Source organism: Salmo salar, chromosome 03 (assembly GCF_965601325.2).
Source record: "Salmo salar chromosome 03, fSalSal1, whole genome shotgun sequence".
Taxonomy (NCBI): Eukaryota; Metazoa; Chordata; class Actinopteri; order Salmoniformes; family Salmonidae; genus Salmo; species Salmo salar.
In genome coordinates this window covers 63,278,209-63,421,437 of record NC_138293.1, presented here as the reverse complement: position 1 = coordinate 63,421,437, position 143,229 = coordinate 63,278,209, and the positions used below count along the sequence as shown (strand labels likewise).

At 43.2% G+C, this 143,229-nt stretch overlaps 9 protein-coding genes across 11 annotated transcripts; 3 read left to right on the top strand and 6 right to left on the bottom strand.

Annotated features, from left to right (window-relative positions):
- The first annotated feature begins 37,088 nt into the window (after positions 1-37,088).
- LOC106601037 (coiled-coil domain-containing protein 43) lies at positions 37,089-45,422 on the top strand. The gene is made up of 5 exons (XM_014192907.3): positions 37,089-37,329; positions 43,281-43,371; positions 43,499-43,643; positions 43,838-43,884; positions 44,308-45,422. The coding sequence occupies exons 1-5, from the start codon at positions 37,156-37,158 to the stop codon at positions 44,493-44,495; spliced, it is 645 nt and encodes a 214-aa protein (XP_014048382.1). The 5' UTR covers positions 37,089-37,155; the 3' UTR covers positions 44,496-45,422.
- Positions 44,857-58,628, bottom strand: LOC106601036 (meiosis-specific coiled-coil domain-containing protein MEIOC). 2 transcript variants are annotated; one of them, XM_014192904.3, is made up of 8 exons: positions 58,385-58,628; positions 57,829-57,948; positions 57,426-57,583; positions 55,160-55,264; positions 53,154-54,975; positions 52,832-52,966; positions 47,644-47,824; positions 44,857-46,808 (listed from the first exon to the last, which is right to left on the bottom strand). In XM_014192904.3, the coding sequence occupies exons 1-8, from the start codon at positions 58,388-58,390 to the stop codon at positions 46,636-46,638; spliced, it is 2,700 nt and encodes an 899-aa protein (XP_014048379.3). In that variant the 5' UTR covers positions 58,391-58,628; the 3' UTR covers positions 44,857-46,635. The 2 variants fall into 2 exon arrangements, with proteins under 2 accessions (XP_014048379.3, XP_014048380.3); XM_014192905.3 differs by having other exon boundaries at positions 57,829-57,935.
- Positions 58,629-60,789: 2,161 nt separating this feature from the next.
- LOC106601035 (frizzled-2) lies at positions 60,790-63,902 on the top strand. The gene has a single exon (XM_014192903.3). The coding sequence runs from the start codon at positions 61,045-61,047 to the stop codon at positions 62,692-62,694; it is 1,650 nt and encodes a 549-aa protein (XP_014048378.1). The 5' UTR covers positions 60,790-61,044; the 3' UTR covers positions 62,695-63,902.
- Positions 63,903-74,456: 10,554 nt separating this feature from the next.
- LOC106600980 (tetraspanin-36-like) lies at positions 74,457-75,650 on the bottom strand. The gene is made up of 5 exons (XM_014192798.1): positions 75,609-75,650; positions 75,195-75,389; positions 74,960-75,025; positions 74,734-74,823; positions 74,457-74,651 (listed from the first exon to the last, which is right to left on the bottom strand). The coding sequence occupies exons 1-5, from the start codon at positions 75,648-75,650 to the stop codon at positions 74,457-74,459; spliced, it is 588 nt and encodes a 195-aa protein (XP_014048273.1).
- A 5,198-nt stretch (positions 75,651-80,848) lies between these two features.
- On the top strand, positions 80,849-108,498 carry LOC106601032 (myosin light chain kinase, smooth muscle). Of its 2 annotated transcripts, XM_014192896.3 has the most exons (18): positions 80,849-80,864; positions 90,328-90,506; positions 93,538-93,693; positions 94,216-94,368; positions 94,626-94,805; positions 96,541-96,585; positions 97,827-97,951; positions 98,085-98,238; positions 98,327-98,644; positions 99,060-99,162; positions 105,124-105,327; positions 105,499-105,716; positions 106,013-106,136; positions 106,301-106,453; positions 106,578-106,707; positions 106,827-106,914; positions 107,271-107,411; positions 107,730-108,498. In XM_014192896.3, the coding sequence occupies exons 2-18, from the start codon at positions 90,347-90,349 to the stop codon at positions 107,933-107,935; spliced, it is 2,658 nt and encodes an 885-aa protein (XP_014048371.3). In that variant the 5' UTR covers positions 80,849-80,864; positions 90,328-90,346; the 3' UTR covers positions 107,936-108,498. The 2 variants fall into 2 exon arrangements, with proteins under 2 accessions (XP_014048371.3, XP_082829790.1); XM_082973664.1 differs by lacking the exons at positions 80,849-80,864; positions 107,730-108,498 and having other exon boundaries at positions 90,175-90,506; positions 107,054-107,339.
- LOC145850198 (complement C1q-like protein 2) lies at positions 108,335-109,742 on the bottom strand. Its single transcript, XM_014192901.3, has 3 exons — positions 109,431-109,742; positions 109,121-109,261; positions 108,335-109,049 (listed from the first exon to the last, which is right to left on the bottom strand). Exons 1-3 carry the CDS (start codon positions 109,717-109,719, stop codon positions 108,763-108,765), a joined length of 717 nt encoding a protein of 238 aa, XP_014048376.2. The 5' UTR covers positions 109,720-109,742; the 3' UTR covers positions 108,335-108,762.
- Positions 109,743-110,946: 1,204 nt separating this feature from the next.
- LOC106601034 (cerebellin-3) lies at positions 110,947-113,305 on the bottom strand. The gene is made up of 3 exons (XM_014192902.3): positions 113,019-113,305; positions 112,197-112,337; positions 110,947-111,922 (listed from the first exon to the last, which is right to left on the bottom strand). The coding sequence occupies exons 1-3, from the start codon at positions 113,284-113,286 to the stop codon at positions 111,636-111,638; spliced, it is 696 nt and encodes a 231-aa protein (XP_014048377.2). The 5' UTR covers positions 113,287-113,305; the 3' UTR covers positions 110,947-111,635.
- A 2,117-nt stretch (positions 113,306-115,422) lies between these two features.
- LOC106601031 (coenzyme Q-binding protein COQ10 homolog, mitochondrial) lies at positions 115,423-119,975 on the bottom strand. The gene is made up of 5 exons (XM_014192895.3): positions 119,764-119,975; positions 118,787-118,936; positions 118,328-118,520; positions 116,693-116,794; positions 115,423-115,988 (listed from the first exon to the last, which is right to left on the bottom strand). The coding sequence occupies exons 1-5, from the start codon at positions 119,865-119,867 to the stop codon at positions 115,806-115,808; spliced, it is 732 nt and encodes a 243-aa protein (XP_014048370.2). The 5' UTR covers positions 119,868-119,975; the 3' UTR covers positions 115,423-115,805.
- Positions 119,976-127,681: 7,706 nt separating this feature from the next.
- On the bottom strand, positions 127,682-129,729 carry LOC106601030 (estradiol 17-beta-dehydrogenase 1). Its single transcript, XM_014192894.3, has 6 exons — positions 129,522-129,729; positions 128,987-129,148; positions 128,614-128,793; positions 128,374-128,467; positions 128,087-128,270; positions 127,682-127,907 (listed from the first exon to the last, which is right to left on the bottom strand). Exons 1-6 carry the CDS (start codon positions 129,616-129,618, stop codon positions 127,740-127,742), a joined length of 885 nt encoding a protein of 294 aa, XP_014048369.1. The 5' UTR covers positions 129,619-129,729; the 3' UTR covers positions 127,682-127,739.
- Positions 129,730-143,229: the final 13,500 nt, after the last annotated feature.

Sequence of the window (143,229 nt, the reverse complement as noted above, 5' to 3'; positions counted from 1 at the left end):
GAAAGAGAGAGAGAGATGGGGAGGAAAGAGAAAGAAAGAGAGGGATGGAACGGAGCAGGTCTTGAATCTCATCCCCTCCAGAGATCAATTGTACAAACTTCTCCATGAGAGCTCTCTCTCGCCCCTGTGCGCTCAGAGCCAGCCAAATCGATGCCTAGGCATGTGTGTGTTTGTGTGTGTGTATGTGTGGGGGGAGGGGGGGGAGACAAAGGGACTGAGGGTAAGAAATTCCTCAGATCTGATATTCCTAAATGTCACTGTTGCGTGCTGAGTCTCTCTCGCGCTCTCTCTCTCTCTCAATTCAATTCAATTCAATTCAAGGGGCTTTATTGGCATGGGAAACATATGTTAACATTGCCAAAGCAAGTGAAGTAGATAATATACAAAAGTGAAATAACCAATAAAAATGAACAGTAAACATTACTCACAGAAGTTCCAAAAGAATAAAGACATTTCAAATGTCATATTATGTATATATGCAGTGTTGTAACGATGTGCAAATGGTTAAAGTACAAAAGGGAAAATAAATAAACATAAATATGGGTTGTATATACAATGGTGTTTGTTCTTCACTGGTTGCCCTTTTCTTGTGGCAACAGGTCACAAATCTTGCTGCTGTGATGGCACACTGTTATATTTCACCAAGTAGATATGGGAGTTCATCAAAATCGGGTTTGTTTTCAAATTCTTTGTGGATCTGTGTAATCTGAGTGTCACGGTTGTCGTAATAGACGGACCAAGGCGCAGCGTAAGTTGAGTTCCACATCTTAGTGAAACATCAAAAAACAATAAACAGACAACGAACTTGATAGCCGGGGTGCAACATGCACACATACAAAAACAATATCCCACAAAGCAGGTGGGAACAACGAACCACTTAAATATGATCCCCAATTAGAGACAACGATAATCAGCTGCCTCTAATTGGGAACCATACAAAAACACCAACATTGAAATATTATGACTAGAACACCCCCCTAGTCACGCTCTGACCTAAACACCATAGAGAACCAAGGGCTCTCTATGGTCAGGGTGTGACAGTACCCCCCTAAAGGTGCGGACTCCGGCCGCAAAACCTGAAACCAAATGGGGAGGGTTAGGGTGGGTGACTAGCATTGGTGGCGGCGCCGGTGCGGGTCTTAGCACCTGCCCAGACCACGGATCCAGCCATGGAGCGGGACTGGATGCCGTGCCTGGACTGGGCAACGGCGCAGAGGAAGGATGCAGCCATGGAGCGGGACTGGACGCCGTGCCTGCACTGAGCACCGGCGCAGAGGAAGGCTCCGGCCATGGAGCGGGACTGGACGCCGTGCCTGGACTAAGCACCGGCACAGAGGAAGGATCCGGCCATGGAGCGGGACTGGATGCCGTGCCTGGACTGGGCACCGGCGCAGAGGAAGGATCCGGCCATGGAGCGGGACTGGACGCCATGCCTGGACTGGGCACCGGCGCAGAGGAAGGATCCGGCCATGAAGCGGGACTGGACGGCGTGCCTGGACTGGGTACCAGCACAGAAGAAGGCTACGGCCATGGCACCAGCGCAGGAAGCTCCGGGCCGTTGACCGTCACTGGAAGCTCCGGGCCGTTGACCGTCCCTGGAAGCTCCGGGCCGTTGACCGTCCCTGGAAGCTCCGGGCCGTTGACCGTCCCTGGAAGCTCCGGGCCGTTGACCGTCCCTGGAAGCTCCGGGACGTTGACCGTCCCTGGAAGCTCCGGGACGTTGACCGTCCATGGAAGCTCCGGGCCGTTGACCGTCACTGGAAGCTCCGGGCCGTTGACCGTCACTGGAAGCTCCGGGCCGTTGACCGTCACTGGAAGCTCCGGGCCGTTGACCGTCACTGGAAGCTCCGGGCCGTTGACCGTCACTGGAAGCTCTGGACTGTGAACCGTCGCTGGAGGTTCCGGGCTGTAGAGGCGCATTGGAGGCCTAGTGCGGGGAGCAGGCACAGGACGTACGGGGCTGGGAAGGCGCACTGGAGGCCAGGTGTGTGGAGCTGGCACAGGACGTACCGGGCTGGGGAGGAGCACTGGAGGCCTGGTGCGTGGAGCCGGCACAGCTGGCACCGGACTGGTGACATGCACGTCAGGGCGAGTGCGAGGAGCTGGCACAGGACGTACCAGACTGGGGAGGCGCACCGGAGGCATGGTGCGTGGAGCCGGCACAGGTGGCACCGGACTGGTGACACGCACTTCAGGGCGAGTGCGGGGTGCTGGCACAGGACGTACCGGACTGGGGATGCGCACTGGAGGCCTGGTGCGTGGACCCGGCACAGGTGGCACCGGACTGGTGACACGCACTTCAGGGAGGGTGCGGGGAGCTGGCACAGGACGTACCAGACTGGGAAGGCGCAAAGGAGTCCAAATGCGTGGAGCCGGCACAGACTTCACCAGACTGCTGACAGGCTCTTCAGGTCGAATGTTGAGCAGAACACACCTGCACAACATCTCTCTCCTCTCTCTCTCTCCCAACTTCTCCATCGCCTCCCTGACCGTCTCTGGCTCTTCAGGGCAAGTGCAAGGAGCTGGCACAGATGGCACCGGACTGATGACCCGCTCTTCAGTACGCCTGCGCTGCAGCATACTCCTCACCTCCACCTCTCTCCGGTATCCCTCATTGAATTCCTCCACCGTCTGCCATTCGGGCTCTGGCACTCTCCGCTGCTCAGCCGACAGCTCCATGTGCTCCCCTCCAAAGTATCTTGGGGTTTCTGTGGCCACGGTCCCCGGCGTCATCGCTGTCCCTCTGTGCTCCTTTGCGACTCCCGCCAAGGAAGGGTGTCATGTCCTCCCATGACTTCCTCCCATGTCCAAAACTCCTTTACCTTCGTGAACATGCTGCTTGGTCTTCTTTTGGTGGGATATTCTGTCACGGTTGTCGTAATGGACGGACCAAGGCGCAGCGTAAGTTGAGTTCCATATTTTTTATTTAAAGTGAAACATCAAAGAACAAATAAACAGACAACGAACGTGATAGTCGGGGTGCAACATACACACATACAAAAACAATATCCCACAAAGCAGGTGGGAACAACGAACCACTTAAATATGATCCCCAATTAGAGACACCGATAATCAGCTGCCACTAATTGGGAACCATACAAAAACACCAACATAGAAATATTATGACTAGAACACCCCCCTAGTCACGCTCTGACCTAAACACCATAGAGAACCAAGGGCTCTCTATGGTCAGGGCGTGACACTGAGGGAAATATGTGTCTCTAATATGGTCATACATTTGGCAGGAGGTTAGGAAGTGCAGCTCGGTTTCCACTTCATTTTTTGGGCAGCGTGCACATAGCCTGTCTTCTCTTTCTCAATAGCAAGGCTATGCTCACTGAGTCTGTACATAGTCAAAGCTTTCGTTAAGTTTAGGTCAGTCATAGTGGTCAGGTATTCTTCCACTGTGTACTCTCTGTTTGGGCTAAATAGCATTCTGGTTTGCTCAGTTTTTTGTTAATTCTTTCCAATGTGTCAAGTAATTATCTCTCACTCTCTCTCTATTCAATTCAAATTGCTTTATTGACATGACGTAACAATGAACATATTGCCAAAGCGTACTTTGGAAATTAAGTGATTCATTTACAATATTAACTTCATTAAAAATAATTAACGGGACAATCAGTACGAACAGCAATAATAACCATTCAATGGACAATAACAATGGCAAAGAGGACAGGTTGGTTTGTCTGTCAGAAACTGCCCCTTATTTTATGGTGGGCAGCAATGTAGTGTGCTGCCAACCCACAGCTCTGTACGTCCTCCCCCAACAGCACGGGTAGCCTCTTCTCATCAGAGAGGTCTTTGGAACCTTGAATAATGGCTTCATATTTGGGGAAAGGACAGTGACTATGTGTTTTATGGTGGTTATACAGCCTTTCCTCTACAGGGAGCCAGGTTTTCCTGTGTCTACCCTTCTCAATGGCAACCTTTCTCCTCTCTCTCTCTCTCTCTCTCTCCCTGCATATTCTCTGGCCTCTCACTACGCTATGCAACAAAGAGCCTTTTCATCACCAATTTCTCTTCCCTTTCTCATTGCTCCATGATTACACTTTAGATTTGGTGGCCTTAAAAACATGTGAGCCCTTTTTGGAATATAGGACATCAAACAACCTACTACCATGAAAGTTAAAACAAATGCCAACAAAGTCCTATTATTAAAGTACCACAAAAGAATAGGCCTATTCTTTACATAATTCAACCCTAATCTAGCCTCCCCCATATTCTAACCTACATGGGACACAATGTGCATGAGGAAGAACTAACCTGTTTGTGTATCCTACCATGATAGCACGTCCAGTGACACCATGATACTGTTGGCGTGGGATGAAGGCCCATTGTTTTTTTATTAGTCTCTCTGGGGGTGATTAAATTGTGGCCTTCAGTTAACTCACCCAAGAGATGCTCTCTGAATACTAAACCTACTGAGCACAGAACGTTGGCCAACTATTGCTCAGTCAGGCCCTGGCTAATTGGATTACAGCAAGGGCAGAATGTCTAGCAGTTGTATACAGTACGTACGCTTCGAGATTCAGGTGGCTAGACATTCACAAATGCTTTAGTCAAGATATGGTTAGTGGGTTGTGAGTCAGTTACTTGATAGACTCCATTCTAACGGGTCAGAGAAAGCTTGAACTGTGCTATTAGAGTTTTATTCGGCTGTTTACTGTGTCGATCTACATCCCCTATCTCTCACCCCCTCATTTTCTCTCCCTCCCTCCTTCTCTAGGACATTAGGGATAAGAACAGAATAGGATAGATGGGTCGTTCCACCAATTCGGTGCCTTTTGAGATGCTTAACTTGGTCAACAACAACAAAAAATGTTTGATATCACCGCATTTTAATATTCTGTCATAAAGAAAAACAGGTTCAACTTCCTTAAATAAAAAATGACTATAGTAAGTGCATATTAAGTGCCATATAAAGTAAAAGGGTTGACCATAACAGGTTTGACGATTTCCTCTTAAAATCAGCCCCTTGTGACAGTGAGAATGGAAGCTTGTTGTGTGCAACAGGGAGCGGCAATTGAATGCAAGCTTTGCAAAAAAATGAAATTGTATAAACATTCTAGCTTGTTTGTCAATGGGTAACAGGGTTGACGTGTTATGCTCGACAGGCTCAGTTTTCCACCACTAAACACCAGAAAAGGTCCAAAAAGAACCAGCTCACCTGCTTTTACACTATGATTTGACTATTAGACGTCCAAAGCTTCTTCCGAAAAAAAGAATTAAAAAGGAATAGTTTCACCATATTAAAACGAGGGTTCAGTTCAGGTAACAGGGTTGACTTTAAAATGAGGGACAGGATTTTTTTTCTCCTTAAAACGAATCACTAATAACATTAAATAAATTATATTTATAATAAATTATAAATGATGACTTTGCAACAAAATAAACTAGGGCTTTACAATGATGGTGAAAACTTTGAGAAATGTTGGGGTTAAGTGGGTTAAAATCTAACAAGAAGGACATTTCAAAATGCAGAATTTTGGCACTTTAACAAGTCTTGATTCATATTAAAAATCAGATTTATTAAATTCTCCGTGTGGTCTATAAAGGGCACTTCAGTGAATATAACAGACTTTTAAAATTCAATATTGGTGCACAATTGCAACCTAAAATATCAAAGGGACACAAAAGGCACTCATTTTGTGGAACGACCCAGATAAATATTTTTGCATCCTATACAATTATCTCCCATTTCATGCAATACAATGCAAAAAACACAAAAAGGCTGGTTTATTTAAAACTGTCTCTCTTAGTGGGAGATAGATTTTTGGCTTCTCTATGCAGCAGGCTTCTTCTGTAAATCGGCTTTCTGTGGCCGTGACAGTCATTAGCCTTGGCCCTGGCAGTAATCCTCTGGTTTTCTGTCTCTAATAGAGGCAGAGAGGGTTAGCCCGGCACCACTCACTGCACCGTTCCATAGCCCACCAGGGAGCGGAGGCACAGGCAGGCAGAGCCCGTCCAAGGACTGATGCATGTTATTGAGTTCTTTCTTCATTTTTTTCCTTCTTATTTTTTTATACATAGTTCTGTTCCTTCTTTCTTTCTTTCATACTGATACTGTCTTGAAACATTGTCTCTCTAATTCTCCATGGCATTCCATGCATGTTCTGTTTGCATGCCTACCTGTCCTTCTCTCTGTCAGGCAGTCTGCTTGTCTTTTCTTTGTTCACTTTCTTTTATCCAGATCACCTCTATTCTCTCATCTCCTGGCTCTCTGTGTACCTCTCCTCTCTCTTGGTGAACTCCCTTAATCTCCTTCAGTTCAGCACCGTTGTGAAAAATGTCTGCATCTGTAAAGAATTCTTTGTCAGACTTTGAATGCCATCGGCCAGGTTTGTACAACAGCTTCCAGGCGGGTACAGGACATACAGAGCAAATCACACCCACGCATGCACACACCTACAGACGTAATGGTGGCGGTGAAGATGAGAGAGAGAGATGCAATCACAAACGAAAGAGCTCTAGCTAGAGAGAGAGAACACAAGAGTTCACCTCTTGCCCTGTGTGCCTCAGACGCCCCGCAGTCAAGGCCCACAATTAATCAATCAATTAAAAGCCCACACAAAGCCACACTCCCGTAATCAATCAATCCCAGCCTCCACGGAGGCCCTAGTGAAAGCACACCCTCAGATCTATAAGCTTCAACCCCATGTGTACCAGGCAGCTCAGAGAAAAAGGAGGCTGAGACTGAGTCGTACCAGCACAGAGAGAGAGAGAGAGAGAGAGAGAGAGAGAGAGAGAGAGAGAGAGAGAGAGAGAGAGAGAGAGAGAGAGAGAGAGAGAAGGGCTGAGACAGTGAGGCTGACTGTCCCACCACAGACTAGGGCAGAGGCCCCACTGGCCTCCATCAGCCCCAGTCAGAGCCTGAATATTCATGTGGAGGATTCGGATGGCGTGGAGGTACTCAGTTATTCATTATCCCTCTGTAAAAAGAAATACACCGTAATCCCACTGCGATGGAATATTAATAGCTGCCATTAATAAAATATCCCCCCTCCTTACTTAAAGCCTTGTCGCAAAGTTTTGGGGCCGTCTCACTTTTCCAGGTACCGGGTTCTCAGGGTGGGACCCATGAAAGGGATGCGGAAGAATTGTGTTAAGGTACAACTGTAGACTAAAGTCCCCAAACCATATGCCACCATCACCAGGTCCATTGGGACTGAGAAGGTACACTCATTGCTCGATTGACCAATGTGTGAAAAGGAGGAGAGGAGAAACGAAAATAGTCCTACACTCAGAGAGGATTAATGTTTAATTCTGAGCTGCCTGAAAGTCTTCTGACATTTCCTCATTGTTTTAAAAGCTGAGTACATGGCACTCTGTCTAGGGTAAAAACTGCCACTGGATCTATGCTCAGCACACAGTGCCTTCATAACCCAATAACCCCATCCCTAGCTATTGCAGTAACTAACAATAAAGTCCTTAGCTTAATCATCATATTAACGTGAATCCTTATCGATGCCCTCACTAAGACAAGCAACACCATGACTCCAGTTCATCCATAACCAAAGCCTTAACCCTAACAGTGACCCATAACCTTAACTGTAATCAATATTTTAGTTTCATCCTCAAATCATACTGACCTTGATTCCGAACCCAACCCTAAGTTAAACTGCATCTTGAGGCTCTAACCTCCACAGTAATACATGCAGAAGTAGAACAGCGACGGTAGACTGCGCACGGAGGCCTGAGAGACAACAACAAAAAACATGTCCTTCGCATGGCTTCCACCCCACGGATGGAAAGGTCAGAGAAAACAGAGTGAATAAACAAACAATGAAAAAGCACTAGCACACCACCATGTCACGGACCAGGAGTCTATTAGATCCCTGACAATACCCAGTGGGCCAGGAGTGGGGAGAGCACTGTGCCTGTGGTGAGTAAGTGAGATGGAGAGGAGCTAAAGAGAAAGGGAGATGGTGAGAGAAATCTTGAGAGAGAGAGAGAGAGAGAGAGGTCAACTACCTGTTCCTCCTGTCAAACACTTCCTGTCAGAGCCCAGACGCGGCAGGGTGGTGGCAGTAGCCACGTCTGCTTTCGGGGGCGAGGGGACAGGTGAAGAGTGGATAGTCTTCCTGGCGTTACAGCCTCTGTCATAACACATCCCAGAGGACCTCTAGGACTCTCTGCATCTGCTGCTGTTCAGGGAGAAAAACCACAGCAGTCACAGGCCCAGGAACTACTATTCCGAGGCACAGTCTCAGGGACTACAAGTCTGAGGCACAGTCTCAGGGACTACTAGTCTGAGGCACAGTCTCAGGGACTACAAGTCTGAGGCACAGTCTCAGGGACTACTAGTCTGAGGCACAGTCTCAGGGACTAATATTCCGAGGCACAGTCTCAGGGACTACAAGTCTGAGGCACAGTCTCAGGGACTACAAGTCTGAGGCACAGTCTCAGGGACTACTAGTCTGAGGCACAGTCTCAGGGACTACTATTCCGAGGCACAGTCTCAGGGACTACTATTCCGAGGCACAGTCTCAGGGACTACTATTCCGAGGCACAGTCTCAGGGACTACTATTCCGAGGCACAGTCTCAGGGACTACTATTCCGAGGCACAGTCTCAGGGACTACTATTCCGAGGCACAGTCTCAGGGACTACTAGGAACACTAGACATGTGGGTGAGTGTTTCTTTTTGTGATCCTCATGGAGCACAGTACTTGAACTTGTGCCATATATTCTGCTTGATTACTCACTTTTGAAGATTTTTTTTAATAGAAAACAACAGGTAATTGCACTCCTGTCTATTTGGTGGTGAGTTGAGGTGAGGAGTGTTGTGTTGCTTTACCTTGGTTTCTGTGGCGATGCAGGAGTGAGCAGCATTATCACCCCAGAAACAGGCCTCACCTGCAGGCAGCAGCAGTAGCTAGAGCGAGGGGTGCGACCAGCTCGATCTGGATCAGAGGGAGAGAACAGAGGGAAAAACAGACATGGATGGGGATTTGGAGTTTAGAGAGTTGAGAGAAACATCTGTGTGTCTGAGGAACATGAAGAAACCATGGAGGAAGGAGCTCGAGCATGACCGTTGGAGTTCAGGAGGCCAGAGACAGATACAGACCAGCGATCTGTGACAGAGCTGGCTTTCGCAGAGCTGAGGCCGGAGCATAGCCATGGTAATACACTACACTAAGCCACGCCAACCGACTCATGGAAACAGGATCAGTCTCTCTGGCCCCAAGGGGGGTCCACTGAAGAAGGAAGCATTGCCATGCCTGCATCCAGTATCCCCACCTCGCTCTGGGGTAAGAGCATACAGAGAGATTAGGGATTGAATTGTGCTTTGGTTGGTTTGTTGTTGTTTACATTTTTTTGCCGCCAACCAACTGAGGTTCCAGGCAGGCAGGCAGCATATAGCTAGCTCTCAGAGGTAGTTCCAGGTCCTCTCATCCTTAACCCTCCCCCTGGGGGCGGGCTGGGGGGGGGGGGGGGGGGGGGGGGGGGGCAGAAGCACCTGGCACCTCCATCAAACAGGCAGGCAAACTGAAATAGCAGCACCAGGGACTGGGAGTGGGAAAAAAGCACAAGGATATCTACAAAGAATGGTCTGGAATTCCTGGGCTTATTTCCACTCAGAACATGGGCATGTAGGATATGGCAAGGAGGAAGGATGGAAGGGTTGATGTAAGAACTGGTGGTTTGGAAGATAAGAATCTGAATTGGGACCCTTGTCCTAAATCAGCACTATAGAAAAAGAATGGTTATCACAATGTGCAGATTCTCTCTCTGACTTTCTGTCTCTCAGTTCCTTCCCATTCCTAGGGGCCTTAATGTCCATGGGCCATGCTTGCTTGCGACTTGACTTCTATTCTCTAAACTGACTGACAAAGGCTCCGAAAGCCTTGAGATTGAAACTTTTAAAAGGAGAAACCCAATTGCATAGCACTCTCTCTCTCTCTCTGCCTCTATCCCTCATTTTGTTTCTACAAAACGCTTGAGTTGTCACCACAGTCTCCCGGGCCTCTTTAATAAACGCTACAAAACGAAAAATGTCTCGCTTCTGTGTCACCGACTGTGAATGGTTTAAAACTATCGGGATTCTGGTGTAATCCTGTAGACTCAAACTTAACCCAACGTTAAAGTCTTCTGCCTTGTCATTCTGCAGCCAAGTGAGGGAACCTATAGAAGATAAACTAAGTAGCGTGAATAAGCAATGGCAACCGAAAGAACCACAGCACATCGTATCTTTTTCAGAGGCCTACCTCATACATATGGGAGTGGGAGACCCATGTATTTCAGTAAACCTCTATTTATGACATGAATCCTAAAATAGAGTGAAATTTGGGTTACTTCCACTGAGGGGTCTTCTCAAATATGGATGGATCAAGGGAATTGGCAGGCTGTCACGATTTAGGCTTGTTTCAAGTGAACAGGTTGTGCAGGAACCCCAGAGGAAACTCAAGCAACTTCTGACATCAGGGAAAATCTCAGGGAAAATCTCTGATTCATGTCAACCTTGTCTCCGCAATGAGAACAATTCCAGGAACACATTTTACAGTAATTCCAAATTCAGGCTCCTGACCCCTCACATATTGTGGAATGGTCAAATATCTTTTTTTGTTGAACCTCAAAATAAAAACGGAGCAAAATGCTTCTTAGTGGGTCTCAGATATACTAAAACGGCGAAAGAAAATGACTCTATAAACTTTTCTCCTTCTCTTGTTTTTTTATTTTTTTTATTTGTATTAATTTTTTTACCCCCTTTTTCAATCTTCTCATCACTGCAACTCCCCAACAGGCTCGGGAGAGGTGAAGGTCGAGTCATGTGTCCTCCGAAACATGACCCTCTAAACCGCATTCCTTAACACCCATCCACTTTACCCGGAAGCCAGCTGCACCAATATGTCGGAGGAAACACCGTTCAACTGACGACTGCAGTCAGCTTGCGCCCGGCCTGCCACAAGGAGTTGCTAGAGTGTGATGAGCCAAGTAAAGCCCCCCCGGACAATACTCCCCTAACCGGATGACGCTGAGCCAATTGTGCGCCACCCTATGGGACTCCCGGTCACGGCCGGTTGTGACACAGCCTGGGATGGAACCTGCGTCTGTAGTGATGCCTCAAGCAGTACGATGCAGTGCCTTAGACCGCTGCGCCACTCGGGAGGCCTCCTCTTGTTTCATTTTAAACGTATCTTTTAGCAGACAGCTGTCTGAGACAAGATGCTGCTTCCGCTGGAGACCCTGCTCCTTTCGCTCACTCGCCGGCTTGTTGCCATGGAAAAGTCCATAAATGGGGGCAGATAACAGTTCAATGAGGGAGCAGAGACTTTGGAGGGTCTGGAGGGAGGCAGCAAGTTTCCGGGGCCCCTTCTGTCAAACCGTCAATCTCTTTTGATGCATGAAAATGGAAAAAGAGAGAGGAGCTAGAGCGAAATAAAAATAAAATGAGAGTAGGGAATAAGGTAAAGTGGGGGAGAGGTGGAAAAGAAAAACTACGTCAAGTGAGAAACATGTACTATCTCGATGAAGAAAGCTAAATCAAGCTACTTTTTAAGCTCTCTGACTCTGCTGGTGATCCTTCTACATTTTGGAAAACATTAAATACACTGAAGTGTACAAATTCTTCTTCTTCCCTGCCTAAGCAAGTTCTGTCTGACTCTGGCATCCTAACGGAGAAGAATGTGATAAGTGATGCTTATAATCATCATTTTATCTCAGCAGGCTTTTTATTTGAGAGAAACGGTAGTTTAATTGACCCTGGTGAGTCAATTGACTGCTTCCCTCAGTCAGCCTCTAGCTGACTCAGCGGTTAACCCGTCAACTTCTAGTGAAACTTTGTTTTCATTTCAAAATGTACTATCTGTGATGTGCTAGATGCCTTGCTTAAGATTGATGTAAAATAAAAAATCCACTGTGGTTGATATGCTTGATATATTTTTGCTGCAGCTCTCTGCCCCCCTGATAGCTGAATCATTAACCCATATGTTTAACCTGATGATTATATCTGGTACTATCACCAAGGTTTGGAAGGCAGCCCATGTACTCCCCCTTCACCAAGGTGTTGACCCTTGTGACCTAAATAATTATCAGCCTATTTCTAAACTTTCTTGCCTCGCTAAAATATTAGAATCCTTGATTAATTCTCAGCTAAGAACTTTCTTATCTTTGAAATGTATTCTAAATGTACATCAGTTGGGTTTTAGACCAGGTCGTAGCACTATCTCTGCTGCATCCCTAGTTATAAATGATGTGGTTAACTGTATGGATAAAAGGCAACATTGAGCTGCCCTCTTCACTGACCTTTTGATACTGTTGATAATTCACTGCTAATTCAGAAGCTTTCCTCAATTGGTCTAGACCAGGCTGAATGTAACTGGTTTAAAAATTACTTGAAATAACTCAATGTATATCTACTGATGGAGCTAAATCAGCTTTCCTGGATACTATGAAAGATGTCCCGCAGGGGTCGATTTTGGTCCTGTACTTTGTACATTAACAATATCTGCACTTGTCTTCTGATGATACTATTGTGTATGCTATTGCCCCCACAGATGACCAGGCTCTATCTATCTGAACTACAGTCTGCCTTCCTTGCATTGCAGAAAAACTTTATTGATCTGAAATTAGTATTGAATGCAGGAATATGTTGTTCTCTAGGGCACATAAAAATAAGTCTAATGACTTATGCATATGCACTTTGGATGTGTCCCTATTTATCTGGGCATCTGGATTGATGAAAACTGTATTTAAAAAGCATATTGATGAGTTAGTAAGAAGCTTCTTCTATAGAAATATAATGGGCTTCTTCTATAGAAATATAATGGGCTTCATCTATAGAAATATAATGGACTTCTTCTATAGAAATATAATGGACTTCTTCTATAGAAATATAATGGGCTTCTTCTATAGAAATATAATGGACTTCTTCTATAGAAATATAATGGGCTTCTTCTATAGAAATATAATGGGCTTCTTCTATAGAAATATAATGGGCTTCTTCTATAGAAATGTAATGGACTTCTTCTATAGAAATATAATGGACTTCTTCTATAGAAATATAATGGGCTTCTTCTATAGAAATATAATGGACTTCTTCTATAGAAATATAATGGGCTTCTTCTATAGAAATATAATGGGCTTCTTCTATAGAAATATAATGGGCTTCTTCTATATAGAAATATAATGGGCTTCTTCTATAGAAATATAATGGGCTTCTTCTATAGAAATATAATGGGCTTCTTCTATAGAAATATAATGGGCTTCTTCTATAGAAATATAATGGGCTTCTTCTATAGAAATATAATGGGTTTCTTCTATAGAAATATAATGGGCTTCTTCTATAGAAATAGGTCCTGCCTCTCGCTAAATAGTAGAAAGCAGATTCTTCAGTTGACGTTCCAATTGTTCCTAGACTATAGCAACATCATCTACATGAACGCAGCTCCCACTTCATTATAGCCATTAGATACCGTTTAACATAGCGTACTACGCTTTATTACGGGCGACAATTTTAGTACTCATCACTGCATTCTCTACCAAAAAGTTGGTTGGCCCTCTTTGATGTCACATAAGTTGATAAATTGCTATGTTTTAATTTATAACATCATTAATAAACTTTAGACATACGAGTTAGCACACCCGGTCTCAGGGATGGTTAACTCTGGGAATTCCTTTGGTCTCTACTGAGTCAGGTAAATCAGCTTTTAGTTTTCTTGCACCTTATTTCTGGAAAAATCTTCAAAACGTTCTTCAATTGGATGTTCAGGTGCCTCTGGGGCAATTCAGAAAGCTGATTGAGGACCTTATTACTGAAGAATGTGTTTGGTTTTTATGACTGTGTTTTTCTTTCTCCTTGTATTTTGTATTTATATTTTCGATGTCTGTATTTTCTGTAATTTATGTCATTCAGGGCTCTGTAAAAAGAGACCTTGGTCTCAGTATGACTCCCTGATAAAGTAAAGGTTAAAAAAATGTAAAGTGTCAGTTTGTAGTAAGAGTGGATGGGTGTTGGATGATTTTTTGGTTGAGGTGAATGACCTAAGTTGAATCTTGCACTTGTACATTACATTAAGTTGAGATATCAAACAAAATAAATTGTGCAGAAAAAAGTTTGATTCATTCAATGTATTATATCATCAAGACTGTCAGCTTTTCAGGGCAGAAATGAATGAATGACTGACATACATCAACATTTGCCATAATAACGTGTTGTCCTGTGCTGTGCCCCGATACAGTGTATAGCACCAACAACCCTGTGGGGAGGGCTCTGTGATTAACTGTGCTGGACAGTCACTCCGGGCAGAGCAGAACTGGGGCTCTTTCATACCAAACAGCCGTCCACCCAACCATCCAACAAATCAAAATGCAATTTTAAAAAGAAACAGGACAGAAAATATGATGCATCCTGATCCTCTTTTAAGGTCATCAGATTTAGCATCTCAAATGTAACATCTCCCATCCCATCCCCTTCTTCCAAGAAATTGGGAAATACAAAAACACAAATTTCCACTATGAAGGTTGCTGGAAAACCAAGCATAGGAAAAGTAGGAGAGATGAAATATGCAAACAAACAGATGTGGATAAATAAGTAAATACTTACGAGCTTGAAGCTTGTCGACAGATCAGCAGGGGAAATTGTGCTGACACCTCCACCTCGTGTGATGTGAGAAGTTGATCCTCTCTCTTCCATTCTCGTTTCATTGGGGGGCCTTGATGTGGCACTGTCAGGAGAGAGGCCCTCTCTGAGGTGCCTGACTAAAACGCCTGTCTGAAACCCAATCTCTTTTCATTTCTCTGCCTGGTTTTGACTGATGCTGCTGTTGATGAGGGACTCTATTGCCTGTCTGTGACAAACACAACCAGGCAGTGTTGAGTCAGTGTGAAGCGAACACAAATGAATGGCAGCCATTTTGTCCAATTGGATCCTATTTCCAAAGAAAACAAATAGATGCAAATAAAGGGCCAAATCCTAACTCGAGATACACAAGCTTAACTTTTCACTTGAGTCTTCCATTGACATCAATTCATGATAAGTCAGAGTTAAGCATGTGCATCTCAAGTTAGGATCCAGCCCAAAGGCTTTAAAGTTAGGACAGAGAGTGGGTGGAAAAGGAAGGATTATTAGATTAGTCTTTGTCAACCCTATATCAGGCATTTACAGTGGCACAGTGACAGCCTAGCCTAGAACCCATCGGGATAGATCACAAGTACAGCATCTGATTTCATATTTCTCTCATTGTTAAGTAGTAAAAAATGAATTGGTGACATGCTGTTTCTACCACATAGCAGTCAGAACAGCGGCATTGCCCATCAGAGGAAGAGGTCAAAGGGGACAGGCTGTAGAAAAAACATGGCTGACAGATGATGACATCAGAAGAGTGAGGGTGTTTATGAGCAGCATGGAGAGATTAATCCTTTCAGGACGCTGACTGCAGAGAAACAGGCAGGGTTACTGTGGAGGAGACATTTTGGATCCTGACATCCTGCCATCCTGCCCTCCCAGCCCCTCTCCCTCTACCAGGACAGCAGTCGCCGTGATTGACATCATCCCAAGCCCTCTCTGATTACAGCACGTCTCCCTTCCCGCCCATCCGCTATCTGTCTTCTATCAAACCCTGAACAGTAACACAGCTGTCTGACACACGCCCTCGCCACTCAGTCTCTGAGGAGCCAGCCAGAGAAGGATTGTTTTAGGGAGGGGCAGGAGATGTCACCATCAGAGAGGCTGGAGAGATAGAGGGTGTTATTTCATCAGAGAGGCTGGAGAGAAAGAGGGTGTTATTTCATCAGAGAGGCTGGAGAGAAAGAGGGTGTTAATTCATAAGAGAGGCTGGAGAGAAAGAGGGTGTTATTTCATCAGAGAGGCTGGAGAGATAGAGGGTGTTATTTCATCAGAGAGGCTGGAGAGAAAGAGGGTGTTATTTCATCAGAGAGGCTGGAGAGATAGAGGGTGTTAATTCATCAGAGAGGCTGGAGAGAAAGAGGGTGTTAATTCATCGGGAGGCCGTGCCTTGATTTGTCACCATCACCGACAGTATACCCTGACCTGACCTCCAAAACTGAGGTACACTGGTGTATGTTTTGAAGCAAAATAGCCCATGAATACAACAAACATCTTCTGTATGTCCTCCCACTATCTGCCTGCCTCTCGCTCTCTCTACTGTCTGGTATAAGTTTGAGAGCTCCCAAGTGGTGACAGGGAGGGTTAGAGGCAAGATGGAGAGAGTGTGTGATGAAAGAGCGAGGAAGAAAAGAGATGATATGAAAATAAAATATCACATTCAACTTTCAGGGGACTCCCAAGCAGTGGCCAGCAGGCCCAATGTTCTATCTGAGAACATGACGGAGTGCAACACTGGCCTCCAAGGAGTAGCAGACTCAGAGGGCAAGTTCAACAGCATGGCTAAATCCCATAAGACACTCCCGCAAAACTCTTCTCCCTGGCCAGTCCAGCCAACAGGCAAGGCTGAGCTATTGACAGAAATAAAGTGTGCATTAGAAACCAGCCACTATCTCTTCCTGGCTTTCACCGTGGTTCTTAATCTTTTTGTGAAGAAAAGGTCAGTCGGTAGCTCCCTCTTCTAAAGACTAAAGGCTGGTAGAGAATGGTATAGTGACTGAAGAGAAAGGGTGAGAGAGGAGCCATTTCAGAGATGCACTGCATTCTGTGTTGAATATAACCTTAACTGGCATCGACCAATGGGAAATCAATGGGCTGACTGATGCTGTGAGTGCCATCCAAAATACACCTACAGTTGAAGTCGGAAGTTTACATACACTTAGGTTGGAGTCATCACAACTCATTTTTCAACCACTCCACAAATTTCTTGTTAACAAACTATAGTTCTGGCAAGTCGGTTAGGACATCTACTTTGTGCATGACACAAGTAATTTTTCCAACAATTGTTTACAGACAGATTATTTCACTTATTATTCACTGCATCACAAGTCCAGTGGGTCAGAAGTTTACATACACTAAGTTGACAGCAAGGAGGAAGCCACTGCTCCAAATCCACCATAAAAAGCCAGACTAGTTTCCAACTGCACATGGGGACAAAGATTGTACTTTTTGGAAAAATGTCCTCTGGTCTGATGAAACAAAAATAGAGCTGTTTGGCCATAATGACCATCGTTATGTTTGGAGGAAAAAGGGGGAGGCTTGCAAGCCGAAGAACACCGTCCCAACCATGAAGCACGGGTGTGGCAGCATCATGTTGTGGGGGTGCTTTGCTGCAGGAGGGACTGGTGCACTTCACAAAACAGATGGCATCATGAGGGAGGAAAATTATGTGGATATATTGAAGAAACATCTGAAGACATCAGTCAGGAAGTTAAAGCTTGGTCGCAAATGGGTCTTCCAAATGGACAATGACCCCAAGCATACTTCCAAAGTTGTGGCAAAATGGCTTAAGGACAACAAAGTCAAGGTATCGGAGTGGCCATCACCACGCCTGACCTCAATCCCATAGAAAACTTGTGGGCAGAACTGAAAAAGTGTGTGGGAGCAAGGAAGCCTACAAACCTGACTCAGTTACACCAGCTCTGTCATGAGGAATGGGCCAAAATTCACCCAACTTATTATGGGAAGCTTGTGGAAGGCTACCAGAAACGTTTGACCCAAGTGAAACAATTTAAAGGCAATGCTACCAAATACTAATTGAGTGTATGTAAACTTCTGACCCACTGGGAATGTGATGAAAGAAATAAAAGTTTAAATAAATCATTCTCTCTACTATTATTCTGACATTTCACATTCTTAAAATAAAGTGGTGATCCTAACTGACCTAAGACAAATCATTTTTACTTGGATTAAATGTCAGGAATTGTGAAAAACTGAGTTTAAATGTATTTGGCTAAGGTGTATGCAAACTTCCAATTTCAACTGTATATTGTCTCTCACACAGGCCAACTAACCCGCACAGCCGACACACAAACAAACACAAGACTTCAATGAAGTAAGAGGAGAAAAAATACAACTGGGTGCGTTTAATTTTATTGCTAGAGTGCCAGTGTTTGTCCCTCCAACTAACCCATGGGACATGTTATTGGGAGTTGAAATGATGCTATCAAGTCTGAAGGTGAAATTTAGGCAAATGGGAAGTTCAAGAAGTTACTTCTTTTGACTTCAAATGAAAGTTCAAGAACATTGGGAAACGGCGGCACTCCGAAAAGTGTTTAAAAAAGACAAAAAGTCTAATTTTGCCATAACTGCGTTTCGGCCTTCATGCCTTCATCAGAGCATCAAGAGATGTGCCAAAGCCATTGTTTTTTTATGCAGGTGCCTAGGTGAAAATCACAATTGCCCCCTCCTGTGCGAGGGCGGTACAGAGTGATAATAAAAACATTAGTGAACCAACGATTGTTAAATACATACACAAATCCACAGAATAAACTCAATAAATAGCATTTAGGTGTCATGAAATGTTGGCTCATTTAATTACTTCCTATTGCACAGTAAAGCATACAAAATAGATACTTTGCAAGCCCCCTCAATCTTTCATTCATTTAAACAGCCTTGATATAGCCATGTCAATGGACAAGAAAGTGAAAGAAAAGAACATAACAATATGTTAACAGCTCACAGGGATATGAATACTGCACCACATTTATAAACATCTCAACAACGTCCTACAGTGTCACTGTGACGTCAAGGATTGGCTGAGTGTGGGTTAGCAGATAACGCCACAAATGACCTTAGAGGGGCTAGTACGGTGGTGTGACTCATGTTCCTCCAACCCCCTTCTGATATTAACACAATCCATCCCAACAGCTCTCTAACACCCCTCCATCCCCAGGGCAGACCACACTGTCAACAGGGTCCTCCTCCACACCGGAACCGAGAGAGGGAAAAATAGTCGCTTAAAATATTATCATTATAGATACAGACATGAGGGATAGATTGAAGAGGGAGGATGTTGGAGAGAAGAGGAGGAGCACAACCAGAAAGAGACAGGGTGAGCGAGACCCCTTGAAGAATCATTTCTCAGATCTCCAACATGCTCTAAATGCCGGACGAATTCCACTGTGAATCAAGTTAGGCCTTAATTTAGACCGAATTAAACCCAGAAACACTGTATTTTATAGAACTGAGCCCACCGGGGTTATCAGAGAGAGGAGCGGGATCAGGAGAAATTAGTCGCTGCACCTGTGGAACACTTCCCTCTGTAATAACCTGGTGGAAAATAAAAACCTGTGGAACACTTCCCTCTGTAATAACCTGGTGGAAAATAAAAACCTGTGGAACACTTCCCTCTGTAATAACCTGGTGGAAAATAAAAACCTGTGGAACACTTCCCTCTGTAATAACCTGGTGGAAAATAAAAACCTGTGGAACATTTCCCTCTGTAATAACCTGGTGGAAAATAAAAACCTGTGGAACACTTCCCTCTGTAATAACCTGGTGGAAAATAAAAACCTGTGGAACACTTCCCTCTGTAATAACCTGGTGGAAAATAAAAACCTGTGGAACATTTCCCTCTGTAATAACCTGGTGGAAAATAAAAACCTGTACCTTTTTTCATGCACCACATTATTTTCTTTTTCCCCTCCCACTCCAGAGCGCAGGTGGATTAGTGGAAGAACATAGCCCAGGGGGCACTCGGCTATTACACGATGGAGACAGGCCAGAGAGGCAGGCCAGAGAGTGAGAGGGGAACAGGGGGTAAATCAAGATGCATTCCTGGGCTGATAGAGGCTGAATGGAACAGATAGAGTACATGGAGGAAGGTCTGCATTGCTCTGATTCACAGAGCGAGAGAGAGAACAAGGAGCGCCAGGTCAGCCTGTTGGTTGGTGTGCTGCTGCTGCCTCATACACTGTACGGCTGACTGAGGCCATCTGATCTGACAGAAACTGGCACCAATAGTGTTTCCTGGAGAGAGGAAACAGGGACACACCCTTCAGTCACACTGACATACACGGACTACACACAACAATGCTTTTAAAAGAACATTGTATATGTGCATTTGCATTATACACACACACGCACACAGACAACAATTCAACAAGGCATCAGGAAAGGCCTGACATCATAGTTAGAGAATGTTCTGATGTGGCAGTGGCACTTCTCTCTTGCTGATGGGAGGGAGCACTGCTCTGCTCTTGTTTTTAACCAGAGCAAAAAATGATAGCACCGCAACTGTTTGGTGAAGCCCCAGTGCAGCAGTAATGTCACAGGACAAGTAAAGTCACAGGACCAGTAAAGTCACAGGACCAGTAATGTCACAGGACAAGTAAAGTCACAGGACCAGTAAAGTCACAGGACCAGTAATGTCACAGGTCCAGTAAAGTCACAGGACCAGTAATGTCACAGGACAAGTAAAGTCACAGGACCAGTAAAGTCACAGGACCAGTAATGTCACAGGACCAGTAAAGTCACAGGACCAGTAATGTCACAGGACCAGTAAAGTCACAGGACCAGTCACAGGACAAGTAAACTAATACAAAATAGAACCTGGTTGTTTTCCGCACTAAAACAGTTTGTCTTTTTTAAACATATGTCACAGGACCAGTAAAGTCACAGGACCAGTAAAGTCACAGGACAAGTCAAGTCACAGGACCAGTAAAGTCACAGGACCAGTAAAGTCGCAGGACCAGTAATGTCAAAGGACCAGTAATGTCACAGGACCAGTAATGTCAGAGGACCAGTAATGTCACAGGACCAGTAATGTCACAGGACCAGTAATGTCACAGGACCAGTAAAGTCAGAGGACCAGTAATGTCAGAGGACCAGTACAGTCACAGGACCAGTAATGTCAGAGGACCAGTAAAGTCACAGGACTAGTAATGTCAGAGGACCAGTAAAGTCAGAGGACAAGTAATGTCAGAGGACCAGTAATGTCACAGGACCAGTAATGTCACAGGACCAGTAATGTCAGAGGACCAGTAAAGTCACAGGACCAGTAATGTCACAGGACCAGTAATGTCACAGGACCAGTAATGTCAGAGGACCAGTAAAGTCAAAGGACCAGTAATGTCAGAGGACCAGTAAAGTCACAGGACTAGTAATGTCAGAGGACCAGTAAAGTCAGAGGACAAGTAATGTCAGAGGACCAGTAATGTCACAGGACCAGTAATGTCACAGGACCAGTAATGTCAGAGGACCAGTAAAGTCACAGGACCAGTAATGTCACAGGACCAGTAATGTCACAGGACCAGTAATGTCAGAGGACCAGTAAAGTCAAAGGACCAGTAATGTCAGAGGACCAGTAAAGTCACAGGACTAGTAATGTCAGAGGACCAGTAAAGTCAGAGGACAAGTAATGTCAGAGGACCAGTAATGTCACAGGACCAGTAATGTCACAGGACCAGTAATGTCAGAGGACCAGTAAAGTCACAGGACCAGTAATGTCACAGGACCAGTAATGTCACAGGACCAGTAATGTCAGAGGACCAGTAAAGTCAAAGGACCAGTAATGTCAGAGGACCAGTAAAGTCACAGGACTAGTAATGTCAGAGGACCAGTAAAGTCAGAGGACCAGTAAAGTCAGAGGACCAGTAAAGTCACAGGACTAGTAATGTCAGAGGACCAGTAAAGTCAGAGGACCAGTAAAGTCACAGGACCAGTAATGTCAGAGGACCAGTAAAGTCACAGGACCAGTAATGTCACAGGACCAGTAATGTCAGAGGACCAGTAAAGTCACAGGACCAGTAATGTCAGAGGACCAGTAAAGTCACAGGACCAGTAATGTCAGAGGACCAGTAAAGTCACAGAACCAGTAAAGTCACAGGACCAGTAAAGTCAGAGGACCAGTAATGTCAGAGGACTAGTAAAGTCACAGGACCAGTAAAGTCACAGGACTAGTAATGTCAGAGGACCAGTAAAGTCAGAGGACCAGTAAAGTCACAGGACCAGTAATGTCAGAGGACCAGTAAAGTCAGAGGACCAGTAAAGTCACAGGACCAGTAATGTCAGAGGACCAGTAAAGTCAGAGGACCAGTAAAGTCACAGGACCAGTAATGTCACAGGACCAGTAAAGTCAGAGGACCAGTAATGTCAGAGGACTAGTAAAGTCACAGGACCAGTAATGTCAGAGGACCAGTAAAGTCAGAGGACCAGTAATGTCAGAGGACCAGTAAAGTCACAGGACTAGTAATGTCACAGGACCAGTAATGTCACAGGACCAGTAAAGTCACAGGACCAGTAATGTCAGAGGACCAGTAAAGTCACAGGACCAGTAATGTCAGAGGACCAGTAAAGTCACAGAACCAGTAAAGTCACAGGACCAGTAATGTCAGAGGACCAGTAAAGTCACAGAACCAGTAAAGTCAGAGGACCAGTAATGTCAGAGGACCAGTAAAGTCACAGGACCAGTAATGTCAGAGGACCAGTAAAGTCACAGGACCAGTAAAGTCACAGGACCAGTAAAGTCACAGGACCAGTAATGTCACAGGACCAGTAAAGTCACAGGACCAGTAATGTCACAGGACCAGTAATGTCAGAGGACCACTCCAATCCACAACTGCAACATTCTTAAATCGAATGTGCCATTCCCTGAGCAATTGCGACGCCAATGTCGCACTGTCATCTGAGCAGGACCAATTATCACACAGGCATTCTTAATAGCGCTATAGATTAAACTGCAGAGGAACAAGACGCCAACAGATTAAAAAGACAACGATAGGCAGTGGAAGATAAATGGCTTCCGAACGCCAGGCAATCATGCATAAATTACTAGGATGTGCTTACGTACAATAACCAGCCTCTTTTCATTTCTAAATGATCGCTCACTCTGGGTGCTGTCGTGTAGGAAAGAGGGTGGAGGGGAGGGAGTGATGTTGGAAAAGAGAGGAGATGAGGAGAGGGTCGCTGCTGTCTACTCGATCACATCAGCGTCAAGGGTATTGCCCTGACACTGTCCCACCCCGGCCCACTCCCTATTCCCCCAGCAGCTACACAAATCTCCTGACACCAGAGGACCCTGCCTACACAGCACCACCCACTGTAGCCCTCTGGGGACGTCTCTGTCTCTCTCTATCTCTTGCCCTGGTCTGTTTGCGTTGGTGAGTCGTGACAACAAATGATTATTCAGGAATTAACCGGTCTGTGACGGTAAAAGCCAGCGTTAAGACCTGTAAACTCCTGAACACATCACAGGTCAAAAGGAACACTTGATCTATAGTTTGCCTCCTGGTGCTCAGTAAACATACAGCAGCTTTCAGTTGGTGCTAAAAAAACACCCATTTACAATGCCTTTACTGAAAGGGAATACGCCAGAGAGCGATTACAAAACAGATCAAATACCTCAGATACATGATACATGATTCTCTTCATTGTAATACAGACTATTGTTTTAACAATTTGATTCTCTTCATTGTGATAAGGACTATTGTTTTAACAATTTGATTCTCTTCATTGTGATAAGGACTATTGTTTTAACAATTTGATTCTCTTCATTGTGATAAGGACTATTGTTTTAACAATTTCTCCTACACAGATTATGATTATGAACACTATATCCAAACCCTAACCATACACTACCTTAGTACCCTTAACACCTACATTCTCTGTGCCCTCTACAGTGACCCCAGGGTGAGTGTGTGTGGTGGTGGTGTGCCTGTGATGTACAACCTTGTTTCCTCACCGTGCTGGTCAGTAATTATTCTGACTGGTTATTCTGGAGGGGCCATGCTGTTTGTCCACACGGCTCAGTTCGCCAGGGTCATAGGTGCCATAGCGTGAAACATGCAGAGTTTAGCTTTTACTTCCCTTCTGCTCCCACAGGGTTATGAATGGATATTGTATGGAATTGGCATCCCTGTCTCTACTCTGCTGTAAGAGTTGACAAGACCTGTAAAAGTTTGAATGGACCTTTCTTTGACCTCGGGGACCGGTATCCCCATTCGAATAATAATAACAATAACAATAATAATATACTCTCAACACACCCAATCTTCCACCATCTCCTCCCCCTGGAACAGACACACATCCTCTGAAAACATCTATTTGTTATTCCATAAGATAAATAAGTGGATCTCTATGCTTCTCCCCCCGTCTTTACCCTTCTGCACCCTCACCCCATCTTCCTCCTATGACCTCTGCCCTCTGACCTGCCACATCAGTGCTACTCCCTGCCATCTGTGACAGCCCGATTGGGCAGTAGACCTGGCAGGGGCTCATCAGCCAACCCATGACCTGTACCATTGGGCCTCCCAAGGCGGCCATTTATGGCGACTGGCTGGCATGACATGCAAAGCTGTTGAAGAATGCCAAGGCTTGAGCCAAGTATGAAAATTAGTCTCTCCCCACAGCTCCTGCTCTCTGCTTCATCAGCATCCAATATGTTCCTCACAGGCTACTGCAATGTCTCGTTCCCCTGATACCTCTCACAGGAACGCTTACAGGGCTAGTGTTATAGTAGTGCTATGCTATAGCCGCATCAGGGGTTTAGGACACAACATAAAACAGACATGCCTCAGTTCCCCCTCTCACCCAATGGTACATTCACTACGGCATCACAAACAATTCGAATCAGAAACACACACTCCCACACTCATGTAGGTACACACATAGACACACACGTACGGAACACACACACACACACACACACGAAACACACACACACCTCACTGCTGAATTAATCTGAACTTAAGGAACTCCTAGTACACTCCTCTGAGACTCATTAGAGAGCAGAGAATCAGGAGAAATATAGGTGAATGGGCACAATAAAAAAACACACTGGTTAATATTTACCAAGGCACTTTGTCACCATCATACACGGTGGGGCGATGATTAAAATGATACTCTTTTTTAAGTGCTGAGAGAGGAGAAAGAGAAAGAAAGAAAGAAAGAGAGAGAGAGAGAGAGAGAGCGAGAGAGAGAGAGAGAGAGAGAGAGAGAGAGAGAGAGAGAGAGAGAGAGAGAGAGAAAGAAAGAAAGAAAGAAAGAAAGAAAGAAAGAAAGAAAGAAAGAGAGAGAGAGAGAGAGAGAGAGAGAGAGAGAGCGAGAGAGAGAGAGAGAGAGAGAGAGAGAGAGAGAGAGAGAGAGAAGAAAGAAAGAAAGAAAGAAAGAAAGAAAGAAAGAAAGAAAGAAAGAAAGAAAGAAAGAAAGAAAGAAAGAAAGAAAGAAAGAAAGAAAGAAAGAAAGAAAGAAAGAAAGAAAGAAAGAAAGAAAGAAAGAAAGAAAGAAAGAAAGAGAAGGATGGGGAGAGGGAAGGGGAGGTGACGATACAGTGGTCTAATAGTCACATGCATCCTTTAATAGCTGCTGTGATCTCCTCCCCTTTATCCAGAACGTATATAGTATATGGAGCAAGCTCTCTCTCTCTCTCACACACACACACACACACACACACACACACACACACACACACACACACACACACATACACACACACACACACACACACACACACACACACACACACACACACAAGCTTTCTCTCTATCACCAGTCTCCCTCCACCCATTTTATGAGTGCAGGGAAACAGAGTATGGAGAGATAGTTGGTTGTGCAGATGGGGTTTGACTAGTGCATGCTGCGTAGAGCCCATGTCTTGGGGGTTGGAAAGGGCAGGCCTCGTCACTAAATAGCAGGTGGCACAGAGAGAGAGGGAAAGAGAGGAGGACAGTCACTATGCCAGAACAGCCGCAGCCTTAGGGACAGGGCAGAAAGAGCAGGGAACTCACACACAAAAACACTCCTTCTCTTCCTCTCAACTCAAAATACGCACTTACAGAGAGAGAGAGAGAGAGAGAGAGAGAGAGAGAGAGAGAGAGAGAGAGAGAGAGAGATCATCTGGTCCAGCCACAGTCAGCAAGCCTGAGTGACATGGAGAGCCCGAGGTCTGTCTTACTGTAGCTTAGCAGCATACCAAGGCCCAGCCAAGTCCAAGCATAGATAATTCATCAGGTCTGCATTCCAGCTGTATCATACACAACCTCATTCTGATGCACTACATAGCAATGGTAAACCTTGGTCCAGTGTCCAACTACACCCAGCATGGACAAAATACCTTGCCTGAAGTCCAAGCTTGGCATAGCGTTATCAGCGGCATGGCTAACGTAAGCTAGCCTAAAGCTCGCCACAGCATGGCTAATCCACCAGACCTGCACACCAAGCGTCTCATGGAGAAGCGGCTAACGCTAACCTGAGAGTCTTAAGCCTGTCCCCAGGGTAGACAATGCACCATGCTCTCCTCGCACACCACCACACAGGCCTAGAATGTGCTATGCAGATGAAAGTAAAGGAAGTCAAAGGGATCTAGGGACCCATGCAGAGGACACACTCTGCAGTACTGTAGGCTACTTGGGAAAAAAGCGCATTTTGTACTCCTACTCTATGGATCTAAATACTCTTTCTTTTCACCACCATAATTGTTCTTTTTCATTTTTGTCTAAGATCTCTTGGCTGGCCACACAATGCAGACACAGAGCGGCGCTCAATGTGGTAGAGGGGGATGGTGTATGAAGGGTGGAGAAGGACCGGGGAGGTAGAGAGAGGATGCCCTGGTACCCTTGTTGAGAGAATGTCCAGAGGGGCTGAATCGATAGATGTGTATGGAGCACGTACGGCCTTGTTTCACACAAACAAATAACAAGGAAGTGAGAGGAGAGAAGGGGTTCAACAATTCACAAATTATTTGATTTAACTCGGCAAGTCAGTTAAGAACAAATTCTTATTTACAATGACGACCTATCCCGGCCAAACCCGGACGACACTGGGCCAATTGTGCGCCACCCTATGGGACTCCCAATCACGGCCAGATGTGATGCAGCCTGGATTGCAGTGACGCCTCTTGCACTGAGATGCAGTGCCTTAGACCGCTGCGCCACTCAGGAGCCCTTGTTCCCCACTCTGTAAAGACGGGGCTTGTTTTTGTTATCTGGGAGGTCCCTTCCACCCACCACCCACTAACCCCCCCCCCCCCCGCCACACACACACTCAGTCAGCCGTGCTGCAGGCACTAAAGGACAGAGGGGATTCAGCTTCGAAAGGGTGAGCTTGTTAGTACAACGCCGAAGGAGGCAGCGTCGAAAGGGATTGTTTAGCTGTTCAGTTTAGCCTTGCTTTTCACACACGCACAAAACAAAGGCCTACACACACTTCACACACACCCACACACCTCATAAAGACACACACCTCACATACACACACCATCACTCTCTCTGTTAACCCCAGGTCTCCACTTGGTTTCAGTAACGTCGATACAACTCTAGAAGTTAACGTCGTAGGCAACGCCATTTACTCTCCTGCCATTGTCCTTCTCCCCCCGCCCTCCCTCCTGCCCTCCACCCCTCCATCCCATACAAAGAGCCTTTCACTGCTACTTGCTTGTGAGAGGGAGTGGGCTGGAGGATGGCGGGAGGACTGGGAAAGGGGAGAAGAAAAGAAAAACAAAAGCGATTGATATAAACGATCTGCCGGCCACGAGAGCCGGGCAGGGGCAGACGGAGGTCCGCTCGATACAAATTGATCGTGGGAGGCCCAGGCATTCGTCTTAATTCTGACTAATTAGGGCGCGGCTGACTGAGTGGGGGTGGGTGGGGGGGGGGGGGGGGGGGAGGGGGGGTGGTGGAGAGAGAGGTGTTAATGCTGGTGGATGGTGTGTGTTAGTGGGTGGTGGGTGGAAGGGGTTGGAGGGACCTCCCAGATAGCAAAAACAAGCCCCCGTCTTTACAGAGTGTGGAACAAGCGGCGGATTAAGGAAATCAGTTTAGGAAACAACAACCGTCGCCACATTAGTGTCACTGCCAAGATAATTCCCCTGCATGCTTTTGCTGCTGCTACTCGCAGCGCTCCCCGACAGGCAGGAGGATAGGAGGGAGTAAATCTCTCTTTCTCTATCGCTCTTCTCTCTCTCTCTTTCGCTCTCGCATCCTTTTCTATTTTTTCTTTCTGTTCTATTGGTGTGAGAGCTGCTGATTATCTCCCACCAATTGATGAGACCCAGGCCTCGAGGAGACAAACCGGGAGGCGGAGCGGAGGAACGTAGAGACGCTGCTTCTTTCCCATTCTCCCCTATTTCCACAGATATATATCACGGGATTTAATTGGCTGGGAAGAAAAGTTGAGTTCGAACACTGGAACGATTGGAAAAAGCATGATTAATACGAGCGCAGTGGGGTAATACCATGTGAAAAATGAACGGATGGAAGACTCCAATGTAGGGATGAGAGGAACAAAGCTGTGGACACTTGAGGCAAATTGCCTCCATGTGCAATAGCAGCCGAGAAAAGAGAGAGAGAGAGAGAGAGAGAGAGAAGGGAGGGGAGAGACAGAGAGAAGGAATGGGGGAGAGAGGAGAGAGAGGGAGGAGGGAGAGAGAGGGAATAGGGGAGAGAGGAGAGAGAGGGAGAGAGAGGTAGAGGGGGAGAGAGAAGAGACAGAGAGAAAGAAATATAGAGGGAGAAAGAGAGAGAGGGAGAAAGAGAGAGGGGGGAGAGAGATAAAGGTGGGAGTGGGGTTTAGTGGTAAAGCCCTTTTAAGGGATCGCTCTATTATGGAGCAGACAGTGGGGTAGCAGGCTGCAGAGAGGCTGGCTCAGATCTCTATCTCTCTCTGCGGGTGATACAGCGCGTGTCAGGGGTAGTGTTATGGAGACAGAGGGGCATCGGAGGGACTAGCCTAGCCGTCAGCAGATCAGTATCTCAACACACACACAGGTATGCACTCTAAAGCAAATTCACAGGCCACATACACACACACACACACACACACACCTTTGCCCAAGCGAGTGCGCAGGCCATGGAAACACTATGGTATATTAGCCATTTAAACAAAAGAACGGAAAATATCAGTGTTAAAGTGACAGACAGGAAGCGTATCTATATCTGACAAGACAGAGCTATTGTGAAGGGAACAAAAAAGCCAGACAGACTGTAGTGGCCTGTGACTCTGTCACTCACTCATAAGGCCAGGAGGTGAGAGATACACTGGCATATCAGCCACACACCCTCACACTGTGACGCATAAACCTACCCTAATCCTGGCCTCCCACCCTTGCCCCCCAGCCCCCCCAACCCTGGCTGCCTCCTCTCCTCCACCACCAGCCTCTCAAAGCTGTGCTCCATTAGAACCTCATGTATTAAGAACCAAGCCAACCGGGTCCTGTCTGGAGAACTTACTCAACCCAGCCAGCCTAGCCGACTATAAATAAACGCATCATCGTCTCCCACCACCCTCCCGCCATGTCACTTGGCTCCACTCAAATCAAATTAACCAATCGAAGTGAAGTGTGAAGTTCTAATAACTGCTGGGCCCGGGCTGCCTGCCATCGATAGATACCAGTCCATATGACAGTACGTCCTGAGGGGAACAATTAACCAGAAGGAGGTGGGAGGAGAGAAAACAAGATGTTTTCCCTGATAACATTTGTCACCACTTGGTATCGGAACTAGTAAGCAGTAATTAAGACAACCGTGGCATCACAGTCGTTAATGCCACACTTTTGAAGTTAGACGACAAAACTAGGCTCCCACAAATGTAAAGGCAACAGCGGCTAGGAGAAAGGTCTGGTAGGCAGACACATTCACTCACCCACAGATAGTACATAAAGCAAGGCGATCTTAAAATAAATATCAGACCTTGCACAAAGCAAGTATTGGCTTTAAAAATGGAGCACTGTAGGGGCTAAAAAAAGGTTAGGGTTGATGAATGTAATCGTCTTTGTTAAATGCTCCACTATTAAAATTCAGAGAGAGAGATGAACTTCCCCTCACCAGAGAGCAAACCCTCCTCTCATTGGCTAAGTGCAGTTGACGAGGAAGTAGTGAGGCTGTAGAGACAGATCAGCTCAGATAAAACGTCACCCACAACACAGGTGGTGTGAGACTGCGCAGCGCTGCGTGTGTGTGAGTGACGGCCACCAGTAGCGCAGGGTTGACTGAGCCCGGGAGCAGACGTGACAGACAGGCCAGACTCAGACAGACAATACACTGCAGCATGCACTAACACTCACCACTCACCCAGTGGAACTGTAGACAGAAGCTACATCAATCCCACCTGCTTCTCTTCCAACTCCCTCTTTAACCTTGGGCTCTCCTGTTCTGTCTAGCTGGGAGAGGTTAGAGGGTGAAGGTCTAAGGGTCGTCTGGTCCCTCCCTGTATAGCCCTGGAAGAAGATAGCAGCTTGTTACGAAATAAAATGGAACCATCATAGCACATATCTTCTGTATTGCAAAGTCAAGGTTAAATGACCTCTGATTTGTCTAGCTTCTTCGGGAGGCGTTTCCTACTCGATCATCTTCTCATCCAGGAAACATATTCAGATTCAGATGATGGAAATCTTAAGACCTTAAGGCAGATGCAGGCCCCCGTGGCAGAGCAAAGCTGTGATGTGCAACACATCAGGGTAAATATTTGCACGTGTGTGTAAACAACTGCGGAGTCGTGAGATGTCACCGTGACCCTGTCTGTCTGTGTCTGTTAGCTGCTGTCTTTTTGCGAAGAAAGCACGACGTAAGCAAAATGCATTTAGCAATCCACTGTGCAAAGACAATCACCGTTGTAATGAGTCGGCTTGTGTGTGTTCATGATAAATCAGAGAGGCATTACAGAATGTCAACAGTTTTTTGCGTCCGTAAACTGAACTGATGAGTGTGGCGATGTGTAGTTTTCTCCAGTCATACTCAGATGAGGGACTTGTCTGTCTATCCCTATAGGTGTTTTGAGTCCAGTGGACTACTGAAGTTTAGGTAAACCTGACATTTTGTCTCTTTTGTCATTTTTGTGCAATGTGGAACTTTGGATGCATTCATCAAAGCTTCTTATACCTAAATATTGGCGTTATCAGGGGCTGCACTGTAAATAAAACCGTACATTTTGCACCATATTTTGATCTCTGGCTACTCCGGGTGCTTAAACCCTCCTAACCATTATAGTATAACAATGAGTGTGGAAAATGGTCACCCTTTAGCCTTTTTCTGGACCATACAATTTGGGTGACATTTGCAGAAATCACTTCACCAAAACCCCCTTACCATTATATAAGCACAACCTTTCCCTTCCCGCTCTCCTAGCCTGCCCTTTCCACCTACCCTCTGCCCCATTGCAAGCCAGGTCTTCATTTTAATTCCACATCTGTGGCCTGCTTGAAATATTACCCCCAGAAATGAGATCCGTGACTCTGAATACAGAGTGAGGAGCACCAGGGGAGAGACAGGGGATACATGGCCTGATCCTTGGCCTACAGGTACACCTCTGCACTGGGAATGCTGTCTCTACCTGGACCCCCCCACCACCACCACCATCACCCCCAACCCCCTCCTCTTCCAGTGGCAGGGCTAAATATTTGCCCTCTTCCTCTTGGTTATCTAGGTCTAGAAATGTCCACCCTGTTTCCGGCCCCTAGACCCCCAATAGGGGTGTGGTAGGCAGGAGTTCACTTGGCATGGCCAGCGAGGCAGGCTGCCAAAGCCACGACGACAAAAAGTTTCCTCTCACTCTGGGAGGTCACGAAAGTTCACCAACCAGTTCGGGGCACCACACGCACAAAACGGGAGGGAAGTGCTGTCAACTGGTCTTTATGCGTCCTAATGACTTGAAGAAAGGAAACCTCAGAACTCTAAGAGAGGTCTCCCTGGACGACGTCCAGTTAGTGTTGCATATTCATGATCTATCACTCTCTCTGCTTTCTCTCATGTGATGGGTTTTTAATTGCTATAATTCAGAGTAAAGAGCTAGCTGGAGGGAACCATAGACAAACAGACAGACAGACAGACAGACAGACAGACAGACAGACAGACAGACAGACAGACAGACAGACAGACAGACAGACAGACAGACAGACAGACAGACAGACAGACAGACAGACAGACAGACAGACAGACAGACAGACAGTGCAGACGTGTCCCTCCAGGGGTGATGGGGGTGGACTGCCAACAACATCAGCCTCAACCTCACAACAACTACTAACAACTGCCCTCATCATCACATACTGTCCTACAGCTAAACGTTCCTGTGAACGTATCTGCTCTAGGCTACCATTTGATCTACCAAAGAGCTACTGAGCCACAGAGCAACAGGACAGGAGTGACACAGCAACCAGCACTGCCTTTCTGTGGCCAATCCAATCAAACCTGCACTATGGTACACCTGTCCTGCAGATAAATGACACTATTCCGCCAAAATCTCGTCTATACCATACCAAAGCACATTTTAAGATCATCACAATAACATGACTAATGTATATCATCTCAAACTAAATCCACAGGCCTATACCACGAAGAACGGAGTAACTTAGCCCATTGGTATGTTATTTACTAATGTTGTAAATTGGCTGTTGTTTTTACCGTTTTTTTTATCGCTTTAGTTACATTTTCACAAGTATATGGTTAATTTTCAGAACTCTTAGAACAAAACTCAAAACAGATCATCAAACAGGCAGTTGTTTCAAACTCTAAGCACATTTTCAACTGACTAAGCACAACACACAAAATCATACGGACACCTTTTCACCAATCTTAATTGGTGTTTCATCTAAAAATACATGTTTCACATTGCTATATATAGTTGAAGTCAGAAGTTTACATACACCTTAGCCAAGGATAATTGAATTCGGAAGTTTACATACACTTAGGTTGGAGTCATTAAAACTCGTTTTCCAACCACTCCACAAATTTCTTGTTAAACTATAGTTTTGGCAAGTCGGTTAGGACATCTACTTTGTGCATGACACAAGTCATTTTTCCAACAATTGTTTACAGACAGATTTCACTTATAATTCACTGTATCACAATTCCAGTGGGTCAGAACTTTACCTACACTAAGTTGACTGTGCCTTTAAACAGCTTGGAAAATTCCAGAAAATTATGTCATGGCTTTAGAAGCTTCTGATAGGCTAATTGACATCATTTGAGTCAATTGGAGGTTTACCTTGTGGATGTATTTCAAGACCTACCTTCAAACTCAGTGCCTCTTTGCTTGACATCATGGGAAAATCTAAAGAAATCAACCAAGACCTCAGAAAAAGAAACTGTAGACCTCCACAAGTCTGGTTCATCCTTGGGAGCAATTTCCAAATGCCTGAAGGTACCACATTCATCTGTACAAACATTAGTACGCAAGTATAAACACCATGGGATCACGCAGCCGGCATACCACTCAGGAAGGAGACGTATTCTGTCTCCTAGAGATGAACATACTTTGGTGCGAAAAGTGCAAATCAATCCCAGAACAACAGCAAAGGACCTTGTGAAGATGTTGGAGGAAACAAGTACAAAAGTATCTATATCCACAGTAAAACGAGTCCTATATCGACATAATCTGAAAGGCCACTCACTCCTACACTCCACTGCTCCAAAACCGCCATAAAAAAGCCAGACTACAGTTTGCAACTGCACATGGAGACAAAGATCGTACTTTTTGGAGAAATGTCCTCTGGTCTGATGAAACAAACAAATAACCGTTTGGCCATAATGACCATCGTTGTGTTTGGAGGAAAAAGGGGGAGGCTTGCAAGCCGAAGAACACCATCCCAACGGTGAAGCACGGGGATGGCAGCATCATGTTGTGGTGGTGCTTTGCTGCAGGAGGGACTGGTGCACTTCACAAAATAGATGGCATCATGAGGGAGGGAAATTATGTGGATATATTGAAGCAACATCTCAAGACATCAGTCAGGAAGTTAAAGCTTGGTCGCAAATGGGTCTTCCAAATGGACAATGACCCCAAGCATACTTCCAAAGTTGTGGCAAAATGGCTTAAGGACAACAAAGTCAAGGTATTGGAGTGGCCATCAAAGCCCTGACCTCAATCCCATAGAAAATATGTGGGCAGAACTGAAAAAGCTTGTGCGAGCAAGGAGGTCTTATAAACCTGATTACTTGTCATGCACAAAGTAGATGTCCTAACCGACTTGCCAAAACTATAGTTTGTTAACAAGAAATTTGCGGTGTGTAAAGTTTGTGCCTTTCACAATGCAATGCTCCAATTACTTTTGATATGATTCTCTTCTCTTTTGTTAAAATACATTTGCTATTATGTGGCTCTTCATACTCTACCTGCATACAGGTTCAAAATAGCAGATATGGACACTAAGCGCCTAAATTGGAAAGCTGTGGCTGTACAGTAACATGCTATTCATGACGTCAGAGCTCTGGCTCTGCGCTTCATAGTGCTTTTTTCCATTCTGTTTTAACTCAACTTACTCCTGAAAGTTGTAATGGTAGAATGTACAAGGTGCAATTTCGAAATTGGGTAGTGCATCATCAGTTAGCTGCACCACATGACAAAAGTATTAGAATTGCAGGAAATAAGGGGGGGGACTGCACTTAATTGATGATCACTTAAACATTTGGTAAACCTATAGATTCGACATGTATACTGGTTTGTCTACTACAGATTTTGAGAACTACAATAGATAATAAAAAATGTATGTCTCTAAAGTAGAAACATACATAGTATGATATATACTCAAATGTACTACTATGATGATGACTAATGATTTTACGTCACAGTAAATTTCGAAAAAATCTGATATTGATGTATTCAAATCAAAGTGTATTGGTCGCGTACACAGATTATCATGTTACACCAGGTGCAGCAAAATGCTTTTGTTTCTAGCTCACACTTAACCCTAATTGCTCCAGAGGTGATGTACAATGGTGACCCTGGCCGTGACCCCACTCCCTGCGGGTATCTCAGGGGGAGTTGGGATATGCAAAAATCACATTTCCATTACAGACTGTGTAACAGGACAAATATAAGCACCCCCCAAATTATTATTATATATATTATTATTACATAGCAGATACTTTAATCCAAAGTGGCAACAGTCAACATATTTTGGTATGTGACCCCAGTGGGAATTGAACCCACATCTCTAGTGTTGCTAATGTCATACTCTTATGAACTGAGCCACATACAGGACCACTACAATACAGAAGTACAACACAATACTGTAAAATACAATACACGATTACAATACAGGTGGAAGATGTACGATTGCTATCTCCATAAACATACCACCCTCCTTCAGGGCATCGGTGAGGCATGAAATAACATCAACCCAGACCTATGTCAGGCTTGGATTCACCATACCAACATGTTTTTCCCCAGGTGCATGAATAATAAGGATATTTACTGTGATTTCGATGAGAACCTATGGCCAAATGCTCAAGACAGGCGTGATGCAAAATAGTGCCTGCTAAACATGATGCTTGTCATTTATTTCATTTGTTACATTGGGAAAGATGTCTTTAATGATCACACCTTTGATCACACATGGGATAGAAATGATGGAAATTTGATGTTCAGTCAATTTTAATCGGTAGTGCAAGTGTATTGCCTAATGTGAAAACAGTGTAATGTACTGTAATTTACAGTACTGTAGCATACTACATTCAAATAGCGATTTTGAAACATGTATCTAAAAAATTGCTATTGGATTAACTGGTTGTTAAGATAACTAAATTGTGTTTTGATGATTAAACCAAAGTACTCATTATATTTTGCAGTAAACTTATATTTTGGATCAATGGCTGTGAGGTGAAAGATGTCTCCAAACAAAATGAATGCACAATGAAAGGTTTTGAATGTAAGACTGGCTGCGTATCAAGTGGTAACAGGTTGGGGTATTGTTCTAAGAGTTTTTAAAATGCAACACATACTTAAGAAAATAGTACTAAAATGCTAAATACTGTAGTAGGGGCTGGATTGTGCTGTCACATTGACATCGGGGCAGAGAAGATGTTGGCAGGGAGGACATTGCAAATTATGACCATAGGGCTTTTTTAGGCCGATGGCATTGGGGGGAGGGATGAAGATAGGAGAGTGTGTGCTCGCATGAGTGCGTATGTGTGTGTGTGCTTGCCTCCGTGTGCATGCATGTCGGTGTTTGTGCGTGTGTGTGGTGTGTGTGTGGGGTGTCTGTGGAGGGAGTTTGCCTGTGGAGCCGAGCATGTGGGTGCCCACCCACTCAGCGGCTCGCGGCCCTCGTCACTTCGCATCAATCCACAGCCCCTCGATATAAATAGGACAGCCGTCCTTAAGCTACGTGGTACTGTGGAGAGCGGCATGGGCCGACTTTGGGCCTCTCTGGCTCAGATGAGACTGAGACAGTGCCAGTCTGTTGTCATGCCAGCCACGTTGTCATGTCTCCTCTCTCAAAAATACACACTGTTCCATAGCATCTCAATCTCTCTTGACCTTGTCTTCAGTTACAGCACACAAACAACCACAAGTGTATTAACTATAGAACACATAGAACACAACAGTTGCAACAACACACTTGTGTAACCAGTCTACATCAGTGACCTCTCCAAACCAAACCAGACCACAACACTTGCTACTCCCAATTTCCAATAAAAATGCATGTTGCATGTTGAATTTAAACTTCGCTAACATCAATGTCAGGATCTGGCTAAATGTATATAGGCCATGAGGAGATGGATGCAGAGGATGGAAATAAAGGGTGCAGTTGTACATGGCAGCACAGAAGCTTCACACTTCATTATTACAAGACCAGTGACGTGTGAAACCATTATAGAGAAGCAGGGAGAGAAGATAAGGGGCAACTGATACCCCAAACACAGTGAGGCCTCTCTGGATGCAGGGGGAGACCATCCCCTTGGAAACCCTCCTTAATGTATTCAACAGCTGGGAGGCGTTACTTGTCCCACTATCAACAGAGAACAGTACTAGTTAGTGTGACTGGGAGCAGCTACTCATGATCAGGAAATAATGTCCAAAGTCAGGGATACATTTAGATGCACAACAATCTTTCAGCATATCCAGGTGATGGTCAAGCATGTGAGATAATTTCTTTTTTGAGGCAAATATAAACTTTTTTAGGCTGTAGAACTGGAGAAAAAATATACTTGACTAAAAAGTCAGACTATGTCTTATACTCCCACCCAGTGGTGAAAAGTAGAGAATCACATCTGTGTCCACGTCACCTAAGTCAGGGCGGGGGGAGGCTCTTGAATCTCACAGAATACTATGATGAAATCTCATGAACATTTTATTATAGGGGTGTGTTAACTACGTCCGTTTGATTCACGGATATAATTTAAATGTATCAATTGGTCACATAATCAGGCATGAAGATTTTTAAAGAATTCTAACGTCTATGAACGAAAGAATAACATTTCAAATGGATTATGTTGTTGATTAATTATCCCTCCTTAAATGCAATAATGTAAATTATTAATTATTTCCTGGCAATCACTAAAACAAAGTACGAGGCAGCAACCATATTCTGCTAAAGTTTTATCTAGCAGGCAATACACGCAGATAGTCGTAGGGTGTGGAAGACCCCGAACGGCCAAGATGGCGGCGTCCATGGCAGATGCCGGGGAGTTTGAGAAGTGGCTGAATGATCGACTAGACTCCTTGGAAGTGGACCAGGAGGTGTATGGAGCTTATATTTTAGGAATACTTCAAGAGGAGGAGAGTGACGAAGAGAAGGAGGACGCACTGCTAGGAATTCTATCTGCGTTTTTGGTAAATATAGAGGGCAGACATGCCATGCTTGCGCCGCGTTAAGTTAGTCAATAGCTGGCTAACGTGCTCAATGGTTACAAGTGGGTGTTAACTACGCTAACTAACAACTGAGTGACTACAATCGATCTGTTCCCATATAACTAACTGGTAACAACGTTAGCGACATGTGCCAATCTACCATTAGCCATATTTGGAGATGGGGGTTAGGCGAATCAAACCTGAAGTTATCCAGACCCGTTCTATTATTAGCCGGCTAGCCCATGTTGAGACTTCGGTGGAACTCTCCAGACAAACAGATGGTTATGACATACAGCAGGGTGGCCATGTCTCGAGAGCTACTGGGTACCGACCCATTTGCAGGATTTAGTTTTTTTCACTAATCAGCTGCTCGTCAGATTCAGTTGGAGAAAGCCTACATGCTCAGTAGGCTACTCCAAAAGTTGGCAACACCTGACATAACACATTATACTAACTGATGGTTCACTGACACTACGTCCTTACCACTTGCTCTCAAAGGAGAAAGGGGTATCTGCAGCTCAGTGTGGCAGTCTCGAAAGATGAGTAGTGGCCCTCTTTCAGCATTGTGGAACAATGCGCGTGAGCGCCACATCTATTTCTATGGGCACAAGCACTGTTCATGACACAAACTGTTCACCCCTCTTGTTGAGAGAAAATTTGGAAGGTTGAACGTTTATTTCCTTAAATTCTACACATTTTGTCATGACGTGCAGATAATATTTTGCCGTTTTAAAGCTCATTGTCTTGCAATTCTATACATTTTGCCATGTCTAATGTAAATTCAATTGATATTTGAGTGACATACAACATTTATTGGCTAAATACAACCTAGCTAAAAAACGTTTGCTGACATGGGCTAGTACAGGTATTCCCAAACTGGGGTGTACACGCAATGCCGTCAGGGGTATGCCAAATAAAAATGTGATTAATAACATAAAAAAATATCACAGTTGTCTGTAGTTTACATACACCTTAGCCAAATACATTTAAATTCCTGACATTTAATCCTAGTAAACATTCCCTGTTTTAGGTCAGTTAGGATCACCACTTTATTTTAAGAATGTGAAATGTCAGAATAACAGTAGAGAGAATGATTTATTTCAGCTTTTATTTCTTTCCTCACATTCCCAGTGGGTCAGAAGTTTACATACACTCAATTAGTATTTGGTAGCATTGCCTTTAAATTGTTTAACTTGGGTCAAACATTTTGTGCAGCCTTCCACAAGCTTCCCATAATAAGTTGGGTGAATTTTGGCCCATTCCTCCTGACAGAGCTGGTGTAACTGAGTCGGCTTTGTAGACCTCCTTACTCGCACACACTTTTTCAGTTCTGCCCACAAATGTTCTATTGGATTGAGGTCAGAGCTTGTGATGGCCACTCCAATACCTTTGCTTTGCTGTCCTTAAGCCATTTTGCCACAACTTTGGAAGTATGCTTGGGGTCATTGTCCATTTGGAAGACCCATTTGCGACCAAGCTTTAAATCCCTGACTGATGTCTTGAGATGTTGCTTCAATATATCCACATCATTTTTCTCCCTCATGATGCCATCTAGTCCCTCCTGCAGCAAAGCACCACCACAACATGATGCTGCAACCCCTGTTCTTCACGGTTGGGATGGTGTTCTTCGGCTTGCAAGCCTCCCCCTTTTTCCTCCAAAAATAATGATGGTCATTATGGCCAAACAGTTCTATTTTTGTTTAATCAGACCAGAGGACATTTCTCCAAAAAGTACGATCTTTGTCCCCACCTGCAGTTGCAAACCGCAGTCTGGCTTTTTTATGGCAGTTTTGGAGCAGTGGCTTCTTCCTTGCTGAGCGGCCTTTCGGGTTATGTCGACATTAGGACTCGTTTTACTGTGGATATAGATACTTTTGTACCTGTTTCCTCCAGCATCTTCACAAGATCCTTTGCTGTTTTTCTGGGATTGATTTGCACTTTTTGCACCAAAGTATGTTAATCTCTAAGAGACAGAACGCGTCTCCTTCCTGAGCGGTATGCCGGCTGTATGGTCCCATGGTGTTTATACTTGTGTACTATTGTTTGTACAGATGAACGTGGTACCTTCAGGCGTTTGCAAATTGCTCCCAAGGATGAACCAGACTTGTGGAATTCTACAAAAAAAAATTCTGAGGTCTTGGCTGATTTCTTTTGATTTTCCCATGATGTCAAGCAAAGAGGCACTGTGTTTGAAGGTAGGCCTTGAAATACATCCACAGGTACGCCTCCAATTGACTCAAATGATGTCAATTAGCCTATTAGACGCTTCTAAAGCCATGACAACATTTTCTGGAATTTTCCAAGCTGTTTAAAGGCACAGTCACCTTAGTGTATGTAAACTTCTGACCCACTGGAATTGTGATACAGTGAAGTAATCAGTCTGTAAACAATTGTTGGAAAAATTACTTGTGTCATGCACAAAGTAGATGTCCTAACCGACTTGCCAAAACTATAGTTTGTTAACAAGAAATGTGTGGAGTGGTTGAAAAACGAGTTTTAATGACTCCAAACTAAGTGTATGTAAACCTCCGACTTCCAGTGTGTGTGTGTGTGTATACACACACACACTCTACCGTTCCAAAGTTTGTGGTCACTTAGAAATGTCCTTTTTTATCCATTAAATTAACATCAAATTTATCAGAAATACAGTGTAGACATTGTTAATGTTGTAAATGACTATTGTAGCTGGAAACAGATTTTTAATAGAATGTACAGCTATGTAGATAGAGGCCTGTTATCAGCAACCATCCCTCCTGTGTTCCAATGGCACATTGTGTTACCTAATCCAAGTTTATCATTTTAAAAGGCTAATTGATTATTAGAAAACCCTTTTGCAATTATGAAAACTGTTGTTCTGATTTAAAGAAGCAATAAAACTGGCTTTCTTTAGACTAGTTGAGTATCTGGAGCATCAGCATTTGTGGGTTCGATTTACAGGCTCAAAATGGCCAGAAACAAAGAACTTTCTTCTGAAACTCATCAGTCGATTCTTGTTCTGAGAAATGAAGGCTATTCCATGCGAGAAATTGCCAAGAAACGGAAGATCTCGTACAACGCTGTGTGCTACTCCCGTCACAGATCAGCGTAAACGGGCTCTAACCAGAACAGAAAGAGGAGTGGGAGGCCCCGGTGCACAACTGAGCAAGAGGACAAGTACATTAGTGTCTAGTTTGAGAAATAGACACCTCACAAGTCCTCAACTGGCAAATGAACCCACAACTGCTGATAGTCTAAAGAAGGCCAGGTTTATTGCTTCTTTAATCAGAACAACAGTTTTCAGCTGTGCTAACATAATTGCAAAAGGGTTTTCTAATAATCAATTAGCCTTTTAAAATGATAAACTAACACGTGCCATTGGAACACAGGAGGGATGGTTGCTGATAATGGGCCTCTGTAAGCCTATGTAGATATTCCATAACAAATCAGCCATTTCCAGCTACAATAGTCATTTACAATATTAACAATGTCTACACTATTTCTGATCAATTTGATGTTATTTTAATGGACAAAAGCTACTTTTTTTCTTTCAAAAACAAGGACATTTCTTAAGTGACCCCAAACCTTTGAACGGTAGTGTATGTAAGATGGCTAAATAAAAAGCTAAATTATTTATTATTATATTATTTGTGCCCTGGTCCTATAAGATCTCTTTGTCACTTCCCACTAGCCGCGTTGTGGCAAACTCACACTCATTCTTATGTTTAATAAATGTATTGTATAGTGTGTGGCAGGCTTACAATGATGGCAAAAAAACATTTGAGAGTGCACTGACCATGGTGCTAGAGGGGTTACGCATCTGGAAGTTAAATGTCTGAAGGGGTACGGGACTATAAAAAGTTTGAGAACCACTGGGCTAGTTGATCTGGACATTTCTGACAAGTGATAAATATCTCTAATGTATGCAATGACTGACATGACAAGAGGAAAACTGATGATGCACTACCCAATTTATAAATTGCACATTGTACAATCTACTATTACAACTTTCAATAGTATGTTGAAACGCCAGACTGCCGACCTTTTGCGCCCCCCATAGTTTGTGAACCACTAGGTTAGACCATTTGTACCAATCCGGCCCGGGAGCCCATTCAATCTGGCCCGGCGGGAGGTTTGAGTAAAAAAAATATATATATATATATATATATATATATATATATATATATATATATATATATATATATATACTGCTCAAAAAAAATAAAGGGAACACTTAAACACAATGTAACTCCAAGTCAATCACACTTCTGTGAAATCAAACTGTCCACTTAGGAAGCAACACTGATTGACAATAAATTCCACATGCTGTTGTGCAAATGGAATAGACAACAGGTGGAAATTATAGGCAATTAGCAAGACACCCCCAATAAAGGAGTGGTTCTGCAGGTGGTGACCACAGACCACTTCTCAGTTCCTATGCTTCCTGGCTGATGTTTTGGTCACTTTTGAATGCTGGCGGTGCTTTCACTCTAGTGGTAGCATGAGACGGAGTCTACAACCCACACAAGTGGCTCAGGTAGTGCAGCTCATCCAGGATGGCACATCAATGCGAGCTGTGGCAAGAAGGTTTGCTGTGTCTGTCAGCGTAGTGTCCAGAGCATGGAGGTGCTACCAAGAGACAGGCCAGTACATCAGGAGATGTGGAGGAGGCCGTAGGAGGGCAACAACCCAGCAGCAGGACCGCTACCTCCGCCTTTGTGCAAGGAGGAGCAGGAGGAGCACTGCCAGAACCCTGCAAAATGACCTCCAGCAGGCCACAAATGTGCATGTGTCTGCTCAAACGGTCAGAAACACTCCATGAGGGTGGTATGAGGGCCCGACGTCCACAGGTGGGGGTTGTGCTTACAGCCCAACACCGTGCAGGACGTTTGGCATTTGCCAGAGAACACCAAGATTGGCAAATTCGCCACTGGCGCCCTGTACTCTTCATAGATGAAAGCAGGTTCACACTGAGCACGTGAGTCTGGAGACGCCGTGGAGAACGTTCTGCTGCCTGCAACATCCTCCAGCATGACCGGTTTGGCGGTGGGTCAGTTATGGTGTGGGGTGGCATTTCTTTGGGGGGCCGCACAGCCCTCCATGTGCTCGCCAGAGGTAGCCTGACTGCCATTAGGTACCGAGATGAGATCCTCAGACCCCTTGTGAGACCATATGCTGGTCCGGTTGGCCCTGGGTTCCTCCTAATGCAAGACAATGCTAGACCTCATGTGGCTGGAGTGTGTCAGCAGTTCCTGCAAGAGGAAGGCATTGATGCTATGGACTGGCCCGCCCGTTCCCCAGACCTGAATCCAATTGAGCACATCTGGGACATCATGTCTCGCTCCATCCACCAACGCCACGTTGCACCACAGACTGTCCAGGAGTTGGCGGATGCTTTAGTCCAGGTCTGGGAGGAGATCCCTCAGGAGACCATCCGCCACCTCATCAGGAGCATGCCCAGGCATTGTAGGGAGGTCATACAGGCACGTGGAGGCCACACACACTACTGAGCCTCATTTTGACTTGTTTTAAGGACATTACATCAAAGTTGGATCAGCCTATACAAAAAATAGCATTTAGGCTGCTATCCTACTTGAAATAAAATCAGTGGAGGGAATGGCCATGTTATCTACCACCGGCGACACGACCGTGATACAGCTGCCCAGATGGAAGCACTTTAGGTCGGCAGGCTGGTCGATACAACACCTGTACACTGGTCGCCGGCTTATCGACTCGTCGTGCAGCCGTCAGCAACGCAAAATGGTCTTCAGTGGCAACAAATCTGCCCAATTAGCTGATTCACTTTCCATACACCCACTCGTCCATACTAAAGTTGCCATATTGGGCTGCATCTAACCATACTTGTCTCAAAGTAGTGATGTTCAAATTCACTAATTGCATCTCCAAATTCAGTAATTCACTAATTGCATCTCCATACTCCTGTCTTCCATGCACAGGAGGATGAGAAACTTGAAGATGTCTGCAAAGAGATCATTAGTCAGTGGGCTGAGAGCTGTGCCCGGTCGGCAACCAAAAACAAGGAGGATGGTATGAACATAAATCAAAAGCTAGAAACTTAAAATACAGAAAATTATTCTAGCTGTACTTTCAGACATGAGCTAATAGCTGGAGCAGCCATTGTATGAATTATCTGTTGAATTTCCTCTCTCTCTAGCTGAGGTACTGGCCATTGCCAATCTGATAGAGAAGCAGGCACAGATTGTGGTGAAACAGAAGGAAGTATCTCAGGAGTCCAGGAAGAGGAAAGAAGCTAAAGAAGCAGTCCTGGCTCAATATGCCAATATCACAGATGATGAGGAATATCCTTGGCTCAATATATTGCAACTATTGTGTACCCCTACCGTTATGCTTTGCTCCTTGTTAAACCTATACAGCTCTAAAGATCTTAAGTGTTTATTTCTGTAATGTATAATGCAAGCAGTCTCCCAAAATGTTCATTTTTATGTGACTGCAATGAAGAGTACTATTTTTCAAGTTTCCTTGACATCAACACTGAAGCTGAAGAGGAGGAGCAGGCTTTCCCCCCCAGTGGTGATAAATGTATCCTGTCTATGCCTCCTATTGCTCCTCCTATAACTCCTATTGAGGAAAAATGTACTTACTGTGATATGTGGTTGTCCCACCAAGCTATGTTAAGATGAATGCACTAACTGTGTCACTCTGGATAAGAGTGTCTGCTAAATGACTAAAATGGAATGCAAATGTATTGTTTTCTGCATTAAGTAATATTTAACCAGTACTATATTTTTAAAAGACCACTTATGGCACCATCAACTTCGAAACCCAGGTTCTAGTACATGTTGGTCTGTATTTGTAAAGCGCCTTGGAATAAGAGTGCTGATCCAGGATCAAATGATTAAATGTATAGGGGAAACCTGATCCTAGATCAGCACTCCTACTATGAGACGCTTTATGAATAGGGGCACTGGTTTTGCTGTGAAACTCCTTTACTGGTCGCCTCAGCCCTGTTTAAGAACACCAACGTGGAGGAGGTTCTGAGCAGGAAGAAACAGCAGAGGGACCAGGCTAAGGAAGACTCGCATAAGAAGAAAGAGACGGACAAGATGCAGCGTGAGAAGGATAAACTAGCCAGGCAGGACAGGAAGGACAAGGAGAAGAAACGCACACAGAAAGGGGAACGCAAAAGATGAGAAAAACAAATGACACTTTGGGACATTGTCACATTAAATGTTTTGTTACTGGATAAAAAAACTGAAATCAACATTATTTTTACCTATCCCTTATTACCACCCTTATGATTGTAACATACATTGACATTGTAACAAGAACTTGTCTGGACATTAATTGTTTTAACCAATTACCATTTGTTTTCTATTGGTTTCAGTCATCAAGCTTTATCTAAAGCTGGGAAACAGTCCATCTATCTACAATGTGTTCTTTCTCCTCAACTGTGATTAATAAAGTAAATCAGTGACTCTATGAAAAGCCAACATTAATAGTCTATCTCTACTTGCTATGATCAACCTGCACAAGCTCTTGCCTGTATCTGTCATCCTACCATATTGAAACTAAGGAGGCGGATGTTTCTGTATCATTGCTGTCCCTGCCTCCTTTTCAATATGCCTCTACTAATAGGGAGACTGTCTCTGAAAATGAATAGTCATTCACTAGATGTAGCATGCTCTAAAAAAAATGTTCACTCTAAAATGTTTGCCCAGTTTAAGTAATAATTTTCCAAGATAAATGTTTTTAAATGGCATTCAAATGTTCTGCAATTACTATAGGGGATATTGTAGTAAAAGGAAGGGGAAGTGCCCTATGGGATCTTAACTCGCTCAAAGATTGAACCACTGCTAGTATGTGCCAATGTGTTGCAAATGCTTTTCCTCTTTGGAGATGGATTTACTCAAGGCTCACACTCATGTTAGTCATATTAAATACATTCAGTTTGGCACCCCAGTCTTCATGTACTGTCTATGCACTCTCTTGTATGAGAATCAGAACAACGTGGTGGTTGATACTGTATACCTCGATTATATCATATACAATGTTTGCAGAATGGCAATGGGGTTCATTTTCAACATATGTTTTGAATAAATAAATGCCATTTTAAAGAGCTTTATTGTTTTTTTGATTTAATAAAACAAACAATTATCGTGAAACATACAGTTTCAAACAGGAACATTAAAAATACAGGGGTTTGAACATGTTTGCCACCTGTCTTACGAGTGTGTATTATGTCATTGATAGTATGGGTCCAAACTTAATTCTTATGTTTTTGAAATGAGCTGTAATGCAGCGTGATTAACATTCAGAGAACTAAATTCTAAATAAGAATAACATAAAATTTAATTAACATCAATGGATGACCAGTCCAAATTTCTAACCTACTGAGAGTATGTTGCTTTTCAGGTAAACCGAGGAAACACGAGGCTTCAAGTTGACGATTGATTGGTATGTTAACATGGAATATGACAGAAAAGTGGTTCCCATTGCCATATCCACTCAACTTAAGCGGAGGCAATGACCACTTATCCACAATTATTGGTTGTTAAGAAGCATATTAGAGAACTGAATGTCAAATCACATTCAAATAAATAAGTTAAACATTCAGGAAAACATTCAAATGATTGCCATGTTTTAATAATTATAAATAGTGTCTTTAAATAATATTCGGCCTTTCCAAGATTCCCATTATTTTCGATGACCCTAATCACAAAATGTGGTGATTTTGAAGATAAATTAAGCCTTAACACATTTCATATTATGAATTCCCCTAGCCCAAGAGCAACTATCAATCAAATTGTATTAACATTTGTGGCCACTAAGGTAAATTAAACTCATTTTCCTTGCAATGATTACAAGGAACCTAGCTCTAAGGGAGTTGACAATACTGATGAATGTAATACTGTATATTCTCCTACAGTTATCACCACCACCATATCTGATCAGGCTCTGCTCTCTCATGTTCCTAATAGAAGCTCGTTAACGGAATTACTGGGGCTGAAGGGATTATGGGGATTCTCAATTCAACAGCATAATAGAATTGTACTGCCATTTAAAATAAATGCACCCTTGGTTATCCCATTACATTGTTCTGAACCACCTGCTTTAGGATACATTTTCAATAAGACTGATAATCTCCAAAAATAATAAATGTCCTCTATTTGCTCAAACTGAGCCTACATACAAGAATTCCTTCTGTTCTGTCTAATAATGTGATCAAAATGTAATCTGGCCTAATGCTCCTCACTGGTCTTGCTCTCAGCAACATCTATAGCATAAACGTGAGTGAGTGTCACATGTGAACCATAGGGTGGCTCAGTGGCATCAGAACTGGATAAGTGTTCTCCCTGGGCTGGTCTCCTCAGAGGTGCTCTGCTCATCCAGCTTGTCCGTGTTGGACTTGGGTAGGGTCATCTGTAGGGCACACCACAGGGCAGTGCGGGACTTCCTTGTGGTCAAAGACAGATCCCTCAGTGCTGTAGCAAGCAGCAGGATATCTAGCAGGAATACAGGCAAAAAAATAAGACAGTAGTGGTGTAAAGTAATTAAGTAAAAATACTTGAAAGTACTACTTAAGTAGTTTTTTGGGGTATCTGTACTTTACTATTTATATTTTTGACTACTTTTACTTTTACTTCACTACATTCCTAAAACAATGATGTACTTTTTACCCCATACATTTTCCCTGACACCCAAAAGTACTCGTAACATTTTTAATGCTTAGCAGGACAGGAAAATTGTCTAATTCACACTTATCAAGAGAACATTCCTGGTCATCCCTACTGCCTCTGATCTGGCAGACTCACTAAACACATGCTTCCTTTGTAAAATATGTCTTGAGTGTTGGAGCATGCCACTGGCTATCTATTATAAAAAAGAAAATGGTGCCGTCTAGTTTCCTTAATATAAGAAATTTGAAAGGATTTATACTGTTCCTTTTGATACTTAAGTATATTTAAAACGAAATACTTTTAGACTTTTACTCAAGTAGGATTTTTACTGCGTAACTTTCACTTTTATTTGAGTCATTTTCTATTAAGGTATCTTTACTTTTACTCAAGTATGACAATTTCCACCACTGGTTTTTAGGCCTCATCATCAGAGCTGACAAATGCTGCTCATCCCTAACACGAAAAGGCAAACGTAGAAGATAAGCTCTGTTATTTGCTCTTTCAAGGAAATAAAATATAAAAGGCTCTACAGAATAAAAAATGGCAGCCATATTTCCAGAATAAATCTAAAATAAAATTGGAAGACAAGCATAGACAAATGCTTGGGGATTCAGTTGTTTAGAACTTGCTGCGGCTCATTAATGACTTAGTGTTGAGTTACCTCTGTCCTCTCTGAAATGTGCACTGGCCTGTCTCTGACGGTTTGAAGTGTTGACAAATTCCTCCTTGCGTCTGGCCTGGGTAATGTAAATAGCCTCGAGGTGTCTGTCCAGCGCTGAACAAATATTGGCATGGAGGGGGAAGCTACGCAGACACTCCATTTTACCCAGAAGGCTCACCACCTATGATATAAGAGGAAAATAAATTCCATCAAAAATTCTTCAAATGCATTTTGAAACACTTGCAGAACTTGATGGGTGTTCATCTAGCCTAAAGCAACTGGTATTCATGTATTGGTCTTATTTAACTCTTCTATCAACACTCATGCCAACTTGCATGGAATTAGCCATCATCCAATCCTAAAATTCCAAAGTGGACATTTAACCTCCTAGAGTCGATTCACGCACCGGTAAAAAAAATCCCCATTAAAATCTGTCAGTTTAACCTAGAGATATCTGCATTGGATGCGTCTCTTTCCACCACATCTGCCGATGTCGCACTTCCACATTTGCGTTTGGCCTACAAACTAATGCGGCCCCAAGTGTCACGGGACTCGTCTGTAGGAAACTGGTACTGGTTTTAAAAATGTATGGAAATATGATGGTAGTTTTGTGCCTACCCAAAAAAGGGGTTAAAAATGTGTAATAAATATATACAGTTGAAGTCGGAAGTTTACATACACCTTAGACAAATACATTTAAACTCAGTTTTCACAATTCCTGACATTTAATCCTAGTAAAAATTCCCTGTCTTCGGTCAGTTAGGATCACCACTTTATTTTAAAAATGTGAAATGTCAGAATAATAGCAGAGAATAATTTATTTCAGGCTTTTATTTCTTTCATCACATTCCCAGTGGGTCAGTTACACTCAATTAGTATTTGGTAGCATTGCCTTTAGATTGTTTAACTTGGGTCAAACGTTTCGGGTAGCCTTCCACAAGCTTCCCACAATAAGTTGGGTGAATTCTGGCCCATTCCTCACGACAGAGCTGGAGCAACTGAGTCGGGTTTGTAGGCCTCCTTGCTCGCACACACACTTTTTCAGTTCTGCCCACAAATTTTCTATGGGATTGAGGTCAGGGCTTTGTGATGGCCACTCCAAATGCTTGACTTTGTTGTCCTTAAGCCATTTTGCCACAACTTTGGAAGTATGCTTGGGGTCATTGTCCATTTGGAAGACCCATTTGCGACCAAGCTTTAACTTCCTGACTGATGTCTTGAGATGTTGCTTCAATATATCCACATAATTTCCCTCCCTCATGATGCCATCTATTTTGTGAAGTGCACCAGTCCCTCCTGCAGCAAAGCACCACCCCAACATGATGCTGCCACCCCCGTGCTTCACGGTTGGGATGGTGTTCTTCGGCTTGCAAGCCTCCCCCTTTTTCCTCCAAACATAACGATAGTCATTATGGCCAAACAGTTCTATTTTTGTTTCAGCAGCCCAGAGGACATTTCTCCAAAAAGTACGATCTTTGTCCCCATGTGCAGTTGCAAACCGTAGTCTGGCTTTTTTATGGCGGTTTTGGAGCAGTGGCTTCTTACTTGCTGAGTGGCCTTTCAGGTTATGTCGATATAGGACTCATTTTACTGTGGATATAGATACTTTTGTACCTGTTTCCTCCAGCATCTTCACAAGGTCCTTTGCTGTTGTTCTGGGATTGATTTGCACTTTTTGCACCAAAGTATGTTCATCTCTAGGAGACAGAACGCGTCTCCTTCCTGAGCGGTATGACGGCTGTGTGGTCCCATGGTGTTTATACTTGCGTACTAATGTTTGTACAGATGAACATGGTACCTTCAGGCATTTGGAAATTGCTCCCAAGGATGAACCAGACTTACATTTTTTTTTCTGAGGTCTTGGCTGATTTCCTTTGATTTTCCCATGATGTCAAGCAAAGAGGCACTGACTTTGAAGGTAGGCCTTGAAATACATCCACAGGTACACCTCCAATTGACTCAAATGATGTCAATTAGCCTATCAGAAGCTTCTAAAGCCATGACATAATTTTCCAAGCTGTTTAAAGGCACACTCAACTTAGTGTATGTAAACTTCTGACCCACTGGAATTGTGATACAGTGAATTATAAGTGAAATAATCTGTCTGTAAACAATTGTTGGTTAAAATTACTTGTGTCATGCACAAAGTAGATGTCCTAACCGACTTGCCAAAACTATAGTTTTGGCAAACTATAGTTTGTTAACACTCCCAGAGTGCTAAGAGCCTTGGCGTGACCCTGGACAACACCCTGTCGTTCTCCGCTAACATCAAGGCGGTGACCCGATCCTGTAGGTTCATGCTCTACAACATTCGCAGAGTACAACCCTGCCTCACACAGGAAGCGGCGCAGGTCCTAATCCAGGCACTTGTCATCTCCCGTCTGGATTACTGCAACTCGCTGTTGGCGGGGCTCCCTGCCTGTGCCATCAAACCCCTACAACTCATCCAGAACGCCGCAGCCCGTCTGGTGTTCAACCTTCCCAAGTTCTCTCACGTCACCCCGCTCCTCCGCACACTCCACTGGCTTCCAGTTGAAGCTCGCATCTGCTACAAGACCATGGTGCTTGCCTACGGAGCTGTGAGGGGAACGGCACCTCCGTACCTTCAGGCTCTGATCAGTCCCTACACCCAAAGAAGGGCACTGCGTTCATCCACCTCTGGCCTGCTCGCCTCCCTACCTCTGCGGAAGCACAGTTCCCGCTCAGCCCAGTCAAAACTATTCGCTGCTCTGGCACCCCAATGGTGGAACAAGCTCCCTCACGATGCCAGGACAGCGGCGTCAATCACCACCTTCCGGAGACACCTGAAACCCCACCTCTTTAAGGAATACCTGGGATAGGATTAAGTAATCCTTCTAAACCCCTCCACCCTCCCCCCCAAAAAAGATAGATGTACTATTGTAAAGTGGTTGTTCCACTGGATATCATAAGGTGAGTGCACCAATTTGTAAGTCACTCTGGATAAGAGCGTCTGCTAAATGACGTAAATGTAAATGTAAACAAGAAATTTGTGGAGTGGTTGAAAAAAGAGTTTTAATGACTCCAACCTAAGTGTATGTAAACTTCCGACTTCAACTGTATATATATTTCTTGAGCTTTCTTATATCTACTAGATATAGGACAAACACTTCAAAATCTTGTTTCTTATGATTTCTTTTTTGACTGTCTTTTTTGCCATTTACAGTGCATTCGGGAAGTATTCAGACCCCTTGACTTTTTCCACATTTTGTTACGTTAAAGCCTTATTCTAAAATGGATTAAATCGCTTTTTCCCCCTCATCAATCTATACAATACTCCATAATGCCAAAGCATGAAAAGGTTTTTAGAAAGGTTTGCAAATTTATAAATTAAATAAAAAGTTCAAAAATAACATTTACATAAGTATTCAAACCCTTTACTCAGTCCTTGTTGAAGCACCTTTGGCAGCGATTACAGCCTTGAGTCTTCTTGGGTATGACGCTACAAGCTTGGCACACCTGTATTTGGGGAGTTCTTCTCTGCATATCCTCTCAAGCGCTGTCAGGTTGGATGGGGAGCGTTGCTGCACAGCTATTTTCAGGTCTCTCCAGAGATGTTCGATCGGGTTCAAGTCCGGGCTCTGGCTGTGCCACTCAAGGACATTCAGAGACTTGTCCCGAAGCCACTCCTACGTTGTCTTGACTGTGTGCTTAGGGTCGTTGTTTTGTTGGAAGGTGAACCTTTGTCCCAGTCTGAGGTCCTGAGCAGTCTGGAGCAAGTTTTCATCAAGGATCTCTCTGTACCTTGCTCCATTCATCTTTCCCTCGATCCTGACTAGTCTCCTAGTCCCCGCAGCTGAAAAGCATCCCCACAGCATGATGCTGCCTGTCACGCCCTGATCTGTTTCACCTGTCCTTGTGCTTGTCTCCACCCCCCTCCAGGTGTCACCCCTCTTCCCTATTATCCCCTGTGTATTTATACCTGTGTTCTCTGTCTGTTTGTTGCCAGTTCGTCTTGTATGTTTTTCAAGTCAACCAACGTGTTTTCCCGTACTCCTGCTGCTATTCTCTTTTTGCTAGTCCTCCCAGTTTTGACCCTTGCCTGTCCTGACTCTGAGCCCGACTGCCTGACCACTCTGCCTGCCCCTGACCCTGCCTGCCGACCTGTACCTCTGCCTCCCTCTGGATTACCGGCCTCTGCCTGCCTTGACCTGTCTACTGCTTGCCTCTGTTGGAACATTAAACATTGTTACTTCGACAGTCTGCATCTGGGTCTTACCTTGATTCGTGATACTGCCACCACCATGCATCACCGTAGGAATAGTGCCAGGTTTCCTCCAGAAGTGGCACTTGGCATTCAGACCAAAGAGTTCAATATTGGTTTCATTAGGCCAGAGAATCTTGTTTCTCATGGTCTAACAGTCCTTTAGGTGCCTTTTGGCAAACTCCAAGAGGGCTGTCATGTGGCTTTTACTGAGGAGTGGTTTCCGTCTGGCCACTCTACCATAAAGGCCTGATTGCTGGAGTGCTGCAGAGATGGTTGTCCTTCTGGAAGGTTCTCCCATCTCCACAGAGGAACTCTGGAGCTCTGTCAGAGTGACCATCGGGTTCTTGGTTACCTCCCTGACCGAGCCCTTCTCCCCCGATTGTTCAGTTTGGCCGGGCGGCCAGCTCTAGGAAGAGTCTTGGTAGTTCCAAACTTCTTCCATATAAGAATGATGGAGGCCACTGTGTTTTGGGGGACCTTTAATGCTGCTGAAATGTTTTGGTACCCTTCCCCAGATCTGTGCCTCGACACAAGGGTCTGAATACTTATGTAAATAAGGTATTCATGTTTTTTTATTTTTAATCAATTTGCAAACATTTCTAAAAACCTGTTTCTGCTTTGTCATTATGGGGTATTGTGTATAGATTGATGAGGGAACATTTTTTCCCAATCAATTTTAATAAGGCTGTAACATAACAAAATGTGGAAAAAGTCAATGGATCTGAATACTTTCTGAATGTACTGTATGAATGTGATGTGTTATTCAATGCGTATCTATAGTAGTAAAGGCCAAATTCAATATTTTATCAAATCTTTAAAAATATATATATTGATACCTAAAGGGGTCCTAAAATTCTAAATCAAATAGCTAAATGATCCATAGCATGACCATCTTAAAACAATTCCATATGTCATCTTAGAATCCCCTCCCGGCTTAGACTTTTAAGAATGAACATTTCTCACCTTGGCTTGTTCTCGGATCTGGTCCACAATGAGACGGTCCACTCTGGAAGGGTTAGGTGGGATTTTGGGGAGGGCACTGCTGGTCACCACAGAAATCCGCTTTCCAGGATAACTCATGGTAAGGACGTCCTCTGTCTAAAACACATAATATAAAAAAACACTTAATGCCAACCAGTCGAACTATACATTTTAATCCTAGTTTGGGAGTCATTCTTACCAAGTATTGTATTGCAGCATAATCAGATAAATAATAAGGATTTCAAGATGATCACAAGAAACAAAAATATTCCCACTAAATGAACCACTCATTTTTATTGCTCACCTTCTTCCTCTCCTTCTCCAGGACTCTCCACTGCTCATAGCACTCCTCCAGGTGGAAGTGGAGCTGGCTCATGGGTCCTCCCCGGTTCCTCACTATCATCGGGGAGCGGAGGCCTCCCATCATCCCTGGGTAGGGGTTCTCTCCACTGGAGCCCATAATGTCATTGAGGTAAGGGTTGAAAGCTGCAAACTCCCCATCTGGCAGCAGGTCACATAGGTCCATGGGGGGGATGGAACTGCCGTAGGGGAAGGAGGATCTGGAGTTGAATCTGGCAGAGTTCAGAGACATGTGGCAGGAGTTCTGTCTGGGGTCATTCACAGCCTGATACATGCAAGGCAGAAAGGCTGGGTTCTTCCCTGTGTTGACCGTGCCATTTCCTCCGCCGAATCTCTGAGAGCCATACATGCTGCCGAGTAGGTCGAGGTAAGGGTTCTGCAGGAGCCCCTGCTTCTTGTCCCCGTCTCCTGTCATGTGAGTGCTGGTCTGGGGCCTTGTCTTCCCATCCAAGCGCTGAGTGGAGGAGCAGCCATCAGCTACCAGCCCAGCCATGTGCATCCTGCTCTTGTCCAGCTGCATCTCAAAGTCACTGTCGCTGGCTCCCCTCCTCAGCCCACCCATGCCCATCCTGACCTGGTTCTGTCCTGCCCTGCTGCTGTGGAGGCTGGGCCCGTCCCCCTGACTGTAGTCCTGGATGCACGGTGGTGGTCCTCTCTGCATCTGGTGGGAGTGCTGAGGTACAAACTCAGACACAGAATGGGACAGCATATTGGACGGCCTAGAGGATAAACAGTTTCCCATTGGCTGCTGATGCTGCTGCTTGAGTTTGTTCTGCAACTGGTTCTGCTGGCTATAATGGTACTGGTTCAGACTCAGGCCCATAGAGAGGGGGTTGCTTCCTTTCTGGACAGCCATCTTGTTTTGGTGAGAAATTGTAGGATTGAAAGACGCTGAGAGTGATTTTGTTTTTTGGAAATACTCAACGTGTTGTGGACCAAATCCAGATAAGTCTTTGGAATCAAAGTCACTCTGTAGCAGCTCTTCGCTCTTCATTCCTCCATCAGTCTCCCTCTGCATGGCTCCATACTCCCCTCCTAGTTCCTTCTTAAACTGCATGGCTTGAGTGCTTTGCCCAGGCATCCTGGTGTTGGAGAAGTTCCTCTGTTCGGCCATGATGTCGTCATACTGCATCTGCACACTCTGCCGGTTCTGGGGCTCCCTACCACATGTGTTGTCCTGCTCACCAACCATCAGAGTCTGGATGTTGCTGGCCAGCTTGTTGACCTCTTGCATGGTGTACTGCTTGGTCCGTCTGGGCTTGGCGCTGATCTGGCCTGGGAACTCTTCATAGTAGTGGTCAAAGCACTGGCTGTTAATCTTGCTCTGGGGGCAGAAGGATGGTGCAAAAGCATCCATGTGGTCAGAAAGAGTGTTCCCAGACCCACAGAACCCTCCAACCTTCTCAGCTGTGTTGTACTCGTGTATACTTGTCCTCGTGTTTGAACGATAGGCGTTCCCCTCATTGGGCAGTGGTAGCCCCGGCGGCTTCGGCAGCTCTTGGGTCTGTAGAGAGTATCTAGTGTCCATGTCTCCATTGCAGGAAGAGAGGAGCCACTGCTGATCACTGGTATCAAAGCCATTGAAACGCTGGTAGAACTCTTCGGAACCTCTGTTCATTGGCCACCCTTGTGCTTTACTGAAAGACTCAGGGTAAACATGGTTCGGCAGAAAGTTGGACTGCACTTTGGACTCTGATTGGAAGTACTGCTGGCAATCGTCGCTCATTGACTTGGGAGACCAGACAGATTTCAGTTGGGATAATGTCCTGAAAGGAGAGTTGAAAAGTTAAAGGTTAAATACAGTTTTTTAAACAAAATTGAAAGTCTCAAAGTCATTACTGGCAAACGTTGCGGTTTCCATTTTCAATTCCCATTAATTTGTCTCCCAATACAATGAAATGAGCTCATATCACTGAAGACAAAAAAATACCCTCCTAATGAATAACTTACTCTTCAGTATAGTAACTCTCCATTTGATCAGCCTCCTCCAAGATATTTGACACCAGCCCATAGAGATCAGCTTCACTTCCACAGTCATTTAGATCTGGGAGATTCCTTGGAGATTTAAAACATAAGCATTTCAAAACACATGAACAAAAAGACCATTTACATTTCAAATGGAGTGGGACATATATGAAATGTCTAGTGGTAATTAGAAGTTCAACTTCATTTCAAATGGACAGTGTATTCATGATCACCTTGTGTCTTAAAATCACCTAAGATTTCAGTACAATAAAATTATAATAAACAAAAATATAAACGCAACATGCAACAATTTCAAATATTTTACTGAGCTACAGTTCATATAAGGAAATCAGTCAATTTAAATAAATTCCTTAGACTCTAAACTATGGATTTCACATGACTGGGAATACAGATATGCATCTGTTGGTCACAGATACTGTACCATAAAAAAAAGTAGGGGAGTGGATCAGAAAACCAGTCTGTATATGGTGTGACCACCATTTGCCTCATGCAGCGCGACAAATCTCCTTCGCATAGAGTTGATCAGGCTGTTGAGTGTGGCCTGTGGAATGTTGTCCCATTACTCTTCAATGGCTGTGCGAAGTTTCTGGATATTGGCAGGAACTGGAAGACACTGTCATACACATTGATCCAGATCATCCCAAACATGCTCAATGGGTGACATGTCTTGTGAGTATGCAGGTCATGGAAGAACTGGGACATTTTCAGCTTTCAGGAATTGTGTACGGGTCCTTGCAATATGGGGCTATGCATTATCATGCTGAAACCTGAGGTGATGGCAGTGAATGAATGGCACAAAAATGGATCTCGTCACGGTATCTCTTTGCAGAACATGGTCCAATTCACACACTTATTAAGAGGACATCCCTGGTCATCCCTACTAGCACTGATCTGGCGGACTCACTAAACACAAATACTTTGTTTGTAAATGATGTCTGAGTGTTGGAGTGTGCTCCTGGCTATCTGTAAATAAATAAAAAACACAGAAATTGTGCCTACTGGTTTGCTTAATATAAGTAATTAGAAATGATTCATACTTTTACTTTTGATACTTAAATACATTTACTTTGATACTTATGTATACTTAAAACCAAATACTTTTAGACTTTTACTCAAGTAGTATTTTACTGGGTGACTTTCTGTCACGTCCTGACCAGTGTAGGGGTTATTTGTGATTGTAGTTTGGTCAGGACGTGGCAGAGGGTATTTGTTTTATGTGGTTCAGGGTGCTGGTTTGTTTAGAAGGGTGTTTGATTTATTATTTACGGGTTTTGGGTTATGTTCTATGTTTTTGTATTTCTATGTTCTTTCTAGTTTAGTATTTCTATGTTAGGTAATTGGGTGTTGGACTCTCAATTGAAGGCAGGTGTTTGTAGTTGCCTTTGATTGAGAGTCCTATATATAGGGATGTGTTTTGTTTGTTAATTGTGGGTAGTTGTTTTTGCATTGCGTTGGTGTAGCCTGCAAAACTGTTTCCTGTCGTCGGTTCGTTGTTTATTGTTTTTTTGGTGTTCACATTCAATAAATATAATGATGAGCACGCAACCCGCTGCGCCTTGGTCCTCTCTTCACGAAGACAGCTGTTACACTTTTACTTGAGTCATTTTCTATTAAGGTAGCATTACTTTTACTAAAGTATGACAATTTGGTACTTTTTCCACCACTGCCATAACCCCACTGCCACCATGGGGCACTCTGTTCACAACATTGACATCATCAAACCGCTCGCCCACACGACGCCATACATGTGGTCTGCGGTTGTGAGGCCGGTTGGAGGTACTGCCAAATTCTCTAAAACAACAGAGACGGCGTATGGTAGAGAAATTAACATGAAATTCTCTGGCAACAGTTCGGGTGGACATTCCTGCAGTCAGCATGCTAATTGCACGCTCCCTCAACTTGAGACACCTGTGGTATTGTGTTTCTCCTGGCAAAGCAGAAATGCTCACTAACAGGGATGTAAACAAATTTGTGCCCAAAATTTGAAAGAGATAAGCTTTTTGTGCATATGGACATTTTCTGGGGTCTTTTATTTCAGCTCATGAAACATGGAACCTACACTTTACATGTTGCGTTTATATTTTTGTTCAGTATAAATTAAGACTTGGTCTTCCTTTTCCCAATACATTCTTCAGACTGTCAATGTTAAATACTGGTATGACAAAACACAGTATGGACCAGGTCAGTATACAATTCTGAGAGTTGCATTTGAAGTAGTTAGTTTAGGTACCTGCTTTTAACATTGTTCTGGGTGCAATTAATGAGTTGGTATGGATCATCCTGTGCAGACCAGGGTGTGTAGGACATGGGAGGTTCTTCTGGCAATGATAATTCGTGTAAGGGGATGTATGGCTGCAAGAGTCTTTCATTGTCCGCAGTTCCACAGGTCTGTGAGACAATAAAAAAGGAAATTCATGAACCCTGGTGAAAACGTCTGCCAGTCACTGGTGAGATATAGCATTCTGATTCTGTTTTGCCTACAATAGACAATTCATACCAATTCATACTTAAAAATACTAGCTACTTAATATAAACCATTAATAAACATACCGCTTGAATTATTTATCATCTATAGCCTACATTGTAATGAACTGCAATCTAGAAAAGTAAAACATTTCTTTTGAATGTCTCACCTGATGCGTATTTGAGGAAAAGAATGAGTCTGAACCTGATGATGCACTCTGGAATCGATCAAACGCCATTCTCACTCCTCTTGAACTTGCACTTATTCTATTCTTCACTGCATTATTAAACTAAACATTACAAAGATATTCATACAAACATTCAACAGAACAATACATTTTCATTGACTAGCTATCTTCATTATTAGATATACAGCTAGCAGGGTAATAACATATTGTATTGCACATGGCTAACTCGGCCCAAGTCAAATTGTAATTAAATGTACGTTAGCTAGCAACAGTAGCGAACGTTAACTAGCTAAGTTAGTTACAAAGATAGAAAGGATGCTCAACAGGTGTCTAGCTAGCTAAGCCAGCTAAACCCAAAACCCCCCACACAAACCACTTTTATGAGTTCAATCAACAACGTATTCTGAAAAACACAGTAATAACAGACAGTTTCACTTTTGTTCTAAGTTAGCTTTTGTGTCCCTTGTCTCCCTCAGTCACACGATTTATGTCTAACTAAATTTAGCTAGCCAACTGGGCTAGCTAGCTAGCTACTTACCTCCATAAATTCACTTGTAAACAACGTTTCTGTAGGGAATTTTCCCAGATTAAATGTTCACGATTTAAAAATCTAACTTAAAAAAAAAAAGAATGAAATCAAACGGACTTTAAACAATGACGGGGGAAATCACTAGTATATTGTGGCTAGCTACAGAATTATTGATCTCGAGCTTGCCAGTTGCTCTTCTCGCTTTTGTAAACTAGTGTCACGAGCAAGACCTTCAGCAGACATCTCACTCAAGATCTTCACATCAACCCCCGCGAATAAAATTCTCTTCTTTTATCACTAACTGTCTCAAAGGTGATGATTGGTCCATAAGAAGCTTTTTCACCCAATGGGTTCCAATAGGGATTGTACACATAAAGGGCATAGCAACCAATAATTTTCAGAAAATTAAAAGATGGGGGAATCCTATTTTACTATCAATGAGGGACCATATCATGAGGCTTTTTCATGCATAGTGAAGGATTCTGTTGAACATGTATTGCTCTTCTTGAATCATCTTCATGGAACTTTTTTTTAATAAGTAAACATGTGGTCGGCTACATCCTAATAAAGTATACAATCATGTGTTACATTAAATACTAATAACTAAGTCATAGCAAAAATAGTGCTTAGTCAAGTCCAGGGCCTCAATTTATTCAACCAACTATGAATAAACTTCCCTTGTACAAGTAGTTGGAGACTGGACATCTTTGGTTGCAAATGCATTGTCCTACAATACCCACAAGATGTCGCTATGTCTATAGTTTTTTTTGCGTTGGCCTTCTAGATAGACTTGATAGATAGATTAATATTGATGTTACATTGAACTGGGTGAATGGAATATGAATGACAGTTATCCAATATGCTGTAATAGAAATAAGGCCATGTCCATAAAAAAAAATTTAAAAAGCCCTTCCTCCTCTTAAACGTCACTAACTGCCACAGCCCTACATAGAGTGGTGAGGATGGCCCAGCACATCACTGGGGGTGAGCTCCCACCCATTCAGGACGTACATACCAGGGGTGTCTGAGAAAGACCCAGCCAATCGAGACATGGACTTTTCTCCATGCTTCCGTCCAGCAGGCGGTACCGGTGCATCAAGGCTCAGACCAACAGACTCCCCCTTACGAAAAAAGATTGCAGTCATACTACACTGTAGTATAACTGTTAGAATGCAGAATAACTGCAGTATGCTGCAAATACTGCATCCAATATCACAATTGTTTTTACTGCAGTAATTTTGCAGTGTAACTGAAGTTACAGTGCAATTACTGCGTCCAAAATACCACAGTTGACTGCAGTTACTGCACTTTTACTGCAATTTCAAAACCACTATCTGTTTTGGTAAGGGCCTAAGCAGTGTCTATCCCCTGGCCATAAGACGGTTACATGGCTACAACTATTACTTCTCTCCCTCTCCCACAGACTATCCACACTGATTCAATTCCCATCCACAGGTCTCTACCCACTCTGACACACACACCTTCACTGTCACTTTTACTCACACTCACACACACACACACACACACACACACACACACACACACACGCACACACTCACATCCACACACTCACAATCATTACTGATGCCACACCCTCACACCTACAGTGCTGCTAAATAATTATTACTACCTACTACCATTACGCTGCGGTTCATTGCTCATTGATTATTGATTGCATCCCCATTAATATCGTCCAATTTATCCTGCTACTGGTCATTATTAATACTGATTACATGTTGATATTACCATTAGTATATTACCATAGTATTTAAATATTCCTGCTACCAGTCACTTTTCAGCCCAGTGTACACTGCTATATTGTTTATTGTTATTAATATTATTATTATTTATCCAGCTACCAATCATGTTTTCCTCATCTATGCCTGCCTACATGTACATATATAGTACTTCATGCCTCGAGTATCCCTGCTCACTGTAAATTTGGTACTGACACTGTTTTTCGTCTTCCATTCTTATCTCTTATTTCTCGTGACAAATAAAACTTGAAACTTGATAGATAGATAGATAGATAGATAGATAGATAGATAGATAGATAGATAGATAGATAGATAGATAGATAGATAGATAGATAGATAGATAGATAGATAGATAGATAGATAGATAGATAGATAGATAGATAGATAGATAGATAGATAGATAGATAGATAGATAGATAGATAGATAGATAGATAGATAGATAGATATCTGCACATTTTGGAGTTGTGAGCGAGGCTACACTACAATATGGTTCATTCGTGGGGCGCATGTTGTACTGAAGTTACTCAAACTCTCCCAAGTTGATACTGCTCTGCAATTCCATTGGCCAGCAACACACTGGGAAGGGGTGGGAATCTGTTTCCAGAGCCCCCTTATCCCCATCCCTCCTCCTCTCGACATTACTTTGAAACCAAACTACAGAAAGTTGCAGGGGGAACTTGAAACTGTCTGATTGGGCCATCCATGCAAGTTGCACAAAGGAAAAGTCAAGCAGCCTCTTGCAGGCAGGCAAACAGCAACAGTTTTTAGCTCACCGGGACCACTGCATAAGTTTTATCACTTATTCCATTATTTACAGCCAAAATACCGATGTTACGGAATATAAAAAGTATCTGTAAATTGCATTACTTTATCAGGTTAAATAGAGGAGATTTTTTATTGATCAGCTCACAATGAAAATGGATTTTCAAACGAGTTATGCGACTTTTTTCGCACTGATCATGCCGTCATTGATGGTATCAGCGCAAGGGGATAATGGCATTGCTTTCCCGGACCACGGATTTTGCCAGCCTATTTCAATCCCACTATGCACGGACATCGCCTACAATCAAACTATCATGCCCAATCTGGTGGGACATTACAACCAAGAGGACGCAGGACTGGAGGTGCACCAGTTTTACCCCTTGGTAAAGGTACAGTGCTCGCCCGAACTTAAATTCTTCCTATGTTCAATGTATGCGCCTGTTTGTACAGTTTTGGAAAAGGCCATTCCACCCTGTCGCTCAATTTGCGAGAGGGCAAAGCACGGCTGCGAGGCGCTCATGAATAAATTCGGGTTCCAATGGCCAGAACGCCTCCGGTGCGAGAATTTCCCCGTGCTTGGAGACGGGCACATTTGCGTGGGTCAGAATGAATCTACTGCCACTGCCCCGCCCGTACACATGCCAGTCCCTGGAACCCCTGGCGTCCATGTCTACTCCACTTCAGACAGGCCTTTCCGCTGTCCATCTGTGCTCAAAGTCCCCACTTATCTGAATTATTCGTTTCTGGGGGAGCTGGATTGTGGAGCACCATGTGAACACTACAGGAGCAGTGGAGGCTACATGTTCTTCAATGATAAAGAGATTTATTTTGCACGCATATGGATCCTCATCTGGTCGTCTCTGTGCTGTGCCTCCACCCTATTCACCGTCACCACCTACCTAGTGGACATGCAGCGCTTCAAGTACCCGGAGAGGCCCATCATCTTCCTTTCTGGCTGCTACACCATGGTCTCCATAGCCTATATCGCTGGCTACTTTCTGGGGGACAAGGTGGTGTGCAATGACAGCTTCACCCCAGACGGATATAAGACCATAGTCCAGGGGACCAAGAAGGAAGGCTGCACCATCCTCTTCATGATGCTGTATTTCTTCAGCATGGCCAGCTCCATCTGGTGGGTCATCCTGTCTCTCACCTGGTTCCTGGCAGCGGGGATGAAGTGGGGGCATGAGGCTATTGAGGCCAACTCCCAGTACTTCCACCTGGCAGCCTGGGCTGTGCCCGCCGTGAAGACCATCAGCATCCTGGCCATGGGGCAGATCGAGGGGGACGTGCTCAGTGGGGTGTGCTTTGTGGGCCTCAACAGCCTGAACCCCATACGGGGCTTTGTCCTGGCCCCCCTCTTCATCTACCTCTTCATCGGTACCTCCTTCCTTCTGGCCGGCTTCGTGTCCCTGTTCCGCATCCGCACCATCATGAAGCACGACGGCACCAAGACGGAGAAGCTGGAGCGCCTGATGGTGCGCATCGGGGTATTCAGTGTGCTCTACACCGTCCCCGCCACCATCGTCATCGCCTGCTTCTTCTACGAGCAGGCCTTCCGCCACCACTGGGAGAGAAGCTGGGTCAGCCGTAACTGTAAAGGCTTAGCCATCCCCTGCCCCATGCAGTACACCCCCCGCATGACCCCCGACTTCACCGTCTACATGATCAAGTACCTGATGACCCTCATAGTGGGCATCACCTCCGGGTTCTGGATCTGGTCTGGCAAGACACTCCATTCCTGGCGCAAGTTCTATACCAGACTCTCAAATCGTAGGCATGGAGAGACCACTGTCTAGGGAGGGAGGCCAAAACATGGGACTTGTTTTTGGACATTCTTTTGGATGTTTTACAGTGTGTTTTTCTCCCTGCTATTTGTTTACTCACTGTCAGAGACTCAGTGGTACTTTTATACATTGATCATCAGATACTGTCAGTATTTTTATGGAACATTGACAGAATTTTTAAGAAGTCAAATATTGCATGCCAAAAACAAGCATTAAGAGTCCGGGGGCGGGGGTCTTGACCAAAGGACAAACTGTTGCTCACCTGAAGAATGGCCAATCCTCAGAATGAACAAACAACAAAGATGTTCAGTGGATGCCATGTGCTGAAGTGCTCTCTCTCTCTCTTCCCCCACTCTCTTCCTACTCCCTTTTTAAGTTATCAGCCATAAAAACTCTCCAGTGTGAGTGAGAATCCAGCTGGGAATACAGTGAGCGGGGGAAGGAAGGAGGCCTGAAAGGACTGGCTGCCATTTTAAGACTTTATTTTCACTCTGTGAACGTGTGAGATGTAATTAAATGCAACTGTAAATAGGAATTGTAAAATATAAAATTATATATTTGTATTTAAAGAACGGACATGTTTTGTTTTGTCTTCCGACAGCCGTAGTGCCTGGTTAATTCTAGCACCCCTTCTGAAAGGAGCCGTAGATATACACACTGTCTGTCTCTTAGTGCTGTTTTCACTGGCAGTATGACACACACACATTTGAAGTTTCTCCTGTCAAACCCAGATCTGTAATCATTTTCCTTCTGATGTATCAGATCAGGGAAGCTGGGTTGTAGTAAAGTCAGTCTTTGGCTGTGCACTTTCCCTACTTAGCCCTTCTCCTTCCTCTCGTCTCCCCCCCACCAATTAAATCCCTTGGAGCTGAGCTGAGCAGCAAGAGAAGCTGGGTGGTAGGGGTGAAGAGAATGCTGTAAGGACACTGTGGTCATGCCTCCAGGGTGGGAAAGCTAGCCCTAATTGTCAGTACTACGCTGCATTACCAAAAAGTAACACCAAAAAGATCCACTTCTGGAGACTGTTGCTCAAACTGTTCAAATAAAAAAACAAAGTATTTTGAAAAACGGAATCAAAGAAGAATGTGGTATTTTAATGTTGTCACGTGAAAAGTGGTGTGAATCTGGCAACCACTAATTAACAAATGTATCTCACGTGATTTGCTGGGGGGGGTTTGGGGATGGGAAGGTGACGACAAAATAAAAGCCACATGATTTGATATTGTTTTTGTATTGCTGTGTGTGTGTGTGTGTGTGTGTGTGTGTGTGTGTGTGTGTGTGTGTGTCCTGTGTTATCTTGACTAGCAGGATTATTTTCTTGAACTTGTCTATTTCGTTTGTCTTTGAATTGAGAAGTGATGTCGTTACCACTACAGTACAGCTCAGAGTGTGCTAATAACATAGTTATAGTATGGAAATGATAACAATACAAATATGGTCGCTGTCTGAAAGTAAGGGTTTGTCGGTGAGGGTTAGAGAAGTGGTTCCCTGTTACTATATTGTTCTATACTACAGCACAAACTATGCGGTGTCATTTCAAGAGCTACTGTTATTTCTTATAACTGAGTGGCAACATGTTAATGCACAAAGATGTAAGTGAAGTTACAAAATGGTGGTCTCTGCCCAAGTTCACCAGGTTCATCATAAATTCCCAGTTCCCTAATTAAATGACCATAAAAAGGATTTCTACATCATGTTATAAAGTTATGGTTCAACAAAAATGTGATAGGGTTGAAACCTGTATGTCTTATGGCCTTGGTTGGAGGGGGCTTAGCTGCTGGGCATTATAAACATCACTGCGCCTCTTGAAGAGGGGATCACATTTGGGCTCTAATGTATGTCCTGAGGCCACGCCGTTTTACGGGCTGGACCCAATACAATGGCCTCCTTCACTCCAAAGTCATTCAATTATGATGATGAGGCGCTGTAAGAAGCCCTACTTTAACGTGCACAACGCGTGGCCGTATGTATGTGAGCGTTGTCTGTCGGTAGACTTGCCTGTCTGTCCGCATCTCTCTCTCAGCTATCTCTCTCTTGCTCTCTCATGATGTGTGGCTAAAATAGGCCTACTCAGAGAAGTCTCCATCACGCTGCCCTCGCCAATGTGTTGACAGTTGAGTCATACCTCAACATCTGTTAGCTTTCAGACTGTGTGGCGACTGCCACGAGGATGCATTACCCTGACGTGGCTCTCCAAGGTACAGGGGGTGAGGTAACACTGGATAACTGGAATGATATACCCTTAGATGGAATATAAGCTTCTATGCCAATAAGAATTTGAGTGTGCTACTTTGTGTGTGTGTGTGTGTGTGTGTGTGTGTGTGTGTGTGTGTGTGTGTGTGTGTGTATTTCTTTGTGAACATGGTGTTCGTCTCTACATGCGAGTGAAGCAAAGGAAAATAATGGTATTTGGCTTCACAGAGTACTTTATCTTTCAAGAAACTTTTTAAAGTAAACACTTAAAATTGAGCTGGAATCCACCAAGTGATGCATGGCTGAGACTGAACAACCTCTGTGGTGATGTAATGAAATAAATGTAGTGCTGCCCGGAGAAAGTGGATACTCCCCGGATCCCCAACACCTCCAGCACTGAGGCTATGAGGAATACTTCCAAAACATACTGTAAGCATACAGTGCCTTCAGAAAGTATTCACACCACTTGACTTTTTCCTTATTGTATTGTGTTACAGCCGGAATTTAAAAAATTTAATTGGGATTTTGGGTCACACAATTTTGGGTTACACACAATACTCCATAATGTCAAAGTGAAATTATGTTTTTAGAAATGTTTACAAATTAATTAAAAATGTGAAGCTGAAATGTCTTCAGTCAATAAGTATTCAACCCTTGTTATGACAAGCCAAAATAAGTTCAGGAGTAAAAAATGTGCTTAACAAGTCACATAATAAGTTGCATGGGACTCACTCTGTGCAATAATGGCGTTTAACAGGATTTTTAAATGACTACCCCATCTCTGTACCCAACACAAACAATGATCTGTAAGGTCCCTTAGTCGAGCAGTGAATTTCAAGCATGGATTCAACCACAAAGACCAGGGAGGTTTTCCAATGGTTCACAAAGAAGGGCAGCTAGTGGTAGATGTAAAAAAAATAAAAATAAAGAAGCATACATTGAATATCTGTTTGTGAATGGTGAAGTTATTAATTACACATTGGATGGTGTATCAATCCAGTCACTACAAAGATACAGGTGCCCTTCCTAACTCAGTTGCCGAAGAGGAAGGAAACCGCTCAGGGATTTCACCATGAGGCCAATGGTGATTTAAAACAGTTACAGAGTTTAATGGCTGTGATAGGAGATAACTGAGATGGATGAACAACATTGTAGAAGTTACTCCACAATACTAACATAAATCACAGAGTGAAAATAAGGAATCCTGTACAGAATAATCCTGTTTGCAATAAGGCACTAAAGCAATACTTTAGAAAAATGTGGCAATAAATTCACTTTCTGTTCTGAAAACAAAGCTTTATGTTTGGGGAAAATCCAACACATCACTGAGTACCACTCTTAATATTTTCAAGCATGGTGGTTGCTGCATCATGTTATGAGTACGCTTGTCATCGAAAAGGACTAGGGAGTTTTTTTTACGATAAAAATAAATGGAATAGAGCTAAGCACAGGCATAATCCTAGAGGGAAACTTGGTTCAGTCTGATTTCCAACAGACACAGGGAGACAAATTCACCTTTTAGCAGGACAATTACCTGAAACACAAGGCCAAATATACACTGGAGTTGCTTACCAAGACGACATTGAATGTTCCTGAGTGGAATTGTTACAGTTTTGACTTAAATCATCTTGAAAATCTATGGCAATACTTGAAAATGGCTGTCTAGCAATGATCAACAACCAACTTGACAGAGCTTGAAGAATTTCTTAAAGAATAATGGGCAAATATTGTACAATCCAGGTGTGCAAAGCCCTTAGAGACTTACCCAGAAAGACTCACAGCTGTAATCACTGCCAAAGGTGATTCTAACATGTATTGACCGAGAGGGTTGAATACTTATCTAAATCAATACATAGTGTTTTATTTTCCATTAATTAATTAATACATTTTAGAATTTTTATTCCACTTTGACATTATAGAGTATTTTGTTAAGATAGTTGACAAAAAAAGACAATTAAATCCATTTGAATCCCACTTTGTAACAACAAAATGTGGAAAAAGTCACGTGGTATGAATACTTTTTGAACAGCTCCTGCATGTAAGAAAGGGATAGAATTGGATTACCATTTTCTCACCTAATCTACAACAAGAAATCGACAGAGGTAGACTTGACGATATGCAGGGCTTGAACAGTTTGTACTCGCTGAAGACCACTGAATATTTCCCCTTGTTATATAAGATCTATCGTTTGTCTGTCTTGTAGAGAAAGAAGGGGCAGTGTATGGCATGGTACAGTATAAGTACCAGGGTTGTAACAACTGACAGGTACAGTATGTGGGATTTAGGACAGCAAAAGAGACCATGCCTCTACCTCTACCTGATACATAAATATACCTGTTCCACTTATGTTCTGCTCCTCCACACCTCTTTGTGCCTCAGCCCTAGCTCCCCCTGTCTTTCTCCTCCCTGCCCCCCTCTTCTCTTCCCCTCTTCACTCAGATGAATGGGGGGAATGCAGTGAGTCAGTGGAGCAGCGCCGGGCCTTGGCCCAGTGACAGTCTCCTGTGAGCTGCCTCACTTCAAAGGGCCGCAGAAACCCGACTAGCTCCTTGTAAACAGGGCTGCCTGGCCTGAAGGCCCGCTTCCTGCGCTTAACTCAACTTAATGGCTGGCTTGTTTGGCTTTTCGCTGAAGCAGAGAGAGAGACGAATGAGGAGAGAGAAAAAAGAGAAGGGGGGAGGTGGGCAGGGTGGGTTGGTGGCAGGTAGAGTCTAAGATCTGTTACAAGGGGTGGGCGGGGAGGGGGTTTGGAAGGTATTTTGGAAAATTCACTTTAATAGGGGTGCTTTTTTCTTCCTCTCAAGGTAAAAAAGAAGGGAATAAAAGGAGTATCAGGATAGGGAAAGATGTTGCTGCCATATTGTAAATCTGTAGAAGAAAAAAAAAAGTGTATTTTCGGAACCTGAAAACTAAACAGAAACAGATGCCCAGATTCACTTTTCAGAATGTTTGAGTTTCGCCAGCAAAGTTCTGTTCACTTGATATTCTCAGTCAGGAAACCTGAAGTCTGATAGCATGACCCAGCAGGGAGACTGTAGACCTTTACATGGTTTATACCTGATAGCTATTGCACATTTGTCCTTTTGTACTATATGTAGAGGTATGATGACTATCACCCTGTACACAGGTCTCACATTTATTGCATAGAGACACATCTGTCAAGCTAAATATATTACCGGGGAAAAAAGTTGCTATCTATGTAGACCAGATATTGTCTGTTTTCTCCGTGCTATTGACCAAGTCTCTTCTAGGTGGTCTCGGCTAAGCTTGTCTATGCTGTGGATTAGCTCTCTCTCTTTGTTGGTCTGAGATCTGCCATGCTGCCATATTCTCTCCTCGAGGGCAAGAAGGGACAAGCAGAGGATTGGGCAGAAAGAGAGAAAGAATGCTCTTCCAGAGAATGTTAATAATGTGATCTCATATCACCCTGATTGAAAGAAGCCCTCAGAGGCTGTTAACAAAGATGGATCATGTTGTTGGTCTGAAAAAAAAGAGACAAGTAAGGGGAGTGAAAAAAGTTGCTCTCTGTGAAAGTTAGCATGAAAAAAGATGAAGGTTAAATTTTTTTTTAAAAGACCCAGACTTCGGTCTGTTACTAATCAAGTCTTGCTCTGATCTCAGAGAACAGTATCATGCTCTGAGCGCTTATACTCAGTTAGTCAGACATTAGCCCTGCTAAATCAGGGCAGTTTAGATTTTCCAGCGCTCTCCATATCTTTGGATCTCGTTTTCCCCTCAAAACAGGAAGTCCAATATGTTCCCTCTCCTCCTATGCCCTGCATGGATTGCTTCCCGAGGCCACCGTATAGATTTGGGGGAGGGGAAATCAGAGAGTTGGCAGGAGAAAGGAGGTTAAAATGTGCATTTTCAGTTTCTATGTTACAGAGGCCCTCCGCTACAATATGGTGATATCCTGCTCGGTCACAGTGCTTCTCTTCGGGCAGACCCATTGCAAATGGCCATGAAATGCATTTCAACATGAGTGTTTTTATTGTCCTGTCCTGGTTGTATCAGTATGCTGTGAGAGTCTTTGTGGACATAGTTCTAGATTTATTAGGCAGCAGTTGAAAAGTTCACAGATCCCTTGACTGGACACTATCAGGGGAAAAGATACACAGAAAGAAAAGGGAATGGATATTTGGAAAGCCTACTCTCAACTCCTCGACTTTGGATGATCTTACTAACTGGCCACTCAGTCAAGATAGTCCATGGTCTGTTCTGGGGCTCAGAGGATTTGTAAGTTAACTACAGCAGTAGGGAAGGGAACGGAACAGAAGCAGACAACAACTGTGGTGGCAGAGCCTCTGTTACAGCCAGCCTCACTTGCTCCACCCCCTCCTTGGCTCACTCTCACGCCCCACACACACCATTTGTCTGGGGTTTTATGACCCACAGAGCACACACAGGCCATTCAGAGGTGGCTTCAGTGAGATAGACGGGTGGGGCCCAGGCTAGGCAGGCACACACACACACACACACACACACACACACACACACACACACACACACACACACACACACACACACACACACACACACACACACACACACAGGGGCTAACTATTCTTCTGTGCATGCTTGGAGTAAACCGCTCAGGTCCCAGGCCCTATCGTAGAAAACCATGGGGTGTGTGGTAAAGAGAGAGGGAGTGTTTGTGCTAGAGAGAGAGAGGGAGAGCGAGAGGGAGTCTGGGTGTGTGTGGTAGAGAGCGAGAGGGAGTCTGGGGGTGTGTGGTAGAAAGAGAGAGAGAGCGAGAGGGAGTCTGGGGGTGTGTGGTAGAAAGAGAGAGACAGTGAGAGGGAGTCTGGGAGTGTGTGGTAGAAAGAGAGCGAGAGGGAGTCTGGGTGTGTGTGGTAGAGAGAGAGAGAGAGAGGGAGTCTGGGTGTGTGTGGTAGAGAGAGTGTGAGTCTGGGGGTGTGTGGTAGAGAGCGAGAGGGAGTCTGGGGGTGTGTGGTAGCGCGAGAGAGAGAGGAAGTCTGGGTGTGTGTGGTAGAGAGAGAGAGAGAGTCTGGGTGTGTGTGGTAGAGAGCGAGAGGGAGTCTGGGGGTGTGTGGTAGAAAGAGAGGGAGTCTGGGGGTGTGTGGTAGAGAGAGAGGGAGAGGGAGTCTGGGTTTGTGTGACAGAGAGTGTGTCGAGAGAGAGAGAGAGAGAGAGTCTGGGTGTGTGTGGTAGAGAGAGAGGGAGAGAGAGTCTGGGCGTGTGTGGTAGAGAGGGTCGAGGGAGAGGGAGCGCCCCTGAGCTGCTCCAGCTGTTGCCCAGAGTGGTGCTGACAGCTGCGTTACGGATATTTTGGGAGCCGGAGTTCGCCTGGGATAATAATGGGCTTGATTTGGAGGAGAGAGGGGGGTTGATACATAGCCAGACACCACACTGTGTACACAACCATGCCACTCCTCGGGCCATGGCACGAGTATAGGGTAACAATCTGGTGATGAGAATACAAACAGAGCACTGGGGGGAATTCTTCTAGTCAATGTCATCATCTTCTATTGTGTTAGTGCAACTGACTGTGAATGATCTCCTATAATAAGAAACTCCGGCAACTGTTGTGCTCCAGGCAGTACATGAAACAGTCGATTACAAATCTAATCCAACCTGTATACGACCCAGCCAGTTCTGTTTGATTAGGTTTCCAGCTATTGTTGTTCTGACTCCCGTGGCACAGAGCCCTTGCTAAGACAAACACATACACCGGTGGTCAGTTAGGTTGAAGGATTGGGGTGAAAGCACTTACTGTCCCACCTCAGTGCACAGGGAGCCCCCTGTCTGACGTAGCTGTGTTCACTGGTTAGAGCTCGCTGCCTGGCCTTCTGAATCAGCCCCGGTCTGTATAGTAGCTGTGTGGTACAGCACAGAGAGCTCCTATGGCAACTCAGCTGACCTGCAGACCTGAAACTGAGAGAGGGCAGGGTTCACGGGCTAGAATAGACCTCCACGACTGATGTTAAGATTTAGTGGTTAGTTAGAACCCTAAGCCTAAACCTACACTCTACAACATAGGAAACTAGCAGCACTAGCCTTAGGGTTCCAAAACATATGAAATGGAGCAAAGAGAAGATATATTTTTTGTTATTGAATATATCCAAATAATTAAATGAGAAAACATAGAAATTTGACATGGTAGTTAAATATCACAATTATAACGCTCATGTCATCTAATCACATTGCTTCCTTGGCATCTCAACTTAGTTGACCTAAGTTGTATACATCTGAAATGAAAGATACAGTATGTTCTATCCGTTCTATTTCTACAGTTCTTCTCCTCTGTGGTTCTGCAGGTTCTGGAACTCTTCAGGCTCCGGGTGATGACTCATTTCTTCGGCTCCTTTCTGGCGAGCGTCAATCCCCGTTTTAATGGGAGCCTTCTTAACTGCTCTTTCAGAGGAATTTACAACCCTGGCCCTCACCGCTCGCGCACTCACTCGGCCCACGAGAGGGGAGGGAGGGGAGCACACTGGCGCATTGTCCTGACACAGCCAGGAGTGGAAATGTACCACCAGAAGCAAGGTGGTGGGACTGGCGGCAGGGCATGTGTTCCTGTGCATGTGATTGCGTGCATGTATGTGTAAGTGAGTGAATGAGTGAGTGAGTGGATAAAGGAGAAGGGCTGGAGCTCTGTAGGTTTTCTCTGTAATTTCTCTCTCCCTGTGCAGCGTAATCACTTCCATCTGAGCCCTGCCCAAAGAGAGAGAGAGAGAGAGAGAGAGAGAGAGAGAAATGGTGGAGGGGCCTCGTCAAGGAGGTGAGAGTTAAACACACACACCCATATCATATGCACACACTCATAAATAACCCATATTCTAGCAGACACACAACACCCACTAATATACACATCCAGTCTACATATTCTCATTCCAAAAACATACTAACAGTAGAACAGTCATATTCGACAAAGCTTTCAGACAAGCAAGAACACCCTAACAGTCATGTCCAGTCTCGCACCACTCATCAAATCCTTCTGGGACATTATTACATTTGCTACCTCTAGCCCTCTAAACCAGTCATATCAGAAAAAGAAAAATACATTTCATCTCATTGAAAACTTTAGCCCACACTATCAATAGAAATTGATTGAGCAACTCTTAGCATTGTGTGGTTATGGTAAGGGCATAAGACCGCATTTTCTAATTTCCTTCCTTCAATCCTGAGGTTTTTTCTTCCTCTTTTTGTTGGGGGTGGTTCCATCTGTCCTGCTGCACATGTTGAGCTGTATGTTGGAAGGCCTTGGGGAGAGACAGACAGGCTCTCCAGACCAGACGTTCATGGTCAACGTGCAGCGTAGCTAATAATAATCAAATAAAAAAAACAGGCCCTTCTGCACAGCAAACCCTCTGCCAAGCGGACCGCTCAGCTAGATCTCCGCTGAACCGCTGACCACAGGGGCAACTAAAGTAGGCCAATCCTAATGCCGAATGAGGTCTTATCAGTTCTATGTCGTCCTTTACCATCCTTCAGACCAGAGGCTGAATGAGAAGATGAAAGTAAAAAGAGAAAAATAAAAGGTGAAAGGAGAGATGCCGTGTGATCTTATCAGAGAGAGAGAGAGAGAGAGAAAACATTCCTGAAGCGACTGCAGGCCACAGACAGACAGTGAATAGAGGCCCCAAAGGCTTAGATTTAGTGGTGTCTGCTGCCTGCCAGTGCTGCTGGTTTGAACATTTCCTCTGTATCACCAGAAAAAGTATCCTAAATTACACCATGCCCCCTTGGCACACATTACAGTATTAAACATTCTGAGGAGAAGAGGAGAGGAGGTGCATGACTTTACATAAGAGTTCTATCTCTAGTGATCAACATCCTCTGCTGCTCTTCCATCCCCAGTCACTCACACTGGGTTAGCTCACTTCTACATGTCCTGCTATCCTGGGTGACACAGGGCAGCCACTCTGTCATGGTTTTAGCACAGTTACAAATGTCTGCTCGTGCTAAATATTTATTTTCTTCTACTGGGACAATATGTCTAATAACTAATACGGGTCCTGAAATCCTACAAATTGGGGTTGCTGACCTGGATGTTGGCTGAATTAGGGATTGACAACACAATCCTCAATAACAGAAGACTTGCTGGGAGCCCATCTAATTTCCTGGGGATGTTGAGTACTACTACTGACCTAGTTACTGACATTACAGGGGCCGGGGCCGGGCCAGGTATAGGAGCAGGCAGGCCCCACAGCAGACAGGCAGCAGTCTCCTGTCTCCATCGAAGCCAGCCAGAGGCCCAGTGAGCCTGTTTCACTGTAGGCCAGGGAGACCAGCCTTCAGCCCAGCCCGCCGCCATGGGTCCAGCGTCCGGCTGACGTGTTCCATTTTTCCCGGCACCTCAGATACACATGGATCCACTAACAGGCCGGGTGGGGTGCAGTAAGAGGGCTCGTAAAACACTGGGCATAAAATGTGAGTTTATCAATAAGGCTTGCTGTTCAGATGGGAGGGAATGTGCTTGGATGGAGAGCAATGGAGGTGGTGGAGCTGTAGCCTTAGCTGATCCCAGCTGTCTGAATAAACTCTAATTAGCACCACCATACCCTTATCGCTTGGAGGTGACGGGAGCAAATGTTCCTAGTGAACCACCCAGGAACAACAGCCTAAATAACATGGGACAATGACTGTGTGTGACAGGTGACCGCCTCACCTCCTGGACCAAATGGCCTGGTGAAACATGGCAGACACAGAATGCAGACATTCAAAACCACAACAAAAACAGATCAACTCAACAATGCGTGAATTCAAGCTGCAGTGTTATTCCTACACCCTTGCCTCCACCACCATAAAAATGCTGAACATTCCAGAAAAAAAACAACAACAAAACAACCAATCACTGATAACAATTTAATATTGGGAAAGACAATAGGCTGCACAGGATCTAAACTGCATTATGATGAGAGTCACAGCATTCTCCCCCAATTTACGATAGAATGGCGTGGGCATTGTCTTGACCGAAGCCGTTCCCTCCCTCCTTAACCCAAATTCTCATACACCTCTCTCTTCTTGACATCTCGAAAGAGCTCAATTCCCATGATGCATCCCACTAACTGATAAAATGATAATAACACAGTAATTACACCGATGCAACATGTGACCTAAGTAGGACACCTGATATGTTGTTTACCTCTATGAGACCCAGAACGATGCAGGCGGCACCCAGCCACACCAGGTTCCTATTCAGGGACTCTTTCATCACCTGCACAAAGCCCTGGAGGGACGACACACACACACACACACACACCCACACACTAGCACAGAGTGTTGTGAATCCTCTCTTCCTGTGACTAAATGAGCTGTTAATGAACTGTCTGGCCTCCAGGGGCCACAGTGTCTGCAGTCAGTCACTCAGAGAACCAGCTGATATATATTGACCGTGTTTAACTTTATCCTCTCAAGTCCCTGCTTGTCTTACTTGCTGAACTGCAGACCGACCAGGATCTGAGCTAAGCATGACTAAAAGCTTGTTATTATAGGTTTTAGTGAAAAGACTCAGGGCATTTTAGATAAAGCCTCATTACTCTTTAGGGCCCTTAAAACCTCTCATCATTGTCACAGCAATTCCCATGTAGGGAATCATGATCACCTTTTTCCTAACCTCATCTAAGGCCTTTGTAACCCTCTCGCCCTTCCCTGTGCTGGTTAACATTGACCCTCTGGTAGATGTCTGTGGTGACGACTTTCACACAGGCCACAGAATCCACATGGCAACAGGAGTGTGGCACAAAACTAATATTCCCATGAGAGCTCTGCAGGAGCCAGTCAGTGTAGTTCTCTGCACCACAACAACGGAACTGAAACGCACATACACTATCAAAGTTTGTTTATCTCACAGAGACCATTCCCCTGGTAAGGAGTGAATAGCATGCTACTTACTGCATGCTGTAGGTCAACGATGGCAACCTTATCCCTGGGGCTGTGCTGCACGGTCACCTCGTTGACTTTCAGTGTGATCCTTCTCTCCACCTGCAGAGGGTGCAGAGGACACACAAAGCATTTTCACCCTTGTCAATCAAGCAATACTAGTTGAATTCCCTGGAAAACACACAGTGATCATCCAAGACTGCAGTAGGTTGAGACAGCCGAGCAGAGTCACGTTTACCTTGTTTCTGAAGACACTACCAGACACTATCTGCAGACTGAGGATCAGCATTAGGAAGTGTGTGAACTACAGAGTACAAAGAACTTAGATGTTACTCTCCAAAAGCGAAATGCAAGTGTGGCAGAGCTCGGACAGGTTATGATTCAGTATGTGAAGATGGAACACGGCATATTAACTGTTCTCCAAAACATAAAGCGCCAAGTTACCATATCTCACACTGTGCTGTACTACCCACCAATCCAAGGAGCAGATGGCTGTCGGACCACGCCCCAATGCTACCCAGGAAGGCCAGCAGGGAGACGATGATGCCCACCACTATGAGGAGGATGGAGGTGTGAGACATGCCCTGGGATGTGTGGGTGAAAGACTCTATTTCTGTGTAGGTGGGCCGAGACATAGCCCCGACCAGGACCAGGGCCAAGCCAGACACCTGGTAGAACATTAACACATGCCATACAAATCACAGGTTAGTCAAACAACTGTAGTTTTCTCAATATAACCTTTTAGACCTTTTTAATGGTTCACTCTAGAGCAATTGGAGTCAGTCAGACACATATGTGTTCTATGAAAGTGCCCCTGGAGTGATCAGGACAGGTAATGGTGTATATTTGAGGACATTGTGCATGTAAGAGGTGAATGTATGACTTACCCAGAATAGAGTGTTTAGGAGGATAAAGAAGAACTTAACCATTATTCAGAAATATTTTCTTAGTATACTGGAATTTACAGGATCCACATTCAATATTTCTCATTTTATAGTCACTTCTCTATATTTGCATAATTTATACAACTTTGCCTATACCTACATTTTTTTTTTGTACTAATAGCCTAAAGAAAATATCAGTTAGGGTAGGTACACGGCAACATTTTGTACTTCATTTAGCGTTTTGACCAATATGCATACCAGTATAGATCTAACACACCAAAACCATGAGACTCATCTGAAATGTGTACAAACACCTGGAATTCTTGAATAGGCGGCTCAATTAACACAGCATTTCTATAGCTCCAAATGTCTATATTACTTGTCAGAGAGAGAGAGAGAAGCAAAATAAGTTATCAGCAACACGATTTAGATAAAGCAAGTGGACTGCATCAGCTAGGCCTATCCTTGAAATGATTCCGTTGACATCACTACAATGAACTGTAAAACATACAGGATATGATGGGTGTAGTTTCATGCGTTTACCCAGTTATTGGGATACTGTAACACTGTTACATGTCAGAGAGAGCTCTGAGTCTCGAGACGTTGATCTAATTGAATTGAAAAGAAATAGAAGCAAACGGGAACTAGGAAGGGTATTCACGATTGTTCCCCTCTCTCGTTTAATCTCGGACTGTTATTTATGACGGACTTGTTTTTGTCAACAGTCCATGATGTCCTATCGAAACAAACAGCTTAGGCCGGGTAAAGTTGCCCCTAGACGTTGATCTTGGGCCAGATTCGCATTTCCCCTACTAATGGTTAATGTTAGGATTGGGGAAGGGGAAACTGTTGATCCTACACCAGCGATGTAGCCTACTGAGCGATGCAAAGCGCTTTTAAACAGTTTCACCAGGCACTAAGTAAGTCGGACGCAGAACAGCAGAAAATAACCATACGAGATGCGGTGCGACATTGTTTCTACTTGGGTCACAGTTGTTGCGCGTCATATTCCCCACACACGGAGCAGTACTATTGGTTACATTTTCACTTGGAAATTCCATCCTCTTTCCATTTGGTACAGGGTGGAATTCGGGATCAGAGGCCCTGCCACCTCTGGTGCCTGAGGTTTGGTTCTTTTTCCATCTCTGGCCTATGGCCTATTGGTGATCATGCTCTTTTAAGAGGTTGGTTAAAGCTATTTATTGTATAACACTAACCCCCCTTGTTGCACAATAACATATTCATTTACCAATTCCAAACATATCTTCAAAGTGTTATTTTGGTAAATTCAGGAATTTGTTTGGTAGTGGTATTTGGTTATGTGAGATTTTAAATGAGATCTTCCCCCCTCTTGTTTTATATCCATCTGGCTGGATCCACCACCACTGTCTGGGTTACCAACTCAGTTCTTAATGCCTTCATGCTTCATACCTATTCTCTGAGGGCACCACCTGAAGCCTTCCAGTTTAGTATAGGCCTATCACTTTTTAGTCCAGCCCTCAGAGGCAGGTGCAGCTTGACTTTTTTTCTGCCAAGCAGTCATATCATCAAACAATGGAGAAAGATTGGAGCTGGAAAGAGGCAAGTCAAGTCACATACTACTTGAGTAAAAGTCTAAAAGTATTTGGTTTTAAATATACTTTAGTATCAAAAGTAAATGTAATTGCTAAAATATACTTAAGTATCAAAAGTAAAAGTACAAATCGTTTCAAATTCCTTATAGTAAGCAAATCAGACGGCACCAATTTACAGATAGCAAGGCGCACTCTCCAACACTCAGACATCATTTACAAACGAAGCATGTGTTTAATAAGTCCATCAGATCAGAAGCATTAGGGATGACCAGGCATGTTCCCTTGATAAGTGTGTAAACTAGACAATTTTCCTGTCCTGCTAAGCATTCAAAATGTAACGAGTACTTTTGGGTGTTAGGGAAAATGTATGGAGTAAAGAGCACATTATTTTCTTTAGGAATGTAGCGAAGTAAAAGTTGTCAAAAATATACAGTTGAAGTCAGAATTTTACATACACCTTAGCCAAATACATTTAAACTGTCACGTCCTGACCAGTAAAGGGGTCATTTGTCATTTAATCCTAGTAAACATTCCCCGTCTTCGGTCAGTTAGGATCACCACTTTATTTTAAGAATGTGAAATGTCAGAATTATAGTAGAGTGATTTATTTCAGCTTTTATTTATTTAATCACATTCCCAGTGGGTCAGAAGTTTACATACACTCAATTAGTATTTGGTAGCATTGCCTTTAAATTGTTTAACTTGGGTCAAACCTTTTGTGCAGCCTTCCACAAGCTTCCCACAATAAGTTGGGTAAATTTTGGCCCATTCCTCCTGACAGAGCTGGTGTAACTGAGTCAGGTTTGTAGGCCTCCTTGCTTGCACAAGCATTTTCAGTTCTGCCCACAAATGTTCTATAGGATTGAGGTCAGGGCTTTGTGATGGCCACTCCAAAAGCTTGACTTTGTTGTCCTTAAGCCATTTTGCCACAACTTAGGAAGTATGTTTGGGGTTATTGTCCATTTGGAAGACCCATTTGCGACCAAGCTTTAACTTCCTGACTGATGTCTTGAGATGTTGCTTCAATATATCCACATAATTTCCCTCCCTCATGATGCCATCTATTTTGTGAAGTGCACCAGTCCCTCCTGCAGCAAAGCACCACCACAACATGATGCTGCCACCCCCGTGCTTCACGGTTGGAATGGTGTTCTTCGGCTTGCAAGCCTCCCCCTTTTTCCTCCAAACATAACGATAGTCATTATGGCCAAACAGTTCTATTTTTGTTTCATCAGACCAGAGGACATTTCTTCAAAAAGTACGATCTTTGTCCCCATCTGCAGTTGCAAACCGTAGTCTGGCTTTGTTATGGCTGTTTTGGAGCAGTGGCTTCTTCCTTGCTGAGCGGCCTTTCAGGTTATGTCGATATAGGACTCGTTTTACTGTGGATATAGATACTTTTGTACCTATTTCCTCCAGCATCTTCACAAGGTTCTTTGCTGTTGTTCTGGGATTGATTTGCACTTTTTCGCACCAAAGTACATTCATCTCTAGGAGACAGAACACGTCTCCTTCCTGAGCGGTGTGACGGCTGCGTGGTCCCATGGTGTTTATACTTGCGTACTATTGTTTGTACAGATGAACGTTGTACCTTCAGGTGTTTGGAAATTGCTCCCAAGGATGACCCAGACTTGTGGAGGTCTACCATTTTTTTTCTGAGGTCTTGGCTGATTTCTTTTGATTTTCCCATGATGTCAAGCAAAGAGGCACAGAGTTTGAAGGTAGGCCTTGAAATACATCCACAGGTACAACTCCAATTGACTCAAATGATGTCAATTAGCCTATCAGAAGCTTCTACAGCCATGACATAATTTTCTGGAATTTTCCAAGCTGTTTAAAGGCACAGTCAACTTAGTGTATGTAAACTTCTGACCCACTGGAATTGTGATTTAGTGAATTTATGGAGGTTTTAGAAAAATCTTACAAATCTTAAGTCCAGACATCTCTGTTCATTGCACTATGTTCAACTTTCGCTCCAGAAATATGTCCAGCTGTGGGCCTGGTGAATAAACGGGTCACCATGTCTATATTTTGGGATGGTTCTTAATGGCTTCAGGGGGGTGATGGAGCACACTATAGGCGCCCCCCCCCTGGGATTGTCCACAAGAGGGCGCCACTGGACATTTTAAGTTGATTTAAAGTATCAATGTAAGTTATTATAAGTGAAATAATCTGTCTGTAAACAATTGTTGGAACAATTACTTGTGTCATGCACAAAGTACATGTCCTAACCGACTTGCCAAAACAATAGTTTGTTAACAAGAAAGTTGTGGATTGGTTGAAAAACAAGTTTTAATGACTCCAACCTAAATGTATGTAAACTTTCGACTTCAACTGTGAAGTACAGCTACCCCAAAAAATGTCTTATAGTATGTTGAAGTATTTTTACTTCAGTACTTTACACCATTGAGGTTTACTTTGCTAGTGACATTGGAGGGTTTTGTTCTCTCATGAGGCCCAGAAGAAGGTGTCAAGGTTCCTAGTGAAGCTGAGGCTGAAGAGTCCTTCTCGGAGCTCTGATGACAGGTCCAGTTTGGAGTCAGAGCGAGCTAACGCTGAAGTCCACCAGGGGGCAGTCATGCAGTCTTCGGGAGAGGGCAAAGCTCTCCGCAGCTTGCATGGAACTATCCATAATAACTCACCGCAGCACTCCCCACCCACTGGCACTAATAAGAGTTGCAGAGGGGCAGAGGGATCTACGTCCCCAGATAACATTGACAGCGGCAGGAAGAAGATCAAGTTCCCACTCCTCTTCACCAAGACAGCTGTGGCTGTGACCACTACCAACCCCCTTCTCACTCAGAATGACTGGCCCAGCGTGAAGCTTTCTGCCGAGGCAGAAAAGGCACATAAGACTGTGAGGGTGGCCGGTATCCCAGAGGAGATTGGTGTTGGAGCTAAGGTCATGCAGAAAAACTTACCGGCCATACCCAAGTTCAGCTGGTCATGGCCCAGTCCAAGTGAAGAAGATGACAAAGTCCAGGGCAAAGTCAAAGACTTCCGCAAGACCAAACTAGGTAAACAGAAAGAAGATAACATCCCGCCAATAGCCAAAGAACCCTGGAGAAAAGGGTCCTTCCATGGAGCAGAACAAGGCAGAGGCAGGGACTATAGCAGGAGGAAGGCGCCCCTCTCCTACGACATCCAGCGCAGACTCAACCAAGCCATGACAGATTCAGACAGACTCAAAGCTAGAGAGGTCACCAAGAGAAGCGGAACCATCCGCTTTGAGAATCTCCAGCAAAGGCCTAACCGACAGATGCCAGAGTTGGAGCAATTCAGACCCAGGGATATCACCAAGAGGAGGGGCATCATTCCCTGTGATGAGCTGCAGCAAAGGCCCAACCAGCCAATGCCAAAGCTAGATAAAGCTGCCCTGGTTAAACTCCCGACGATTCCACGGCGGAGGGGCTCCATCTCATATGAGGAGTACCAGAAGCTGAACCAGAAGATGCCAGACAGCACCATCAACACAGAGCACCTGGAGGAGTTCCTATACTCACTGTCAGTACCTACCCTCTGCTATATACTTACCATTCATACCTGTTCTATTCCCCACAACTGTCACTGTTGTTCCCTAACACCACTATCTGCTTGTGCCTGTTTGCCTGTAGGGGCATTACTCGTATTGAAGACCTGGCAACTATGGTACCTGACGATCCCCTGATCGATGCCCAGTCTGATGGTAAGTAGCATGCACACAGTTAGCCTGTCTTATATTGTGAACTAATACTACCTACCAATACAAAACCAAAATGTTATAAATTGATTTGCATTTTAATGAGGGAAATAAGTATTTGACCCCCTCTCAATCAGAAAGATTTCTGGCTCCCAGGTGTCTTTTATACAGGTAACGAGCTGGGATTAGGAGCACGCTCTTAAAGGGAGTGCTCCTAATCTCAGCTTGTTACCTGTATAAAAGACACCTGTCCACAGAAGCAATCAATCAGATTCCAAACTCTCCACCATGGCCAAGGCCAAAGAGCTCTCCAAGGATGTCAGGGACAAGATTTTAGACCTACACAAGGCTGGAATGGCCTACAAGACCATGGCCAAGCAGCTTGGTGAGAAGGTGACAACAGTTGGTGCGATTATTCGCAAATGGAAGAAACACAAAAGAACTGTCAATCTCCCTCGGCCTGGGGCTCCATGCAAGATCTCACCTCGTGGAGTTGCAATGATCATGAGAACGGTGAGGAATCAGCCCAGAACTACACGGGTGTCATAGGCGTCGAAAGGGACAGACCAAGGCGCAGCGGGTATAGTGCTCATCTTCTTACTTTATTTTGATTAAAGTGAACACTTAAACAAAAATACTAACAAATGACAAAACGACAGTTCCGTAAGGTACAAGACTATAATGGAAAACAACCACCCACAAACCCAAAGGAAAAAACAGGCGGGAGGATCTTGTCAATGATCTCAAGGCAGCTGGGACCATAGTCACCAAGAAAACTATTGGTAACACACTACGCCGTGAAGGACTGAAATCCTGCAGCGCCAGCAAGGTCTCCCTGCTCAAGAAAGCACATATACATGCCCGTCTGAAGTTTGCCAATGAACATCTGAATGATTCAGAGGACTACTGGTGAAAGTGTTGTGGTCAGATGAGACCAAAATGGAGCTCTTTGGCATCAACTCAACTCGCTGTGTTTGGAGGAATGCTGCCTATGACCCCAAGAACATCATCCCCACCGTCAAACATGGAGGTGGAAACATTATGCTTTGGGGGTGTTTTTCTGCTAAGGGGACAGGACAACTTCACCACATCAAAGGGACGATGGACGGGGCCATGTAGCGTCAGATCTTGGGTGAGAACCTCCTTCCCTCAGCCAGGGCATTGACAATGGGTCGTGGTTGGGTATTCCAGCATGACAATGACCCAAAACACAGCCAGTCTCCAGACCTTAATCCCATAGAAAATCTGTGGAGGGAGCTGAAGGTTCGAGTTGCCAGACGTCAGCCTCGAAACCTTAATGACTTGGAGAAGATCTGCAAAGAGGAGTGGGACAAAATCACTCCTGAGATGTGTGCAAACCTGGTGGTGAACTACAAGAAATGTCTGACCTCTGTGATTGCCAACAAGAGTTTTGCCACCAAGTACTAAGTCATGTTTTGCAGAGGGGTCAAATACTTATTTCCCTCAATAAAATGCAAATCAATTTATAACATTTTTGACATGCTTTTTTCTGGATTTTTTTGTTGTTATTCTGTCTCTCACTGTTCAAATAAACCTACCATTAAAATGATAGACTGATCCTTTCTTTGTCAGTGGGCAAACGTACAAAATCAGCAGGGGATCAAATACTTTTTTCCCTCACTGTATATGTGTGTGTTGCCTGGATGTTGTGTCCAAACAGTCATTTCCAATAACTCCCACGTCAAGAGCCACTTCTCCCCTCTAGACATTCCACATTGACATCAGTCTATGTCTAAATCTAAGGGTCCTACAAGGCCAAGGAATGGAGCCTAGGAGGAGAGCCAGAACTACTCATCCCCTTGGCCTTCCCCAACTGGTTGGGTTACACTATAGTCTGCTGATTAAGTCCCTGACGGGTCCAGGTCCTGATAGGGTTGAGGACCCTGATATCAGGCCCAATTGAGGAAGGGATCAGTGCTGGTCTGATCCATTCATTATGAACAGTCTCAGTCTGATGTTAACCAGACATGCCTGAGACACACACAGAGACATAGTGTACGTTAGCCCTCCGCCTGGCTCCCATTAAGAAGATGACGGGTAATAAAATAAACCACAGTGAAACAGGGAGCTCTGTTGTTAAAGCTGTTGTGCTTGAATGTGTCTGTGCATTTGGCGATATCATAAATTAGCAGTGACACTGTTTACTCAAACTAAGCATACTTGGCCTGATGGCCCCTGTCATCCTGTAAACCAGATGCTTTAGCCTCAGCAGTTTCCCTTTCCTCTCTTCTGTATGCTGAGACCAGATAAGCGCTATTGTGGCAAATACAACAGTTTGGGCTCGATATTTTCTCAGCTAATTGGATAGTAGGACATTGGTCCTGCCTGGGACCATTTTTTTCTTATTTTTCTCCAAACAAATCTATCATTATTTGGAAATGTTAAACTAGGTAAGGCTGGCCTGTGTCTGTTTCTCTGGATGTCATGGGGAAAGAGAGAGGGCCCCCTAGTGCCTTTGACTGGTTCCTAAAGGATTATTGTTGTTTGACTGAGACCGCCTCTTCAGATGGTTTACCACAAGGTGGTGCCAGTGTATCAGCCCTTATTGTCTGGTTCAGTCGCTTCACTTCCTCAGATACGCTCGTTGACTTGATAATGACTTACATTTTTCTCTGTCTTGTTATAAAGAAGATATACATTTTAGGTATAATGAATCTACACTTTAGTATAGTAGTTTATTACTGTTGATATGAAGTAATAATATACTGTAGTAGTAGTCCTCAAAGCTCTTTAAAATGCAACGCTTCATCAAACTCCTGATGTCAGATCTGTCAATATAATTTTTTTATATTTCACTTTTATTTAACCAGGTAGGCCAGTTGAGAACAAGTTCTCAGTTACAACTGCGACCTGGCCAAGACAAAGCAAAGCAAAGCAGTGCGACAAAAACAACAACACAGAGTTACACATAAACAAACGTACAGCCAATAACACAAAAGAAAATAAAAATAGAAAAAATCAATGTACAGTGTGTGCAAATGTAGAAGAGTAGTGAGGTAGGCAATAAATAAGCCCTAGAGGCGAAAATAATTACAATTTAGCATTAATACTGGAGTGATAGATGTGCAGATGATGATGTGCAAGTAGAGATACTGGGGTGCAAAAGAGCAACAGGGTAAGTAATAATATGGGGTTGAGGTAGTCGGGTGTGCTATATACAGATTGGCTGTATACAGGTACAGTGATCGGTAAGCTGCTCAGACAGCTGATGCTTCAAGTTAGAGAGGGAGATATAAAACTCCAGCTTCAGAGATTTTTGCATTTCGTTCCAGTCATTGGCAGCAGAGAACTAGAAGGAAAGGCGGCCAAAGGAAGTGTTAGCTTTGGGGATAACCAGTGCAATATACCTGCTGGAGCGTGTGCTACGGGTGGGTGTTGCTATGGTGACCATTGAGTTGAGATAAGGCGGGGCTTTACCTAGCAAAGACTTATAGATGACCTGGAGCCAGTGGGTTTGGCGGCGGATATGTAGTGAGGGCCAGCCAACGAGAGCATACAGGTCGCAGTGGTGGGTAGTATATGGGGCTTTGGCGATAAAACGGATGGCACTGTGATAGACTACATCCAGTTTGCTGAGTAGAGTGTTGGGGGTTTTGTAAATGACATTGCCGAAGTCAAGGCTCGGTAGGATAGTCAATTTTACGAGGGTATGTTTGGCGGCATGAGTGAAGGAGGCTTTTTTTGAGAAATAGGAAGCCGATTCTAGATTTAATTTTGGATTGGAGATGCTTAAGTCTAACCAGACACCTAGGTATTTGTAGTTGTCCACATATTCTAGGTCAGAACCATCCAGAGTAGTGATGCTAGTCGGGCGGGAGGGTGCGGGCAGCAATCGGTTGAAGAGCATGCAATTAGTTTTACTAGCATTTAAAAGCAGTTGGAGGCCACGGAAGGAGTGTTGTATACTGTTGAAGCTCGTTTGGAAGTTAGTTAACACAGTGTCCAAAGAAGGGCCAGAGGTATACAGAATGGTGTCGTCTGCGTTGAGGTGGATCAGAGAATCACCAGCAGCAAGAGCGACATCATTGATATATACAGAGACAAGAGTCAGCCCGAGAATTGAACCCTGTGGCAACCCCATAGAGATTGCCAGAGGTCTGGACAACAGGCCCTCCGATTTGACACACTGAACTCTATTTGAGAAGTAGTTGGTGAACCAGACGAGGAAGTCATTTGAGAAGTCAAGGCTATTGAGTGTGCCGATAAGAATGTGGTGATTGACAGAGTCGAAAGCCTTGGCCAGGTCGATGAAGACAGCTGCACAGTACTGTCTTTTATCGATGGCGGTTATGATATCATTTAGGACCTTGAGCGTGGCTGAGGTGCACCCATGACCAGCTTGGAAACCAGATTGCATAGTGGAGAAGGTACGGTGGGATTCGAAATGGTCGGTGATCTGTTTATTAACTTGGCTTTCAAAGATTTTAGAAAGGCAGGGCAGGATGGATATAGGTCTATAACAGTTTGGGTCTAGAGTGTTTCCCCCTTAGTAGAGGGGGTGACCGTGGCAGCTTTCCAATCTTTGGGGATCTCAGACGATATGAAATAGAGGTTGAATAGGCTAGTAATGGGGGTTGCAACAATTTCGGCTTTTATGTTTAGAAAGAGAGGGTCCATATTGTCTAGCCCAGCTGATTTGTAGGGATCCAGATTTTGCAGTTCTTTCAGAACACCAGCTGTCTGGATTTGGGTGAAGGAGAAGCGAGGGGGGGCAAGTTGCTGCAGGGGGTGCTGAGATGTTGTCCCTAAGGTAGGGGTAGCCAGGTGGAAAGCATGGCCAGCCGTGGAAAAAGGCTTATTGAAATGATTGATTATCGTAGATTTATCGGTGGTGACAGTGTTTCCAAGTCTCAGTGCAGTGGGCAGCTGGGAGGAGATGCTCTTATTCTCCATGGACTTTACAGAGTCCCAAAACTTTTTGTAAATAGTGCTACAGGTAGAAATTTTCTGTTTGAAAAAGCTAGCCTTAGCTAGCTAACTGACTGGGTATATTGGTTCCTGACTTCCCTGAAAAGTTGCATATCGCGCAGGGTATTCGATGCTAATGCAGAACGCCACAGGATGTTTTTGTGCTGGTCAAGGGCAGTCAAGTCTGGGGTGAACCAAGGGCTATATCTGTTCTTAGTTCTACATTTTTTGAAAGGGGCATGCTTATTTAAGATGGAGAGGAAAGCACTTTTGAAGAGCAACCAGGAATCCTCTACTGACGGGATGAGGTCAATATCCTTCCAGGATACCCGGGCCAGGTCGATTAGAAAGGCCTGCGCGCAGAAGTGTTTTAGGGAGCGTTTGACAGTGATGAGGGGTGGTTGTTTGACCGCGGACCCAGTACGCACACAGGCAATGAGGCAGTAATCGCTGAGATCCTGGTTGAAGACAGCAGAGGTGTATTTAGAGGGCAGATTTGTCAGGATGATATCTAAGAGGGTGCCCGTGGTTACGGATTTAGGGCTGTACCTGGTAGGTTCCTTGATGATTTGTGTGAGATTGAGGGCATCTAGCTTAGATTGTAGGATGTTTGTAACAGGATCTTAATGTTGTCAATGATGTTCACACCAGGCTGTTGGCTTCTGAAACCACTTCCTTATCCTCACCAGATGTTATTTCCACAGAGGAAACTTCTATTGATATGGTGTTCAGTAATCAGAGGAGAAGTCCAAGCAACAGCACCATTGTGTCATTCTTCCGGCTATTCATCGGTCCTTTCTCAGCTTTCATTATTACACTCTGTAGGGAGGAAGGTTTCAGATCTTTAGTATTATTCTGTTTCTCTCATTTTCAGTTCTCAGTTCTTTCTCTGTACCTATTTAGTTAGCTCATTTTTTTTGGTGGGTGTTCCATGACTTAGTAAATGGCGACGACGTATATCAGGTACACATTTCCAAAAATGTGAAAATGACATGAAGGCTATTACCCGATTCTTAACCTCAGCTGCATATCTGGCATCTCTCTTTAGAGACGTTCCTTTCAAAGTGACTGAAAGCATCTCCAGCTGCATGTTTATCTCCAGCCACATCTAGAGGATGTTTAGACTGAGGAGTCACACTCAGCCACCCCAGGAGAGATATAAAGGCCATTTAGACGTATCACTGGAACCCTACATTTAGAGTGAACGTTAAGACCCCGCGTGCCAGGTGGGTGAGACAGAGTAGGCCTCACTAAGGACAAACACAACAAATGTAAACCATTTAAGTCATTCAGTCAATTGGTGTCATTGGTGCTGTAAAGTTTATATTGTCTGTATGGATGTGGTTCCTCCCATGAATCACCCAGGAGCTTCTCTGTCCTGTCTGTCGTTAGAGGCTCCCGCTGATGAATGAAGCATTATCACCCTGTTTCCTCGTAACGAGCTGCTCTCAGCATGACTTGCCAAATGTTTATCCAACTCTGTACTGTATGCTGTCCGTCTGTCAACACTGCTCTGATTCAAACTCCTGTGTAGGCTTTTGTTAGGCAGTACAAATAGTTTTTTGGGGGCGGGATTCTGTCCTGCATAATAGGGCCTATTTGAATGGTCCTGTGTTAGCAAAATTGAGCACTTCTCGCTCTAGCGTCTATTTCGGATGCCAAATTAGACGTGTGGGTGTGTGCACGGTCTACTCTGGTGTGTGTGTGTGTGTGTGTGTGTGTGTGTGTGTGTGTGTGTGTGTGTGTGTGTGTGTGTGTGTGTGTGTGTGTGTGTGTGTGTGTGTGTGTGTGTGGCCTCATACTGAGTGTGTTGTAGCTGTGTTGTTGTTGGACGAGGTAATAGGTTTAGGCATGAGGTTACCTTATGGATTTATCAAAGAGCCCCTATTACCTGGTTGACTCACACTCTGGAATCTGCCTGCAATCTGGACTCAGGGGTAGACGTAACATAGTAAATGAAAATCCGGGACACTCAAATTAATATGATATGTTACATTTGGTATGGTAAGTATTCATTTGTTGATGTCCATCATCCATTTCATATTATATGTTCCGAATTACAATTCATATTATATGTTTCCGAATTGCAATACATATATGTTACGAATTCCAATTTGTTGTTGCTAATGTTATCTAGGTGGGTAGGTGGCTTACACTGATGTTAGCTAGGCTAGGGTTTAGGGTTAAGGTTAGGAGTTAGGTTAAAAGTTAGGGTTAGGGGAAGGGTTAGCTAACATTCTAAGTAGTTGCAAAGTAGCTATAAACTAGTAAATAGTTGCAAAGTTGCTAATTAGCTAAAATGCTAATGTCCGTGATGAGATTCAAACACGCAACCTTTGAGTTACTAGACGTTAGCGTTATATGCCAAACCATCCACCCTCCTTTTGTTTTTCCTTAAGTAACCTTCTGTCTTATGTAGCCACACCAAACATAACAAATCATACTAATTTTAGTGTCTCGGATTTTCGTTAGTCTATTAGACCAGCCTGGGAATCTTTAGTGTCCTTCTAGTAAAGCGTCTCAGCTTCATCCTCAAGTTGGCTTGTGAAATAAAACGACAGACTGCCTTATCTATGAGGACACAGTGCTGAGTAATGCCATTCACATTCATCTTGTAAGTCTTAAGTCTAAGTCCTAGTGGAATCCACCTGCCTGTACACATGGTCGGTTTTTATTACAGCGCTGTCATTCTAGTAGAAATGTGATGGTTAACAGAGTAGTTTAGCATGCACCTCCTAGTAGCGCACCTTGAAACATGCAGACCATCCATAGTCTCTGCTTTATTTCAGTTACTGAACCAATGAGTTGTTGCAATATGACATGCATTGCAAGTGGTGTAATTCCAATTTGTCTTAAATTGTCAAAGTGTAATCTAGCAAGAATGTACTTATATCATGTCACGAACCGGCGCGAAGTTCATAACAAAAAGGGAGACAAAGTGGAGATAAGGAATAACAAAACATATTTATTAACTAAAGTAAACTAAATACAATTAACAATGGTGTGTGTAGTCAGTAGTGTGAGTGTTTGCGTGCATAAATGTGATAATGAGGGGCGTTGAAAGGGGCCAAAGCAAGCAAGCAAGCAAACAAACAAACAAACAAACAAACAGCCACAAAAATGCCACAAAAATGCCACATCCAAAATCTATAAGTGTCTGCACGGAGAGAGTCTCCTCAATGAATGGGGAAGAGGTGTATTTATACTGGGACACACCTGGGCCCAGGTGTGTCCCATGTCGCTGACGACCCTCCCGGCTCCGCCCACTGGCGTCCTAATAAGAAAAACAAGAGCAAAGAGAAAGAATACGGCAGACAGAGTGGGAGGGTCATCACAATCACAACATGGTAGCTAAACAACACCTCACAATGTTTATCTCTCTCGCTAATGTATTTGCTTTGATAATTATTATCCCAGATTCTACAGAAACCCAAACAGCCCATCTCACATCAGACCTTGAACATGGCAGTCGTTCTGTGTGGTTAATGTGGAATTTGGGAGGGCTGGAGCAGGAGCAGGGATGGAAAGTGAGGGGAGCAGAGTGATATTGAGTGAATGATCTACTACAGTAGTACTTGAAATCAGGGCAGTGAAACACAAATGCTCTGTGTGTGAGAGGGATGCAGAGGCATTAAGCTAGGTATTAATAAGTAACTATCAGTAAAGGTATCAACAGTTCAGTGAACAGTTTCAATAACTCTGATAGACAAACATCTAGTGTATTTGTTGGTGCCAGTGCAGTACACTGCTTCACTAGACTGGAACACAAGACTTACTGTTGTCAGGTTGACATATCGTGCTGTAGTTTACTGGCTTACTGTGCTGTGTGAGAGAACTGACTAGACCTACATAGGTCATACTACTATTACCAGGGATGCTCATAGTAATAGTGTCCGTACAGTAAATGTACAGTAAGGCTTCTTCTCTACTGAGCCTGAGGGAAGGGAACGCACCCACAGAGCTGCTGGTTGCTGCAGTAGCAGCAACAGTTCTACGGTCTGTGTTACCATGGACACGGCTCACTGTAGAAAGATTTATAGTGGCTGTCTCTCTGGGATTTATGTTAACTGTTATGGGGTTGTGGCTGTTGTGTTCAATGCTCTCACCTACTGGTGTTAAATTATACATACAGTACGTAACAGAGATGCCACACACATCCAAAGTTCAGTCTCGACACTGATAAGTGAGCACTCAAACAGTAAGACAGGTGAATGTGAACAAATCAAACACTTGACAAAGCAACCTTTGGCTGTGTTTGTGTATGGATAATCTCTCTCGTTCTGTATATGTGTGTGTGTTTCTATTAGCTGTGGGGTTAGTGAGCGTAGGGGGTGGGTGGGTGTGAGAAGGGGACAGAGATACACAGACACACTGAAAGGGACAAAGTGAAAGGGAGGAAGAGATCGGGGCACGAGGGAGGAGACTCTCTCTAACTATGAGTTGGCTGTGAGTGTGAGAGAGCAACAGTGACCGAGAGAGGGAGAGGATGTTTGATAAGCGGCTTGGGAAATGACTGTTTAAGTTTGTGCGTTGAATGCAGAGACATTGTGGAGCCGGACATGAGCAGTGACAGCAGCCCCAAGAAGCGCTATGTATCAACCCTCAGGATGTACATCGGACCCACCAACACTTCCCCTGGGCAGGGAAAAAACGTCTTGGCAGCCAGTATCACTTCTGCTGCTGCTACTAGGACTGGGATAGACACAGCCTCTAGTACAGGTAAGAGAGTGTGTGAGTGTGTTCAGTGTGTGTGCGTAATGTCTGTCAGCGTGTAATGGTGTAGTGTGTGGTGGTGATGGGGGGGGGGGGGGGGTCTAAGAGTGTAACTATTGGCATTGCTTTCTAGTTGTTCAGGTCAACATTGTAATAGACAAGTTAGAACAGACATTGCTTGTTTTACATGACAATGATATTTATTGGTTTTGTTTCTGCTTACCAGTTTGATATTGTAGATGTTAACATCTCGTATTGGTGTTTGGACTCTGTACTTCTTGAGTACTGGCTTTTGTTTTGTCGTTGCTTATAGTTACAGTGCAAAACGTCCACTGCCATCCACCTAACAAAATATTTGAACATGTATCTATTAAGATTTATTGTGTTTACTTCCTTGTACGTGCACCATCAAAGCGCATAGCATGTAGTGTTTCATGTATTTTCAGATTTCCCTAATTTGCATTGGCTTTATGCCCATCACCTGAGAAGTGAAGGGTGCAGGAATCTACATGTCCAGTTGTTGTTTGGGAGTGCATTTAAAGGCCATGTGGTTCTTGTTTTGAACAACCCGAGGAAGGGGTTTGGAGAAAAAACATTAGTCCCCCCGCCCTCAGCCTCCTGTGTACATGTTTTGTGACGGTGTTTCTCTCAGAGTGCAGTATCCTAAACACCTGTAGAGTAGGATGACATTACTGTGACAGTTCCATCCACACTGGAAAGTAAAAGAGGCGTGTAAGCAGCATGTGAATTATATCGTGACATTAGGGGGGATAAAAAAAAATTACATTCATGGATGATGTGACAATCACAGCTAAGTCAGTTCTAGAAGGCAGATGGATTTTGGAAGATCTGGAAGAGCTCACCAAATGGTCCAGAATAGAGTTCAAGCCTGAAAAAGGGAAGTGTCCAGGAATGGTACCGATTCAAGATTGGAGAGGAGACCATCCCCACCGTCAGGATGGTTATGGTCCTAGGGAAGTGCTAAAGTTCTCAGGTCTAGAGGCACCAAGGTAGTCCACCTCGAGCCTGGGGAAGTGTGAAGAGCTTGGGGAAGTGGTACAGGGCCGAGCTCAATGACAGAGTGTGAAGGAGATGCTCTTGCAAGCTGACAATGATGCTGGCTATGATGCTGCGGGACAGCAAGGATGAGAGGGTTTGCCAGGCAGAGATCGAAGTCAGGAAAAAAACAGGGCAGCTGGACATGATGGAAGAGCGTGCAAGAGAGGGCACTCACCTGGCAAGACATCTGGAACATGGAAGGGCAGCGGATTAAGTTTCTGCTTTTCTCTGTGTGTGATGTGTTGCACACACCAACAACCCTCCACACATGGGGGTTGACAGAGAGCCCCAGCTGCACACTATATGGATGACCGGCCAACCTGGAGCACGTGTCATCTTGACAAGCAGCTCTGACCAATGGAAAGTTCAGGTGTCAGCATGACCAAATACTGACTCGGGACTGGCCGCGGGACTGGTTGCGGGAATGGAGCAGGCAAGGAGAAAGCCCAAACAACTCAACCAGGGCCCCTGTTTCATCCACTTCCTCAGGCCAGGAGACAGCGCAGCAAAGGGAACAAGGACCAAAGGGATCCTTGACACAGCAGGTGACTGGGAGATGTGGGCCAACTTCAAGAAGCAGCTCCAATTCCCAGAGAAGATAGCCAGCACAAGCCTCAGACCAGATATCGTTCTCTGGTCTAGAGGACCAAGCAGGTGGTCCTCATCGAGCTCACAGTGCCCTGGGAGGAGAGGATAGAGGTGGCACATGAGTGGAAGCTCGAGAAATACCAGTCCCTCATCCTTGAGTCAGAAGAATGGATGGAGAGCCTGGAATCTACCAATTGAGGTCGGCTGCAGGAGCGTCGCAGGCCAATCACTCTAGAGAACCCAGGGGGTGCTCAGCATCGAAGGAGTGGCAAGGAAGAAGCTAGTGGCTGACGTCAGCAAGCAGACAGTGTCATCCCGTTGGATCTGGCTGAAGATTAATGCCAGGGATGAAAATAAAGATAAAAGTTTAGTTGTTGTCAATAAATATGTATTGTTGCATAACAAACAGATTTACAATTTAGATACTGTGAGATGTTTTAGTGCCAAGATGTTGGCTGTGTGCTACTGCTGTCTTTATACTAATTTGGTGGTCTGGTGGAGAAACACAGAGGAAGTGTCTCAGTGTTTCTGTTGCAGATGTTTTGGTTCAGGCTTATTTTCCCAATATACATGTGTGGGTTTGGGCTATTTGTGTCTGTGTTGTAGACAATATAGTAGGTGTCAAGGTTTGCTGGAGTCTTTCCTGTAAGAGGGAGAGCTGATAAATACTTTGCTAGATGAGAGATGTGGTTAGCACATTAGAGCAGAGGAAGAACAGAAATGCAAAAGCAGCGATAAGGGAACGTTGTCAGTAATGCAAGATGACAGGCTAGGCAGAACACCCCGCTGTCAGTGTCGGCAGGCTGACCAAAAGTGTTTTAGCCGTTGTTTCCCCCCAGGGTGAGAAAACAGAGTGGCCAAATTCCACCCAAATTAGTAGGCCTACCGGCATCAAAGTGCTATAGTACATCTACAAATGACCTCGACTAACCTGTACCTCCGCACATTGACTCAGTACCGGTACCCCCTGTATATAGCCTCATTATTGTTATTTTATTGTGTTACTTTTTATAATTTTTTACTTTAGTTTATTTGGTAAATATTTTCTTAACTCTTCTTGAACTACACGGTTTGTTAATGGGCTTGTAAGTAAGCATTTCACGGTAAGGTCTACACTTGTTGTATTCGGCGCCTGTGACAAATAAAGTTTGATTTGAGTGTTGATTGATTCATTTCAGAGCACATGCACAAAGACGTTACATGTACGTGTGGTTGTTTCATGTGCCAAAGCAACACAGCTATAGGAGCCTGCTTATCAGGCTGTCATAGAACAGATGGCCCGCTGTATGAATTTCAAATGTGCTTATGATACTCTCTGTCCCCTGACCCCCGTCCCACTCACCCCCTGTTACCCTGTCTCTCACCCCACCTGCACCTGCATCTCATCCAGCGGACAGCTGCCACACACTAACCCCCCTCAGAAGTCTGGATCCACCCCTGTTCACAGAGCCTTTGGAGGACTGCTCGGCGGATGAAGGAAGTGACATCACACTCCGAGGGGTTATCACAGGAAGTCAGCCAATCAGTGTGTCCTGGCTGCACAATGGTGAGCTGAGGACAGGCCTTATTCTCCATGTCCTGCACAATTTGGCTCTATTCCATTAGAATTCAACTTTATGAATTTGACTTGGAATTTGAATAGAAAATGTCTTCATTAAAATCAATGTCCACTGTGACATTTTATATCCATTGCCAAATGGACTTGAACGCCCAAACAACAAGGTAAATAAAAAGCACATTTGCGTCACTCTGCTGCCCATGTTTCAAATTAGTACTACCTTGTGATGTTTTTTAGTTCTTTATATATCGCCACGTTAGAAGGATAAGAAACTACTTCCAAGTGATACTGCTCACACTCCTCCGTTAACACCTTAATTACATTTTAATTTTAGGACAGTGGGTGTTCACCCTCCCACATACTCAGTTTCCGTTTCTATGCCGGTCTCTCTCTTTCACATTCACACTCTCTAAGACGAACAGACACACACCCTGAAGCTGAGAACTAGTGTCAGTGGCCTGAGCTCTGAGAGAGTTTCATGTTGCTGTATATGGGTGTTCCCGTGGGCAGGTGAGGCAGTGTTTTTTGGGAAGCCCCTCTTCGATGGCAGTGAGACTAGGCTGGTGGTGAGGGAATGCCTACCTGAGGACGCGGGTGCCTACACCTGTGTGGCAGAGAACCGAGCGGGCAAGACCTCCAGCAGCGCAGCTGTGTGTGTGAGAGGTAAGACAACACACACACACACACACACACACACACACACACACACACACCCGATGCTGAAGTGTGCTCAGATCACTGGCGTACCACACGCAGATCAGTGAAACTGCAGTATGCCACTGGCTTTTTGCATGAACACCAACAACACAAAGGGTTAACTGCACTGCAGTAAGAGTTTAGATTCTGATGTTGTTTTTTTCTTTTGTCCCTTCTGTTACGGGATACAAAACTGAAATTGTCCCCTGATGGAAACAATGCAGACTTTGAGACTATCTGCAGAGTCCTGAACGCAACTTCACACACTTCCCCTCCCCTCAACAACAACATTATGGAAAACAGAGGCTCAAAGTTACTACTGTCATCCAACAATGACAGTGTCTTCAGACAATCCAGCTCCCCAATAAGCTCTAACACCCCGAGCCCAGGAGGACCCCGAAAAGGTAAAACATGAACTCATTATAGACTCTCTTATTCGCTGAGTGTACAAAACATTAGGAACACTTTCCTAAAATTGAGTTTCACCCCCTTTTGCTCTCAGAACTGCCTCAATTTGTTGGGTCATTGACTCTACAAGGTTTTGAAAGCGTTCCACAGAGATGCTGGCCCATGTTGACTCCAATGCTTCCCACAGTTGTCAAGTTAACTGGATGTCCTTTGGGTGGTGGACCATTCTTGATACCCACAGGAAACTGTTGAGCGTGAAAAACCCAGCAGTGTTGCAGTTCTTGACACATTCAAACCGGTGCGCCTGGCACCTACTACCATACCCCGTTCAAAGGCACTTAAATATTTTGTCTTGCCCATTTATCCTCTGAATGACACACATACACAATCCATGTCTCAATTGTCTCATGGCTTAAAAATCCTCTTTACCTGTCTCCTCCCCTTCATCTACACTGATTGAAGTGGATTTAACAAGTGACATCAATAAGGTATCATAGCTCACCTGGATTCACCTGGTCAGTCTATGTTATGAAAAGAGCAGGTGTTCTTAATGTTTTGGACACTCAGTGTATGTCTATTTCATATTGTATACAACTCTTTAAAGCAGGCAAAGTTATTTTTGCAAAAATGCTACATTTACTTTTGGCTCATTTCGAAAGACATTAATATGCTTTCTGTCCAACACACTATGGGTTATTATGGATACCTGGTTATTTTCTCTTCATTCAGATGAACCAAATCAGTCATATTTGGCATTAATCACTTCAACCAATCAATGCTTAGTTCAACAACAGTGTCTGCATGGAAGTCTCATCCAGCCTTTGTACCGTTTCCCTTGTTCTGTATTACAATGCTGCTTTGATCTGCTCTCTCACTGCTCTCTGTCCAGCACCATGTAGGGGAAGATACAGTCCACTGTAGCATAGTTAAACCTAGAAACAGTGGGTGTGTCCAAATACCCATGCTAGCGTACTACAAACTAAATTGATCTGCTGTACCAAAATGAACAAATGACAAGAGTCAACACAATCGCGCATTAGATGATGAAATTTCACATACTATAAAACATTCTTTTTTTTGCATACTATTTAGTACGCTGGTATTCAGACAATTTTGTGAACAAAAACTGTAATGGTTAATTTACTACGTGAGGCATATATGATCGAATAGAAGTTTTGCAGTTGTTAGGTTGTTACGAATGCTCTGATAAGTGGACACGTGGCATTTTCGGCAACTTATCCCAAAAATACTTTATATCGGAGTTGTTCCTGTTGTCATAGAGATAAAACCCATTTTAGCATGGACGTTGCCATTGAGGGCTTCCACCATTTTAAATTAGTCAACTGGGTGGAGATTCCTATGAGTTGGGAGCAATCAGCCAATGATGAAGGAAATGGACTACTTTAAAATGGAGAAGCCCATGCTGTCACAGACACTATAATGGCACAGATAAAAATATGAGCCCTCTATTTATCTCTATGGCCTGGTGTTCACACGCGTATCTGCCCTCTCATTGGCTAGAATGGTCCGACCTGATCTTGCCTCCTCCTGCCTGCCTTCCATATTTGAGGACATGTATTTCCATTGTTAGAGCTTTCACTCGAATATCTTGTCAATATAATAGACAATCTTTGGTTATGGTCCAGAGAGAGCTTAGCCACGCCCTCCCACACCCCTATCACTAACTACCTGCACCTGTGATCTCATTTCACATCGCCTCTGTTCCACCAGTCTCCACAGAAGTCAGGCCAAAGAAGAGAGCCAGCTCCGGGACAGGTAAGATACACACTAGTCTCTCTCCCTTCCTCTGTGAACAAGCCAAGAGCTGCAACTGTCTCTCTTTCAATGCATTTATTCTGTATAACATTTCCAGTTGTTGTCCTTGCTTTCATCTATTGTGTTTTTATCAACCCACAGGTTTTGAATCATATTGTCGTCCAGCCTCAGATACTAGAGCTACACATTTAGTTTGACCCTTTGTACTCTTCTGTATTGTCAGTGTGTATTGTGCTGTTGTAGTGAGGGACTTTGCTCTGGGTAAGGCTAGAGTGTTATTGTGTATGAACTGGGTAAGTGTGTTACCAGGTAGAACCATAAAAGGATGTATAGTTCATGTGGGCCACCAGTTGCCTACTTTTGTGTAGATAACTTGTAACTTTGTCAATAGATGGTGTAGGTTTACATCGTTCAGTGGATTGCCCAGAAGCTGATTTGTCATGACTTAATGTATGCTGGCTGCCCAGTCTTATCAGTTGCCTCTAATCTGTGTGTAAGAAAGAGGAAAGTTGTTTTATAAGTAGGCCGGTAAATACATTTATTCAATTTGAAATGGAGTGATTTAAAATAGGGCTATTTTGTTAGGCTAGACGGGCATCAGTTGAATGCATTCCAGGGAAGGTTTTTTGACGTCAGTCCTTCTTCTACACTCACACCAATTAGAACAGAAGTGCAGCTTTATCACAGTGGTTTTAGTCAAATGTACCATACTGCCATACTGATTTGACTACTGACCAGAAAGAGGCTGTGTCCACAAAGCCCTTTGGGGCTTTGCTCTTAAAAGGATTTCTCCAATGTAATGTCAGGGTTATAAGGAAGTCATCTGTACGTGGTTATAAATGATATCTAACCATTTCTATCTTCAGCATACTTGATAACAGTATTGGCAATTCATTTACATTGAAAATGATTGTTTGGTCTGAATGCTTGACCATGTTAGGTACTGGTGTGTGTAGGCGTTTGTAGTTGTTGGATACTGTTGGTTTCATAAGGACTGCTGCTACTTGTGCGGTATGTCATCTATGTTTGGTCATAAAATCCTGCCTGCAGACACGCACACAAACACAACAGCCGTACAAACAAACAGAACCACTCATACACACACTAACACTTACATGTACAAAAACAAACGCAGTTCTCACACACAGTTAATGTTTTGTAAACAAATAATTGTGGCCCCTTGAGGCCTCTAGTGGACTCTAGTCAAAAGTCAGAAGTTTGTTTTACCCTGTCTTTCACAGCCTCGTTGCAGTTTAAGGATCCCCCATCCCACATTGAGGCACGACTAGGAGAGACAGCCCGTCTGACGTGTGCGTTCAGTGGAAGTCCCCCTGTGGTGTCCTGCTGGATACGAAATAAAGAACCAGTACCAATATATATATTTTTAATAATATTATTTTCTAACGAGTGAACAAATATCACTAGCCTTCTTTTCATAGCCTTCTGAGCATGTGAGTGTATAGTTTTGTCTATCTTTGTCAAACTCACTCTCTCTGTAGGTTGTAGATGGGTCTGAGTTGTGGGTAGAGAGCAGTGATCAGAGCAGTACATTGGTGATCGCAGAGCCAGGACCTGAGCACTCAGGACGCTACACCGTTGTAGTACGAGACCGCAAGAGCTCGGCGCAGCACAGCCTCACTCTTTCTGTCATAGGTAAATAACGCTTGCAAAACATTTCTGTGCTTTGTGTGTTTTTGTGCCGAACCTGTTTGTAACCTGTACCGTGTCTTCCTGGTCCCAGAGCGGCCCCAGTCCCCAGCCTCCAGCCCCGTGGTGTCTCTCCTCTCTGTCTCTCCTCTCTGTTTGGTCCTGTCCTGGTCTGGGCCCTGCTACGACGGAGGCAGTGCTGTCCTAGGCTACGTGGTGGAGGTGAGGAGAAAAGGCCCCGCTGAGTCTGGGGACTGGAGTGAGCTCACAGCCCGTTGCAAGAGTACTTCTTACAAGGTGCGCTCCGGGCTTGAGCCTCAGGGGGAGTACTGCTTCCGGGTGAGGGCCTACAACGTGGTGGGGGTGAGCGAGCCCAGTGAGGAGTCTCCGCTTATCAAGATGGAGCAGAGAGGTGAGACATGTTGGTGTCTAGTTGATTGGTTCCAGCAGGAGTCGTATACTGTGAACTTCATCATGTGTGGCTGTATACCGTGTGGCTCAGTTGGTAGAGCATGGTGCTTGCAATGCCAGGGTTGTGGGTTCAATTCCCACTGGGGACCAGTACAGGAAAAAGTATCCACTCACTACTGTAAGTTGCTCTGGATAAGAGCGTTTGCTAAATGATTAAAATGTAAAATCTTAATCTATCTTATTTATCACATGGACTTCATGCCTTCAGCTGCAGAGAGGAACACATTTCAACAATATTTTTCAACTCAATCTGTTTCCAGTAGATTTGTATCAATAGCGTGCATTCGGTGCATCGTTTGACGCGGCCTATCTGATGACTGACAGCTCATATGTCTGTCTCTGTGTGTGATCTGTAGCTGAGCCACAAGAGGAGGAGTCTCCTCGGACATATGAGGACGTCACCATCAACTCCACCCACAAGGTCACCGATCACTACAATATACTGGAGAAACTGGGAGTGTGAGTATCTCCCATGAAACAATACACAAAAAAACACACACATGCCTGTGTGTAATGCAGTGTAGATGACAAAATGAGTTCAACTCACTGCCACCAGATCAGCAGGTTAGCGATAATCTCTCTTATCCTCTGGTAGGTTCATTGACATGAACAAAGATGTCTGTTCATCTACAGATAAGGGACACTCACTATCTGGTTTCATTCCAACTCTTGGTTCATGCCAGCTCTTGTTCACAAGGTCTTTCAAGCCAAAAAAATGGTTCCCTCCCCTCTGAAATGTCAAAGACATGGCTGATCTAGCCTTGACAAACACTTGTTGATTCAGTGTTTAGTCAACAGAGAGGGGAATATTGAGTCACAGAGCATAGATGAGAGAAGTGTTCAGACAGACAGAGCATAGAGGAGAGAAGTGTTCAGACAGACAGAGCATAGAGGAGAGAAGTGTTCAAACAGACAGAGCATAGAGGAGAGAAGTGTTCAGACAGACAGAGCATAGAGGAGAGAAGTGTTCAGACAGAGGAGAGAAGTGTTCAAACAGACAGAGCATAGAGGAGAGAAGTGTTCAGACAGACAGAGCATAGAGGAGAGAAGTGTTCAAACAGACAGAGCATAGAGGAGAGAAGTGTTCAAACAGACAGAGCATAGAGGAGAGAAGTGTTCAAACAGACAGAGCATAGAGGAGAGAAGTGTTCAAACAGACAGAGCATAGAGGAGAGAAGTGTTCAGACAGAGGAGAGAAGTGTTCAGACAGAGGAGAGAAGTGTTCAGACAGAGGAGAGAAGTGTTCAGACAGAGGAGAGAAGTGTTCAGACAGAGGAGAGAAGTGTTCAGACAGAGGAGAGAAGTGTTCAGACAGAGGAGAGAAGTGTTCAGACAGAAGTGTTCAGACAGACGGAGCGTAGAGGAGAGAAGTGTTCAGACAGACGGAGCGTGTAGCAACCCTGATCCTCTCCATTTAGTCAGAATAAGGGACGTGCATTAATTTTCTGACTCACTCACTCTACCATATCTTTTACACGTGTATGTATCTCTACTAACACCTCTCCCTCCTCTGAACTTGTACAGTATGAAGGCAGAGAGTTGTCTCAGTGATTTTAGTGGTTAGGACCATAAAATAGAATCTCTAAATTCTAGTACTGTAGTTAGGACACTGAGATTTTCCTGACCATGACCTGACCAGGAAATCTCCGGTGAAAACCCCAGGGTTTTTCCTGGTTAGGTCACATGGTCAGGGATAACTCAGAGACAGCAACCCTTCTTTTACATTCCTGGTCAGATCTAGGTCAGATCTCTATCTCAGCTCTCCAGATGGAGAAAGCTGTTCTGGAGCCATGATTATACAGACGGTTTAGCACCGATTACCATTGCATTATGGTCCATGGGGTTCACAGGTCTGTGTGTCTATGTATGTCTAAAGCAGGGGTGGGAAAAATACAGATCTGGCCTGCGGGAGGTTTGAGTATTTATACATTTTTTGGGGAAATGATTATTGTAGGTAAAAAACAAACACTCCAGGCTACTCTTGAACGTCTAAAACTAGATAGAAAGTTGTAGAAATTATAATGGACCGATATATTTTTAAGTAACTGTCCTTTTTTTGGCCCGCAAATGTATTTTGACAAACAAATCGGTTCCCCAAAAATTCTGTGTGGCCCTCTGAATTTCTAAATCCAGATGTGGCCCTTGAGACAATGTTTGCCCACCCCTCCACACACATTCATGTGATCATAGACTGAATCTGATTTGTATGGACAATAAGTGTCTCATCAATCCATTGTGTGGATGGCAATATTAATGCAAACTTGACTAGCTCTGTGTGTGTAAAGCAGTTAAACTACTCTGTTGGCCATACTTATTCTTCCGCTGCCACCTGTAGGGCCAAAACCGTAAAAGCTACCGACACCAAACAACTTTCAAATGTGCAGGCTGACCCTCCGCAGTGCGCTTGGAAAAAACCTTTTGATACCGCTTATACTTTTCAGATACATAGGCTTGAATTGGAAGTATTTGGCTACGCTACTGCTCTTGAACCATTAAAACTACCAACACCAAAACAACTAACACTTGCAGTGGTACTGTTGGTAAAAAAAATTAAGTTTTGATACTACTTGTACGTTTCACACTACCATAATATTTGCATGAATCCCAATGGATTTCAAGGGTAATAGAATTGAATGGGAAAAGTGACTACTAGTCCTCCACCGTTTAAGCTAGAAACGCCATTCAAAGTTTAAAACGTGCAGACCGGTCTGGAATAGGTTGCTTGTATACTGACAACAACCCCGCAACTACTGTCCACCGCTACAAACCCCACCCCGACGTTGACATGTGCAGACTGACTCAATTTAGATAGCAACAAGTTGTGTTGAAGGTATCAGTCCTACTTCATAAACTATAAAGCTGGTTGTATCCCCATTAATTTCAGTGGCGGAAGGCAGGCTTCAACATTAAACTGAAATCAGTGCCACAACTTTTAGACAAAACATTGGGAGAGCTTAAAAACACTTTATATGGCTTATGGTGATATACTGTAGTGCTCCCTCTATCCTACTATACCAGCCCACAATAACCCATTATAGTAACTCCACACTTACAGCCAATCCAAAATGGGTCACTATCACTAACCTGTAGCCTATGAAAAACCTTTTACAACCATTATTACTATAGCCGCCACTACCACTTCTTTTAATACCATGAAAAACACCTAAAGAGGAGCAAGAAAACAAAATGTTCTTCATTTGTGCTATGAAGAGGAGCAAGCAAACCACACTCTTGATTTGTGCTATGGGACAATACTAAATGCGTTCTCTGCCACCACTAGACCTCCCCTGGGGACATCAGACCACAATGTTGTCTACCTCAGGCCAACCTACTGTCGCCTCCTGGAGAGGGAGAAACCCACAGTTAAAACTGTCCAGATCTGGAACGACAACGCTATCACTTGTCTCCAGGGGTGTTTTGACTGAACTATGTGGGAGGTATTTGAGGACAGCAGCTCTGTTCTTGATGAACTCACAGATGTTGTTTCAGACTATGTAAACTTCTGTGTTGAGTCAGTTGTGCCTACTAAAACCTGTAAAATCTTCCCTAACAATAAGCCTTGGGTATCAAAACATCTAAAATCACTACTTGATAGGAAGAAGGCAGTTTATGCTGAGGGTGATAGACAGGCTTTAAGAGATGTACAACGTGAGATCAAAAGACAGATACTGGTGGACAAGGAGGCATACAAGTAAAGGGTGGAGAGGACCCTCTCCTCAGGAAACGCAAGGATGGCCTGCCAAGGGATTAAATCCATGGCTAGTGCCCCCCACACAGGCAGGGGAAAAACCAGTGCTGACCTTGTGAACATGAGGGCCTGAACATGGCTAATGAACTGAATGTTTTCTTCTCAAGATTTGAATTAGACAACCTTGTGTCGGAGGTAAAACAAATGGAAGCATCATTACAAATGTTTGAGAGGGTTGTTGTTAAACAGGCTGTTTAGAAGTTGTTCAGGGAATGTAACACACTAAAGCCCAGGCCCAGACAAAATAAGTGAACATGTGTTAAAGTACTGTGCTGAACAATTGGAAAATGTCTGTAAAAACACCAGCCCATCTTTGCTTGACCAGCAACACGTACCACTCAATAATTATACCAATTCCTAAAGCATCTAATCCCTCTGTGCTGAATGACAACTGCCATGTCGCCTTGACATCCTTAGTAATGAAATGCCTTGAGACACTTGTGAAAAGACATCATATTCTCAGCGTCACCCAGATGTTCATCGACCCATTTCAGTTTGCCTATCAGCCCAGCTGAGGAGTTGATGATGCCATTCTTACTCTCCTCAACATGATCTACAGACATCTAGAGGGTGTACTCTCCTTAACATGGTCTATAGACATCTAGAGGGTGTACTCTCCTCAACATGGTCTATAGACATCTAGAGGGTGTACTCTCCTCAACATGGTCTATAGACATCTAGAGGGTGTACTCTCCTCAACATGGTCTATATACATCTAGAGGGTGTACTCTCCTCAACATGGTCTATAGACATCTAGAGGGTGTACTCTCCTTAACATGGTCTATAGACATCTAGAGGGTGTACTCTCCTTAACATGGTCTATAGACATCTAGAGGGTGTACTCTCCTTAACATGGTCTATAGACATCTAGAGGGTGTACTCTCCTCAACATGGTCTACAGACATCTAGAGGGTGTACTCTCCTCAACATGGTCTACAGACATCTAGAGGGTGTACTCTCCTCAACATGCTCTACAGACATCTAGAGGGTGTACTCTCCTCAACATGGTCTACAGACATCTAGTTGGTGCCAAATCCCATGTCAGGGTTTTGTTTGTTGACTTTTCTTCTGCCTTCAAGACAATCCAGCCTTACATTCTGGCACAGAGACTCATTTGAGACTTCTCCTTAGATGGGGGGCTGGTTATGTGGCTGTTGGACTTCCTGAGCCAACCCTTACAGCGGGTTAAAATATGTCCCCCACGAGTCGAACATGCACAACACCAAGACAGGCTCTCCTCAGGGATGTGTTGTGTCCCCACTCCTGTACATCTTGTACACTAATAGTTGTACTAGTTCTCATCCTGACAGACACCTCTAAGTTCGCTGATGACCCTTCCTTGATCAGCCTGTAGCATGATGATGAACACCATGGCCCGGTCCTAAATGACTTTGTAGAGTGGTGTGACGAGTCACACTTGGTCCTCAATACCAATAAGACCAAAGAGATGTTCATAGACTTCAGGAAGCATACAACACCTACCTCTGCAACATCTATCAGAGGTCAGAACATAGAGATTGTAGAGGTATACAAATACCTGGGTGTCCTTTTGGACAATAGATTTCAGTGGAGTAAAGGTATAGACCGGATCTACAAAAAGAGCCAACAGAGACTGTACTTCCTCAAAGACCTGGGATCTTTTAATGTAGACTACTATACTGACTCTGTTTTACAAGTCTTTCATTGAGAGTATTTTATGGCCAAACAGTTCTATTTTTGTTTCATCAGACTGGAGGACATTTCTCCAAAAAGTACGATCTTTGTCCCCATCTGCAGTTGCAAACCGTAGTCTGGCTTTTTTTATGGCGGTATTGGAGCAGTGGCTTCTTCCTTGCTGAGTGGCCTTTCAGGTTATGTTGATATAGGACTCGTTTTACTGTGGATATAGATACTTTTGTACCTGTTTCCTCCAGCTTCTTCACAAGGTCCTTTGCTGTTGTTCTGGGATTGATTAGCACTTTTCGCAGCAAAGTACGTTCATCTCTAGGAGACAGAACGCGTCTCCTTCCTGAGCGGTATGATGGCTGTGTGGTCCCATGGTGTTTATACTTGCGTACTATTGTTTGTGTAGATGAACGTGGTACCTTCAGGCGTTTGGAAATTGTTCATCCTTGGAAGCCAGATTTGTGAAGGTCTACAATTTTTTTTCTGAGGTTTTGGCTGATTTCTTTTCATTTTCCCATGATGTCAAGCAAAGAGGCACTGAGTTTGAAGGTAGGCCTTGAAATGCATCCGCAGGTACACCTCAAATGATGTCAATTAGCCAATCAGAAGCTTCTAAAGCCATTACATACATTTCTGGAATTTTCCAAACTGTTTAAAGGCACAGTCAATTTAGTGTATGTAAACTTCTGACCCACTGGAATTGTGATAATCTGTCTGTAAACAATTGTTGGAAAAATGACTTGTGTCATGCACAAAGTAGATGTCCTAACCGACTTGCCAAAACCATAGTTTAACAACAAATTTGTGGAGTGGTTGAAAAACAAGATTTAATGACTCCAACCTAAGTGTATGTGAACTTCCGACTTCAACGGTATGTAACTGTTATCAAAGTTGTTTTTGTTATTTAAACGCCACTTTAAACATGTACATGACACTGCAACAAAATTTCCCCATGGGGACAATAAAGTCAGTTATTAATGACATCTATTTCCTGTGACACTCCACAGGGGGAAGTTTGGCCAGGTGTTCAAACTGACTCACAAGGAGACCGGCCGTGTGTGTGCCGGAAAGTTCTACAAGGGCCGGCGGGCCAAGGAGAGGGAGGCGGCCCGTAAAGAGATAGAGCTGATGAACTTCCTGCACCACCCCAAACTGGTCCAGTGTCTGGGGGCCTATGATCTCAAGCCAGAAATGGTCATGGTCATGGAGTTGTAAGTATAGAATCTAGACAACAATCATTGACCACAATACATGGCAGTGGAAGCCATAGAGCCCTGTAGAAGTAAATGCATGAGGTCCGCTGTCACTAATGTGAATGGAGTTGAATTGAATCAAATTGAAAATACAACCTTGATCCTGTGATTGTTTGTGTATGTGTGCAGCATTGCCGGAGGTGAGCTGTTTGAGCGTATAGTGGACGACAGCTTTGTGCACACAGAGCCGGCCAGTGTGCGCTACATGCAGCAGATCGTGGAGGGGATCGGCTACATGCACCAGCAGAACATCATCCACCTGGACCTGAAGCCTGAAAACATAGTGTGTGTTGACCACACTGGCACACGAATTAAGATCATTGACTTTGGCCTGGCCAGCAAGCTGGGTGAGTGTGGGGCTGGCTGAGGGACAGAGCCAAGGGTGTTGAATGGTGCTGCATGTTTTGGAAACATTGTTGGTTTGCATTGCAACACCTGGAAAATAAATGATGTCTGCCTCTGTGTTCACTGTGATATATGGTTGTGTCTTAAATGGTACCCTATTACCTATATAGGGAATAACTTTTGATCAGGGCCCATAGGGCTGTGTTTTAAAAAGGCCCTGGTCAAAATTAGTGCACTGTGTAGGGAATAGGGTGTCATTTGGGACGCATCCTCATTACCCTGAGTTGTTGTCCTCCAGACCCCTCCACTCCCCTGAAGGTGATGCACGGGACACCAGAGTTTGTGGCTCCAGAGGTGATTGGCTATGAGCCTGTTAGCTTAGCTACAGACATGTGGAGCATTGGAGTCATCTGCTACATATTGTGAGTACTAAGGCAATATTCTGTTTAATTCATTCTCAATTAGATACATTCTTCTCTGCCTACAACAGGGCTTGACAAAATGTTGCTTTTCTGCCACCTAGTGGCCATACATTGCTATTGCTCATAGATCAAGTTCAAATGTGTCTGCGTGCGTGTGTGTTCAGACTGAGTGGCGAGTCTCCCTTCCAGGGTAACAGTGAGGCAGAAACCCTGGCCTTGGTGACTGGTGCTCAGTGGGAGTTTGACGAGGAGAGCTTCGAAGAGATCACTGACCAGGCCAAAGAATTCATCAGCTCCCTGCTCAACAAGGAACCAAGGTCTGGGACAACACCATAATCCATAGAGAGATTATATATATATATATATATATATCTCTGAGTGACTGTCTATGGATGAGCCTAGCTCTGTCTGTCCTCTAACCCGATGTCTGTCCCTACCCAGGCGCAGGATATCCTGTGAGGAGGCTCTAGGCCACTCCTGGATAGCTGAGCCCATCTCAGCAGACCCCAGCACCACCAAGTGTCTCTCCAAGGAGAAGATGAAGAGGTACCTTGCCAGGCAGAAGTGGAAGGTAGGTAGTGGGTTCCCCACCAAGATGACACTTTGTATTTTACTACATTTCAGTTCTTTAATTATTTCATCATCCCCCAGTTAGTGTGTGAAACTGAAGCCTCTGTGTATCTCCTGTAGAAAACAGGGAAAGCCCTGCTGGCGCTGAAGAGGATGGCTTTGCTGTCTAAAGCCGATGGGCCTGGCTCCTCCACCACCCCTGTAGAAGGTGAGACCTCCCTCCATACTTCCAAAACCTGCCATACTCAATACAAACCATGTCAGTTTCTCATAACCCTACCATTCCTCATGTGATATACAGGGGTGCAACTTTTCATTCTGAAATTGCATTTTTGTCCCCCCCACAGTTTTAGAATTGGAATGTGATACAAAACCAGGCAGCGGTGTGCTTTAGGACCACGCGGACCCACTTCTAAAACCAAAGTAGCGCCCCTAGTGATATGACCCTGTTAGACCTGTCAACCAGATGAGCGCTACGCATACCATTGGTTGACTTGTCCTCAGTCTGGCTGACCAGGCTATGACTCTGATGTGAGCCTTGACCCTGTGTCTGACCCCTGACAGACAGCCCCCTGAGTCCTGAGGCAGAGCAGGCCCTGCAGTCTCTAGAGGTCAAACTCCAGGGGGGGCCCCAGTTCTCCCTGACCCTAACGGACCAGACTGCCTCCCAGGGCTCTAACGCCCGCCTCTCCTGTCACCTTAGAGGTACCTACCTATACACTGCATTATACTACAAACAGCTTCCATCTCAATCGCTTTGTTAGACATGTTTGGTTGACCGAATTACACCTTTTCACTGAGTTTCAGCTGGTGCTTGTAAAGATTTTAAATGCTTTGTTTTAAAGTTGGACATTGATTAAGAGCAATCATGCCTAACTAAGTCCCTTGCTCAAGGCCACACAGCTGCATCCTGCTGTGTAATACATGTTAAGCTTTTCAAGTGTGTAACTGTTACATTCCAATGACAAGAGCTCAGGAAAATGGATGTTTCCTCTCTCTCACCGCTCTGACCTCTCCTTTCAGGGTATCCTGACCCAGAGGTGGTGTGGTTGAGGGGGGAGGAGCCTCTGGAGGAGTCATCCCGGGTGCAGATAGAGTATGAAGAGGATGGGCTCTGCACCCTGGTCCTGGCCCAAGTTGGGCCAGGGGACTCGGATGTTTACACCTGTAGGGCCACCAACGACCAGGGGAAGGCACAGTGTTCAGCCAAACTCATAGTAAAGGAATAGGTTTGTTCAGAACTGTGAATACGTATTTGAAACACAAACAAGCAGAGGCAGATTCAGACGCCCATGATTGTGAAATGTCTTTCAAACGTTCCAGAAAATGTTGTACAGCGCTTGAACCACTGAACTCTGTACGTTACGGTTCTTGTGAAACAACTCTTTGATTTCCGATTGAAAACCTCTAAGTCCTACTAGTTATTTTGGACATACGTACGGGTTTGAAAATAATTCTCCTGTGAATTAAGACTGTCAATAGAGTGTCTTAATAATAAAGGAATCTTTTTGCACCTAGTATGGTTGTTAAACATTTGACAGATGTAACTTTCATGTGCATGTATTTTAACCGCTGTGAATTTTGAATAATTTGTATTTTTCTCAGTGAACCGTTACTGTACAAAAATGTTATAGTTGCCTCTAAGACAAATGGCTTTTTATTTTTACAGTTATGTACACCAGATGACAGCATAATCTTTTGAAAAAGAGTTTGTCTTGTGGTGGAACAGCAGCCTTGTGGAAAGTGTGACAATAAAAGCCAGGAAGCATAATTCCACAGCGTTATAACCCCACTGTGTGCTACAGATGACTATTTTATGTATACTAACTTAAGGGCTGGATTCAATCCATATCGCTGGAAATGTGCATGGAGCGTGCTTGAAATTTAAACGTAAATTCCAATTGAGCCGGTTTGCTGTAAATGCAGTTGCCACTGACATTGACGCTTAAAGGCAATCGGTCTACAACGCTGAACTTCTGCGATTATGGAGTGAACACAACCCTTATATAAAAATAAAGTAATTTCAACCATTTAGCTGTTGAAATGTGTTCAATGTTTATATGGGGAAGAGCAGGAAGCCGCTGAAGGTGTTGTAGTTCATTTTGTCATCATGGACCAGCCTGTTAGCCTGTAACTCAACATAGACATTATCTCCCACCTCCAGAGGAATGACCACTGCGTTGCTGCCGCTGTCGTGGGCATCAGATCCTACAGTGTCCCAGACAGACACCAGCCTCTGGCCATTCTTGGTCAAGCACACCACAGAATTAGGAGGTGCGTTCAGGTTGTTCATCATTGTGAAACGGAAGTAGTACATTCCTTTGACCATGGCAGTGAAGATACCTGTAGGGACATAGCTTTTAGTTTCCGTCACACACACACACACACACACAGAGAGAGAGTATATCTAGTACCTGTGGCAGGGTTGTAGGAGCTGCCGGTGTTTGAGAAGACCTTCTTGTACTGCAGGGGAATGGAAGTGGTGAAAGGTCCAGTGTTCCCAGCGGCATCGCCTGTGTCCCAGAGAGCTGCGGAGAAGGCCACCTGAGGCCGGCCTGCGAGAGATACAGGATGGATGAGATTATCTATATTGAACTGTCAGTTGTCATAATGTATTCAAAGATCAGAGGCTGTTAGTAAGTGAAATATAGGATAATCCCTGTAACAGACAGAGAAGCAATGGGTGGATAGGAGGTTGGTGACACGTGAAAAGCGCTATCTTACCTCCAGTTAGTCTCTTCAGCTCCTCCACTTCATTCTCACTGGTTTGTAACCGGGTCTCCATGAGTCTCAGGTTATCCCCCATAGTTCCCAGTTTCTCCCCCATGGCTCCTAGTTTCTCTCCTATAGATGTCAGTTCTTTCATCAGAGAGCAAGTGTCAGATGGGCAGCATGTTTTCTGGTCCTCGTGGTCTCCCTGACCCTGTGTCCCAGACAGACAGCAGCATAGTGCCAGCAAAAAGACTGCAATACCCTTCGTTCTCAAAGCCTTCTGAAACCTTTCCTGCAGCATAGTTTTGTATTTTTCCTCAGCCCAGTCTTCCTCTTTATATTGTGCACTTGTCAAATATTGCACAAGATGCTGGAAACTTTTGGGTGGTTAACAGAGAGGGAAAATACAGACTTGCGCAAAAAGACAAATAAATGGACCTGCTTTGAAAAAAATAGAGTAAAGAGAAGCAATGAAGTTAAAAACAGAAGATAAAAGACAACAGGGCATTTAAAGGTCATTTAAGAAATGTAAAAGTGTTTAGCTTCTAACAATCATAAACCATGCAGACCTCTATGCTTTATGTGCCCCCAAGACCTCTGCCTCTCCCTGAATTACTGTTCTTCCATAATGATACATGGGAAACACTTATTTCAGATCTGAAACCCCTGTCCACAACTAACTTTTATGTTGAATGTATGATTGAAATGAAGACCCTGTCAATTGCAGTGGTGTAAAGTACTTATGTAAAACTACTTTACTATTTCAATTTTTTACTACTTTTACTTCATTACATTCCTAAAGAAAATAATGTACTTTTTACTCCATACATTTTCCCTGACACCCAAAAGTACTTGTTACATTTTGACAGGAAAATGGGTGAATTCGTTCACTTATCAAGGGAAAATCCCTGGTCATCCCTATGGCCTCTGATCTGGCAAGCTCACTAAACACAATTTTATTTTTTTGTAAATGATGTCTGAGTGTTGGAGTGTGACCCTGGCTGACCGTAAATAAAATACACATTTTAAAATAGTGCCGTCTGGTTTGCTTAATATAAGGAATTTGAAATGACTTATGACTTTTACTTTTGATACTTAAGTATATTTAAAACCAAATACTTTTAGACTTTTACTCAATTAGTATATTACTGGATGACTTTCACTTTTACTTGAGTCATTTTCTATTAAGGTATCTTTACTTTTACTCAAGTATGACAATTGAGTACTTTTCCCACCACTGGTCAACTGAAACTCATGATTACAGGACATGATTTGATTTTTATGTGTCACTTATTTACATACACATTAAATGTGTCTGACATGGTCTTTATAAATAGAGTTTACTTTGTCAGTATCTTGGGAAATCCATTTTGAAATGCATGTATCTTCCTTTCAAATGTACCTCACCATGATCAATATAATAGCCAGTTCACTTAGGCAGACTTAAGTTATGGCACTTAGGAGTAGGACTACTCTGCACATACTAAGTGTAACGGCCGTCGAAGGGAGTAGACCAAGGCGCAGCGGGTTGAGTGCTCATTTTTAACTTTTATTGAACACGTAAACAAAACAAGAAACGAACGACAGCTTAACAGTTCCGTCAGGTACAAAACACTAGACTGAAAACAACCACCCACAAACACAAGCTGAAAAACCTCTACTAAATAGGACCTCCAATCAGAGACAACAAGAAACAGCTGCCTCCAATTGAAGGTCAAACAAAACCCCTAAACATAGAAATAGAAAAACTATACACGGACATAGAAATATACTAACATAGAACATATACCAAAACCTCCGAAACACATAAAACAAACACCCCCTGCCACACCCTGACCAAACTACAATAACAAACAACCTCTTTTACTGGTCAGGACGTGACACTAAGAGTAAGTATCTGAATAGTAAAGGAATGTTTTTTCATGAATGGTTAAAAGTTTATTGACAGATGTAAGTTAATTTACATATAGTAAAGGTTATTACATTTTTTCACTTCAGTGAAGCATTACCGTACAAAAATGTTCAGTTACATCTAGGATCAATATATGATGTATTTATTTATACAGTTACATGTCCACCTGATGACAACATACTCTTATACATTATTGCACTGCATTATAACCTCACAGTGTGCTATGAAGCACAGATTACTATTTTATGTCTACTAAAGAAAATAAAGTAATTTCAACCATTTAGCTGTTGAAATGTGTTCCATGTTTACATCGTGAAGAGCAGGAAGCCGCTGAAGGTGTTGTAGTTCATGCCATCATCATAAACCAGCCTGTTAGCCTGTAACTCAACATAGACATTATCTCCCACCTCCAGAGGAATGACCACTGCATTGCTACCACTGTCGTTGGCATCAGATCCTACAGTGTCCCAGACAGACACCAGCCTCTGGCCATTCTTGGTCAAGCACACCACAGAATTAGGAGGTGCATTCAAGTTGTTCATCATTGAGAAACGGAAGTAGTACATTCCTTTGACCATGGCAGTGAAGATACCTGTAGGGACATAGCTTTTAGTTTCTGCACGCACGCACGCACGCACGCACGCACGCACGCACGCACGCACGCACGCACGCACGCACGCAGACAGACAGACAGACAGACAGACAGACAGACAGACAGACAGACAGACAGACAGACAGACAGACAGACAGACAGACAGACAGACAGACAGACAGACAGACAGACAGACAGACAGACAGACAGACAGACAGACAGACAGACAGACAGACAGACAGACAGAGAGAGAGAGAGGGAGAATATCTAGTACCTGTGGCAGGGTTGTAGGAGCTGCCGGTGTTTGAGAAGACCTTCTTGTACTGCAGGGGAATGGAAGTGGTGAAAGGTCCAGTGTTCCCAGCAGCATCGCCTGTGTCCCAGAGAGTTGCAGAGAAGGCCACCTGAGGACGGCCTGCGAGAGATACAGGATGGATGAGATTATCTATATTAAAAAGTAGTGTACAAAACATTAGGAACATCTTCCTAATATTGAGTTACACCCCCTTGGACTCTATAAGGTGTCGAAAGCTTTCCTCAGGAATGCTGGCCCATGTTGTCTCCAATGCTTCCCACAGTTGTGTCAAGTTGGCTAGATGTCCCTTGGGAGGTGGACCATTCTTGATACAAACGGGAAACTGTTGAGCGTGAAAAACCCAGCAGTGTTGCTGTTCTTGCCACATTCAAACCCGTGCGCCTGGCACCTACTACCATACCTCGTTCAAAGGCACTTAAATATTTTGTCTTACCTGTTCACCCTCTGAATAGCACACATACACAAACCCTCTCTTAATTGTCTCAAGGCTTAAAAATCCTTATTTAACCTGTCTCCTCCCCTTATTCTATATGAAGTGGATTTAACAAGTGACATCAATAACGGATCATAGCTCACCTGGATTCAACTGGTCAGTCTGTCATGGAAAGAGCAGGTGTTCCTAATGGTTTGTACACTCAGTGTATATCATATCAGTTGTATACAATAATGTATTCAAAGATCAGAGGCTGTTAGAAAGTGAAATATAGGATAATCCCTATAACAGACAGAGAAGCAATGGGTGGATAGGAGGTTGGTGACACGTGAAAAGCGCTATCTTACCTCCAGTTAGTCTCTTCAGCTCCTCCACTTCATTCTCACTGGTTTGTAACCGGGTCTCCATGAGTCTCAGGTTATCCCCCATAGTTCCCAGTTTCTCCCCCATGGCTCCTAGTTTCTCTCCTATAGATGTCAGTTCTTTCATCAGAGAGCAAGTGTCAGATGGGCAGCATGTTTTCTGGTCCTCGTGGTCTCCCTGACCCTGTGTCCCAGACAGACAGCAGCATAGTGCCAGCAAAAAGACTACAATACCCTTCATTCTCAAACTCATGTTCTTCTGAAACCTTTCCTGCAGTATGGTTCTGCATTTTTTCTGTCTTCCTCTTTATAAATATGCCATCAGGAAGTAGGAACTATTTATCTGAGAAGTGCTGAACACACTTTCCTTTGCCCTTGCAAGGGCAAGGTCAAAGGAAATGTAGAGGGGCTCATAGAGGAAGATAGTTCAGCTCTCAGTTAAAATGGAAAAAGGTCAAACAGAGTCTTTTTTTCCTGGATATTTATGCTCTTGAGTGTCAATCTTTCTGCATTGGATATCTTTGGTAAAATCATTTTAGGACAAAATAATACAGCCCATGCTGTGATAATATAATTTACTTGCCTTTTATGATGCATACTATAATTATAGCATCAACAAATAGCGAAGACATATAAAAGAGGGTTAACCATGTTAGGGTATATTGATAGTTGTAGTTAGTATTTATTGGGCCATTGTGTAACGATTGATTGAAATAACTTTTCATTAGATAAGTTGAATGTTTTGATGGAAGTAGTTGATTTTGTGTCATGTATTTAATCGTTTGATGGAAGTAGTAGATATTGTGTCATGTATTTAATCGTTTGATGGAAGTAGTAGATATTGTGTCATGTATTTAATCGTTTGATGGAAGTAGTTAATTTTGTGTCATGTATTTAATGTTTTGATGGAAGTAGTAGATATTGTGTCATGTATTTAATCGTTTGATGGAAGTAGTTAATTTTGTGTCATGTATTTAATGTTTTTATGGAAGTAGTTGATTTTGTGTTATGTATTTAATATTTTGATTCTTAATGCATTTAATGCACCATGATCATTATGTCCACCAGGGAGCAGCCTTTTCATTGGAGGAAGAGAAGTCAATGTGGGGCTTTTTCATTGGCTTGATATGACATATTGGTTGAGAAAAGTGGATTCTAACAGTACTTTACTTGACGGTGTAGAACTGCATAATGTTCTTGGAACCAGTTATGAAAGGATGAATGAATGGGTAAGGCTACCACTACATTTATTTTGATCATGCACACCTGTTGGGAGGAGACAAGGCATCTTGGTTGGGGGGGCAAAAATATGTTTTCACTTTGTTATTATGGGGTATTCTGTGTAGATGGGTAAGAATTATTATTTTTTATTCAGGTTGTAACAACAAAATGTGGAATAAGTCAAGGGGTATGAATATTTTCTGAAGGCACTCTAAATAGGGCACAATTTCCATATTGATACAGAATGTCTAAAAAGTGAGTTTAAAAAAGTCAGTTTAAACCAGTTGGGTTGTGGAGACGACATACACTATGACCTTCCTTGCCTCATGCAACTTCACAGCTTTTTAAAATATGCGGCTGGGCCATGTCTCATCTTTTGTCTGTTCTTTTACGTGGAGGAGTATCCCACCATTCGGGTGTGTTAAATTAATACCTTGCTAATTATATAAAGACACTTGGGTAGGGAGGGTGTGATGCTTGTGATAAATCTGAGCTAGGAGCAGCTGACTGTGACTGAGGCACTGGTCTGGCTCACTACCAGCCTGGGTGTCCATGTCTCTGCCAGCTGACATGGAGGGGAGACCTAGCACTAACAGGGGGCCGGTTCGTGGCATTCCTAAATCACGAGCAGTAGACTCACTGATATCAAGTTGTATTACTTTTTCCAAGGACTAAAAAAATAAAAAAAATAAGAGTATAAGCTTCAGTTACCCCCAGATCACTTTCTCAACTGGAAAATAACCCAACTGCCAAGGCAAGCCAGTATCCACATTCACAACAGCAGAAAGCCTTTTCTTAAAATGTTCCTAAATCTTGATTGGCTGTGGTTTAACAGTGAGGAAGCAGGAGGGAGGAGTTGACCCTGCCTTCATGTCTTTTGTGTTGTGTTCCTTCCTGGCTCTTACACAACTAATCCTCAAGTCATGTGCCTTCCTGGAACTGTCCTGATGGAACAGAACATTGGTAGACAGTAGGAGAACAGGTCTACTACAGGACAACTTTCTGTTACTGGAGCTGCGTTCTCTTGGCTGTTGAAACAATGCTTTCTACACATCTGTGATCCTACCAACTTTCACCTAGCTCCGTCTTGACCATTCCAGTAATCAACAATGAACAGAAGACACAGTTGACAACACATACAAAATAAACGCATGAGGTACAAAGAGTATCAAAATGAGCTTTGTTTAATTTTCCATTCAGACAAAAAAAATATTATTGTATTAGTGCCAGGAAGAAAAAGCTGACCTCTCAGATGTTTTTGAACACCACAAAGGAGTCACTTCGTCTTCTGTAACTTAAATAAGAAGGTCCCTTTCAAACATCAACATTTGACAACAAAACATCCACTTCCATCCCAAATAAAAAAATAGTATGTACATTCAAGTAAATAAATTCAAGTTTCTGTAATACAAATAAATAGGTGCTTTTGTGTACACAAGAACAAAACCCAAAAGAGAAGACCCAGTCTCCTGCATAAGACATGGTGAAATGGAGTTGTGAGGGGTTTCAGGTGGGGATGGTGGTAGGGAGTGGGTCTTATTTCAGTCCGTGTCAGTGAGTGGGGGTCTTCTCATGCTGCTTGTCTCCTCGCTGGCGCCTCCTGGAAGGGGCGTGGTGCCCCCTGTATATTTTGGCTGCCCGCGACTCAAAGGCATTCACCATCTGCTTCACCACCTCGTCAAAGAACAGGGTGGCCAGCTGGGAGTGCAGCAGAGACCTGAACTCGAAGGACACCTGAAGAGTGAAGGGGAGAAAATAAGTACACTCAAATTCCATAACCATGCTGCTGACAAGTGTACCTATCCATCTGAAGAATATTGTTTCCTTTGAGGGCAGTCCTCATATCGAAACGAGGGACCACCATCTGTATTCCTGATTTAACGGCTGGCTGACAGACAGACAACGAACTCATTCAATTCCACACTATTGATTATTCCTGCAAAGTCATCCTAAGGCCTTTCTTAATGAGGCTGTCCATCTCCCAAATCCCTCACCCCATTTCCACTACAGGTAACCTGTCCCAATATTTGGGTGACAAAGTTCCTGACAGGGAGTAGAGAGGGAGAGATATCGCTATGACCTCTCTGGCCAGCTATGTGAAGAGGCTAGGAACACTAACAACTGTACTGGATATAAATAAAAACCTAAATTGGCTTTACTCAACCTCTTCCTTCCAAAAATAAAGTATCTATAGAGGTTGAGAGAAATGCAAGGCCTGGTGTAAAACTACCCCCATGGCAGGCAATTTGATCTCAAGCCCTAAAGTTAATTAGTAATCACTTACGTTCCTGTGAGTAGACCTATGTAACATTCATATATGTTAACTACACTAAGACGGTGTACTTCAGTGGGCTATTATCTAACCTTGCTGACTTTTAGTCTCAGGCTGACGCCAAATGAAAGTGAACTGTTCTGGTGGACAAAATGGTGGTACTCACGTGGAAGTCGATGTTGCAGGAGTCGGGTTGGTCCTCGGCTGCAGGGGCAAACCTCCATATCGTCTCCAGGTGGCTGAAGAGGGATCCGTCTGTACACACGGCCTGGGAGACAACATGCACACGCATCATTACACACTGCTCTTGTCCGGGACATGGCCCCAGACAAAGCCTCTCTAATCCTTGCTCTATGGACGTAGGAGCACAATGTTAGCAGCTAGGTGATCAAATAAAACGACTTAGTATTTATCCCCTAGGAGGATCTAATCAATGTATTACAGACGATTTAACCCATTCATCCGGTCCTATAGTACATTTGAATCCCACAAGTTACAGTACTGAAATTCCAGATGATATGCCTTCTGAAAGTATTCACACCCCTTGACTGTTTCCACATTTTGTTGTGTTACAGCCTGAATTTAAAATGGATTACATTGGGATTGTGTCACTGGCCAACACACAATAATACCCCATAATGTAAAAGTAGAATTGTTTTTTGAAATGTGTACAAATTAAAAAAAACATAACGCTGAAATGTCTTGACCCTTTTGTTATGGCAAGCCTAAATAAGTTCAGGAGTAAAAATGTTGCTAAACAAGTCACATAATAAGTTGCACGGACTCACACTGTGCCATAGTGTTTAAGGGCACCTATTGGTAGATGGGTAAAAAAAAGAAGAAAAAAAGCAGACATCGAATATCCCTTTGAGCATGGTGAAGTTATTAATTACATTTTGGATGGTGTATCAATACACCCAGTCACTACAAAGATAGAGGCATCCTTCCTAACTCAGTTGCCAGAGAGGAAGAAAAACGCTCAGGGATTTCACCATGAGTCTAATGGTGACATTAAAACAAAGAGTTTAATGGCTGTGATAGGAGAAAACAGAGCATGGATCAACAACAGTGTAGTTACTCCACAATATTAACCTAATTGACAGAGTAAAAATAAGGAAGCCTGTACAAAATAAAAATATTCCAAAACTTGCATCCTGTTTGCAATAAGGCACTAAAGTAAAACTGCAAAGTGGCAAAGAAATTAAGTTTATGTCCTGAATACAAACTTATGTTTGGGGGCAAATCCAAAGCACGTCACTGTGTACCACTCTGCTTATTTTCAAGCATGGTGGTGGCTGCATTATGTTATGAGTATGCTTGTCATTGGCAAGGACTAGTGAGTTTTTTTAGGATAAAAAGAAACAATTGAGCTAAGCACAGGCAAAATCCTACAGGAAAACCTGGTTGTCTACTTCCCGAAAGACAAAGAAAGATTCCCTGTTCAGCATGACAATGGCATAAAACGCAAGGCCAAAGAAGACAGTGAATACTCCCGAGTGGCCGAGTTACAGTTTTGACTTAAAAATGGGCTTGAAAATCTATGGCAAAACTTGGAAATGGCTATGTAGCAATGATCAACAACCAACTTCACTTTGTTATTATGGGGTATTCTATGTTGATGGATAAGAATTATTATTTTTATCCGTTTTGAATTCAGGTTGTAACAACAAAATGTGGAATAAGTCAAGGGGTATGAATATTTTCTGAAGGCACTCTAAATAGGGCACAATGTCCATATTGATACAGGATGTCTACCCTCTCCTTGCTATAAACCGTGTTGTACAATGTTATCGGGGCTTACCCTGACTTGGTGGTTTGGGACAACCGTGACCTCCGAGGTGTAACGCTCCACGATGGGAGGGAACCCAATCTCCAGCTGGGCCCGGACATCCCCGTTCCTTCCCTTCACAACCCGGGACTTCTTACACCAAGGGACAAAGTGCTGGTACTGGTCCACACTGGCCACCACACTGTACATCTGCTCTGGAGTGTACCTGGATGGGGAAGGAGAGGGGGATCCATCAATAAGATGCTCATAGGACTACTCATGTACACTTAAAAAAGAAAAAGTCAGGAGTAAAAATTGGCCTGTGATATAGGAAAGATACAATATGCTCCGGTCTATTTCAATCCAACCACATGTTAACTGAAGGGTATTGAAGTTGAGAATAGGAAAGTGGGGCTTTAGAATCACCTCTGGTCAACAGGGGCTGACAAGACAGAGGGGCAGAGAGGAGTTGTGTGTGTGATGAAGTCTCACCCTAGTGTGCGGCTCTCAGAGTACTCCATCCTGTGGGCAGTGATGGAGGCAGCCAGGTTAATGAAGCTGCGGGAGGGTGTGGTCCGGAGGGGGGAAGACAGGGGAAGGGTGGCACGCCGTGCTGACAGGACCCCACAGCTGCCCAGGTGTCTGGGAGGAGGAGAAGAGAGAGAAAATGTGAATCTCTGGTAAAGCACACTGGTTTTATGCTCACATAGGTTTAACCACCTGCTGTGGAGACTTTTTTGTTTGATAGTCAATGTTTCCAAACTCCAGAAGAAAATAAGTTTTAAAGTATCATAACAAAGACGATCTACATTATTTTGTCCCAGTTTGGTGAAAATAGCTTGGTTGTGTATTTAAATCCCAGACTTAAAACAATGAGATCAGACCCTTTCAAAAGCTCTATAACTTCCACTGTGTAGTAGGCTGATCTAAAATGGTTACTAAACTCAAAGACGAATTTGATGGTTAAAGTAAGACACCTGAGGGTTATGAACAGAGCACGTTAACAGACGTTTTGGAGCTTACTGCCTGGCATTCAGAGAAACAGACATTTTCTAATTCTGTAGCCTAATGTACGCCAATATAGGACAAACCGTTATCAATCGCGAGATGTACATCTTGTCACCTCGCAATATAAACTTTCTCCAGTTGGAAAAATTTCATTTTTTCTTTATAATTCTTAACATGTTCAATTGTACTGCACTATGTTCCAAATTAGCTCAGGATTTACCAACCTTAATTGGATCCGGAAATCTAGCTTCATTTTCTCAACATCCTAGGCCTACATTTTATACAAACGTCTCAGACTTAAGACATATTTTTTAATGTAATTTTTATTTTATTGCCGTTGTATTCAACCATTGTGAAAAATATATAAGCCACATGCTACAGTTGGGGAATGATCAAAATAGCCTACACGCCGGTTGTTGCAAACTTGCTGGAGGATCGCTCACCGGCATTTTTGCTCTTACCTGATATTTGCTCTGATGGGATTTCCTCGTACAACTTTTGAAGAGTGTACTTCAGACATCTCAACCAGTGCCCGGAAAAGAAGAGGGGTGATTTTGCTGGCCATGTTCGACGGTGGTAAAGCAAATTCTCAAAGTTTGAAGAGAAGTGTTAACTCCCTGCGTAGCCTGGCTTTGTCCGAGGTCTGCTATAAAATCATGTGGCACTCTGGTTGCATAAAATGGACCAATAATGTGTGACGTGGAGAGGGGGGTCTATGTCAGACAACCAATCGGAACGAAAGATAGGAGTGTTATAGGCTATTGAGTATTCAGTTAGATGAATCATCATCAAGCTGTACATTCCCATACAGACCATTCATTATTTTGGGGAGTTTCCGTTTTTTTCTGTTCGGCATAGATAACTATATCTCTCTCTCTCTCGCACACACACGCGCACGCACTCTCATTCAGTTACCAACTGCAGATATGAAAACTATATCATGCTGTGTATTACCTCATTGACTTGACATTCAGGGCGGGCGGCATCTTGCCGGGGGCTGCACGGAGCGCAGGGAAGGTCTCCCACTCAGAAGTACGAGATGGGGAGGGGGGCGGGGGTAGGTTGACCTCAGGTCTCCCCACTGGAAGCCGGAGGTATGGGAAGCGGGGGAATCTATCAAATAGCGCACCTCTAACTTTGTACAGTACTAATGCAATTAGTAAAATCAGTCACACTACGAAATGCTACCAAATAAACAAATAAATAATAATACATTCATTCATAATACTGTAAATATATAGTTTCACAGGGAGCCATACAAGCCAGAACCATCACTGGGCTGGACATAAGTAAAAGTGGCTGGGCCAAAATCCCCCCCCCCCAACATATTTAAGTGAAAATTTGTGCAATCACATTGCATAATTTAACACACAACACAGGATAAATGTGACCAGGAAACACCACAAATTTCCCTTGACAAACGAGCCCGTTATTACTGCAAAGTAGTCAGTGCAAGTGCACAACTGTGCAACTACACAACCGCTTACAACATCCAGCATCCTCAACAGAGATATGATAGTGATCACATGGGGCCAGCAGTGATTATTTCAGTGCATAAGCCCTAGACCCTGGCAGGCAGGCCACTGATTGCGAAACAACATTAGATCCCAGGAACCAGACTGGCCCTGCCATGGCTTTGCCTCAAATTCCAATGCAGTGTCCTTAACACTGTCACAGTGATGCTTTTGTGGAGAGTCAAAGTCCAAACCCACCATCCATGATGTGGGTGGTTGTTTCATGATGGAGGGGATGACTGAGACAGGAAGACAACATGTCTGGTTATGATGCAAACCTGGACTTTGGGACACTGCCTGGTACACTATCTCCAACTGTGGGTTCAAACAAACTCAGGGCAACTTGCAAATTATAGCACGTTGACATGGGTCACATGACATGACCTACTGTACTGCAGGCTAGAAAAAACATCCATATTGGTATTACCAATTTCAAAGTCCATAGGCCTATGTGCTATAAGTGGCATTCGGAATAACATTGCTTTAATCCACTATTTGATTAAAATAATTGTGGCTATGCTGTAATTAGGCTACTATAAGGCCAGCTTAGGCTACTATAAGGCCAGCTATAAAACTGTTAGGTAATTCATAATTAAATGGTTGGTGGTAACATAGCCATAAGTGGAACAATTAGGTCACATACAGGATCATCAGGCCAGTATTAGGCCAGCTTACCAAACAGCGATCAGAGATGGCATATGTTGTACATATACATAACTCAGAGGCTGGCTCGCTCTGTGCTGTAATGGTAGGTTCTTAGACTAGTGTTTGGCTCTTGGGTGTTAGAACCTCACACTGTACTTTACATAACCCACAGAGTGTCAAATAAGACCTAGTTTGCTCTGTTGAGAGTGGTGCCATTTTGTGTCAGCTTTTTGTGCCAGGTTGGGATGGAATGAAACAGGAGCCTCAAGTGAGAGATATATTTGTCTTGAACTTTTTTCATAGGCTTTTAGAATTACAGTGTACGTCATTGTTTTCATTAGACTCAAATTCAACGTTTAAAAAAAAAAAAACGATTTGACCATTGTCCTCAACTATATATGGCCTTCACAAAGGAGACAAAACAAACCGCCACTTACAGTGACATCTTTACGCTTTAGAGACATTATCATCAGTCACCTGACTGTATGTTTTACGTAGTTGTGACAATTATTTAACTTTATAGGCTTACCCCTCATTCAAATCAGGAACTTTATCAACAAGCCAACACGATAGACAGGATGACAGTACATGCCACCTGGTGGACAAAATTAAAAACATCTGTGGACTCATGTTGGATCATGTGAGAAACACAAATATTTACAGTAAATCAGTGAGTAACACAGCTAATGACACATAAACAGGTTAAACAGGGATGTTGATTAGTAGCTTGTATGCGGTCTCTTGGAGGTTGAAATCTCCTCCTTCAAACTGAAATAATGGTCATCAGTTTTCATGAGTCACAACATGGACCTTAACCAGGACCACAGAGACCGAAATGTACCTCGTTAGGAACAAAACATTATGTGTGTGTGTGTGTGTGTGTGTGTGTGTGCGTGAGCGCGCGCGCACAGACATTCATATGCTTGTTTTGTTCAGCTGTTTGTCACTTTGTAGCAATGTTTGGAGAGGAAGGCCAGAGAACCTCTTCTGTTTTTCCTCTGGGTTAGAGGTATTTCAAACATGTCCATGAAACAGGTCACAGAGCTAGAAAATCACATGAGGGAGAAAGTCTGTACATAGTTCAATGTCAGAACATTGTGAACTGGCAGGGAAAACATACTGTGTTGTGGAGAAGTGAGCTACACTTAGTTCAACTAGTTCAAACTACATTTTGCAGTAGCTGGGTGGTAGTTGAACTTAATTTAAATATTGGTGGTGTTATTGACTGCTTTTTACCATGTGGTGGTGTAGCAACTGGAACTACTGAAACTACACACTACTTCTTTTGCAAAAATGAAATTATATATGGGTGAAGTAGGCAAGAATTTCCTTTGTTTTTCGACATCAGACCTGTCTAATTTTTACTTGAAACATAGTTTTGTGTTTAATACACTAAATTAGACATTCTGTTGTGACCCTAGAGTGATCTGCTCTTGCAATTTGTCATCTATGACATTTAGATATGATAATTTATCACAAAGTAGTTTGGATGTAGTGAACTACTTTTTCGAAGTAACTTTTGTTAAGTAAAATACATTTTTGTTAAGGGTGGCTTAACTTCTTCCAGTGTGAAGTAATTGTTTGCTCAACACTACTAATGATTGACACAAACAATGAAACACAACAACAGTTTCTCTCATACGGGCAGAACATGATAAATGCCTTGCTTGTCAAACCAATCATTGTCTTGGAATGAAATCTCTCCCTGACATCTCGCTCTTCCCCGTGATAATCATCAATAGAAAGAAATGATGTTCAAAGGGAATATTGTGCAAGCGAAATGTTGGTACGTTTAGACGAGTGGCAGACAGACAGGGCCTGATAATCTGATCTGAGTCCTTGAGTTAGCCTTATCTCAATGCCTGGCAGCTGACTGGGGGGTAGTCTGTCACAGCCGGAGTAGGGCTGGTTGAACTGAACACACACACACACAGACATGGGGGCACACACGGTGGGCACACACAGGCATACGGGCATACACACATTTGTGAGAGAGTGACCCAAGAAGTAAATTGTTGGGTTGGAATAATACCCATGACAGTTTCCTGTCCCTGCCATGCCCTTGAGAATTTTATCACGCCATGAAACACCAGTCAGCAACAGAGGCTTGTGGGAGGGAACAGTACCAGCAATGTGTGCCATAATAAAAGATATGAACCCAAACACAAATACAGTATAAGTGCAAAATATTATTATATATATATATATTTTGATTTAAACATCTAATCCTGGAGTCAGAGGTAAAAAAAAAAAGAAACAAATGAAGAGTTTCATTCCAAAACGCTATATACCATTTTCATAAATGTTGGTAAATTAGCTTTTATTGTTTAGAGAAATTATAAAATAGATTGGTGTGATTTTTCACTATCTAATCATGTCATGGGGTTGCTCAATGACAGACATGAATTTGTTTAAAATCTATTTAATAATTTAATTTCAGAGAGCAGGGCAATCCTTGTCCGGCAGGGAAATTTCATTTTTATAGTTGAAAAAAGGGAATTTTGTTTCAATATTTGATCTTAAAAATTACATTTAGTGGAATTCTATTGGGGAAAATATGTGTTCTTGTAATTTTCCAAACATTTTAAATTGTATTCATTTCCATGTCGGCTCTCTGGCCGGAAATGCCCTTGTCTGACGCAAAGGATCACAATTTCAAACTCCACCAAAAAGTTTACAAATTCTAATAACTGGCAAAAATGTATATTAACTGAAAAGTATCACATGTAGTTTCTTGCAATAGCCATCTCTGACTTTAAGGAATATTTCTCTAAAAACTGTGATTCCTACAAAATGTGTCCAGAGTTTTGGTCATCTCCATCAGATTTGTCTAAAATCCTAAATGAATCAGAATTTAACAGAGTCAGCTATACCATGATATTCCCTTCCTCATCTCCTGATTAACTGCAGTGTGGCAAGACCACCCATGATCTGAAAGTTCTCTAGTTTGATAGATTTAAACAAACAATATTGATATCACCATGGTCACAACCATAACCTGTCAACTCCATCTACATTATATATTAAGATAGAATATGAATTTTGGTTGAAATACGTAGGTTTTAGAGTCATAAAGTAACTGAGAAAAAACAAAATTGGTATTTTGTATAACACTTGAATGAAGAAGAAGCCATAACTCCATAAAACGTCCATTCTGTCATATTTCTGTCAAACATCAACTCTGCCAGAGTGCTGAAATGGTAGAATGGTTATATTTTGTTGTGCATTGTTAAATAAATGATTTACTGTATTTTTACAAATGTTTGTATTTAACTTGTATTTTTAAAGACAAGAATATGTCTGTTTTGAGTTTCTGTTGTCAACTCTGTCAGTGGCTTGTCAACTCCGTCACTGATTGCTAACCCCCTTCATCTATGTCCTGCAATGTATGTCAACTATTGAAGTACAGTACTTGCTGTGCTAGACATGCTTTATAAATCTTGTTTTATGTTCTGAATTTAGAAAAACGTGCCAAAACGCTAACAAAATGAGCCCTGGAACATTATACAGTAGTATAAAACAAAACAAAAATACATTTGAAGATTTGTATTACATATTTGAATAATCTAAGGTTAGAATGAAACAACCAATGTCCTTAAACGCTTGTTGGACAATAAATATACAAATAAAATGCTTTTTATGGTGTCTGACTAAGTTGAGATAAATCCAGTTAGGTGCATTTTATGAAAAAGGTTTTAGTTAGGAGGTTGTTCCTTTACGTTGTGTGGTAGCTGATACTTTGGTTTATAAACATTTATATTTCAAATGTTGTTAATATTAAGAAAAATATTTGTAAAAGAAAAAGTTGGGATTGTCCCGTCTTTCAAGAATCCCTGAGAGACAAATTCACCTCACTCTCAGATAAATGACTAGTACTGCTAGGTTTTACACAGTCAAATGTAAAAATAACCACATTTTTAATAAAGAACTGTATGAATGATACATTTGTGACATCAATATTTTAAATATATATTTGAAAAAGCAGTCATACAGTCATATAAGATGTACATATTTTACATTTTAATAATTTAGCAGATGCTCTTATCTAGAGCGATTTACAGTAAAAGTGCATTCATCTTAAGATGGCTAGGTGAGACAACCACACATCACAGTCAAATATACAGGATACAATCATTTAATTCCATGCTAAACAATGGATATATCGAGATTTGCAAAAAAATACACATTTTTATACATTGACATTTTAGTCATTTAGCAGACGCTCTTATCCAGAGCGACTTACAGTAGTGAATGCATACATTTCATTTCGTGCATTTATTTTTTTGTATTTTTTTTTTTGTACTGGCCCCCTGTGGGAATCAAACCCACAACCCTGGCGTTGCACACACCATGCTGGCGTTGCAAACACCATGCTCTACCAACTGAGCCACGGGGAATGCCTACACATACAATAAAATCTAAGAACAGCAATATCTTACACACACATGAAGGTACACATTAGCAATAATTTCTGATGAAAAACATTGGTGGATATAGAGTTTTGGAAATAAACTCTTCAAATGTATAAGAAAGTTGTGACATGATAGCAAAACCTCCACCTTGAAGTTGGTGGTTGAACATTGTGTGTAAAGAAGACGATTTTGGCTATCTATGTTGTTTGCTGAAATTATGTCCTTGTGTGTGGCTCCAATGCAAATCATGTGTATAACCTTTATACAGCCTATGTACAGTCCAAAGTTTGGCCACACCAACTCATTCAAGGGATCTTCTTTATTTTTACTATTGTCTACATTGTAAAATAATAGTGAAGACATCAAACTATGAAATAACACACATGGAATCATGTAGTAACAAAAAAAGTATTAAACAAATCTAAATATATTTTATATTTGAGATTCTTCAAAGTAGCCACCCTTTGCCTTGATGACAGCTTTGCACACTCTTGGCATTCTCTCAACCAGCTTAATGAGGTAGTCACCTGGAATACACATCAATTAACAGGTGTGCCTTGTTAAAAGTTAATTTGTGGAATTTCTTTCCTTCTTATTGCATTTGAACCAATCAGTTGTGTTGTGACAAGGTAGGGATGGTATACAGAAGATAGTCCTATTTGGTAAAATACCAAGTCCATATTATGGCAAGAACAGCTCAAATAAGCAAAGAGAAACGACAGTCCATCATTACTTTAAGACATGAAGGTCAGTCAATGCGGAACATTTCAAAAACTTTGAAACGTTTCTTCATGTGCAATCGCAAAAACCATCAAGCACTATTATGAAATTGGCTCTCATGAGGACCGCCACAGGAAAGGAAGATCCAGAGTTACCTCTGCTGCAGAGGATACGTTCATTAGAGTTACCAGCCTCAGAAATTGCAGCCCAAATAAATGCTTCATAGAGTTCAAGTAACAGACCCATCTCAACATCAACTGTGCCTTCATGGTCAAATTGCTGCGAAGAAACCACTGCTAAAGGACATCAATAAGAAGAAGAGACTTGCTTGGGCAAAGAACCACGAGCAATGGACATTTGACTGGTGGAAATCTGTCTTTTGGTCTGATGAGTCCAAATTAGTGATTTTTGGTTCCAACCTCCGTGTCTTTGTGAGACGCAGAGCAGGTGAACAGATAATCTCCGCATGTGTGGTTCCCACCGTGAAGCATGGAGGAGGAGGTGTGATGGTGTGAGGGTATTTTGCTGGTGACACTGTCAGTGATTCATTTAGAATTCAAGGCACACTTAATCAGCATGGCTACAACAGCAATCTGCAACGATACGCTATCCCATCTGGTTTGCGCTTAGTGAGACTATCATTTGTTTTTCAACAGACCTCCAGGCTGTGTAAGGGCTATTTGACCAAGTTGAGTGATGGAGTGCTGCATCAAATGACCTGGCCTCCACAATCACCCAACCTCAACCCAATTGAGATGGTTTGGGATGAGTTGGACCGCAGAGTGAAGGAAAAGCAGCCAACAAGTGCTCAGCATATGTGGGAACTCCTTCAAGACTGTTGGAAAAGCATTCCACATGAAGCTAGTTGAGAGAATGCCAAGAGTGTGCAAAGCTGTCATCAAGGCAAAGGGTGGCTACTTTGAAGAATCTCAAATATAAAGTATATTTTGATTTGTTTAACACCTTTTTGGTTACTACATGATTCCATATGTGTCATTTCATAGTTTTGATGTCTTCACTATAATTATACAATGTAGAAAATAGTAAAAATAAAGAAAAACCCTTGAATGAGTAGGTGTTCTAAAAATGTTGACTGGTACTGTATGTATAAAGTAAAGGGTTATATTACATTCCATAGTTTGATGGCTATTTTTGTTCCCCTTTCCCATTGGTTGAGAAGATGATATTGCTCATATTTCTGATGTACTGGGACCCGTCCAGTGCTGAGATCTTAGGGCTGCTGAGCGGAATGAGGGCATTGTTGGTGTAGTATCTGAATGCAGGGTTCGATGACTGGATGGCATCCAGAAATACCTGTTTTGAGAGGGGTCCAGCTATTAAATCTACTCAACAGTACTACTTACACTTCCATAGAAAATCTATAAATATCTAGTATCATATACATACGTATGTACATGCAGTATGCTCTGGAGACAGGGAGGAGCACCTTTATCAGATCAGCTAAATAACTAATAGATGTCAAGTAAGCGTACCTTCACAATATCATCTGTGTCCTGAGCTGCGTTCTGGAACACCATCCCACAGTGTTGCAGGTACGTGTCATAGAGGCTGCGTGTGTGGGCGTCGACCTGCTGCAGCGAAGTGTCCCCTGGCTCTGCCCTCTGCAGGTTGTCCAGGAAATCCGTGTTGACAGGGCCACACTCAATAAGACTCACACTGCATGATGGTGGATGGAGTCAATCAGTACCAACACAGTGCACATCCAAAATGAAACACTAACAAAGGGATACATGAGCTGATGGCCTCTGTCTGGACTCACTGGATGTTGAAGTGCTGCAGGAGAATGGCCAAACTCTCACAGGCGCCCTCTACTGCAAACTTACTGGCACAGTATACCTCATTAAAGGGGAGTCCTACAATACAATAACACACAGAGATATGTGATTATCATGGCAATAAATACTAAACAAACCCCAAAATCTGACCTCAGAGCAGTGTCTAAAGGCAATTTCATTCCACTCCCCCTCCTGTCACCCCAGCCCTGCTCTCTGTCTCTCACCCTGTAGCCCACCGATGCTGCCAGTGACCAGGATGCGTCCATGGCCCTGGGCCTTCATCCCTGGTAGGAAGGCCTGGATGGTGCTGATGGTGCCCAGGAGGTTGACCTCCAGGATCTGCCTCATGGTGGCCAGGGACTGGGCCTCCAGCGGCCCCATCAACCCCACACCAGCATTACACACTGCCAACATGAATACCACAGATAAACAGAAAGCCAGAGCACATGACATACTGTATGCTGTACACATGTAAAGAAATTGTCGTTGATGTAAAAATATGAAGGACATCTGTTCTTCTGTTTCGCACACACAACCACACACACACACACACACACTATATAACACTATTATTGTAAGTCATGACTCTGGTCATACCCAGAATGTTCACCCTCTTCTCCCTGACCCTGTCCCTGGCATCCAGAATGGACCGCTGATCAGTGATGTCCATCTGGAGGATGTCCAGGGTGTCCTTGTGCAGGCCCTTCACACAGTCCAGCAGACGCTCCTTCTTGGCAAGATTCCTCATGGTGGCATAGACTAAACAGAGTTGATATCAGTGGTCAAGGACATCAGAGATTTCGCCATCAAAGATTTACCATTAAACATGTACGAAACAAAACAGATGAAATACAGGGCTTGACATTGACATTATATTGTCACTATAGTTTACAAAACTAGAATTTTCTGTAATTAAATTGTGATGCAGATAAACCAACCAAAACCTGTTTCTAATATGTGGATGCCATGTAGTAAACAGGCATACATTTCAGACAGCTTACTGCTCAAAGCCCTTATGCAACAAACATATCACGTATTGTACCCACACTGTTTATTGCATGATCTTACGGGACACTGAATAAAATAAACGCTTTCTGTACAGTGATGCCCTTGCAAGTCAGTAACTGCTTACCTTTGTACATTTTCGCTGGATCCGAGGCCAGCCGGACGGCCAGACTGAGGCCTATCCCTGAGGAGCATCCTGTGATCAGCACCACTGTCTGCTCCATTGGGCTGCTGGTCTACACGTCCTCTGGGTCTGGTAGCTAACAGAGAGATGATGTCTGAGGGATGGAGACGAGGAGATACACGGAGCAGCTCTGTAGGGCTTGATGAGGGGTGTGAGATGAGATGGTATGGGAAGAGATAGAGTTTGTGTTGTTTGTTGATGCTCAAAGTCATGTTTTCACTGTCATCCCTATCACAAGGTCCCCTGAATGTAAACATGATCTCATTTCCCAGCCCAGGATTAAGTTTTGCTAGGCCAGGTGTTCCCGCGAGGTCTGTCTGTGGCCATCAACCCATCACCCGAGCCCTTTCACTCCCTATTTGGTTCAAAATATTCTCTAAGACCTAAACCTCAACTGGAGTTGTGGAGCATTGAGCAAGTTGAGGAAGCTACACTTCTAGGTTTAACATTGGATGGTCACTTATCACGATCAAATCATATTGACAAAGTTGTTGTGAAGTTGGGGAGGGGTATGTCTGTTCTTAACAGATGTTCTGTGTTTTTGACACAAAAATCAACTGTACTAGTTGTTCAGGCTCTGGTCTTGTCTTATCTTGTTTACTGTCTGGTAATATGGTCAAGTGCAGCAAAGAAAGACCCAGCAAAGCTGTAGCTGGCTCCCAACAGAACAGCAGGCCTTGCCCTTAACTGCACATACAGAACTAACATCAACAACATGCATTCCAGTCTTTCCTGGTTGAGGGTTGACGAGAGGTTAACTGCTTCTCTTCTAGTTTTTATGAGAAATATTACAGTGATGAAAATTCCTGATTGTCTGCATAATCAAATAACATTCAACTCAGACACCCATATGTACCCCACTAGACATAACACCAGGGGTCTCTTCACAGTCCCCAAGTCCAAAATGAATTCACGGCAACGCACAGTATTATACAGCGCCATGATTGCATGGAACTCCCTTTCATCTCCAATTACTCAAGCAAACAACAAAATGACCTTTAAAAGACAAATTAAAACAACATCTCATGGAACGGCAGGGACTGTGAGGGGACAGACACACGCACGCGCACACACAGACACAATCTAACACACACATTCTTTTTTAGTTGTATTGTTTTGTATTCTTTTTGTTGTTGTATGGTGTGTATATAGTTGTATTTAAAATGTGTGTGACTGTCCTTGTCTATCAGTCTATCAGTGTTTTGTTACTTGTCATGTTCTGTGTTTTTTGTGGACCCTGGGAAGAGCAGCTGCTGCTTCTGCAAAAGCTAATGGGGATCCAAACAAACAAATAAAAATAAATATGACCCACTGATAGAGACTGGAGCGTTGATTTTGTCCTCATTGTCAGCCAAACTATCACATAATTTGGAGAAAAAAACTCCCAAATCTGAGGAAAATGATTTGGAACAATAAAGATCCCTACAGCAGTTAGTTACTTTATCCAGGAGATGGAAGCACTGTCATTATCAATGTGTGCAGCACAGGAGCCCTAGTCACTGGGCCCTCTGGTCAGTATCTGGTCACACTCAAACCCACACATTCTCCTAGAATACACAGTGGACCACTAACACTCCACCTAAAACAATAATGTTGAGAACAGCCAGTGATGAACACAAAATGATCTTGGATAAAAGGAAGAATAGAGACATTTTGAGTATAATTAGTCTCTCGTTGGCTATACTGGCCAACTGACACCCACAATTACCAGAAATGCATTGGCTGAAATTACTACATAGCCAGTAAACCCCTGGTAGGATAGTTATAGGGCTCGTAGTGAGTGTTATGTAGATGCTCTTTGTTTTGGAAAGCTGAAGTCTAGTGCTATGGTAGAGTAGGCTGAAACATTGTTTCAAATCCATCCTAAGAACTGTGCCATTTAAGTCCAGACCTCTAGCCAGAGGAACTAAGTTATAGCACAAATGTTAGTATATAAGCCTATGCATTCTCTTGCTGGAATAGATAGCAGAGGCCAGTGAAGAAAGCTTGACATTTGACTTCTGAGAACTTATGCCACAGGTTAGGAGAATTAGGTTAAGTTTAGGAAAAGGGTTAGGGTCAGTTCGAAAAAATTGAAATTCTGCATCGGAGTGGCGCACTGCAGCTCAGTACTAGAGGCGTCACTACAGACCCTGGTTTGATCCCAGGCTGTATCACAACTGGCCGTAATCGGGAGTCCCATAGGGCGGGGCACAATTGGCTCAGCGTCGTCTGGTTAGGGGAGGGTTTAGCCGGGGTAGGCCGTCATTGTAAAATAAGAATTTGTTCTTAGACTTGCCTAGTAGACTTGTTAGCGGCCATGAATGAATTCAAACCTGAGTTGGTTTTGGGGTGTGGTTTGATGTGGGTGTCGCTTGTGTGTGTTCGCAGGTGGGAAGAGTTAGACAAATTATTTCACCAAGTAGCTTCAGCTGGCTGGTGTGCGACCTGTGGCAAAATTGGTTTCCCTTTGGATAGCCTATCTCCGGGGCTAGTTCCGGACATCAATAAATGACACAATGTAAATGATACAAAATGTTCATGTTGCACACCTTTTAGTCTTTTCATTAAATGCTTTCAATATTTGTATATGAATTTCTACAATTTAAAGTTGGTTTGAGGTTTTAAAGTAATTGAAATTTGGAGCTATTGGAAATTTTTAACATATTGTCTCATGTACGTTGTGTAATTTACCGATGGTCCCTAACTAGCCCCATTTGGATATCCAAAGTCAACCCAAATTTACTATAGGCATTACGATTGGGTCCATGCAGTTGCACTCCGAATTGATGATTACTTATGTGCTACCAGCTGTGGCATGTGGGTAGGTTTGAAAAAACCCAACCTTCATGAACATTATGTGAAGTCAGGTACACAAGTCTCACAAAACTCAGTTTTGGACGAGACTGATATAGTTTGAGGGTTCTTTCAATGGTGGATGGATGACCCTCTATGTGGATACAAATAGGATGGAGACTGATTACTCTTTTGTAGATTTAATCATCAGGTGACCATTGTTACAGCTACTGAGGTATAAAGAACTGGAGACTGCATCCCAAGATGTCCGACCGTTGTTTTCAACTTGACGTATGCACATTCGCATACCCCGATTCATGGACCTTCTATATACAGGTTGCATCCGGTTTACATGGTCCGACTTCCCATGCGCACTAGCACTTAGTGAGCATAGGGAACAGCACTAGCAGTGACAATGTCTTCACGTCATCCAAAAACATTGCAGACATTGGATGAATATAAAATGTTAACGTCTTTGGCTGCAAGTAATGAAAAAAATAACTGTTTCAGTGACAATTTAAATAATTCAATGGATGTTAAGTGCACAAATGTGATGACTAAAGTGTCTCGTCTATGGACATTTTCTTTCTGGGCCGGGTGTCAGTTAAACTGCAATTCCCCAAAAAAGACTGTAGGAGCAGTTGAAACTGTGTTTCTAGAACCAGAACCCTGGCACCTTGCTTACAGCCTGAGCTGAGCTATGTCCTGTACTCTTTACAAGTAACAAACATCTGACCAATCAGAATATAACAAAGTAGGGGACAGGTAGAAAATCTATCATTCCTATTCCAAACAACTGGTTCACCATATTTTAGAACTAACAACAGTGGTTTGAAAATAATATTTATCATAAAATAATCCTACACTGACTTTAAGATCCTATATACACATTGTAGTCAATTTTGACAGTAGAATCCATGTTTCTGACTCATATCAATGCCACATATAGGCTGTTTTCTAAGTGAGAAGTTGTTTTTTAGGGCAGTTGTTTAATCATTTTGAGTATTCACAATAATCGTAGGCCTATTATTTTAACTGACTATGTGCCTGCGTCAGGTCCAGTGGCGGTTCTGACCAAGCTGGGGCCAGTTGTACTGTTAGAGGGGCCAGTTACATTAGATGTTATTGTTGTCATATCGTTTTCTTCACTGCATTGCAGGCATTAGCAGGCAAAAGACCATGTTCATAATCATCATTGTTGTCACTGTCTAATAACGGATGTAAAAAAAGAACGATAGCAAAAATGAGTTATGTCAAAATTATTCCATACTCCACATTTATCGTTTTCTTCACTGTCACAGGGGCACTGCCCCACCCCCCCAGAACCGGTAGTGCCCACGGCCATCGCAAATTCCAGGGCACTCACAAGCCCACGCTCGAGCACTCTGTCAGCAGCGCTCCCTAAAGCCCCAAGTGGCCGTCGATTAAAATGCATTCATTTTTAGCGCGGATATTTGCTGATTGGATCTGCATGCCAAGCGCATTAATCTCCGCCTGTCAGAAATGTGTACAGTACAGGCCTTGTCTCCAGAGATGGGCAGAATTTCTGTTGCATGTATTTAAAATATGTATTTCAATTACTTCTGAGTATTTTGTCATTTGTATTACACTGGGCTGAACTACACTCCAATGTATTTTGTAACAATATATTTTCGAGAACTGTAATTTGTATTTTCAAAATACCAAATACTTTTCTGTACCATTTTTTTATAGTGGTTCACCATTTTGTGGCCCCCTTTCACCCTGCATTGGTATCAGAAATTTGATGACACTATGGTTTGATAAGAGCATCTGCTAAATTAACTAAATGTAAATGTGTATGTAAAAATTGACAATTGCATAGCATGCTGAGTATTATTCTAATGAGCTCTGCCCTGAAACAAGGTTTTGTCTAGAAGGGATACAGTTTTTATCAAAATGTACTTTTCGTACCAGGTTTAGGAGAATTTACGCAGCAGGTTAGGAGAATTAGGTTAAACTGTATCCCATCTAGACATGACCCTGAAACAAGGCCAATAATAATACCCAGTGTCCAGAGTGATTTATAGTCAGTGCATTCACCTAAGATTGATAAACAACACATATCACCGTCATAGCAAGGAACCGTTACTGAGAATGTTGTTACTGTTCGGGCTGGCTACTTGAAAATGTATTTCTTTATTTTAAAATAAAAAATATGTGTATTTTAAATACATTTCAAAATACTTGTATTTTGTAGTTTATTTTGATACATTGATCTTTTTTGGTATTTTGTCATTTTTGCCCATCCCTGTTTGTCTGCCAGCAACAAGAGGGCCCCAGTGATACAGAGGGTCTATTATTAGGCTACTATGCTGTTCTGTGCATGCTTTGTGGTGTAGAGTGAGTCCTAAGGTTTGTAGGCCTAATAGATGCATCAGGTCATGCATAGTGTGTAGTGTGTGTTTAGAAATACCTCCCATGGAGTGCTTGCATAGTGGTGTTTGTGTCCCAATTACTGAACAAACACACAGTGTGATTTGCCCTCGAAACTGTCACAGGCTTTCTCCTCACCTTCATGAGAAAAGCCTGGGAGCCGAGACTAGGTTTGCCCAATGTTCAGTATTGTCTGTCTCTGTCTGTGTGTATTATGTCTGTGTGGTCCTACCATAGACTTCATAAATACTCACTAGGTGGTGATAAAGCCTCAGTTTCCAATACAGTATTTATTTTCTTTCAGTGGATAGACCTACCTGGTTGCCCCATTTTCAAGAATAAACCTTTTTTTACGATTATGATCCATGTTTGTGGCTGGCTGATTGAAGATTAGATTGCACTGTGTCATTTGTAAGGATTTGTTTTCCATATAGTTAGAATCAGATGATGCTACAGCCTGGTGTTTCTGTACGTGTCCTCTCCCCCTGCCCACAGCGGGTTCAGGAGGGTATGGAGGTCTGGAAAATACCCCTCCTCGGCCCACCTCCACAACCAGACACAACACAAAATACACACCTCCTTCAGGAGGCCCTATGGGCTGCTTAGAGACAGAACGGTTTCCCCATGTGTTAGGCTCTGTGTATGGGTGTTTCTCTCAGTAGAAATTTGAGTGAATTTGGAGGATGTTTTGGAGATGAACAATAAATGTCTGTCTGGCATACTGAGGAAAGAGTCACTGTCATTGGTCTATGAGCAGTATGGAGATGGGCTAAGCCACAGAGTTTGGCTAATCAAACGAAGCTAAAGGCATTGAATATGTAGACTAAAGTGAAAAGTCTACATTTAAAGACAGCAGCACATGCTCAATAGGATGTCCCATGTGAGAAAGATGAGCAGAAGTGAAACAACTGCAGACGTGTTGTGGTGACTGAGGTTGAACTGAAATGTCACGTTACCAAACCTTTATAGATATCAGTGAGAGTCTGATTCTCATCTGCACTCTCACAGTGAGAGGTTTCTTAAGGTGAGACTGAACAAACATTCTTGCACTGCAACTAATTCGAAATGTCAAATGGCCTGTGAGGAAGTCCTCATGCTATATTGATTCTTATTGCATTGTCTCTCTTCCTAATCCTTTATATCTTTAAGGTCCCTAAATCTCTTTCCTAAACAGTGAAGATGCTGGTGGCACCACTGACCATAAGACAATCAAGAAAGTGTTGAATTTTTTTGGTACTGAACAGAAGCTAACTGTGTGATAGTAAAAAATAAATAAATGAAAAATATGTTTTATTGCAACGTGCAGTGAAATGTGTTGTTTTACAGGGTCAGCCATAGTAGTACAGCACCTACGGAGAAAATTAGGGTTAAGTGCCTCACTCAAGGGTATATCGACAGATTTTTAACCTTGTCGCATTGAGTATTCAAACCAGCGACCTTTCGGTTACTGGCCGAACATTCTAACTGCTAGGCTAGTCGTTCGATCTCTAAAACATTTGTAAAAATATGACCTTGATTTTCCTCTGATTATGACAAGGTAATAGGCACAGTATGGCACAGTACAGACATTGAATGCAAGGTCCAGACATTACTTTTTGAGTTTAGATAAACATATACAACCTATATCAATATGAAGATTTTAGAATTAAGAATTCATCCCCGTATGATGCATTTTGCATCACATCAAGCTGCGTTTTGCATCATATGGGTATGATTTCTGTATTTTGAAAATGACATATCTTGAAAACTTGCTGACAAGCAAAACGCGCTGGGACAATGTCAACAATGGACTAATGAAACAAATACCAAAATATAGTTTTGGGTGGAATTTTCCGTTAACTTTTGCTCATTTTTGTAATAAGAAAATGACCTCGGATTTGTCTCATCCGGTTGAGATGTTATCCTCTCGTGATGTTTACTGAAACTGACAGACAGAGGAGGGCATGCAGGTTACCTTTTGTCTCTGGTATCGTAAATAAAGTTATCTGACCATGCTGGACCAGCATACACACACAAAAAAGGTTCTTTACTGCTGTGATGGTTGTGAAGACTCATCCTGTTCTTTCATTCTCTACCATGTTTTCCTTTTATGGCATTAAATGCTACACTGTTAAAAAGTTCCTGTAATTGAACGGTACACTACAGGCTACTGGTTGCAGTGAAAGTAAGGTAAACAACAAGTTACAGCATTTGTACAGCTGAATGAAGGTGTTATTGCTGTAAAAGGATAGTATGCTGCTGAATGCTGGTTACTTGAGACTATACATTTCTTGGGATTTGAACTCAGAACTGTTGATTGACCTGAATTTCCTGCTATGCCACCAGGTCTGTGGGCATGATAGAGATTGTAGACAGATTAAATGGCATGATTACAGTTCTGCACTTCACTAAAAGTTGCCCAGATTCAAGTAAAAAATGATCTGATTATTCGACAACAACGTAAAAAGAAAAGCAGTGCTCGGGGACACTTGATGTAAAGTGTGCATAAATGCTTTGGGGATTTGAACTTGAAAGCTTTTGGGTGGAAGTTTCAAGTTTGAAACTTTATTCGCCACCCACATAGGATACAGGTGAAAAACTGTACTGTTAAACTCTTACCTTGAGAGCACTTTCCCAACAATGCAGTGATAATAATAATAATATAGATTATAATAGAAAATTGAATACAAAATAAAATACAAATAAAAAACACAAGATCTATGATGTGAATAAGAAACACGAGAATGCAAGTATATACAGGTCACTGCCAGTCCCTTACTCCATGTCCAGGGGTACTGGAGTGGTAGTATATACAGGTCACTGCCAGTCCCTTACTCCATGTCCAGGAGTACTGGAGTGGTAGTATATACAGGTCACTGCCAGTCCCTTACTCCATGTCCAGGGGTACTGGAGTGGTTGAGGTGAGTTTATACATAAAAAGTGACTGGTAGTAGGATATACATATAAACAGGAGTAATAGTGACCAGTAGCAGGATAAATAGATTAATACTAATGGCAATCAATAATCAATGGACAGCAGTGTACTGGAGTAATACATCTAATCAATAATAATTTTAGCAGCAGTGTATGTTGTGTCTGAGTGGGTAGAGACCAGTGGATGGTGCATTAATGTTTCAGCAGTGCCACCAGGTACATTTTCATTACCAATAACATATATCCACACACTCAAACTTAGGGTACAGTTAGGGTACAATGTGGTTCCCAGGAGTACAAAAAGGTCAAAGGGAAACAAAGTACCCTCAAAGGTACACATAGGAACTCACATGATACTGGTCAGTTCCTTTTAGGGTACATGTGCAGATAATCTAGTATAAGGTACAATGATCACTGTGCTTTGAAATGTAGGTGGGGCCAATGTACTGGGTTGGTTCATTAGTATATTTGGGGGCAAGGTCTAATATATCTGTATCTGTGCCAACCGTCACTGGAAGTGTTGTACCAGTTTAAGTGGTTGATGGTTTTGCTGTCAAAGGTTGAGCACCTTTTTATTATTATTATTATTATTATTATTTTTTTTTTTTTTTAAATTAACACTGGCTGTTCTGTAATTGTTGTAAGATCATGTGACATTAAAGAGCTGCACTGTTAAGTGGTTATTGTGCATTTCACAGTAACCTAATGGAAGTCAGTAGCCAGGAAGTTGCTATACATTTTTGTGTTAGTGAATTGGCAACCAGCTGTCAGTAAGTTATTGTAAAATTCACAGTAACTTAATAGCCAGTTACTGATAGTATCTCACTGGCAACTAACTGCTGGTAACATACTAGCAGAGGTGGGACCAAGTCACTATTATTTGAGTCACAAGCAAGTTGCGAATCACAAAGTTCGAGTCTCAAGTCGACTCCCAAGTAGAACGGGTCGAGTTTTTTGAGTCAAGTCCAAGTCGTGCATTCTAAGAGCAAGTCGAGTCAAGTTTTTTCAAGTCAAGTCTCAAGTCAAGTAAAATAAAAATGGATACATGCAAACAACTTGTTTGACTACAAAGCTTTGTTTATTTATTGAGGGACCTTGTAGCAGGCATAAGGGCATGAAATCAGCAGAACGCACGGAAGGTTGACGTGCTCAGTCTGTAGATTTATTTACTGATGACCCAATGTTGAAAGTGTCATATCATAAAAAATATACAAGTAGATTTAGAAAATATACACAGGATATAGCCCAAAAGAAATAGCATCTGTGTCAGGCTTAATCTATCTGAATGGACGCAAGTAGAGGGAAAGACCGGGCAACTTCCCCTTGATAAACCCAATCGAATCTGTCAAACAGGAGCTCAAACAAGTACACACTGTATATGCACAATGCGCTGTATATGCACAATGTTGTGCAGAGTGTTCGATTTGGCTGCTCGGGGGAAATGAGACCTCCAGCGCCGATAAAACCATTGACAATACGTGCTGTTTTCAAAGGATTGTTAAATAACTGTTATATAAACACTATTTGTTTTTAATATCATCATCTCTTGAAGAGCATAGTCAGAACTATACATTTCCAATTTTTCCACATTTAGCTCTATTATCAGAGTTATGAAGCAAATAACTGCATGCTTTTCATAATCAGTAAATATCAATTGATCATGTAATTTCAGATATGTGAGGGCAGCATATCCATTTGGCATGTTGCTAGCTAAGCAAACAACACGTGTAATTTAGCTATATTTAACTGGCTTGCTTCCACAGAGATTAGGCTTTTGGAAAGAGCATGACATCAGCAAGTCCTCGTCCTGGTAAAGTTGTCAGTCGGACTTCTGTCATCACCACTATAGATGGCAAGCAAATCAAATAATATTTTGATATAGCCATCTAGTTTATCCCCTGAAAGTTAACTTGTTAACTAGCAATATTGACGTGATTTGTTATTAGCTAGCTAGCCAATTTGATGTGGTGCGTCAATCAATGTAGCCTATCATGTCTGTCAACAATCTTAAAACAACGTTAAAAAGGGGATGATGTTAGCTAACTTCGCTAGGTAGGCCTACATTGGTTGGAGAAAAAAGTACATTAGGTCTACTTACCACTATGTGTAGCCAACTGAACAAAGTTTTTACCGGTAGATTGCAAAGTTAACATTATCAACTAACAGTACATTGGTACATAACAGTACTACTCCTCCCTTGTAAGGTAAAAACAACAAGTCATTTTACAACAATAACACCTTAATGCAACTGTAAAAATACTGTATTTTTACTGCTACCCGGTCGGTAACTTAATGTCAAATTACAGGTAATTTTTAACAGTGTGTGTCATAAGCACATCTGATATATCGCATAAGTATAACTGAACTGGTAATACATTTTACCTGGAACCAGAGGGTTCTTCATGAGAGGGTTCTAAATGGAACTCAAAAGTCTTTCCCTACCTACAGAGACAAATCAAAGGGTTCTATGTGGCACCCAAAAGGGTTCCCCTAGGATGTCTATTGGTTTTAATTTTTTAACAATTATATCACACCCACAGATCCAGTGGTGTAGCAGGAAATTTGCTGGTCTGCAAAACCACGCTCATCATGATCATATTTCCCAGCATGCTGTATTGCAGTTTGATTTTTAGAAATGTTTTTTTCAATATCTGTGTTTTTACATGTACATTGATTGATTTATTAATCAATTAATTTATCTTACACTACACAAATATAAATAACATTCATTTTCCTAAACTAATCCAATCCGTTACTGAAATGGTAGTTCCAGTTTAGATGGTTTAGCTACAGTGGTCTCATATCTTAACTTTTCTTTAATCCTGGCAGTTATTCTGAATGCAGATTGTGGGAATCCACTCTGGCTGGATTCCAATAGGCTTTAAACAACCCTTTGCAAGCCATCATAATGTGATTTGACACTGGTTTGGCTTTAGCTTACGCTGGTCACCAGTGTCCAAAACGAAAAACATAAAGCGAAAAACACAACAAAGGCTGGTCACCAGTGAAAACACAATTAAGGCTGGTCTGCCAGGATAACCAGCTAGACCATGCTGGTTAGACCAGCATGACCAGCTAGACCATGCTATTCAGACCAGCATCCAACCAGCACTGACCAGCTTGAAATCTATGCTGGTCTATGCTGTTTTCTTTACACAGGGAATGGTACCACACCATAGAAATAAAAGTGTTTATTATTATAGAATAATGATAACCCTGATGACAATGATGATGATTACTGGAAGGTGTTTCCCTTACAGTTTGTGAATGAGACTAGTGGCCTTGCCGTGTGATTGATAGAGAGCTGATGAGAGATACGATATGTGACTCGTTTCAGGAAACTAGACGTATGTCGCATGTCACTACTTCACAGGAGCGGCAGAAATGCCTTTTGGAACATGTGCACTTTCATGTGCCTTAATAACAAACTTGTATTCCATCCATAAATACAAATACAATTGTTAAATTACGAGCCTAGTTGGTTTTGCCACGGAAAAAGACAGGAGCCTTCCCGCTAGCCATGATTGGCTGAGATAATGGATGGGCTGGACATGCCAAGAGATGAGTTTGGATTGGTCTGCCATGTAGCATGATTCTGTCTCTAACACGTGTTGACAGGCCTTTCTACCATGCCGTTTTTGAAAGATATAACATTAGCCATTGAAAACTACAAAAGTTTTGCTACTTTCTCAACACCATTGATGGCCTGAATTTAGCAGGCGCTATCGACAGTTCAGTTGGAAAAAGTGATGGGCTACCTTCTGCACATACCACGGTCAGTGTGAACTGGAGTGACTTGACACAACACTGGCCAAACAAGATGCAGCTACAAACAAAATTGAGTTCAATGGTTCCAGTCTTCCATGAAGCGTTCATCCATGTATACAGATAAGATTCTAGCTACATTTTCAGATATAAGTTTAAATGTTGTCAGAAAGTTGTTTTCATTGCACGTTAAAGCGTACTTTTAGTTAGCTAACAAACGTTAGCTTGCTGGCTCGCTAGCTAATGTTACGTGTATGATCTGTGTAGTACTATCATTCGAATCAGAAGCCCATTTGCATTGCTAGTTATAGCCTAATGTTCGCTTGCTAACATTGAACCTAGATTGTTAGCTTTAGCTACCTGCAGATTCATACTACAGCTATGACAATGTTTTGTATTGTTAATAGTATGACTTGGGATTATGCCGGTTCATTCTTTAGCTAGCTAGCTACATGTCTAAACAAAAGACTCCACTTCGGCCAGATTATTACATAACCCATCAAATTAGCCAGGTGTGTCTGGGGGTGATTACGCCCCTTGTGTATTTCATGAACATGTGTACATGTCTAGACAATAGAGACCCATCCACTTAGCTAGATGTGGCTGGGGGGTGGTTATAGCATTTCCTTCACATGACCCATCAATTTGGACAAGTGTGTTGGGTAGGCATCATCTAATAATGATAAAATATTTATACAATATTTTTATCTGGACATGTTCTCTTTTTGATATTGCTACTATGCATTTGTGAATCCTCACATGTGAATCCTTAGAGAGATGGATGGGTCTAAGGCTTACGAGGGTGTGAACGATGTTGAATGGGTGTCGACAAAGAAGAGCTCTCCAGTAGGTGTACCAAATTATTCAAGGGCCATTTTCTCAAAAGTGGGGTTACAAGTTTAACTTTCAAAGCAAAATTACTTTCCCACTGTTTCTCAACTACAGTGTATGACATACCATTTTCTAGCTCTGAGTCTCTACTTTTATCCAATGTAAAAAACACAATTTCAAATGTTGCTACATAGGCCTGAATCGAGGCGGTCGGTCACATATTGTAGATTTTGGTGTGATATATGGTAAAAATGAAAGTTATTTCTCCATTCTGTGAAACTCATCAGGTCAGCAGGGACAGTGGTGGGAGATTTAAAGAAATCCCCCCTTTGAGAGAATTTTATCCAAAATGGTAAAAACCAAGGAGCTATAACTTTATATGCCTGCTTCGTGCTTCTAAACCACAAACAGGTGGGAAACGTGGAGAGTAGGAATATTTTCATTCTTGGAGTAGATGGAATGAGAGAGAAGAGAGAGAAGAGAGAGCCTGAGAAATGCACAGCACATTTTTCACAAGCTGGCACGGAGGGAGCAGCTTTCACTCCTCTCTGGTAAAGTCATCAAGGTCCAAACACAAGAGGAAGTGTGGAAAGAACGGATCGCTCTGAGCTAACAGACTCACTTCGAAGCACAATCAGCACTTTTATACTGTGCACTTTTTACATTAGATGAAATGGAATTAGTTAAGTTCACATGTTTTCGAAATTACTCACTTGACAAAACAATAAAAATGGTTGAGGGAACATACCATACTGAAGTGATAATGCATGATAATAAATACGGCTGTAATGAAATACACTTTCAGAACATTGATAATCTTATTGGTATTTGAAGCCGTGCCGTGGCACCGCTAATATCAATAATCTGAGAACTGGACAAATAAATGATCAATTGTACAGCTCATTGCAACTGCATTTCCAGGAAAAACATATTCGACATTCAATGGCTCCAGCAATAGGCCCCAGGGAAGCCA

Excerpts from the sequence above, each read along its gene's own strand:
- LOC106601032 (XM_014192896.3), top strand. The coding sequence starts at position 90,347 with ATGAGCAGTGACAGCAGCCCCAAGAAGCGCTATGTATCAACCCTCAGG. Across the intron at positions 90,507-93,537 it reads AGACACAGCCTCTAGTACAG|CGGACAGCTGCCACACACTA; the intron begins GTAAGAGAGTGT and ends CATCTCATCCAG. Across the intron at positions 106,454-106,577 it reads CTGCTCAACAAGGAACCAAG|GCGCAGGATATCCTGTGAGG; the intron begins GTCTGGGACAAC and ends GTCCCTACCCAG.
- LOC106601036 (XM_014192904.3), bottom strand. Across the intron at positions 54,976-55,159 it reads GAGAGTTACTATACTGAAGA|GACATTATCCCAACTGAAAT; the intron begins GTAAGTTATTCA and ends CTCTCCTTTCAG. Across the intron at positions 46,809-47,643 it reads ACATTTCAGAGAGGACAGAG|ATATCCTGCTGCTTGCTACA; the intron begins GTAACTCAACAC and ends TATTCCTGCTAG.
- LOC145850198 (XM_014192901.3), bottom strand. The coding sequence starts at position 109,719 with ATGCTGCAGGAAAGGTTTCAGAAGGCTTTGAGAACGAAGGGTATTGCA. Across the intron at positions 109,262-109,430 it reads GCTGAAGAGACTAACTGGAG|GCCGGCCTCAGGTGGCCTTC; the intron begins GTAAGATAGCGC and ends TATCTCTCGCAG. Across the intron at positions 109,050-109,120 it reads CTCCTACAACCCTGCCACAG|GTATCTTCACTGCCATGGTC; the intron begins GTACTAGATATA and ends ATGTCCCTACAG.
- LOC106600980 (XM_014192798.1), bottom strand. The coding sequence starts at position 75,650 with ATGGTTAAGTTCTTCTTTATCCTCCTAAACACTCTATTCTGG. Across the intron at positions 74,824-74,959 it reads GTAGTGTCTTCAGAAACAAG|GTGGAGAGAAGGATCACACT; the intron begins GTAAACGTGACT and ends CACCCTCTGCAG. Across the intron at positions 74,652-74,733 it reads TCGTTGACCTACAGCATGCA|TTCCGTTGTTGTGGTGCAGA; the intron begins GTAAGTAGCATG and ends TGTGCGTTTCAG.
- LOC106601034 (XM_014192902.3), bottom strand. The coding sequence starts at position 113,286 with ATGAGTTTGAGAATGAAGGGTATTGTAGTCTTTTTGCTGGCACTATGC. Across the intron at positions 112,338-113,018 it reads GCTGAAGAGACTAACTGGAG|GCCGTCCTCAGGTGGCCTTC; the intron begins GTAAGATAGCGC and ends TATCTCTCGCAG. Across the intron at positions 111,923-112,196 it reads CTCCTACAACCCTGCCACAG|GTATCTTCACTGCCATGGTC; the intron begins GTACTAGATATT and ends ATGTCCCTACAG.
- LOC106601037 (XM_014192907.3), top strand. The coding sequence starts at position 37,156 with ATGGCGGCGTCCATGGCAGATGCCGGGGAGTTTGAGAAGTGGCTGAAT. Across the intron at positions 37,330-43,280 it reads GAATTCTATCTGCGTTTTTG|GAGGATGAGAAACTTGAAGA; the intron begins GTAAATATAGAG and ends TTCCATGCACAG. Across the intron at positions 43,885-44,307 it reads CCCCCCCAGTGGTGATAAAT|CCCTGTTTAAGAACACCAAC; the intron begins GTATCCTGTCTA and ends TGGTCGCCTCAG.
- LOC106601031 (XM_014192895.3), bottom strand. The coding sequence starts at position 119,867 with ATGGCCAGCAAAATCACCCCTCTTCTTTTCCGGGCACTGGTTGAGATG. Across the intron at positions 116,795-118,327 it reads TCCCAAACCACCAAGTCAGG|GCCGTGTGTACAGACGGATC; the intron begins GTAAGCCCCGAT and ends GTTGTCTCCCAG. Across the intron at positions 115,989-116,692 it reads CCTGCAACATCGACTTCCAC|GTGTCCTTCGAGTTCAGGTC; the intron begins GTGAGTACCACC and ends TTCACTCTTCAG.
- LOC106601035 (XM_014192903.3), top strand. The coding sequence starts at position 61,045 with ATGAAAATGGATTTTCAAACGAGTTATGCGACTTTTTTCGCACTGATC.
- LOC106601030 (XM_014192894.3), bottom strand. The coding sequence starts at position 129,618 with ATGGAGCAGACAGTGGTGCTGATCACAGGATGCTCCTCAGGGATAGGC. Across the intron at positions 128,794-128,986 it reads GAAGAGGGTGAACATTCTGG|TGTGTAATGCTGGTGTGGGG; the intron begins GTATGACCAGAG and ends TCATGTTGGCAG. Across the intron at positions 127,908-128,086 it reads ACACAGATGATATTGTGAAG|GTATTTCTGGATGCCATCCA; the intron begins GTACGCTTACTT and ends CTCTCAAAACAG.